This window comes from Dermacentor silvarum, chromosome 9, assembly GCF_013339745.2.
Source record: "Dermacentor silvarum isolate Dsil-2018 chromosome 9, BIME_Dsil_1.4, whole genome shotgun sequence".
NCBI classification, from domain to species: domain Eukaryota; kingdom Metazoa; phylum Arthropoda; class Arachnida; order Ixodida; family Ixodidae; genus Dermacentor; species Dermacentor silvarum.
The window spans coordinates 11,567,099-11,689,366 of NC_051162.1; the positions used below are offsets into that span (position 1 = coordinate 11,567,099).

Here is a 122,268-nt window from a genome sequence, read left to right on the forward strand (position 1 = left end):
TCAGGCGAAAGCGTGACGTCATCGCGGGAAAAGGACAAAAAGGCGGTCATCGACGGACGACCCTCATTTCGACAGTAGTGACAGCGCTGGGAGGCATCAGCTTAAGCGTCTGCTTGCTTTCTCCTGCAGTTGGTCAGTTGGCCGCTTGGATCCATCTTCGTCTGCCCTGCCCGTGGTGTGTGCCGGAGTGCGGCTGCGCACTCGTCCTCCTCTACAACATCGTCGGCGGTGGCTGTCTGAGAGGACTGTACTGCGCACCAGGAACTGCGTCAGGCGAAAGCGTGACGTCATCGCGGGAAAAGGACAAAAAGGCGGTCATCGACGGACGACCCTCATTTCGACAGTAGTGACAGCGCTGGGAGGCATCAGCTTAAGCGTCTGCTTGCTTTCTCCTGCAGTTGGTCAGTTGGCCGCTTGGATCCGTCTTCGTCTGCCCTGCCCGTGGTGTGTGCCGGAGTGCGGCTGCGCACTCGTCCTCCTCTACAACATCGTCGGCGGTGGCTGTCTGAGAGGACTGTACTGCGCACCAGGAACTGCGTCAGGCGAAAGCGTCACGTCATCGTGGGAAAAGGACAAAAAGGCGGTCATCCACGGACAACCCTCATTTCGACAGTAGTGACAGCGCTGGGAGGCATCAGCTTAAGCGTCTGCTTGCTTTCTCCTGCAGTTGGTCAGTTGGCCGCTTGGATCCGTCTTCGTCTGCCCTGCCCGTGGTGTGTGCCGGAGTGCGGCTGCGCACTCGTCCTCCTCTACAACATCGTCGGCGGTGGCTGTCTGAGAGGACTGTACTGCGCACCAGGAACTGCGTCAGGCGAAAGCGTGACGTCATCGCGGGAAAAAGGACAAAAAGGCGGTCATCGACGGACGACCCTCATTTCGACAGTAGTGACAGCGCTGGGAGGCATCAGCTTAAGCGTCTGCTTGCTTTCTCCTGCAGTTGGTCAGTTGGCCGCTTGGATCCGTCTTCGTCCTGCCCTGCCCGTGGTGTGTGCCGGAGTGCGGCTGCGCACTCGTCCTCCTCTACAACATCGTCGGCGGTGGCTGTCTGAGAGGACTGTACTGCGCACCAGGAACTGCGTCAGGCGAAAGCGTGACGTCATCGCGGGAAAAGGACAAAAAGGCGGTCATCGACGGACGACCCTCATTTCGACAGTAGTGACAGCGCTGGGAGGCATCAGCTTAAGCGTCTGCTTGCTTTCTCCTGCAGTTGGTCAGTTGGCCGCTTGGATCCATCTTCGTCTGCCCTGCCCGTGGTGTGTGCCGGAGTGCGGCTGCGCACTCGTCCTCCTCTACAACATCGTCGGCGGTGGCTGTCTGAGAGGACTGTACTGCGCACCAGGAACTGCGTCAGGCGAAAGCGTGACGTCATCGCGGGAAAAGGACAAAAAGGCGGTCATCGACGGACGACCCTCATTTCGACAGTAGTGACAGCGCTGGGAGGCATCAGCTTAAGCGTCTGCTTGCTTTCTCCTGCAGTTGGTCAGTTGGCCGCTTGGATCCGTCTTCGTCCTGCCCTGCCCGTGGTGTGTGCCGGAGTGCGGCTGCGCACTCGTCCTCCTCTACAACATCGTCGGCGGTGGCTGTCTGAGAGGACTGTACTGCGCACCAGGAACTGCGTCAGGCGAAAGCGTGACGTCATCGCGGGAAAAGGACAAAAAGGCGGTCATCGACGGACGACCCTCATTTCGACAGTAGTGACAGCGCTGGGAGGCATCAGCTTAAGCGTCTGCTTGCTTTCTCCTGCAGTTGGTCAGTTGGCCGCTTGGATCCATCTTCGTCTGCCCTGCCCGTGGTGTGTGCCGGAGTGCGGCTGCGCACTCGTCCTCCTCTACAACATCGTCGGCGGTGGCTGTCTGAGAGGACTGTACTGCGCACCAGGAACTGCGTCAGGCGAAAGCGTGACGTCATCGCGGGAAAAGGACAAAAAGGCGGTCATCGACGGACGACCCTCATTTCGACAGTAGTGACAGCGCTGGGAGGCATCAGCTTAAGCGTCTGCTTGCTTTCTCCTGCAGTTGGTCAGTTGGCCGCTTGGATCCGTCTTCGTCTGCCCTGCCCGTGGTGTGTGCCGGAGTGCGGCTGCGCACTCGTCCTCCTCTACAACATCGTCGGCGGTGGCTGTCTGAGAGGACTGTACTGCGCACCAGGAACTGCGTCAGGCGAAAGCGTGACGTCATCGGGGAAAAGGACAAAAAGGCGGTCATCGACGGACGACCCTCATTTCGACAGTAGTGACAGCGCTGGGAGGCATCAGCTTAAGCGTCTGCTTGCTTTCTCCTGCAGTTGGTCAGTTGGCCGCTTGGATCCGTCTTCGTCCTGCCCTGCCCGTGGTGTGTGCCGGAGTGCGGCTGCGCACTCGTCCTCCTCTACAACATCGTCGGCGGTGGCTGTCTGAGAGGACTGTACTGCGCACCAGGAACTGCGTCAGGCGAAAGCGTGACGTCATCGCGGGAAAAGGACAAAAAGGCGGTCATCGACGGACGACCCTCATTTCGACAGTAGTGACAGCGCTGGGAGGCATCAGCTTAAGCGTCTGCTTGCTTTCTCCTGCAGTTGGTCAGTTGGCCGCTTGGATCCGTCTTCGTCTGCCCTGCCCGTGGTGTGTGCCGGAGTGCGGCTGCGCACTCGTCCTCCTCTACAACATCGTCGGCGGTGGCTGTCTGAGAGGACTGTACTGCGCACCAGGAACTGCGTCAGGCGAAAGCGTGACGTCATCGCGGGAAAAGGACAAAAAGGCGGTCATCGACGGACGACCCTCATTTCGACAGTAGTGACAGCGCTGGGAGGCATCAGCTTAAGCGTCTGCTTGCTTTCTCCTGCAGTTGGTCAGTTGGCCGCTTGGATCCGTCTTCGTCCTGCCCTGCCCGTGGTGTGTGCCGGAGTGCGGCTGCGCACTCGTCCTCCTCTACAACATCGTCGGCGGTGGCTGTCTGAGAGGACTGTACTGCGCACCAGGAACTGCGTCAGGCGAAAGCGTGACGTCATCGCGGGAAAAGGACAAAAAGGCGGTCATCGACGGACGACCCTCATTTCGACAGTAGTGACAGCGCTGGGAGGCATCAGCTTAAGCGTCTGCTTGCTTTCTCCTGCAGTTGGTCAGTTGGCCGCTTGGATCCGTCTTCGTCTGCCCTGCCCGTGGTGTGTGCCGGAGTGCGGCTGCGCACTCGTCCTCCTCTACAACATCGTCGGCGGTGGCTGTCTGAGAGGACTGTACTGCGCACCAGGAACTGCGTCAGGCGACAGCGTGACGTCATCGTGGAAAAACGACAAAAAGGCGGTCATCGACGGACGACCCTCATTTCGACAGTAGTGACAGCGCTGGGAGGCATCAGCTTAAGCGTCTGCTTGCTTTCTCCTGCAGTTGGTCAGTTGGCCGCTTGGATCCGTCTTCGTCCTGCCCTGCCCGTGGTGTGTGCCTGGAGTGCGGCTGCGCACTCGTCCTCCTCTACAACATCGTCGGCGGTGGCTGTCTGAGAGGACTGTACTGCGCACCAGGAACTGCGTCAGGCGAAAGCGTGACGTCATCGCGGGAAAAGGACAAAAAGGCGGTCATCGACGGACGACCCTCATTTCGACAGTAGTGACAGCTCTGGGAGGCATCAGCTTAAGCGTCTGCTTGCTTTCTCCTGCAGTTGGTCAGTTGGCCGCTTGGATCCATCTTCGTCTGCCCTGCCCGTGGTGTGTGCCGGAGTGCGGCTGCGCACTCGTCCTCCTCTACAACATCGTCGGCGGTGGCTGTCTGAGAGGACTGTACTGCGCACCAGGAACTGCGTCAGGCGAAAGCGTGACGTCATCGCGGGAAAAGGACAAAAAGGCGGTCATCGACGGACGACCCTCATTTCGACAGTAGTGACAGCGCTGGGAGGCATCAGCTTAAGCGTCTGCTTGCTTTCTCCTGCAGTTGGTCAGTTGGCCGCTTGGATCCGTCTTCGTCTGCCCTGCCCGTGGTGTGTGCCGGAGTGCGGCTGCGCACTCGTCCTCCTCTACAACATCGTCGGCGGTGGCTGTCTGAGAGGACTGTACTGCGCACCAGGAACTGCGTCAGGCGAAAGCGTGACGTCATCGCTGGAAAAACGACAAAAAGGCGGTCATCGACGGACGACCCTCATTTTGACAGTAGTGACAGCGCTGGGAGGCATCAGCTTAAGCGTCTGCTTGCTTTCTCCTGCAGTTGGTCAGTTGGCCGCTTAGATCCGTCTTCGTCCGCCCTGCCCGTGGTGTGTGCTGGAGTGCGGCTGCGCACTCGTCCTCCTCTACAACATCGTCGGCGGTGGCTGTCTGAGAGGACTGTACTGCGCACCAGGAACTGCGTCAGGCGAAAGCGTGACGTCATCGCGGGAAAAGGACAAAAAGGCGGTCATCGACGGACGACCCTCATTTCGACAGTAGTGACAGCGCTGGGAGGCATCAGCTTAAGCGTCTGCTTGCTTTCTCCTGCAGTTGGTCAGTTGGCCGCTTGGATCCATCTTCGTCTGCCCTGCCCGTGGTGTGTGCCGGAGTGCGGCTGCGCACTCGTCCTCCTCTACAACATCGTCGGCGGTGGCTGTCTGAGAGGACTGTACTGCGCACCAGGAACTGCGTCAGGCGAAAGCGTGACGTCATCGCGGGAAAATGACAAAAAGGCGGTCATCGACGGACGACCCTCATTTCGACAGTAGTGACAGCGCTGGGAGGCATCAGCTTAAGCGTCTGCTTGCTTTCTCCTGCAGTTGGTCAGTTGGCCGCTTGGATCCGTCTTCGTCCTGCCCTGCCCGTGGTGTGTGCCGGAGTGCGGCTGCGCACTCGTCCTCCTCTACAACATCGTCGGCGGTGGCTGTCTGAGAGGACTGTACTGCGCACCAGGAACTGCGTCAGGCGAAAGCGTGACGTCATCGCGGGAAAAGGACAAAAAGGCGGTCATCGACGGACGACCCTCATTTCGACAGTAGTGACAGCGCTGGGAGGCATCAGCTTAAGCGTCTGCTTGCTTTCTCCTGCAGTTGGTCAGTTGGCCGCTTGGATCCATCTTCGTCTGCCCTGCCCGTGGTGTGTGCCGGAGTGCGGCTGCGCACTCGTCCTCCTCTACAACATCGTCGGCGGTGGCTGTCTGAGAGGACTGTACTGCGCACCAGGAACTGCGTCAGGCGAAAGCGTGACGTCATCGCGGGAAAAGGACAAAAAGGCGGTCATCGACGGACGACCCTCATTTCGACAGTAGTGACAGCGCTGGGAGGCATCAGCTTAAGCGTCTGCTTGCTTTCTCCTGCAGTTGGTCAGTTGGCCGCTTGGATCCGTCTTCGTCTGCCCTGCCCGTGGTGTGTGCCGGAGTGCGGCTGCGCACTCGTCCTCCTCTACAACATCGTCGGCGGTGGCTGTCTGAGAGGACTGTACTGCGCACCAGGAACTGCGTCAGGCGAAAGCGTCACGTCATCGTGGGAAAAGGACAAAAAGGCGGTCATCCACGGACGACCCTCATTTCGACAGTAGTGACAGCGCTGGGAGGCATCAGCTTAAGCGTCTGCTTGCTTTCTCCTGCAGTTGGTCAGTTGGCCGCTTGGATCCGTCTTCGTCTGCCCTGCCCGTGGTGTGTGCCGGAGTGCGTATGCGCACTCGTCCTCCTCTACAACATCGTCGGCGGTGGCTGTCTGAGAGGACTGTACTGCGCACCAGGAACTGCGTCAGGCGACAGCGTGACGTCATCGTGGAAAAACGACAAAAAGGCGGTCATCGACGGACGACCCTCATTTCGACAGTAGTGACAGCGCTGGGAGGCATCAGCTTAAGCGTCTGCTTGCTTTCTCCTGCAGTTGGTCAGTTGGCCGCTTGGATCCGTCTTCGTCCGCCCTGCCCGTGGTGTGTGCTGGAGTGCGGCTGCGCACTCGTCCTCCTCTACAACATCGTCGGCGGTGGCTGTCTGAGAGGACTGTACTGCGCACCAGGAACTGCGTCAGGCGAAAGCGTGACGTCATCGCGGGAAAAGGACAAAAAGGCGGTCATCGACGGACGACCCTCATTTCGACAGTAGTGACAGCTCTGGGAGGCATCAGCTTAAGCGTCTGCTTGCTTTCTCCTGCAGTTGGTCAGTTGGCCGCTTGGATCCATCTTCGTCTGCCCTGCCCGTGGTGTGTGCCGGAGTGCGGCTGCGCACTCGTCCTCCTCTACAACATCGTCGGCGGTGGCTGTCTGAGAGGACTGTACTGCGCACCAGGAACTGCGTCAGGCGAAAGCGTGACGTCATCGCGGGAAAATGACAAAAAGGCGGTCATCGACGGACGACCCTCATTTCGACAGTAGTGACAGCGCTGGGAGGCATCAGCTTAAGCGTCTGCTTGCTTTCTCCTGCAGTTGGTCAGTTGGCCGCTTGGATCCGTCTTCGTCCTGCCCTGCCCGTGGTGTGTGCCGGAGTGCGGCTGCGCACTCGTCCTCCTCTACAACATCGTCGGCGGTGGCTGTCTGAGAGGACTGTACTGCGCACCAGGAACTGCGTCAGGCGAAAGCGTGACGTCATCGCGGGAAAAGGACAAAAAGGCGGTCATCGACGGACGACCCTCATTTCGACAGTAGTGACAGCGCTGGGAGGCATCAGCTTAAGCGTCTGCTTGCTTTCTCCTGCAGTTGGTCAGTTGGCCGCTTGGATCCGTCTTCGTCTGCCCTGCCCGTGGTGTGTGCCGGAGTGCGGCTGCGCACTCGTCCTCCTCTACAACATCGTCGGCGGTGGCTGTCTGAGAGGACTGTACTGCGCACCAGGAACTGCGTCAGGCGAAAGCGTCACGTCATCGTGGGAAAAGGACAAAAAGGCGGTCATCCACGGACAACCCTCATTTCGACAGTAGTGACAGCGCTGGGAGGCATCAGCTTAAGCGTCTGCTTGCTTTCTCCTGCAGTTGGTCAGTTGGCCGCTTGGATCCGTCTTCGTCTGCCCTGCCCGTGGTGTGTGCCGGAGTGCGGCTGCGCACTCGTCCTCCTCTACAACATCGTCGGCGGTGGCTGTCTGAGAGGACTGTACTGCGCACCAGGAACTGCGTCAGGCGAAAGCGTGACGTCATCGCGGGAAAAGGACAAAAAGGCGGTCATCGACGGACGACCCTCATTTCGACAGTAGTGACAGCGCTGGGAGGCATCAGCTTAAGCGTCTGCTTGCTTTCTCCTGCAGTTGGTCAGTTGGCCGCTTGGATCCGTCTTCGTCTGCCCTGCCCGTGGTGTGTGCCGGAGTGCGGCTGCGCACTCGTCCTCCTCTACAACATCGTCGGCGGTGGCTGTCTGAGAGGACTGTACTGCGCACCAGGAACTGCGTCAGGCGAAAGCGTGACGTCATCGCGGGAAAAGGACAAAAAGGCGGTCATCGACGGACGACCCTCATTTCGACAGTAGTGACAGCGCTGGGAGGCATCAGCTTAAGCGTCTGCTTGCTTTCTCCTGCAGTTGGTCAGTTGGCCGCTTGGATCCGTCTTCGTCTGCCCTGCCCGTGGTGTGTGCCGGAGTGCGGCTGCGCACTCGTCCTCCTCTACAACATCGTCGGCGGTGGCTGTCTGAGAGGACTGTACTGCGCACCAGGAACTGCGTCAGGCGAAAGCGTGACGTCATCGCGGGAAAAGGACAAAAAGGCGGTCATCGACGGACGACCCTCATTTCGACAGTAGTGACAGCGCTGGGAGGCATCAGCTTAAGCGTCTGCTTGCTTTCTCCTGCAGTTGGTCAGTTGGCCGCTTGGATCCGTCTTCGTCTGCCCTGCCCGTGGTGTGTGCCGGAGTGCGGCTGCGCACTCGTCCTCCTCTACAACATCGTCGGCGGTGGCTGTCTGAGAGGACTGTACTGCGCACCAGGAACTGCGTCAGGCGAAAGCGTGACGTCATCGCGGGAAAAGGACAAAAAGGCGGTCATCGACGGACGACCCTCATTTCGACAGTAGTGACAGCGCTGGGAGGCATCAGCTTAAGCGTCTGCTTGCTTTCTCCTGCAGTTGGTCAGTTGGCCGCTTGGATCCGTCTTCGTCCTGCCCTGCCCGTGGTGTGTGCCGGAGTGCGGCTGCGCACTCGTCCTCCTCTACAACATCGTCGGCGGTGGCTGTCTGAGAGGACTGTACTGCGCACCAGGAACTGCGTCAGGCGAAAGCGTGACGTCATCGCGGGAAAAGGACAAAAAGGCGGTCATCGACGGACGACCCTCATTTCGACAGTAGTGACAGCGCTGGGAGGCATCAGCTTAAGCGTCTGCTTGCTTTCTCCTGCAGTTGGTCAGTTGGCCGCTTGGATCCGTCTTCGTCTGCCCTGCCCGTGGTGTGTGCCGGAGTGCGGCTGCGCACTCGTCCTCCTCTACAACATCGTCGGCGGTGGCTGTCTGAGAGGACTGTACTGCGCACCAGGAACTGCGTCAGGCGAAAGCGTGACGTCATCGCGGGAAAAGGACAAAAAGGCGGTCATCGACGGACGACCCTCATTTCGACAGTAGTGACAGCGCTGGGAGGCATCAGCTTAAGCGTCTGCTTGCTTTCTCCTGCAGTTGGTCAGTTGGCCGCTTGGATCCGTCTTCGTCTGCCCTGCCCGTGGTGTGTGCCGGAGTGCGGCTGCGCACTCGTCCTCCTCTACAACATCGTCGGCGGTGGCTGTCTGAGAGGACTGTACTGCGCACCAGGAACTGCGTCAGGCGAAAGCGTGACGTCATCGCGGGAAAAGGACAAAAAGGCGGTCATCGACGGACGACCCTCATTTCGACAGTAGTGACAGCGCTGGGAGGCATCAGCTTAAGCGTCTGCTTGCTTTCTCCTGCAGTTGGTCAGTTGGCCGCTTGGATCCGTCTTCGTCTGCCCTGCCCGTGGTGTGTGCCGGAGTGCGGCTGCGCACTCGTCCTCCTCTACAACATCGTCGGCGGTGGCTGTCTGAGAGGACTGTACTGCGCACCAGGAACTGCGTCAGGCGAAAGCGTGACGTCATCGCGGGAAAAGGACAAAAAGGCGGTCATCGACGGACGACCCTCATTTCGACAGTAGTGACAGCGCTGGGAGGCATCAGCTTAAGCGTCTGCTTGCTTTCTCCTGCAGTTGGTCAGTTGGCCGCTTGGATCCGTCTTCGTCCTGCCCTGCCCGTGGTGTGTGCCGGAGTGCGGCTGCGCACTCGTCCTCCTCTACAACATCGTCGGCGGTGGCTGTCTGAGAGGACTGTACTGCGCACCAGGAACTGCGTCAGGCGAAAGCGTGACGTCATCGCGGGAAAAGGACAAAAAGGCGGTCATCGACGGACGACCCTCATTTCGACAGTAGTGACAGCGCTGGGAGGCATCAGCTTAAGCGTCTGCTTGCTTTCTCCTGCAGTTGGTCAGTTGGCCGCTTGGATCCGTCTTCGTCCTGCCCTGCCCGTGGTGTGTGCCGGAGTGCGGCTGCGCACTCGTCCTCCTCTACAACATCGTCGGCGGTGGCTGTCTGAGAGGACTGTACTGCGCACCAGGAACTGCGTCAGGCGAAAGCGTGACGTCATCGCGGGAAAAGGACAAAAAGGCGGTCATCGACGGACGACCCTCATTTCGACAGTAGTGACAGCGCTGGGAGGCATCAGCTTAAGCGTCTGCTTGCTTTCTCCTGCAGTTGGTCAGTTGGCCGCTTGGATCCGTCTTCGTCTGCCCTGCCCGTGGTGTGTGCCGGAGTGCGGCTGCGCACTCGTCCTCCTCTACAACATCGTCGGCGGTGGCTGTCTGAGAGGACTGTACTGCGCACCAGGAACTGCGTCAGGCGAAAGCGTGACGTCATCGCGGGAAAAGGACAAAAAGGCGGTCATCGACGGACGACCCTCATTTCGACAGTAGTGACAGCGCTGGGAGGCATCAGCTTAAGCGTCTGCTTGCTTTCTCCTGCAGTTGGTCAGTTGGCCGCTTGGATCCGTCTTCGTCTGCCCTGCCCGTGGTGTGTGCCGGAGTGCGGCTGCGCACTCGTCCTCCTCTACAACATCGTCGGCGGTGGCTGTCTGAGAGGACTGTACTGCGCACCAGGAACTGCGTCAGGCGAAAGCGTGACGTCATCGCGGGAAAAGGACAAAAAGGCGGTCATCGACGGACGACCCTCATTTCGACAGTAGTGACAGCGCTGGGAGGCATCAGCTTAAGCGTCTGCTTGCTTTCTCCTGCAGTTGGTCAGTTGGCCGCTTGGATCCGTCTTCGTCTGCCCTGCCCGTGGTGTGTGCCGGAGTGCGGCTGCGCACTCGTCCTCCTCTACAACATCGTCGGCGGTGGCTGTCTGAGAGGACTGTACTGCGCACCAGGAACTGCGTCAGGCGAAAGCGTGACGTCATCGCGGGAAAAGGACAAAAAGGCGGTCATCGACGGACGACCCTCATTTCGACAGTAGTGACAGCGCTGGGAGGCATCAGCTTAAGCGTCTGCTTGCTTTCTCCTGCAGTTGGTCAGTTGGCCGCTTGGATCCGTCTTCGTCTGCCCTGCCCGTGGTGTGTGCCGGAGTGCGGCTGCGCACTCGTCCTCCTCTACAACATCGTCGGCGGTGGCTGTCTGAGAGGACTGTACTGCGCACCAGGAACTGCGTCAGGCGAAAGCGTGACGTCATCGCGGGAAAAGGACAAAAAGGCGGTCATCGACGGACGACCCTCATTTCGACAGTAGTGACAGCGCTGGGAGGCATCAGCTTAAGCGTCTGCTTGCTTTCTCCTGCAGTTGGTCAGTTGGCCGCTTGGATCCGTCTTCGTCTGCCCTGCCCGTGGTGTGTGCCGGAGTGCGGCTGCGCACTCGTCCTCCTCTACAACATCGTCGGCGGTGGCTGTCTGAGAGGACTGTACTGCGCACCAGGAACTGCGTCAGGCGAAAGCGTGACGTCATCGCGGGAAAAGGACAAAAAGGCGGTCATCGACGGACGACCCTCATTTCGACAGTAGTGACAGCGCTGGGAGGCATCAGCTTAAGCGTCTGCTTGCTTTCTCCTGCAGTTGGTCAGTTGGCCGCTTGGATCCGTCTTCGTCCTGCCCTGCCCGTGGTGTGTGCCGGAGTGCGGCTGCGCACTCGTCCTCCTCTACAACATCGTCGGCGGTGGCTGTCTGAGAGGACTGTACTGCGCACCAGGAACTGCGTCAGGCGAAAGCGTGACGTCATCGCGGGAAAAGGACAAAAAGGCGGTCATCGACGGACGACCCTCATTTCGACAGTAGTGACAGCGCTGGGAGGCATCAGCTTAAGCGTCTGCTTGCTTTCTCCTGCAGTTGGTCAGTTGGCCGCTTGGATCCATCTTCGTCTGCCCTGCCCGTGGTGTGTGCCGGAGTGCGGCTGCGCACTCGTCCTCCTCTACAACATCGTCGGCGGTGGCTGTCTGAGAGGACTGTACTGCGCACCAGGAACTGCGTCAGGCGAAAGCGTGACGTCATCGCGGGAAAAGGACAAAAAGGCGGTCATCGACGGACGACCCTCATTTCGACAGTAGTGACAGCGCTGGGAGGCATCAGCTTAAGCGTCTGCTTGCTTTCTCCTGCAGTTGGTCAGTTGGCCGCTTGGATCCGTCTTCGTCTGCCCTGCCCGTGGTGTGTGCCGGAGTGCGGCTGCGCACTCGTCCTCCTCTACAACATCGTCGGCGGTGGCTGTCTGAGAGGACTGTACTGCGCACCAGGAACTGCGTCAGGCGAAAGCGTGACGTCATCGCGGGAAAAGGACAAAAAGGCGGTCATCGACGGACGACCCTCATTTCGACAGTAGTGACAGCGCTGGGAGGCATCAGCTTAAGCGTCTGCTTGCTTTCTCCTGCAGTTGGTCAGTTGGCCGCTTGGATCCGTCTTCGTCTGCCCTGCCCGTGGTGTGTGCCGGAGTGCGGCTGCGCACTCGTCCTCCTCTACAACATCGTCGGCGGTGGCTGTCTGAGAGGACTGTACTGCGCACCAGGAACTGCGTCAGGCGAAAGCGTGACGTCATCGCGGGAAAAGGACAAAAAGGCGGTCATCGACGGACGACCCTCATTTCGACAGTAGTGACAGCGCTGGGAGGCATCAGCTTAAGCGTCTGCTTGCTTTCTCCTGCAGTTGGTCAGTTGGCCGCTTGGATCCGTCTTCGTCTGCCCTGCCCGTGGTGTGTGCCGGAGTGCGGCTGCGCACTCGTCCTCCTCTACAACATCGTCGGCGGTGGCTGTCTGAGAGGACTGTACTGCGCACCAGGAACTGCGTCAGGCGAAAGCGTGACGTCATCGCGGGAAAAGGACAAAAAGGCGGTCATCGACGGACGACCCTCATTTCGACAGTAGTGACAGCGCTGGGAGGCATCAGCTTAAGCGTCTGCTTGCTTTCTCCTGCAGTTGGTCAGTTGGCCGCTTGGATCCGTCTTCGTCCTGCCCTGCCCGTGGTGTGTGCCGGAGTGCGGCTGCGCACTCGTCCTCCTCTACAACATCGTCGGCGGTGGCTGTCTGAGAGGACTGTACTGCGCACCAGGAACTGCGTCAGGCGAAAGCGTGACGTCATCGCGGGAAAAGGACAAAAAGGCGGTCATCGACGGACGACCCTCATTTCGACAGTAGTGACAGCGCTGGGAGGCATCAGCTTAAGCGTCTGCTTGCTTTCTCCTGCAGTTGGTCAGTTGGCCGCTTGGATCCAGTCTTCGTCTGCCCTGCCCGTGGTGTGTGCCGGAGTGCGGCTGCGCACTCGTCCTCCTCTACAACATCGTCGGCGGTGGCTGTCTGAGAGGACTGTACTGCGCACCAGGAACTGCGTCAGGCGAAAGCGTGACGTCATCGCGGGAAAAGGACAAAAAGGCGGTCATCGACGGACGACCCTCATTTCGACAGTAGTGACAGCGCTGGGAGGCATCAGCTTAAGCGTCTGCTTGCTTTCTCCTGCAGTTGGTCAGTTGGCCGCTTGGATCCGTCTTCGTCTGCCCTGCCCGTGGTGTGTGCCGGAGTGCGGCTGCGCACTCGTCCTCCTCTACAACATCGTCGGCGGTGGCTGTCTGAGAGGACTGTACTGCGCACCAGGAACTGCGTCAGGCGAAAGCGTGACGTCATCGCGGGAAAAGGACAAAAAGGCGGTCATCGACGGACGACCCTCATTTCGACAGTAGTGACAGCGCTGGGAGGCATCAGCTTAAGCGTCTGCTTGCTTTCTCCTGCAGTTGGTCAGTTGGCCGCTTGGATCCGTCTTCGTCTGCCCTGCCCGTGGTGTGTGCCGGAGTGCGTATGCGCACTCGTCCTCCTCTACAACATCGTCGGCGGTGGCTGTCTGAGAGGACTGTACTGCGCACCAGGAACTGCGTCAGGCGAAAGCGTGACGTCATCGCTGGAAAAGGACAAAAAGGCGGTCATCGACGGACGACCCTCATTTCGACAGTAGTGACAGCGCTGGGAGGCATCAGCTTAAGCGTCTGCTTGCTTTCTCCTGCAGTTGGTCAGTTGGCCGCTTGGATCCGTCTTCGTCCTGCCCTGCCCGTGGTGTGTGCTGGAGTGCGGCTGCGCACTCGTCCTCCTCTACAACATCGTCGGCGGTGGCTGTCTGAGAGGACTGTACTGCGCACCAGGAACTGCGTCAGGCGAAAGCGTGACGTCATCGCGGGAAAAGGACAAAAAGGCGGTCATCGACGGACGACCCTCATTTCGACAGTAGTGACAGCTCTGGGAGGCATCAGCTTAAGCGTCTGCTTGCTTTCTCCTGCAGTTGGTCAGTTGGCCGCTTGGATCCATCTTCGTCTGCCCTGCCCGTGGTGTGTGCCGGAGTGCGGCTGCGCACTCGTCCTCCTCTACAACATCGTCGGCGGTGGCTGTCTGAGAGGACTGTACTGCGCACCAGGAACTGCGTCAGGCGAAAGCGTGACGTCATCGCGGGAAAATGACAAAAAGGCGGTCATCGACGGACGACCCTCATTTCGACAGTAGTGACAGCGCTGGGAGGCATCAGCTTAAGCGTCTGCTTGCTTTCTCCTGCAGTTGGTCAGTTGGCCGCTTGGATCCGTCTTCGTCCTGCCCTGCCCGTGGTGTGTGCCGGAGTGCGGCTGCGCACTCGTCCTCCTCTACAACATCGTCGGCGGTGGCTGTCTGAGAGGACTGTACTGCGCACCAGGAACTGCGTCAGGCGAAAGCGTGACGTCATCGCGGGAAAAGGACAAAAAGGCGGTCATCGACGGACGACCCTCATTTCGACAGTAGTGACAGCGCTGGGAGGCATCAGCTTAAGCGTCTGCTTGCTTTCTCCTGCAGTTGGTCAGTTGGCCGCTTGGATCCATCTTCGTCTGCCCTGCCCGTGGTGTGTGCCGGAGTGCGGCTGCGCACTCGTCCTCCTCTACAACATCGTCGGCGGTGGCTGTCTGAGAGGACTGTACTGCGCACCAGGAACTGCGTCAGGCGAAAGCGTGACGTCATCGCGGGAAAAGGACAAAAAGGCGGTCATCGACGGACGACCCTCATTTCGACAGTAGTGACAGCGCTGGGAGGCATCAGCTTAAGCGTCTGCTTGCTTTCTCCTGCAGTTGGTCAGTTGGCCGCTTGGATCCGTCTTCGTCTGCCCTGCCCGTGGTGTGTGCCGGAGTGCGGCTGCGCACTCGTCCTCCTCTACAACATCGTCGGCGGTGGCTGTCTGAGAGGACTGTACTGCGCACCAGGAACTGCGTCAGGCGAAAGCGTGACGTCATCGCGGGAAAAGGACAAAAAGGCGGTCATCGACGGACGACCCTCATTTCGACAGTAGTGACAGCGCTGGGAGGCATCAGCTTAAGCGTCTGCTTGCTTTCTCCTGCAGTTGGTCAGTTGGCCGCTTGGATCCGTCTTCGTCTGCCCTGCCCGTGGTGTGTGCCGGAGTGCGGCTGCGCACTCGTCCTCCTCTACAACATCGTCGGCGGTGGCTGTCTGAGAGGACTGTACTGCGCACCAGGAACTGCGTCAGGCGAAAGCGTGACGTCATCGCTGGAAAAGGACAAAAAGGCGGTCATCGACGGACGACCCTCATTTCGACAGTAGTGACAGCGCTGGGAGGCATCAGCTTAAGCGTCTGCTTGCTTTCTCCTGCAGTTGGTCAGTTGGCCGCTTGGATCCGTCTTCGTCCTGCCCTGCCCGTGGTGTGTGCCGGAGTGCGGCTGCGCACTCGTCCTCCTCTACAACATCGTCGGCGGTGGCTGTCTGAGAGGACTGTACTGCGCACCAGGAACTGCGTCAGGCGAAAGCGTGACGTCATCGCGGGAAAAGGACAAAAAGGCGGTCATCGACGGACGACCCTCATTTCGACAGTAGTGACAGCGCTGGGAGGCATCAGCTTAAGCGTCTGCTTGCTTTCTCCTGCAGTTGGTCAGTTGGCCGCTTGGATCCGTCTTCGTCTGCCCTGCCCGTGGTGTGTGCCGGAGTGCGGCTGCGCACTCGTCCTCCTCTACAACATCGTCGGCGGTGGCTGTCTGAGAGGACTGTACTGCGCACCAGGAACTGCGTCAGGCGAAAGCGTGACGTCATCGCGGGAAAAGGACAAAAAGGCGGTCATCGACGGACGACCCTCATTTCGACAGTAGTGACAGCGCTGGGAGGCATCAGCTTAAGCGTCTGCTTGCTTTCTCCTGCAGTTGGTCAGTTGGCCGCTTGGATCCGTCTTCGTCTGCCCTGCCCGTGGTGTGTGCCGGAGTGCGGCTGCGCACTCGTCCTCCTCTACAACATCGTCGGCGGTGGCTGTCTGAGAGGACTGTACTGCGCACCAGGAACTGCGTCAGGCGAAAGCGTGACGTCATCGCGGGAAAAGGACAAAAAGGCGGTCATCGACGGACGACCCTCATTTCGACAGTAGTGACAGCGCTGGGAGGCATCAGCTTAAGCGTCTGCTTGCTTTCTCCTGCAGTTGGTCAGTTGGCCGCTTGGATCCGTCTTCGTCTGCCCTGCCCGTGGTGTGTGCCGGAGTGCGGCTGCGCACTCGTCCTCCTCTACAACATCGTCGGCGGTGGCTGTCTGAGAGGACTGTACTGCGCACCAGGAACTGCGTCAGGCGAAAGCGTGACGTCATCGCGGGAAAAGGACAAAAAGGCGGTCATCGACGGACGACCCTCATTTCGACAGTAGTGACAGCGCTGGGAGGCATCAGCTTAAGCGTCTGCTTGCTTTCTCCTGCAGTTGGTCAGTTGGCCGCTTGGATCCGTCTTCGTCCTGCCCTGCCCGTGGTGTGTGCCGGAGTGCGGCTGCGCACTCGTCCTCCTCTACAACATCGTCGGCGGTGGCTGTCTGAGAGGACTGTACTGCGCACCAGGAACTGCGTCAGGCGAAAGCGTGACGTCATCGCGGGAAAAGGACAAAAAGGCGGTCATCGACGGACGACCCTCATTTCGACAGTAGTGACAGCGCTGGGAGGCATCAGCTTAAGCGTCTGCTTGCTTTCTCCTGCAGTTGGTCAGTTGGCCGCTTGGATCCATCTTCGTCTGCCCTGCCCGTGGTGTGTGCCGGAGTGCGGCTGCGCACTCGTCCTCCTCTACAACATCGTCGGCGGTGGCTGTCTGAGAGGACTGTACTGCGCACCAGGAACTGCGTCAGGCGAAAGCGTGACGTCATCGCGGGAAAATGACAAAAAGGCGGTCATCGACGGACGACCCTCATTTCGACAGTAGTGACAGCGCTGGGAGGCATCAGCTTAAGCGTCTGCTTGCTTTCTCCTGCAGTTGGTCAGTTGGCCGCTTGGATCCGTCTTCGCCTGCCCTGCCCGCGGTGTGTGCCGGAGTGCGGCTGCGCACTCGTCCTCCTCTACAACATCGTCGGCGGTGGCTGTCTGAGAGGACTGTACTGCGCACCAGGAACTGCGTCAGGCGAAAGCGTGACGTCATCGCGGGAAAAGGACAAAAAGGCGGTCATCGACGGACGACCCTCATTTCGACAGTAGTGACAGCGCTGGGAGGCATCAGCTTAAGCGTCTGCTTGCTTTCTCCTGCAGTTGGTCAGTTGGCCGCTTGGATCCGTCTTCGTCTGCCCTGCCCGTGGTGTGTGCCGGAGTGCGGCTGCGCACTCGTCCTCCTCTACAACATCGTCGGCGGTGGCTGTCTGAGAGGACTGTACTGCGCACCAGGAACTGCGTCAGGCGAAAGCGTGACGTCATCGCGGGAAAAGGACAAAAAGGCGGTCATCGACGGACGACCCTCATTTCGACAGTAGTGACAGCGCTGGGAGGCATCAGCTTAAGCGTCTGCTTGCTTTCTCCTGCAGTTGGTCAGTTGGCCGCTTGGATCCGTCTTCGTCCGCCCTGCCCGTGGTGTGTGCCGGAGTGCGGCTGCGCACTCGTCCTCCTCTACAACATCGTCGGCGGTGGCTGTCTGAGAGGACTGTACTGCGCACCAGGAACTGCGTCAGGCGAAAGCGTGACGTCATCGCGGGAAAAGGACAAAAAGGCGGTCATCGACGGACGACCCTCATTTCGACAGTAGTGACAGCGCTGGGAGGCATCAGCTTAAGCGTCTGCTTGCTTTCTCCTGCAGTTGGTCAGTTGGCCGCTTGGATCCGTCTTCGTCTGCCCTGCCCGTGGTGTGTGCCGGAGTGCGGCTGCGCACTCGTCCTCCTCTACAACATCGTCGGCGGTGGCTGTCTGAGAGGACTGTACTGCGCACCAGGAACTGCGTCAGGCGAAAGCGTGACGTCATCGCGGGAAAAGGACAAAAAGGCGGTCATCGACGGACGACCCTCATTTCGACAGTAGTGACAGCGCTGGGAGGCATCAGCTTAAGCGTCTGCTTGCTTTCTCCTGCAGTTGGTCAGTTGGCCGCTTGGATCCGTCTTCGTCCGCCCTGCCCGTGGTGTGTGCCGGAGTGCGGCTGCGCACTCGTCCTCCTCTACAACATCGTCGGCGGTGGCTGTCTGAGAGGACTGTACTGCGCACCAGGAACTGCGTCAGGCGAAAGCGTGACGTCATCGCGGGAAAAGGACAAAAAGGCGGTCATCGACGGACGACCCTCATTTCGACAGTAGTGACAGCGCTGGGAGGCATCAGCTTAAGCGTCTGCTTGCTTTCTCCTGCAGTTGGTCAGTTGGCCGCTTGGATCCATCTTCGTCTGCCCTGCCCGTGGTGTGTGCCGGAGTGCGGCTGCGCACTCGTCCTCCTCTACAACATCGTCGGCGGTGGCTGTCTGAGAGGACTGTACTGCGCACCAGGAACTGCGTCAGGCGAAAGCGTGACGTCATCGCGGGAAAAGGACAAAAAGGCGGTCATCGACGGACGACCCTCATTTTGACAGTAGTGACAGCGCTGGGAGGCATCAGCTTAAGCGTCTGCTTGCTTTCTCCTGCAGTTGGTCAGTTGGCCGCTTGGATCCGTCTTCGTCCGCCCTGCCCGTGGTGTGTGCCGGAGTGCGGCTGCGCACTCGTCCTCCTCTACAACATCGTCGGCGGTGGCTGTCTGAGAGGACTGTACTGCGCACCAGGAACTGCGTCAGGCGAAAGCGTGACGTCATCGCGGGAAAAGGACAAAAAGGCGGTCATCGACGGACGACCCTCATTTCGACAGTAGTGACAGCGCTGGGAGGCATCAGCTTAAGCGTCTGCTTGCTTTCTCCTGCAGTTGGTCAGTTGGCCGCTTGGATCCATCTTCGTCTGCCCTGCCCGTGGTGTGTGCCGCAGTGCGGCTGCGCACTCGTCTTCCTCTACAACATCGTCGGCGGTGGCTGTCTGAGAGGACTGTACATGCGCACCAGGAACTGCGTCAGGCGAAAGCGTGACGTCATCGCGGGAAAAGGACAAAAAGGCGGTCATCGACGGACGACCCTCATTTCGACAGTAGTGACAGCGCTGGGAGGCATCAGCTTAAGCGTCTGCTTGCTTCTCCTGCAGGTCGGTTGGTGGGACCTTTTTTTGCTTTTGTCTTGACGTTCTCATAGCGCTGTTGCTGCTGCCGAGCGGTGTCGCTGAGGTATGTTTTTTCCTTCGTTGCACAGTTCTTGTTGTGATAGGATGGCAAAGACCGCTCAGAGAGACTTTCGTAGTGAAAATCGGGACCTTCGTACAGAAGTAGGTGAGGGGAAGGATGCAATAGCATTTATCAACGAAGAATTCGAAAAGCTCAAGCGGGAGGTGGAGAGTATTCGCGCTGATAACAATAACTTGAGGCAGCAAAATGAGAGGCTTAGAAAACAATGCGGTGACAGCGAGAATCGCATCAAGGAAATTTAGAGCAGGTTAACCCAGGTCGTTCTAGTTGACATTAAGCGGAAGAAATGGAGCTGGGCAGGCCATGTAATGCGTAGAATGGATAACCGGTGGACCATTATGGCTACAGAATGGATACCAAGAGAAGGGAAGCGCAGTCGAGGACGGCAGAAAGTCAGGTGGGATGATGAGGTTAGGAAATTCGCAGGCGCAAGTTGGAATACGCTAGCGCAAGACGGGGGCAATTGGAGATCGCAGGGAGAGGCCTTCGTCCTGCAGTGGACATAAATATAGGCTGATGATGATGATGATGAACCCAGGTTGATCAGTACTCGCGTAGATGTAACATTGAAATTAGGGCGTGGTACAAAGGAACGGCGAGGACGTTGCGGAAATTTTGACGAAAATTGGAGATGTGCTGAGTGAACCCGTATGCCGTGCTGATATAGAGGCTTGCCACCGTGTGCCAACACATAAGGAAGGCCAGAGCAACATAGTAGTTCAGTTTAAAAATAGACTAAAAAGGGAGGCATTTCTTGCGAAGGCTAAGAAGCAACGCATCACGAATGGATGCATAAACAGGACAGAGGTGGTCGGCGAAGCTGACAGTGCTCGGAAAGCAAGCAGCGCTAGCGGGCCTGCTGATGCAAAACCAATTTTAGTCAATGAGCATTTGTGCGCAGGCCTGAAACGACTGCTGTCCGCAGCTATCAGCAGAAAACGCCAGCATAAATGGCGGTTTGTTAGGACGCGGAACGGCAGAATCTTCGCACGAAGGTCTGACGGTACTTAGGCCATTGCTATTTCGTGTGAGGATGACCTTGCGGCAATCGCTTAGAGATAAGCTAATAATAGCTGCTGGTAACTAACTTCAAGACGAAATGCTCTATCAGGAATATGTAGAAGCTAACAATATAAAAGTATGCAGCCAAATCAACCAAAATGTTGGAACAGTACTGCACTTGAATGCACGCTCCCTCGCTAACAATATGACGACTTTTCCCGGCTGCTTAGCAATTTCTCGTTTAATTTCAACGCAATAATGGTAACCGAGACGTGCTGTAATACACTTAACAGCCTTCCTGATCTGGATGGATACACCCACTATTCGTTAAATCGAACTAACCGTCGAGGTGGGGGAGTAGCTATTTATGTTCTCAATGTGAACATCTATGCCATTGTTAATGATTTCACAGTATTAACACCAGATTGTGAGGCACTCAGTCTGCGCTGCAATGACACCATATTTACCGTTTGTTATCGCCCTCCTGCTGATAAACTTTTTTTAGATTTTATTGACTGCCTTATGGAGCATGCTTCCTATCAAAAGTACCGATTAATTCTTGGTGGGGACTTTTACGTTAACATCTGCCCAGAAAACAACAATGCCGTGGAACTGCTAAATAGACTGACCGCGCTCGGCTTTCGCAATGTCATTACAACGCCCACACGAGTGTCAGCGGCCAGTTCATCTGTTCTAGATCTCTTTGTTACCAATGCTGACACAATTGTAACAGCTGCTGGCACAATTAACTGCGACATCAGTGACCACTGCCCCATATTCATGGCATATTTAAACTCTTCTGTTGCTAACAAACATACGCGCATGCCCAGAATATTTCACCAAACAATAACTCAATCGGCATTGGATCTGTTTAGAACCAAAGTACGAGATAACGACTGGAGTGCTGTACTAATGAAAACAGACGCAGAAGGCGCGTACGATGAGTTTTTGAAGGAATTTTGTAATATATACATACACTGCTTTCCTATGAAATTGTTTGCACCATATAAACGATTACGGAATCCATGGATTAACCGTGATCTGATGTGTCTGATTAAACAAAAATAAATTGCACAGCCGTTTTCTAAAACAGCGTGATCTATCAATTCTGACGGCTTTTAAGAAGCTCCGCAATAGACTCACTAAGGATTTAAAGAAAGCGAAAAAGGAATACTACGAACACCTTTTCCAAAGCGCACGCACACCTGATCGTGTGTGGGCGATTATAAACAAACGTACAGGGAACGTATTCACGGCAATATAATCTAAACGAAATTACACTAAACGGCAAAACACTCTCCGGCCCTGCTTCATCGGAGCACTTCAGCGCACATTATGCCTCATTGCCACTAAAACACGCACCTTCAACCAATTACTCTAATGTGCTTGATACAAATATTCTTGACACAGCGTTTTTCCAACCAACAGATTGCTCGGAAGTGTACCAAACGTTTAAATCTCTGAGGAATAGCAAGGCCATCGACATAGACTGTCTACAGATTAGGCCAGTGAAACAGGCGCTCGATCTTGTTTGTCCATACTTGGCACATATTTTCAATCTTGCTATTGAATCGGGTATCTTCCAAGATGAAGGAAGCACATGTATCGGTGATAAATAAAGGTGGCGATAGAAATGACATTTCTAACTATCGGCCGATATCTGTGCTGCCTGTTTTCTCGAAGGGCCTTGAAAAAATAATTTTATCGCGACTAAGTGGCTTTTTTTCTAAGCACAACATCTTGTCCGGCTGCCAGCATGGCTTTACAAAAGGGAGGTCCACTGAGTCTGCGCTTGTAGTGCAAAAGGAAATAATTCTACAGGGCATCGAAAAGGGACAATTAACACTTGGCATTTTCATAGACTACAGTAAAGCTTTTGAGTCACTCCATCATGATGTACTGTTAACTAAACTACAACAATATGGCATCCGTGGAGTGACGCACTCGCTCTTGCATTCTTATCTCACTAATCGGCAACAGAGCGTGGCGATTAACGGTTTTGTATCAACACCTAAGAATTTACCGACTGGAGTTCCTCAGGGCAGCATCCTAGGCCCCTTTTTATTTAACGTATATGTTAATGATCTAAATAAAATTTACAATGAGACTACATTTATTTTATTTTTAGTTTTTAGTTTTTTTTACTAGTCTTTTTGTTACTGCTGATAACGACATCGACTTAGTACTGCGCACCAATTCTGTCCTCTCAAAATTACATGAGTGGTCGCTTAGTAACTACCTTCACATCAACGCTAAAAAATCTAAGGGCATCATTTTCACTGCCAAAAACAAAGCCGTTACTACCATACACTTAACCATGGGGCCCCATCCTATTGAAGTAGTGGCAGAACACAAGGTGTTAGGCGTAACATTTTCAAACCATTTGCAGTGGAATTCACACATTGACATGGTTATAAAAAAGCTGTCCTCAGCTACTGGCGTGTTGTTCAGGTGTCGACACATATTCCCCTCTCGAATCCTCTTCCAACTTTATCATTCACTCTTTCGATCGCATTTAAACTACTGTTTATTAATATGGGGCACAACAAAAAGAAATATTAATAGGCTCCTGCTTTTAGAAAAGAAGGCCATTCGCTGTGCAAGCCTTGTCGACTATTTTCACCCAACAAAAGAACTATTTCAGAGAAACAAGATAATTAATATCGAGCACTCATACAACTACCGTCTTTTGCATCAGCTTCATTTTGCAGAAACAAAAACTGCTGAATTTCTAAAGAGCGTATCTAATCCTGTAGAACGTTCCAGTATTCGTTTGGCAAGGGAACGCGAAAGGTGGTTGGTACCGTGCCCTAGAATCAATTATCTTTTGCAATCTGTAGCTCATAATGTACCAGTGCTACTGAATAAACTTGAAAAACGTTTAAATAAAGATGTTGGGTTTTCACGAGGGCGATTGCGCAATATGTTTGTATTTGATGAATTTTATTGATACACTGTATTTATCTCGTCTTATATACGAGTATTACTTGCATGTGTTATTAGTGCATCTAGTATGTAGTGCATGTATTTGCATATCTTTTATGTATTTGCTTATAGTGTAGGTATTTATTGTTTTGACTGTTGCTTATAGTATTGGTATAGGGTTTTATTGATGCGTCTTAATGTATTGCCATCTAATGCTATTACTAATACATTGACACTGCTGCCGATTATTGGCCCCCCTGGCCTCCGTCAAGCTGTATGCTTACAGCTTTTTTGCCAAGGGAGCATTCAACACAACTTTGTATGTGTGTTGTGAATAATATTGAATTGAATTAAATTGGATTGAAAGACATACCACTAAAAAAGGGAAGAAACACTCTGGACTTTCCGAAGATATTAGGTTACTTCGTAGTCATGATCACGACCAGTAATTGGACGATTGACCTTTCTGTCTCCCCTTCGTCCAGCGCGAAGCCAGCGAGACATCAGTAGGGATGAAATATTTATTGTGAATTATATAAAGTATGCAACGTTTTTTCTATGCATCGACGACTGCGTGCTAGATTCCCTTGCTTGGGCAGTGTGATAACGTCAGAGTGCTCAGCTCCGGTACCGGCGTCTGCCTTGTCGCTGTCCCTGGAAGGCACGCCCGTCGATCTCGCCGTCCATGAACGGCACCCAGACGTTGCAGTGCAGCGCCGGATTTGCGGCCGCTGACGGGGCTCTGTTGAGCGCGGGCTTGCCGCTCGCCTGCAGCTCCTGCAGCCTGTAGAAAAGCCGTGCCAGCACCTGCACCGCAGAGATCGGCACCCGAGCGACGCTGATTCCGGTGAACACCTCAGCTGGCGATATACAGAATGACACCGCCAGTCATAAAATTAGAGCTGTCGAAGTGGGTGGAGAAACACGGTATACAGGGGGAACCAAACGGATTCAGGCCAGGCAGACGCTTAGAGGATGATAGCTTTGTACTAGCGGAGTGCATAGCGAATTCAATAGCTCAGAACCGACCCTCATGGATAGCGTTTCTAGATAATAAGGGAGCTTAAGACAACGTATAGACAGGGATATTCTCGAGCACTAGGGCATGGACGACGATTAATGTAGCTGTTGAGGGATATATATATATATATATATATATATATATATACACCCGAGTATGAATCGTATGAGAAGGCCGGAAATGGAATGAAATTGTGGAAATTCACCGAGGATTGAAACACGGCTGTACTCTGTCCCCATTGTCGTTCACGCTTTATGTTAAGGCCATGGAAAGAGTACTGGAAAGCAGTTAATTAGGTTTTGGTCTATCTGACATCCGTAATGGGCAAAATATGCAACAGAAGCTCCCTGGACTGATATATGCGGATGACGTAGTGCTACTAGCAGATAATGCAAGAGATTTACAGAGACACGCGAATAAGTGGCAAAGCGGCTAGCAGCCGCAATCGCCGCAACCGCAGCCGGAAGCGCTGACTTACGCCGCCGTTGCCCGTCGTCAAGGCCCTCCTTCACGCTCGCACCAGGGCCCCATAACGCCGCAGTTCCGTCGCTCACCGCCGCCGCCGCAGCCAGCACGCCCGCCCGTCACCCAGCGCAGCTACCCGAGAAAGACGGACATTTGGCGCGCCCCCGACCACCGCCCGCTCTGCTATCACTGCGGGGAAGCCGGCCATGTCTACCGTCGATGCCCATACCGCGAGATGGGCCTACGAGGGTTCGCCGTCAATGCGCCACGTCCACAGCTTGGCGAGCGACCACGTGACATCGCCGACATGCTGGCAATGTACGTCGACGTCGAACACAAGACGTGGGATGCCATCCTTCCGTACGTGACCTTCGCATACAACACGGCCGTGCAAGAAACGACGCACATGGCGCCGTTCAACCTGGTCTACGGAAGGAATCCGGCAACGACGCTTGACGCCATGCTACCGGACGTCACCGATGAGGAAAACCTAGACGTTGCCACCTATTTGCAGCGGGCCGAAGAAGGTCGACAGCTCGCCCACCTGCGCATCAAGAACCAGCAGAGGACCGACAGCCGACACTACAATCTTCGACGACGCTACGTCGAGTACCAGCCCGGAGACCGTGTTTGGGTCTGGACTCCGATACGCCGACGAGGACTTAGCGAAAAACTCTTACGTCGCTATTTCGGACCATATAAGATCATCCGACGTATTGGCGCACTGGACTATGAGGTCGTGCCAGACGGCATTTCGCAATCACAGCGGCGCCGCGCACGACCCGAAGTCGTCCATGTGGTGCGTCTTAAGCCTTTCTACGCCCGCTGACGAACTTAGGTACTTTGTTACTTTTTTTTTCTTTATTACGCGTGGTTTTGTTTTCGCTTTCACATTTGTTTGTAGCATCGGGACGATGCTTTTTAAGGGGAGGGTATTGACACGTATAGATGTTTATCTTTCACCGGTGGCCGCTTTCCACCGGCTAACAAATGTTAGGGCTACGAATATAGCCCCGAGAAATATGGAATTATGATCTTTAATGAAGAGACGGGTAATGGCGTAGTATCAATTCAACAAGTCACACCCATATTCAAGCAACTTATCCCGTAGTCAAGCAACATAAATACCTGGATGTATAACGAAGGAAAGACTCAAGCACCCACCAAGATAATCTGAGGAAGGGCAAGCGAAATGCAACAATAATGAAACAGAGCATTGTGGGGCCATAATACGTAAAAGGTGGTGCGTGGAATCTGGGAAGGAGTAATGGTGCCAGCGCTAATGTTCGCAAATGCCATTCGAAGCTTAAAGTCGTGTACACTGTCGGGGTTCGAAGTTCACCAAAGATTTACCGTGGGCTCCCAATGCCCACGGTAAAACTACAAATAAAGCAGTGCAAGGTGACATGGGTTGGGCTTCTTTCGAAGTCGGAAAAGCGCCGAGCAAGATTAGTTTTGTAGAAAGACTCACGAGCATGGATCAAAATAAAGGGCTGGCTAATGTACAGAAGCATCTGTACCTGAAAAGCGTGGCCACTGAATGGAGGAAGAGGTCAAGAAAGTTGACATCCAAGTACATGTCATATGTAAGAGGCCGCCTGCGGCGCAAAAAAGAAGAAGAGCACGTGAAGCACGGTGCTCGGAACGGCACGAGCTCTCGAGGCGCGTGAGCCGAGCCGTAATCGGGGGATGAACGGCGCTGTCGGGGGATTATCGACGTGGCTCCGGGCCAGGAAGGTCGCATCGCCAGCTCCGCTCTGGCGACGGGAGACTTGGGGGTCTGGTTGAGTCCGTGACGTTGGCCGTCCAAGGTGTGGCCGTCGACCTCGGCAAGTTCGAGCGAGGCTCCTGGACTGGCTGCAGCCTCTCACGGCAGGACCGGGCACCCCAGAGAGGATCCCCCTTCTGCGGCAGACCGGCACGTTCGATTCTCCTCGGGACGCCACGTCGGCACTCACGGAGAAGTTGCGACGCATCCCGACGTAGGCCTACCCAGGTGGCCCCAGTCAACGCCGTGTCACTTCACCGACGCAGTTTGAGACGCCGGCATCTAAGACGAGTACACCGACGGGCCGATGGCAAGACAGAGGCGACTACGGAATCGACGAGTGCACAGAACTCTTGGAAAAGGAGCCGCCAAGCCTCGCACTCGGACAAACGTGCAACGGCAAGCGCAACAAGGTGACTCGTATTCGTAGCGTCTCAGTGATATGACAGGGTTGCCTGACTTTGAAGGATCAGCCGCCACAGACAAGCACAGGCGCAAAATAGATCTTGTTTAGTGTATTTTTGTTAGGATTTTTCCCGAAGTGTGTTTTAGTGTGCTTGATTTTTAGTTTTGGTTTTGAGTGTGCGTGTTATTAAAAAATGTGGTTGATCCCTCTTATATAGGAATCGGTATAGAACACGAAAGTGAAACTTGTCTTCACAGAAGTAGTGTAATGTTTATTGCACATTGATATATAATGTCTATTGGTGTTTTGTGGCTAAAGCGCCCTTAGGCGTTGATGCACCCACGCTGACGCCTGGTGGCACGTCTCCTCCATCACGACTACCAACGTCGATGACCATGAGCAACCGTCGTGCATATGGAAGCTGCACTACGCTGCACACGCTAGCACAACGCGAAAGACGAAGCACGTAACTGACACACTAATACAACGCGCAAGACAAAGCACGTAACTGAATCGTCACCGAGTCAAATCAGCGCGTACAGCGCGTCGTAATTGCAGCCTCCGCGATCAACTTCAGAAACATTTTCAGAGCTAATTGCGGAGGCCACGCTCCGCTGTGCTGAGTACGGTGAACGCCACCTAGGTGGCGTTGGTAGTGCTTCTTGATGCCAGCGTCCCTTCGAATGCTGGCATCGAGGTGTCGTAGTGCTGAGACCACCGAAGCGTTCACTGTCGGTGCGCGTTAGTGTCATAATGCAGTACTTCTCTTTTCTGCTCGTAGGCGGCGGCACCGCCCCGAGCAAGAGCGCGGGTACACGGAGGAGTGTTAGATATATAAGGCGCGTCTGTGTAGCTCTCTGCAAATGCGTTTGTGGCGCAATGGGTTAAACGCTCGGCGATCTATCGTCGCGGACCGAGAGGTCGTGGGTTCGATTTCCAAATTTTGCATGTTTGTGCAACTTTTTCTTCTGGTTTCTTTCTTTGTATTATGTTCTATGACGTATTTCCGTGACGAAAATACGTCAGTGAAGTCTTGGTGGACCCCGGCATAAAACACTTTCGTGTTAAAAATCTGTTTGCTGTGTCGCCATCCGTCTTCCTTCTCCATCTCTTCTAACACCCGCACGCCCCCGAGATCGGTGACAAACACATCACAATTGGCGAGCCTGCCAGGATCCGTCCCGAACTCTATCTTAGCCCAGTCACCGATACTCGGGAGTAGCAAAGATGGAGTGGGAACGTTTGGCGGCGGTAGCAAAGGATTTAAACCTATCAAAGGACGAGACAATGACATTTTTCGAGTACACTAGTCAAGTGAAAGAGAAGGAGCACGAACGGGCACGCGAACAGCAGAAAAGCGAAAAGGAAATTTTGGAACTCAAGATAAGACTAGCGGAGATGGGCGCGGGTTCTCGCGAAGGCACAAGTTCACCCGGATCGGCGTCATCCGACTCAGCTGCTTCCAGACCAAAACGAATTTGCCCTAGAAAATTAATGGCTCTTTTTGACGAGCGAAGAGACGACTTGGATGCATATTTGCATCGGTTCGAGAGAATAGGGGTCGGGCAAGGCTGGGAGAAGGGCGAGTGGGCTAACGCCTTAAGCCTATGTTTAGTGGGTGAAGCTTTGAGTGTATATGGGCGTATGTCAGCTGAAGAATCACTAGACTACGACAAGGTGAAAAATACTTTATTACAGAGATTCAGGTTGACGGCAGAAGGGTTTCGAGAGAAGTTTCGCTAATGCAAGCCAGAAGACTCGGAGACAGGCAAACAGTTTGCGTGCCGACTAACTAACTACTTTGAAAGGTGGATAGAGCTTTCAGAGACTGACAAAAAGTATGAAACAGTTCGTGACAAAGTCGTAGGTGAACAATTTCTGGCCAGGTGCAGTAAGAGTTTGGCAATATTACTCAAAGAAAGAAAGTTACAAACAGTAAAGCAGATGGCCGAACAAGCCGAACAGTTCGTAGAGGCACAAGGGTTGAAGAATTTGGGAAAGAGTGATAAAGATACGCACGCAGCAGCGGTAGAAGAGGTGAGGAATCAAGGACAAATGAACAGACCAAGGGGACCGCAGAGGTGTTTCCTATGTAATCGGCCGGGTCATGTAGCGATGAACTGTCGAGTGAGAGATAATCGTCACGAAGCACCGGTAATTTGTCAGTTGTGCCAAAAGAAAGGTCACAGAGCAGATGAATGCAGGACTAGTTACATGGATCAGACTGCATGCATTATGAGCCCAAGAGAGGAAGGACAGAGAGAACGGAACATGCCTGTAGTGGAAGGCGAGGTAGAAGGGCACAAGGTTACAGTGCTGAGAGACACAGGAGCAAATACAATTTTAGTGAGGAAAAGTTTAGTGCCACACGAAAGCATGACCGGATACGTTAAACCAGTGATCTTGGTAGACAAGTCAGTCAGGTATCTGCCAGAGGCACAGATACAAATATCGACACCCTTCTATACAGGACTAGTCACAGCTAGATGCGTAGACGATCCCCTCTATGATTTGATTGTGGGAAATGTACCGGGAGCGAGGAAAGCAGATGACCCCGACCCAAGTTGGAAGAAGACTGAGAAAGACGTGGTAGAGAAGGAACGCTCAGAAGCGCAAAAGGAGGAGATGCAAGACGCAGATGTAGCAGCTGCAGTGCAAACGCGAGCAAGTTGTAAGGGTACCAAACCTTTGCCAGCATTGCAGGTTACGGCCGTTAAGGGGTTAAATATAACGGTAGAAGAATTTAGAGAATTGCAGAACAAGGATGAGTCGATAAGAAAATGTGAACAGAACATAGGGGAACGGGTACAAAGGAAAAAGAGTCGGACAGTAGCGGAGTTTATAAAGAAGAATAATTTATTGTACCGGAAATGTATATTTAGTTCAGGTAGGCAAGTATTACAGTTGATGGTCCTGAAGGAACTGAGGAATAAAGTACTGAAGTTAGGGCATGATAGTGTAACGGCAGGTCACCAGGGAATCAAAGACACGTTACAAAAAATAACAGAAGAGTTCTTTTGGCTGGGAGTGCAGAGTGACGTGAAACGATATGTAAAATCATGTGACGTATGCCAAAAGACGATGGCTAAGGGGAAAAACGAGGAGAAGACTGGTGTTTGTTTGGCGATTGCCGATGACAAGGACATAGGGTTGACGATAGAGCCAACCAAGTGTGAGATAGGCTACAAGACTAGAGAATTTGTGGGGCACAAATTGGGAACGGGACGAGTCGAGCACAAGGAGGATACACGAGATAAGATACAAGCAGTGGACAGGCCCCAGGCAGAGAAACAAGGTCGAGGAAGGATTTTCAGACCTGCCCGAGCAAATAGAAGTTGGGCGGAGCGAGATGCAGTGTTTAACAGAGGAGCCCGTGCTTATAAAGCTAAGCCGACGTATAACAGATATAATGAAAGGGAGCCTTACTTTCCACATAGAGTATATTAAGGGACGACAGAACGTGGGGGCAGATTACATGAGTAGGGCGATGGACTGACTAAGCAGTGAGAACATAACGCGGACAAAACAAATGTACATATTTGAAGTGCTGCGAACAATGAACTCATGAGTGTTGTGAACAGTGCAAACAGTGAAATGTGCGCGACAGTGCAGTGAAGTGTGGTGATAATCGGTAAGCACCGACGAAGCACAGAGAAGCACCCAAGTCACAATAGTCAAGTTCACCACCAAGAAATAAGACGGACAGAAGGCAGTTTTTTGAGAAAAAACTCTTAAAAGGGGACCCATGTCATATGTAAGAGGCCGCCTGCGGCGCAAAAAAGAAGAAGAGCACGTGAAGCACGGTGCTCGGAACGGCACGAGCTCTCGAGGCGCGTGAGCCGAGTCGTAATCGGGGGATGAACGGCGCTGTCGGGGGATTATCGACGTGGCTCCGGGCCAGGAAGGTCGCATCGCCAGCTCCGCTCTGGCGACGGGAGACTTGGGGGTCTGGTGGAGTCCGTGACGTTGGCCGTCCAAGGTGTGGCCGTCGACCTCGGCAAGTTCGAGCGAGGCTCCTGGACTGGCTGCAGCCTCTCACGGCAGGACCGGGCACCCCAGAGAGGATCCCCCTTCTGCGGCAGACCGGCACGTTCGATTCTCCTCGGGACGTCACGTCGGCACTCACGGAGAAGTTGCGACGCATCCCGACGCTAGGCCTACCCAGGTGGCCCCAGTCAACGCCGTGTCACTTCACCGACGCAGTTTGAGACGCCGGCATCTAAGACGAGTACACCGACGGGCCGACGGCAAGACAGAGGCGACTACGGAATCGACGAGTGCACAGAACTCTTGGAAAAGGAGCCGCCAAGCCTCGCACTCGGACAAACGTGCAACGGCAAGCGCAACAAGGTGACTCGTATTCGTAGCGTCTCAGTGATATGACAGGGTTGCCTGACTTTGAAGGATCAGCCGCCACAGACAAGCACAGGCGCAAAATAGATCTTGTTTAGTGTATTTTTGTTAGGATTTTTCCCGAAGTGTGTTTTAGTGTGCTTGATTTTTAGTTTTGGTTTTGAGTGTGCGTGTTATTAAAAAATCTGTTTGCTGTGTCGCCATCCGTCTTCCTTCTCCATCTCTTCTAACACCCGCACGCCCCCGAGATCGGTGACAAACACATCACAGTACAGCGTAATTGAAAGTGTAAATAGATAATTAAGGGTGATAAAATGTGAGAGAAACGGAGACAGTATAATGTATGCAAAGGATGAAATATATATCAAAACGTTTATTAAAAATAACAGGTGTAGGGAGCGGGTGGGTTGAGCTCCTAGTCCAGGGCTCCACTGGCTTGAGCGGTCCGCCGTGCCTGGTCGAGGAGAGCTAGTTGCATCTCCCGATCCTCGCTGGCGAGCCAAGTCTCCCACTGCTCCTTTCCGGAAAGTTTGCCGGCTATTTGCGGTGTATTAATTTTGGGTGGCCTGTTCTGGCAATCCCACGTAATGTGGGCTAGAGTTGGCTGGCCTCCGCACCACGGACAGTGAGCGCTGTAGAATGTGGGGTGAATGGCATGTTTCAAATAAACATTTGGATATGTGTGCGTCTGTATTCGGCGCCAGTCATAAGAGTCCCGCCCGGATAGACCAGGGTGTGGTGGACTGTACTTTCGTCGCTCGCGCCGTTGGTACTCAAGGATGTCTCGCGGTAAGAAGGGTTTTTCTGAAGAGTGGTCGGCCGCTCGGTTGACAAAAGCACGAGCTGCGCCGTCCGCTCTCTCATTGCCATCGAGTCCTATGTGACCCGGGCACCAGATGATCATGTGGTTCTGCGTTAGGTTGGATCCTAATAGGTGAGTGGTGCTATGTGGTATCCTCCCGGTGAGGAATAACCTACATGCAACTTGGGAATCTGTAAGAATTATCGACGATTTTCCCAGAGCGTCCTTAGTTTTTATAGCTAGCGCGATGGCTGAAGCTTCTGCGGTATTCGCAGATGCGACTCGAGCCGTGGCGCAAGTCAGAAGCCCTTGATCTGCGGCCGCTCCTACTACTGCGAGGGCGTACTTATAAGTATTGCATCGAGCGACATCTGTGTAGACCGTATCCGGATTTCTACCGAATTGCTGCATTAACTTGCGTGCTCGTGCACTTCTACGACCCCGGTGGTATTTTGGACTCATGTTTTCGGGGATTGGAGCTACTGTGATCTTTTCACGAACAATTTTAGGTAGAGATTCCAGTTCTTCTCCCGCGTACTGTGGACAAGCGGGGTAACCAACGTGGCAGAGTAATGCTCTGCCAGTGGAGGTTAAGCTAAGCCTCTCCCGTTGAGACATAGAAAGAGCATCGAGATTTACAAAATTGGCAAGAAAGAAATCAGGGGGGAAATCTGTATGATAACGCCAAGGGGAGTGCCTTGCTATTTGAAGAGCGAGCTGGCTGCCTGAGCAAACATGCGCCACACGATGAGACATGTGTGCTGCGAAAAAAGCCTCGAAACGACTTGGCGCATTCTACGCGCCACCACGAGACCCAGCACCTATGCACGATGAAGATCCACCATGACGACCAACATGAAGACTCCAACAACTGATGTTAAACGTGCTGCTTGCTCTATTAGATGTTTTATCCTTTCTCAGGAAAGCGCTTCGCATACTCAATATAATATGTTGTGGAGCAATGCTTTCCGCATTTGTATATCGGAAGAACGCCGCTGACGGCCCAAAGCACCGACCGGTGGATTTGTTTACATGCATCGGAAGGTACAGCGACCACTCGTCGTTCGCTTGTGATACAATGGTAGCCGCTCATCAGTGGCATCAATTATTGTCAGAACATAGCACAATTTTGTGCATGTCTGCACCGTTGCATCTATTTGAGTCGCACTGATATGAGCGACCACACACCTTCGAAAACAGCGAGTGGGAGACCGTACTACAGGAGCGTTATGTTGCCTGCTTGTAATTCGTACTCTCTTCATGCACACAATTAACATGTTCCGTAAAGCAGATATAGATTGGGGCTTTGCGCGTATGATCATTCATTTAGAGAACGCGTTGCTTTTCGAGGTAACGCCCATGCCAGTATTGATACCATTGGCAGCTGAAAGAGGCTGTCGTTTACGTTGCTGCCCATTTGGGATACGAAACAAACAGTGCACCTCGGGAGCTAAACAACGAGTCAGCATAACAATGCGTAAATACACACCCATGTACGTAGTCACATTTAACTTAGGGAAATACTGGGGAATGCGACTAGCCGCCTTCGAGAACGGCAATGTACCGATGTTGATAGTGCGCCATGTCGTCGCTTCTAGCTTTTTGTGTGCACTGTACGGAATAAGGAATAGTTTATATCAAATCCGTATGGTCAAAACTGAACTACATAGCAGTACTCTTCACTCTGAACTGAGCTAAACAGTTTTCGTCATTCTAATGGCTTAATTAGCTTCAGGTCAGTCACTCAGCTCCGCCGGTAGGAGGCGCACGAACTCGGCGACTGGAATTGGCCTAATATCGGCGGAACGCTATCGACGTCGGCTCAAACTGTGTGTGTGGATGGTGAGGGTTGAATATCGCGCAGCCGACAAAGCAACACCACTTGCATCCTATATCTTGCCCGTCCACACAGAACGTAACTTTTCGCGACAACTTTTCACGCCGAACACTAGCTCACTCCTCGACCCCGTCGTTTGCCATTCATTCCCAGCATGCTCTGCGTATGTCGTCTTTTACATCATAACACAATGTGGCCACTAGCTGAGGAGTAGGCAAGGCAAGTGGTTCGAAGGAACTAACAAAATCCATTTGTAAAAATCTGCGGAACTCTCAAGAGTGATGTTTTCAACAAGGAAGTGTGCAGAAGAACACACTCAGCGAATTTCATTGTGATCCGTCGACCTCTAAAATTGCCGGCGTTGCCATTTAAATGTGTCACCTAATGATCACAAGGACCTACCCTAACAACTCAGTACGTTTGTACAAGCTCAACGAAATCGTTTCGAGGTCCCTTTAGCGAACGCGAGGCGCTGAAGTTAATCCGGTTCATCTATGCTTAATAATCATATCGTGGTTTTGGCAAGTAAACCCCCATAATATGTTGAAATACTCTTCGAGATCGATACATCCTACGACCATTCGGAGGTGAACTCAACTCAGGTTTGAAACTGAGTTGAGGTTGCGTTACGTAGTGCAAGCGATGGACTAGATCTTGGGACCCCGGTCTCGCATATCATAGCCGCAGAAGACTACAAACGCTGTGCTGCGACTCTTGAAGGTGTGCAGACTGAGCGATTGTGTGTGACATAGCGCTGAGATTTTTCACTACGTTGGCGACTCCAGCGACATTGGAAGAAGAGCAGATCAACTAATGACTTTTTCACCTTCTCATACCCTTCTACTAGTGCCGTGTAACCAACACGACGAAGTTCCGGTTAACCTCCCTGGCTTTCATTTGTCCCTCTCTTTCTCTCGGTGAGAGCAACTCGATTATGCGCCCTTCCCCTACTACCTTCTTCTCCTCTGCCGCGACGTTCCTGTACTCGCAAGGGTCGGCCTGGAGGTCGAAAAGGCACGGTTTGCGTCGAGGCTGGCACGCGTCGGCAGGCGAGGAGTCGGGCGGCCGCACGCCGCATTCCACAGTCACCAACGGGTTGTCAGGGCGCTGGGAGGTGCCGCGGCCCATGGCCCGCAGCGCACGGTGGACGGAGCTGTCGGCATCGACGCCGGATGCCGTCTGGCGTCCCTGCTCGCTACTGGGGTCGCGCGTCTCGTACCTGCGCTCATGCACCAAGAAACTCATGGGGCATTGCATGTTAGCACGGCGACTGTTGGTGCTAGTGTTGGGGGTCCATTATCGCGAGTGTACAGCACGAATGTCAAGCAAAGACGTGCGCTGTCCTTGTCTAAGTCCTCGTTTGCCTGAATCTGTATCTATCTTAATTGCATGCATTTCCTTTCTTTAACTCTGCAAACGTGTTACATTCAGGTCGCGCTGTACACTCACGATAATAGTATCTACTTCGCTTTAATTGTACTAGAAATATATTTGGCAAAGAGAAAGGTGCTATATTGCGATCATGCGCCAACCCATTTCTGTTTAGCGGTAGTAATATTTGCAACGTTTCTTGTGGGATCGGCCCACAAGAAATGTGGGTCGATCCTGGTGGTGGTGCAGGAAGGTTTCAAGCGCCATGGCACATACCCCTGTGAAGTAGCGAAGCTGAGCCTGGTAAAGTCTACGATTGTCAAGCAAGGACGTGCGCTGTGCTTGTCTTGTCTAAGCCCTCGTTTGCCTGAATCTGTATCTATCTTAATTGCATGCATTTCCTTTCTTTAACTCTGCAAACGTGTTACATTCAGGTCGCGCTGTACACTCACGATAATAGTATCTACTTCGCTTTAATTGTACTAGAAATATATTTGGCAAAGAGAAAGGTGCTATATTGCGATCATGCGCCAACCCATTTCTGTTTAGCGGTAGTAATATTTGCCCCGTTTCTTGTGGGATCGGCCCACATTTCTTGTGGGCCGATCCTGGCGGTAGTGCAGGAAGGTTTCAAGCGCCATGGCACATTCCCCTGGGAAGTAGCGAAGCTGAGCCTGGTAAAGACTAGCTAAGCATGGTGCAGAAGCAGCAATTGAAGTGGGAGGTAAGGCACCAAGGCAACCAGTAGGTAAGCTCTCCCAAGAAACAAAGGACCTAATAAAGAAACGACAAAACATGAAAATGTCCACCGCAAGAGATCAGATAGAATTCGCTGAACTGTAAAAACTGATCAACACGAAGAAAGTAAGGGATATTCGAAATTATAACGTGGGAAAGATTGAGGAAGCCGGGAAATATGGACGCAGCGTTAAATCAATAAGACGTAAGCTTGGAATAGGACAAGGCAAGATGTATGCACTGAAGGATAAGCATGGTAATATCATCAGCAATTTTGATGACATAGTAAAAGCAGCGGAAGAATTCTATACTGACCTGTACAGTGCCCAAAACAGCCAAGCTACTTTGATTAGAGATAGTGATGAACCGGATACAGAGGCTCCTTCTATAACTAGCGATGAAGTTAGAAGGACCTTGAAAGACATGACCAGGGGAAAAGCGGCTGGAGAAGATGGAATAACAGTAGCCTTAATCAAAGATGGAGGAGATATCATGCTTGAAAAGCTTGCGGCCCTTTATACGCAATGCGTCACAACTTCAAGTGTACCAGAGAGCTGGAAGAACGCCAAAATTATACTTACCCATAAGAAGGGCGACGTTAATAATTGAAGAATTATAGACCCATTAGCTTGCTTTCAGTATTGTATAAAATATTTACCAAGATAATTTCCAATAGAATCAGGGCAACACTTGGACTTCAGCCAGCCAAGAGAACAAACTGGCTTTAGGAAGGGATATTCTACGATGGGTCATATCCAAGTCATTAATTAGGTAATCGAGAAATCTGTGGAGTGCAATCAACCTCTCTATATGGCTTTCATAGATTATGAAAAGGCATTTGATTCAGTAGAGATAATAGCAGTCATAGACGCATTGCGTAATCAAGGAGTACAGGAGGCATACGTGGATATCCTACCAAACATCTACCAGGATTCTACACCTACCTTGGTACTCCACAAGATGAAAGATACCTATCAAGAAAGGGCTCAGGCAAGGAGACACAATCTCTCCAATGCTATTCACTGCATGCTTAGAAGTATTCCAGCTCTTAGACAGGGAAGGATTAGGAGTGAGGATCAACGGCGAATATCTCAGCAACCTTCGGTTTGCAGATGACATTGTGCTATTCAGCAACAATGGAGACGAATTACAGCAAATGATTGAGGACCTTAATCGAGAAAGTGTAAGAATTGTGTTGAAGATGAAAATGCAGAATACAAAGATAATGTTCAATAGCCTGGCAAGGGAACAAGAATTCAGCATCGCCAGTCAGCCTCTAGAGTCTGTAAAGGAGTACGTTTATCTAGGTCAATTACTCACAGGGGACTCTGATCATGAGAAATAAATGCACAGAAGAATAAAATTGGGTTGGAGTGCATACGGCAGGCATTGACAAATCCTGACTGGGAGCTTACCACTGTCGTTGAAAAGAAAAGTGTACAATCATTGCATTCTACCGGTGCTAACATATAGGGCAGAAACTTGGAGGTTAACAAAGAAGCTCGAGAACAAGTTAAAGACCGCACAAAGAGCGATGGAACGAAAAATCTTAGGACTAAAGTTAAGAGACAGGAAGAGAGCGGTGTGGATCAGAGAACAAACGGGGATAGCTGATATTCTAGTTGACATTAAGCGGAAGAAATGCAGCTGGGCAGGCCATGTAATGCGTAGGATGGATAACCGGTGGACTATTAGGGTTACAGACTGGATACCATGAGAAGGAAAGCGCAGTCGAGGTCGGCAGAAAACCAGATGGGATAATGAAGTTAGGAAATTTGCAGGCGCAAGTTGGAATCAGCTAGCGCAAGACAGGGGTAAGTGGAGATCACAGTGAGAGGCCTTCGTCCTGCAGTGGACATGAATAGGCTGATGGTGATGATGAAGCATTGTTAGGACTACTTAAGCTTAGTGAGTCATCACTAGCCAAGTGATAGCTAATCGATAATCGATTATTAATCTATAAATTCCGGGAAATTATAAGGATGACTTGGTAGTGCTTAGCCTAGCCCAAAAGCCACGAATAGCTAGGTGCCCATCAGCTCCGCTGTCCCTTTAGCATTGCGCCTCCAGTGCAAGCTACGCTAATCTTTTTAGTTATGTTTTTCTCTCTCTCTTTCCTTCTCTCTCTTTCTCCCTCTCTTTCTTTCTGTTTCTTTGTTTCTCTCTCTTTCTCTTTCTCTCTTTCTCTCGTTCTCGTTCTTTCTCTGTGTCTCTCTTTCTCCCTCTCTTTCTTCCTTTCTCTTTCTTTCATTCTTTCTCTCTTTCTCTTTTTTGTCCCTGGTATGTGGCATTGAGCTTGGACCCTTTCTGTACTATCACCAAGGTCAGGCCACTTTTCAGCGTGACACCGCCGCCGCCACCACCACAGCCGACACTTGTGAGGCTATAAAGCTTTGCTTAAAAAGGTGCTAGGGCCTTCACATTTTAATATAAGACGACTTATATTGCCAATGGAAAAACGTCTTCGCAGCATTGCATTTCTGTTTAAAAGTGAAGCAGACTGTAGGAGGATCGGTGTAAGCTTAGTTTTGTAAGCTGGCTTTCCCCCGTTCTGTGTTGCAGTGAAGCCCACTGAAAGAAAAATGCAATGCGAACCGGGCCCGATAATGCTATCGCGTTCCACTCTGAATTAAAAGCGAAGCTTAAGCATCCTCCAATGTTTGTCACGTTGTAGCGACGGTGAAGAACACAGCAGAGAAAACTGTGAACCATAAAAGTGACTCTTTGTTGGGCGCACCATCTGCCTAGAAAAAAAAAAGTGAAGCAAAACGATAGCAGAGAGCACAGTCGCGGCCGTCGAAAATCTGATCCGCGAGTCAAGAGCGTCAGCTTTTATATATGACTCCAAGGGTCTAGGGTAGTCGCTGGCCGCGTGCCTTCCAGAATGTACTGCACAATTCGTGTCGCGCATAGAGTCTCATTACACAATGTTCGGCGAGAACGTGCACAAAAATTGGAGGACGCTTAAGCTTCGCCTTTAAGAGTGGAACGCGATAGCGTTATCCGGCTCCTTTTGCATCAAATTTTTCTTTATGAGTAGGCTTCACTGCAAGAGCCAACGTGGGAAAGCCAGCTTACAAAGACCAAGCTTACACTGATCCCCATAAAGTCGGCTTCACTTTCAAACACAAATGCATTGCTGAGAAGACATTTTTACAGGAGCAATTTACGCCGTGTTATTTGAAAATGTGAAGGCCCTAGGACCCTTTTTTATTATTTTATTAATTGTTTGCTGTTGCCCGAGGCGCGCGCGTGTCCAAAATTTAGAAAGGCTCGGTTTTCAAAATTCCCCTCAATGTTGCCTAAAACCTAAGTACAGCGAAACACCATCAGAATTGGAGGGCGCTTAAGCCTCGCCTTTAAGAGTGCGAAGCGATAACATTCAAAGATCCCTGGCTGCTTATTAGGCTTTTTTTCTCATATATTCAAATTACAATCCGACGATGCCTGTAGGTTGTGGTTAAGTCGTACTTTACGATTTTAACGCGATAACGTTATGGGCCCCGTGTCGCAGAAAATCAGGCGTCGGCGTCGGCTTCGGCGTTACGCATCTGCGTCTGGCGGAAATAATCATGCCAAACCACATCATCCCGAACCACCCCTACCACACAGGCCCTCTGCGTGGCGCAAGGCGTTAGTAAACAAAAATGTGATTTCTCAAACTAAAATTCGTCAGAAAAATCTTTGTAAGCTGGCTTCCCCACATTAAAAGTTGCAGTGAAGCCTACTCATTAAGAAAAAATGTCACAGTTTCGCCCTAAGGGTGAAGCAATGAATGCGATAGCAACACAGCAATGTCATACGAAGTAAGGTGAGCGGCTTTGGTAGCAATATGAATTGTAGTAAACATGAGCTGATTAAGTAAGCAGGTGTGCTGCGGCGTAAGTAGACCGACATGAAGAGACTCGATGACCACGAGAAGGCGCGTGTGAAACGGTGGTGTTGATGAGAAGCGCTGCCCGTGGGCAGCGCGTGCTAAGGGACACACCTTTAGCGCTGCACTGCCGATCCGGGCAGCATTGCATGTGTAGCGCGCGTTGGAAAATGTGGCCCGACTATTACTAACTGTGGTGTGAGCGCGCACAAACAAACATGAATAGATAACACTGAATGACTGCAGACAACGACTGTCAAAACGCTGGCTGGCAGCAAGCGCATATACGCCGCAGCCGGCGAAGGTAAGTACGTGCGGTCTATCGCTTCTACGGAAACTGAGCGGCGAATGCACAGCGCATAAAGGTCAGAGCCGTGTGGAGATAAGAGACGGTGCGAGCGAGCGACGAGCGCGGTTGTTGGCAGAGTAGAAATGCGCCCCCCCCCCCCCCCCCCCCCCCGCTTCCTCCGGCGCTCGCTTCCCGCTTCCTTGCTTGCGCGTGGAAGATTGAGTGCGTTCGCTCTCCGTGACAGCGTGCGTCCCCGCACGCTTCCGCTCGGGCATACGGCGCGCGGCGAAGATTTTATCTATACGGAACCTCACGGCGGCGGCGACGCCGACGGCAGAAATCCGGTGGAAGTGTCCATATAATTGCTATCGCAATAAAATGTGACGCGAACGAAGCCTGATAACGCTATCGCGTTAAAGGCGAAGCTTAAGCGTCCTCCAATTTTTCTGACGGATTTTACTTCGAGAAATTCATGTTTTGTTCATTAACGCCTTGCGCCATGCGGAGGGCCTGTGTGGTCGGGGGGGGGGGGGGGGTTCGGGATGATGTGGTTCGGCATGATTATTTCCGCCAGACGCCGATGCTTAACGCCGACGCCGACACCGGATTTTCTGCGACCCGGGGCCCTTAACGCTATCGTGTTAAAAATAGAACCAACGATAGCATTCGAGTAAGTTTCAAGTCATGCAGGCGCGTCTTGCGCTGAGCGATAACATTAAGTTGTGAGCGCGTGAAATGCTGTATCCCCATGAAAAGGATAAATAAGTGCACATGTCAATATCCACCAACTCGCCCAGCTTTCAGTTCTGCTGATAAAAACGAAATATCTGGAATGTTTTCGAACTTTTTCTGTTGTCATGAAGAAATTTTTTTGCGCCTTGTCATAAGGGATTGCATCCACTTATTGAACGTACAGTGTAGCAGAAATAGGTCGTGGGTCACGTGGTTGGCCCAGCGCATACCTTTCTATTACAAGATAAGCGTTTGGGCGCGACACAGGTCCCTAATGTTGTTGCGCTATCATCCAGGAGGAATTAGACAATGTTTGTAAATTAAAAGTAAATATTGGTGTTTAACGTACCAAAACCACGATATGATTACGAGGCACGCCATAGTGGGGGACTCCGGAATAATTTTGATCACGTGAGCTTTCTTAACGTGCGCCCATTGCACGGTACACGGGTGCTGCGACGCATGACACCAGTCAGTCATACATTTGTGGAACGTTCCTTTATGCCACGTTAGCTCGGAACCTGCTAAAACCCAGGGTCGCTCATAGCAGAAGCGTCACGAGCCGAGCAAGCCCCGCTTCCTCTTGGTGATGATGATATCACAGACGCCCCTCCCCTATAATTTCAAACGCTCTGGAGGACGGCGCTGTCTCGTTGAACGCCGTAAAGGTTCAGTTGACGGAGTCGCAGAGTCTGCTGTACTTCCGTCCGACAGTCCTTGACGGACCCCATCCTTGACGGACCCTGTCGTTGTCGTACGATTCCGTGGCCGAAGCGTCCCGACGTCGTACTTGGTCAAGACGCCGCCGTTCCGTTCCTTGAGACGTGAACACCGTGACCATGCGCTTTCCTTGTTTATCACGCACGATACCAGGTATCCATTCTTTCCTTGGCCGCAATGTTCGAGTCCACACACGCTGTCAAACTTGCCATCGCTCCTGACGTTCGGTGCATGGCTCTGCGTTTGCTGCCTCCGCGGTCGGCATTATGCATTCGGGCTTTGTCCTTATTATTGCGTTAGCACTTATTTGACACTCCAAGTGTATTTCTGCCATCGGCGTCGCCGTCATCGCCACCGTCACCATCGCCATGAGGTTCCGTATAAAGTCTAACGGCGATAAAATCGTTGCCGCGCGCCGTACGCTGTGTTTGCAAGTGTAAGCGTACGAGGGTGAGCCGGCAATCGCGGCTCAATGTAGCGTGCGCGAGGAAGGAAGGCAGGCAGGAACCGCGCGGTCGTTTTTCGCGCGCGAGGCACGTGGTCGAGACGATGGAGAGGGAGGGGAGGTGCATTCTGCTTCGTCGGCTGCTGCTCACAGCGCGGCCGCGCGGGCGCCGTATCTTGGAAGCGATCTGCGATGGGGACAAAGTGCATGCGTCGAGTGCCAGTAGCTTCGTATGCGCTGTGCTTTCGACGTTTAGTTCGCGTTGAAGGGAGACGAGAGACAGCGCGAAGGTGAATTTGCCCGCTGCTAATGGCACGCTTTCTCACTCGGACGTTTCACAGCGAGTTTAACTCTGCTTTACCTCTGCGCGCGTGAGACCGTGCTTGTTTATTGTCTATGGGAGGTATAGGAAGATTCATTCTCCTGACCATGCTTGTTAATTTATTAGTATGCCTATGTTTAAAAGTTTATACGGCCAATTAAACTACTACCCTTGCTTCGTATAGCTCTCTACTAATTTGCTATCGCAATCGATCCTTCGCCTTTCGGGCGAAACTGCGACTTTTTTGATATCCCAGCAAGAGTTCTGCCCAGTGGCTAACCGACAGTTGCGTGGTTTCGGTTGTTGCAACCCTCCCCCCCCCCCTCACTGAGGCTAAGTTAACACCCTCCTCCGCACGCGCCCAGCCCCACCTGTCCAACGTGTATCTTCACCGCTCTGTTCACATTGTCATTACAATTGAGGAGGTTGTTTGAGGTCGAATTTTCCTGATTAACAAAAACACTCTATCTCTGTCTTGGATTTATTCATTCACTCTGAAATTACGTTGGGTAAAACGCTGAAGAAATGAACATCGTCATCATCCTTGGTGTCATTGCATAATTATATAATTAGTATAATTATTAGGCATTTTATTTGCTGTTGGATTCACTGGCTACAGCAAGGAAATTGCATATTATGCAAAGTTCTTTCTTCCCCCCTCCCCCCACTACCGCCACAAAAATTAACCCCCCCCCCCTCCCTGGCAGAGATCCTAGGTGCGCTACTGGTTCTGCCGGTGACTTGCCTTCCTTCACGGGCGTGCGACGATAACGGAACAAAAATCTTGCAATCCGTGTTTGTAGCTGGATTCCTTCGTTTTTGTTCAATGCTTCGTTCAGGGTTCTTACGGCCCTCTCCGCAAAACGATTTGATTGCGGATGATAGGGCGCGGTGCTCAAGTGTACTTGGTTCTGGGCGAGGAAATTACGGAAGTGGTAACCTCTGAACTGAGGGTGCAAACTTGTGAACGCTCCAGGAGGGAGGGGGGGGGGGGGTGTTCCACTGTGGGCGGCCCGGGACGCTCTATCTTGAAAGCAATCTAAGTCGGGGACACAGTCCGCCGTGCGCTGTGTTTTCGCGGCTAAGTTCGCGTTGATGCGAGATGCAGCACGAAGGCCAATTCTCTCGCTGCTGCTGCCGTGCTTCCTTACTCCAGCATTTTCACAGGGAGTTTCCGCGGTCATCGAGTGAGATGTGCATGATGGCTTGTGCGCGTGTGACCCCATGCTTGTTCATTTAGTTAGTATGCCTATGTTTACAAGTTTAGACGGCCGATAAAGCTGCTATTCTTGCTTCGATAGCTGTCCACTAGTTTGCTATCGCAATCGATGCTTCGTCTTTCGGGTGAAGTGAAGTGCGAGGTTTTTTAATGGGAAAACCAATAAATTACTTCCTCCACTGTGGTATCCTTGTTTGTAAGTTCCCCTGCTTTTTCTCAAGCACCCTTTCCTGACACAGAATAAAACGCGTACGTCCGAATGCTTGTGATGTATTTTTAGTAGTATTATAATGACTGCAATAATTTGGTTTTGTCGAGCCTGAGCCAAAGGCTCCACGTTGTGCGACACCAATAAAACAAAGCAGCAGTTTTAATGGCATAAGCGTAAACTAGGTCCAACCCCTCGTGCTCGAGGTAGCTAGTGATCGCGCACAGCATATAAGTTATAGGTCAGGCACCGACGTTTTTAACACTTTAAACTATAGCAAACATCTTGATGAATTTGCTAATGATGAATGGCCAACAGTGCGGCGTGCAATTTGTGCAGGTGTGATGCGACTCTAGAGCACCTTCTGTGTCATAGCCCATTCTTTGACGCTCAACGACGTACTCTACAAGCTCGACTCAGCCTATTAGATAATAGAGTGCACTCATGGGAAAAGATCCTGGGACCATGGCCTATGCATTCTTGCATGCAGGCCACAAAAGCCCTTATGCACTTCTTGAAGGCGACTGGACTGATGACCACTTGTGATATTGCACATTCCTCGGCGACTGACTCTGTGAATGACTATTATTTTTCTTCTCGCTCCTTCTTATCTATCCTTCCCCTTTCCCCCTCCGCAAGCGTAGGGTAGCCAACCAGGCATGTCCTTGGTTAACCTCCCTACCCTTCCCTTCTCGTTTCTCTCTATTTATTGCTGAATTTGCAGACTCACAATCTATAGGTGGCGTGCGGATCTTATTTTGGCACCTCGTTCAAAGGGAATCGGATTAGAAATTATGATCAGTCATCAACTTCATCAGCTATATTTCATCACCAATGTGAAAGGAGAAGACTACGTGCACCTAAATAAATAAAATAAATCGGCTAACTTGCTTACCATTTCCAAGAGCTTTCCCTTGCTTCGGGGACTGCTCGTGTGAAGTAGCTACTTAAATTCTGGCAAATTGAAGTAGCTGCTCCTTAGTTTTAAACCTTAACTCACATCTGTGCTTAAGGAAATTTTTATATGGGCATATGCTGTCCTTTAAGGCAAGAGGAAATTCGCAAACATTCGTTCGGAATTTTTATAGACTTCGGAAGTAAGACTCGCATAAGCGTTGTCCTTTTTCTGAATAGTAGTGTTCGTCATGCTTTTCGAAGGCTGTTTCACTTAATCTAAAGTAAAAACAAGAAGGCAAGTCAGAGGTTCGAAAGCTTCTGCAAATGATAGGCTTACTTCAGCGACAATTCTCCAGAGTTGTTTACCTCTCTTTACCTCTACACGACCCTATCGCGCTGAATTTAGCGATGAAATGAAATGACTGAAGCCAGCGTGAAGACTTTGTGCATGTGGTTCACCTCTGCCTGTTTAATAGTAGATGTTTGGCCTTTGTATTCTGTCCTCTAATTGTGTCTTTCTCGTTTGTGTATTTATCGATTATATAAAGCACGAGCTCTGTTGAGTTATTTCATTATTGAGGCATAAAGCGTTCACCTACCAGCCATCGTGCTGGTCCTCGGGTGACGCACCCAGCACCAGCTTGTGCCACCCGACGCGTATGGCGGCCAGCTTCCACTGGTAGTTAATGTTGTACAGGATCTCGGTGCGCGGGGAAGGCCGGTCGTCCACAAGCACGGTCCACAGGTCCTTGCCATCGATGGCGCCGAGGTCGGTGATGTCGCCACCTATTGCGGTAATGGGACACACAAGTTAAGTTTCTTAACACAGCTGCATTACTGGCAGCGCCGTACCAGAGCAGCGAATAGAGTGATTTATAAGTGTCATACATTCAGCCACTGAATAACATAACGTAAGAAAACGAAAAAAAATCATTCTGAGCTGGGCTGAGCTTGGAATACAATTGGGCAGAGTTAGGCACACAACGACACATACGGGAGTGGTTAAGCGACGGACATCTATTGAAAAGTTCACGCATTCATATATGCGTGCGTACAGCCGCGTGACGAGCCCCTTCCTGCAGAGTTTAAGAAGCGATTTTTTTCTCTGACTACAAAGCTGATAGTACTGGCACACTCAGGCGAGCAAGATGTTGAGCGAGTTCTTCACCATCGCCAATCGCAGCACAGAATTGTTGTGGCAGCGCCCGCTCACTGGTCTACGTGAAGCCGTGCCACAAAACCTCTGTATCCACAAGCAGCGCTCGCGTCGTCGGCCATATCTGCCTACTAGAACGAGCGCACCGTCTTCTCGGCCTTGGTACAAAGCTTGCCGTGGCGCCACAATAGCTGACGCCAGAAGATCTCGCCATGCTAAGGGAAATCTCCTAACACACGTCGAATATCGACTATAATATCCGAGTCTATTTTAACGCGATAGCATTAAAGGGCCCTGTGTCGCAGAAAATCCGGCGTCAGTCTCGGTGGCGGCGCCGGCGTCCGCGGCCGAGAAAATCATCCCCAACCACGCAGGCCCTCCGAATATATTTAGATATATGTATATACCATGCCTTGCTATATGACATGTGGCATATCAGGGAAATATTGCCCCACCATTCTATTTATAATGTTGCTCATACCTTGTCTTATATTCTTGACAAAGCTGTTTCTTGGAATTTTGAGAGTGACAACCCACAATCAAATGTCATGAAACAAAACACCCACAGTGCATGCCTTTTATGTTAAATTTTCTCAGACTGAAATATTAACAGTGTGAAACAATAATGGAAACATTAAAATTATGTAATTTTTTGGCGCGGTTGTGCACTATCGCTGGGATCGGCCCACACAAGAGGCCGCGTTTCTACCAGAAAGCTCGCCTTTGTGCATAGCCTTCGGCGCCAGCGTTTCCCGGTAACTATTAGGGTTGCATAAGCTGCAGTTCTCGGGAAGCGTAAGAAGCAGTCAGCGATCTTTGGATGCTATCGCGTTCCACTCTTAAAAGCGAAGCTTAAGCGTCCTCCAAATTTTAAATAGACTAAAGTAATGCATTTCATCGAATGTTAAGCTTCATATTTACCATTCCATGCTCTCGTGAATTGGCCCCGAACCTTGTACCTTGTCCTCTCTATACTCTATAGAGAGGACAAGGTACAAACACCTTGTCTGTTTTTTTATTAAAGCTAGACAGAGGTTTATTGAACAACCCAAGTTCGAGTTCAAGAGTTGTTAGGTACGTGGGCGATTTTATTATCATTCAGGATAGTGGCTACGGAAACCATGACCAGGAAGCCCATATTCTAGAAATCTCCAGAAACTGTTTCTCCCCCTTTAGTTTAACCGACAAAGCACTAGTTAACAGCCCCTTGCAGGTTCTCGATCTTAACACTTATAAACATGTGTGTTGAGCTTTTCATCCCTGACCTAGCAAACCACTCTTAGCGTCACACTCGGGAAGTGTCAAGACGTGGCAGTGTTCACCCGTGTTTCAAAAATGCTGCTCGAAAGCCCTCTGTGATGCTGTCTGCGAGAACAAGCAGCTAGTCTGGTGGCGGCTGGCGACCCAATGCAGGTGCTCGTCTCAGCCGCAACTAACGGATTTAAGAAAGTGCGGGATCCACATGGCGTCCCTGCGAACGCATCCGAGAACAAACAGAAACTGGCGGTCATTCCCTATCAGCACGAGGTTTCACTTGGGCTGCAGAAAGTGGCGGGCCAGGCCTGTGTGAAGGTAGCTTTTTCGGCACCGGAATAGCTTAACCGCCTTGTTGGCTGACTGATACTGGCTATGAGTAGGAATGGCTATGAGAAGGACGCTACGAACAAGCCAGCAGAACAAGCCGAGCGTTGGCGATGCTGTTGGACCAGAGGCGCGTCTTCTTCACAATATAAGTATTCTTCTTCGTAAGGTAAGGGTACGGAATTGCAGACGTGCAGTAACCTTACGCAGTGCGCTCAAAATTCGGTACTTGTCCTGGTTTTGACCTAAACGATACGGTACTTATTTGCAGAATGGAGACAATGAAGTCGAACAAAGGAGGAGAAAATTAGAGCGAGAGAGAGAGAGAGAAATAAAGAAATTGTAGTAGCACCAACGAGGCAACGCGCAGAGCTGCTGCCGACGCCGTCCGCGTTTCCCCGCGTTCGCGCCGAACGCGCGCGGTGTCCTCTGGTGGCCGCTCGGCAGGTTTCGACCAGCCACTCCCCGGCAAGTGTGGAGGCGCATCTTGGCCGTGACGTCACCGGGGATATAAAGCTCGGAGTCGCCGCGGTGGCGGCAGAACTCTCGTTGACTCTGTGGTGAGTACATGCAGCCTTGACATGGGACGACCAAAGAAAATCTGGACACCCGAAGAAGAAGCCGCTCATCTTGAAGCGCGTCAGGCAGCCAGGCGAGAATCATGCGCATCGGTGGCGAGCCGATTCGGAATACCGTGTCTAGAAGCACATAGCATTTCCTAGCAAAACTTAGACAAGCCTAGTAAAACCTGGAAGAAACTGGGTCGATCCCCAGCTCCGCCGTCTACTCCAGCTTTGCAGCACTAGTGCAAGCTGCCCACGTTTTCTTTCTTCGCGTTGCCGAAACAACACTTTCCGTAACTTATGACAAAAGCTTTTCATTGCTAAGGCGTGCAGCCACGTCTTAGCGAATTTTGCTGTGATCCGTATAGTATTTTACAGAGAAATCTGTATATGGCTAGGCGAAACGAAAAACCATTCGTCCTATGTTTCTCTAAACGTCTCCATTGGCTGCGCCGTCAGTTACGTCGTTCTCTACGTCGCAACCAAGCGCGCTCGCCATTGGCAGCGCCGTTAGTGACGCCGTTAGCGAACGTGTTCCCGCCATTGCCTCGTTGACGCTGCTCTGCCCGCAACGCTGCTTCCTCGACTCGCCGTTGTCGCATGCGTTCGATATCTCGAGTTAGCTCGGCGTCGTGGTTAGCAGCATCCGCCCGCCATGGGCACTTGCGTTCCACTAGAAACACAAACATGTAACCGATAGTTGAGAAACGCTTCAATAGAGCGTCGGGACAACGCCTCCTTTATAGGAGGCGTTGGTCGGGATTAACCCACTGCTAAACACCGGGGCCGCACGTTTCAGCTTCGCTGGTTAACCATCTGTACGGAGTGCTTGGGCGGTGTTTTTTAAAAATGATGATAATAAAAACAACTAAAGTTTAGTTTAAGAATGGATGCATTTATATAATGTATGTCAAAGACGTAGCCCGTACATGGCTTGGAAAAACGAACAGCGCTAAAAACTTGGCCGAACAAAGAATCCACGCATCTCCATGTAGTGAATCATGACGAGTGGGCGAAGCACTGGGGATCATTCTTACCGTAAATCACCCGTGACATTGCCCACTCGTGCATGTAAATGAGTGACAACCCGTGTGTACAGTATATAGAATGTTTTATTTGTCATAACTCGTATGTATTGTTGAATTCTGAATTACTTTTTTCCTTCATTATCACTGCTTTGTGGTCCGCGAAATGTAGAGCCAATGGTTCTTCGATCGGATGTAGCCTGAAGTTGGCAAAGACAAGGTTTATGCACGTTGCCTTGGTGGTTGTTGGTTGTTTCCAGTCGTACGAAATGCATCGTAGAGCGTATCGAGACGTCATATACTGCAAAAGCCAGTCGCTGTCCGTGATGTCTACGTTGAAGTCTCAGAAAAGTACGAAGGGGTTGTTCTTGTACTTTGTTTCGTATTCGCGCATGGCTAGATCGATGTGCTTTTCTCCGTTGCCTTGGGAGAGATTTGGGGTCACTGTCATGACGACGGTTCCGTCGGATAGCTTTATTGTAGCGTGTTCGCCGTTGTGAGGTCGGCACGTCATTGGTAGGCGATTTCACGTGCATCCCAACCCCACCCGCCCAACGCTCTGCTTCTCCTGTGCAGACGACGGGGAAGAATCCATTGATGTGCGGTCTCGCGTTCCACGTTTCGGTAAAGCAAAGGACGTCTGCTTTCGCTAGTATGGGATCTCGTTCGACGTATTTTGCGTGGGCATTGAGGGAGCGCGCCGCGGAGAGAAGAGAAGCGGGGGTCGGGAAGTGAGCTAGGAGCTGGCGAGGAGGAGACCGCGTGCGCATGCGCGCGACGCCCTCCTTCGCCCTCCTGGTTGCTATGGCTACGGCGCGGCCAAAGTTGGCCATGAGCACGGACAAGGTGGACGGACGGACAAGCTTCGACCCTAAGGTGCTTCGACCCTAAAATAAGACATCGCACTATCGTATGTCTTGTTATTCGGAGGCCAGACTTGTTGCAGCGCAGGTAACAGTGGAGATAACAGTTGTTTTCCAGCCAGATCTTCTAATGAGTGTACGCGGTGCGGCCACGGCTAAGTACGGCAGAGGGCGGGCACTATTTCGCGAGTCGCCTATCACTCAATTGCGCTTTCAGCGTTGTGAGCATGCTATATTATTCTAGATTTGAAAATACAGGAACAAAGCTTTGAGCTAGAATCTCGATAGTATCATATGACGCAAGCTTTACTCACTTTCGGTGACCTGCTGTCGGACTTGTTTGAAGAGGTGTTTGGAAGTAACTTCCGATCACGGTATTGTAGTCATCACGCGACGCATATTGTTATTTGATCACTCTCGGGAATTGATGAGGCAAACAGTCCGAAGCAGGGCTGCTTCCTGCTTAGAAACCTTTGTGAAAATTACGGCATCCGTAGTTCGCAGTAAAAAAGGGCCAGTACCTCCGAGCGATTTGAAAGTGCCGTGTCTCCTGACATCGTCTTTTGTGAAAGTTGCCGAGACGTTTAGTTAGGATGGGCTCTCCGCAGTGAGCAGCACGTGCTACGACGGGGTAGGTGAGCCTCAGCTAGGCGGCTGGCCGCGGCTCTGGTGTTCAGCGATTGGGCAGTGACGACACGTACGCTCTCCCCATGTCCATAATTATCAGCCAACTTCGTTCTTGACGCCTTTTATGCGTGTTCACGATCCGAAATGAAGTATAGGCGCGCCATGAGTGGGGCCGCAATGTTCTGTGCATGGGAGAGGGACCGCCCCATGGGTCGTTTAGCGTTATGCGCATTTCGGTTCCACTATTCCGCGAAGCGCGCTATTACGCTAAACACGCTTAGCTGAAACTTCCTAATGACCGAGCTGGATGCGCTTACCCGCGGCCGAGTAGAGGGTGGGTAACCAGTCGGTGACGTGCGCAAGCTGCGCGGCAACGCGTGGCCGGGCCACCTTGGTGCTCCACAGCACTGCCGGGGTGCGCGTTCCGCCTTCCCACAGCGAACCCTTGGATCCGCGTAAGGGCCAGTTGGAGCCCGCCGCCGGCTCGAACGCGTCGCCGCCGCCCGACGAGAGGAACGCCACCACGGTGTCCTCGAGCACCTGCCTCTCGCGAAGTGCCTCGAACACACGTCCCACGGACTCATCCAGCGCCGACACCATCGCTGCGTTTCCACAGGCAATTTTATATTACCCATACGATACACGGATCTGCCTGTCACCAACGCTACCACCACTTTCGCTGTTCATTCCACATGCATAAGACAGGAAGACCAATCCACGGATTCTTCAATACAGGTCATCAATCTAACGGCCTTGTGGATTGATATGTTAATCTTGCTAAAGCTTATTACGCTAGACCTAATTTGTATACAAATAATTATATTATTTAGTTCATAATTAGCACTCGATTGTTGTCAGAAAAGTACCAGCAAACCTAATTGTTCAGGCTGTAATGCAATTACATATGGTCGATCATCCACATCATCCTATATTTATGTGTACTGCAGGACCTCTCCCAGCGGTCTTCAATTACCCATGTCTTGCGCTGGCTAATTCCAAGTTATACCTGCAAATTTCCTAATTTCATCACACCACCCGATTGTTCAAAGCGATGTGTCTTCAAAGCGATGTGCGATGGGCCAAAGTGCATTCGCCGAGTGCCGGTAGCTTCGTATGCGCTGCGCTTTCGACGTTTAGTTCGCGTTGAAGCGAGAGCCAGCGCGAAAGTCAATCTGCTCGCTGCCGCGGGCACGATTTCTCACTCCGGCGTTTTGACGAGCTCCCGCCGTCATTGAGCGGGATGTGTTCATGTTTACCTGTGCGCGCGTGACACTGTGCTTGTTTAAGCCAGCCGTAACTTGTGGTGCGCAGCCATGGTAGCCATGGCAACCCGGAGGAAGAGGAGGAGGAGACCGCTTGCATGCGCACGCGCTCTTCTCGCCAGCTCTCTGCCTTCCGACCCCTGCCTCTCTTCTCTACGCGGCGCGCTGAGCCAGGAGAGAGAGAAAAAAAAAGGCGAAAGCTTTCACTAGGCCGCGCAAAGCTCAAGAGACAGCGAAGCTGGCCGATTGATATCGAGCGGCTAGCCTCCAACGTGTTTGGCGTTGGCAAGCCACAGCGTTCTTGACACTGTACCAAACTTGGTTAGCCGGCCTGCGACTCGCCGTGGTTGCTCAGTGGCTATGGTGTTGGGCTGCTAGAGCACGAGGGCGCGGGATCGAATCCCGGCCATGGCGGCCGCATTTCGATGGGGGCGAAATGCGAAAACACCCGTGTACTTAGATTTAGGAGCACATTGAAGAACCCTAGGTGGTCGAAATTTCCGAGTCCTCCACTACGGTGTGTCTCATAATCAGATCGTGGTCTTGGCACGTAAAACCCCATAATTTAATTTTTTTAGCCGGCCTGCGTTTGTGGCATGCCCGCTGACGCTCGTAGGCGCCCACGCGTCCAGCGCTAGTCACGCGAAGCGTCGCGAAAGGGAAGATACAGTTGCAATCTTTTTCAGGGTGAACACGGGAGCGCGTGGCTTTCTATATCACCAGCGCCGTCAGATGGCAGCCACAATATCTGCGCCCATGCTCGGGGGGGGGGGGGGGGGGGGTAGGCTCCTTTCGTGCGCATTACGTCATCGTAGCACGCGTGTGTCGTCTGCTAGCAGTTTTTTCCCCTCAATAGAAACCAAATTATGAGAGAAACCACGATTTTGATGCTTTTAATTCAGAACGTTGTGCTTCTTATGCTTGGCGTTATTGTAATTACTTCAACTTTTCACTTTGTTTAGTTTTCCTTCTGCTGTGTTCTTATCGTACAACGAACAGGCAAGGGAACACAAACATCCGAACTTTTATTTGGTTCAAGTTCAACAAAATATTGATCCGTTTAGAAGTAGTATTAGTAAGCAGGAATAATTTTCTCTTTGATGATGTTAGTATTTTGTCATACAACCCTTTGCGGAAACGACTACTGCCATCCTAGAGGGAAGTTACGCGTACAGCGCTGGCACAAAGCCATGATGCGCTCGAAGGTCCTCCCATTCTTGTCGAACGGCTGCCCACAGCTCGTCCCCAGTCGTCGGGCGGACAGGTTTTCGCACCACGGCTGCTTTGATGTAGCCCCATATATTTTCGCAGATGTTTATGTCAGCGCCTTTGGCCGGCCAGGGAAGCATGCCGATTCTGCGATTTTCTATATGTTCCTTGACGACTTTGGCCGTGTGAACCGGCACCAGGTCATGTTGAAACATAAAGTCGGCATCGGGAAAGACGCTGTGGGCGTAGGGCAGCAACACATTGTCCAAAATTTCTGTGCAGTATCGCTGCGATGTAAGGGCACCTTCTATGCGATGCGGAGGCCCGAGACCATGCCTTGGCACCGCGCCCCACACGTTCACGCAGTTTCGGCCACTCGCGGCGACTCCCTGCACATTGGTTGGCTCGTAACTGCATGGAAATCGTATTTTTGACCATCCTTCGCAAAATCAAACGTCCATTAAGAAAAGTTTCTTACCACGTGCCTCTGGTTCGCCAAACTCGCATCCGTTGGTCTTGGCGAGTTGTAAAAGTCGACTCATCCGAGAAGATCACTCGGCCCCAGTCATCTGCCATCAATGAGGCGTGTGCTTCGGCAAACTGGAGACGTGACTTCTTGTTCGAAGCAGTAACGACTGGCTTTCGTGCAGCTACAGAATTTCGCAGTCCAGCACTTCGGAGGCGTCGCCGGACCGTAGCAAGGGAAGCGTCCACATCTAGCTGCTCCCGCACTTGCCTCGCGGACTGGAACGGGTTCTCGACGACAGCAGCTACCATAAGCGCGTCTTCAGCCTCCGTCATTGCCTTTGGTCGACGCCTGTGTGGGGCATCACAGAGTCGGCCTTCCTTGCTGAATGCCTGAATAATCATGTTGACGGTTTTAGCGCATCTGCACGAGAGCACCGATGGAGCGCTGTGAATATCCCTTCAGCGAATATTGTACGATTTTCCGCCTCTCTTCTTCGGGAACGCGGGCCATGCTGAAATTCAGCTGCTGCTCTGACAGATGCGGTAATGTGCAAGAATATATATACGCTCCTCAAAGACGGAAGCCGCTTTTAAATACGCCAACAAGTGTCATGAGCATGCGTGGCCTGGCTGCAGATCAACAATGATCTTGAGAACGCCCACAAAACATTACACATATTTTCAAGTTTATTGATGCATCGTGGGGAGCGTAATGAGAAGTTCAACATCGTCACCAATCCCGAACCGTACGGCTACCTAATTGCGGTACGCGCGCAGCAGACGACACGCACTTGCTTGCGTGACGCAATGCGCGCGGCGGGAGAATTTGCGCACGCCGGACACACTGCGCATGAGCAATGCTTCTCGTTGCCGCCGCTGAACCGCGCTGTGAGCTCAGAAGGCCTAAAGCTCCTTGATGTTAGAAAGTAGCGACACTCTCCCCCACGCGCGCGCTTTCCTCCTCAATTCTCCTCGGATTTCTCCCCCTCGCCGGGCCGGCGCGGCGCTGAACCCTCCAGTGGCTCGCTGCAGCCGCATTAGAATTAATGCGCGCGCTTGTTTATTCGGCCCTTTGAAGCGTTGTATGGGAATTTATCCCTTGTGAAACTGTCCTGACGAAAGTACGTTTCCGATAGAACGTCGTGCCATTTTTTTAGGACGCTTCGATAAATACAAGCGGAAGCGCTCCGAAAAAATGAGTACCAAGCAGTGGCTGAGCTGTTTACCTCTACGTCGCCACTTGGGTTGTCCGTAACGCGGAGGTGTATTGGGTGCATACAATATAAGCAGCGCAGAGTATAAACGAGAATTTGGTTCACTATCTTCGCTCTTAAAAGGCTCAGAGACGGTAACCAAGAAGAAATGTGATAGTTTACTTAAAGTGAATTCGCCAAAGTGAGTGGGCCAAAAGCCTTTGTACCAATGCCACTGTGCGAAATACGTGCCGTGCTTGCGAAACAGCCAACATAGAACTTTACACACGCGCCTGTATTCCGTCACTATGAAACGACGAGAAATTACATTCCATCACCTCTGGGAGTAACCTAAGTCTCTCTCTCTCTCTCTCTCAAAAAAAAAAAAGGCTGATTGCTTACACGGAAACTGCTAAGACTGGCACTTGATAATTAACTTATAGACTTCAAGATGTCAAGTTTATCATAATTGAGGGAGATTATCAGAAGCGCGTGGCTTGTACTTAATGAGCATGCGCGAATAATACATAATACCACTTATCTACCTATATATTGCGGTTCATGCCTTCGCAACATAAAGTACATAAAGAAAAAATGCTCGCAGTATTGAAACTTTGCAAAGATACAATAAGCACGCAATAAGAGTAAAATAGTTCCTTGGCTTCACAACTATCAGGCGCAAGGATCACACGCACACACACACACGCGCACATACATACATGCACACACATTCACGCACACAAGCACGCACATACACAAACACGCACACACACACGCACACAACTACAAAATATGAGTTACAGGCATTAACTCACAAATTACATACATTTGAAAACTAATGCACGCGCGAAAACACAAAAAGCTTTGTCACGGCTCGAAGAGTCAACGAAAATTTCAGCCGACTGACTTAAAAAAAAGTATATGCACAGTTATCGGTGCTCTGTATTAAACTGAACGAAGAGTCCGGCTACGTGAAGAGCATTAAAATCTCCATGCAACTTCATCCACAAATATGAGGAAAGCTGCAACATTCACCTCACAAATAACGGCGTGCTTGGAAGGGGCGAAATCCCTTCTCCCGATGTTATGGAGCCACTGATTCCGACGCACGACATTCCGTTCACCTCGGGGTATATAAAATAAGGCTTGCCCTTTCTCTGGCCTGCTGCTGCATTTAAACGCGCTGCGGCAAGGCATTTTCACGGAGAACGAGTCTCGCATTCCCACGAAAGGATGGAAAAACTTGGGAAACACACGTTCGGAGCGGTAGGGCGACCACCACTTGGACTGCTCATGGCGAGCGGGAGAAACTAAAGGCGCGCGAAAGCAAGTTTCGCGCCGTTTTCGTGACGTCAGGGTCACCTGACGGGGTAGTCTCGAGCGCCGCAGCCATTCAGCGTGGCGGATGCGCTGCCTCCGCGAAAGAGGGGGAGAAAAAGAGTAGGTTGATCGCGCCGGCGAGGGTGTTGCGGCGTAGATCAAAGCGTGTCGCTACTTTCTAACATCAAGGGGTTTTAAGAAGGCCACGCGTTCCCGTGTTCGCCCTCAGAAAGATTGCGACTGTACCTCCGAAAATGATCGCTCGAGAATATCTTCGTACACGCGTAGTTAAGTTAAACCAAGTTAAGACCTAGCAGCAACCAAGTGCATACCTATTGACCCTTTTCGCAGAGCAGTTTGTTTTAGAGAAACGAGATGGCGCTCACGGCGGCGCACCATACCTCTCCTCAGCGACCGCGCACGAGTACGAAACCATTTCCGCTTCTACCTTGCTTCGGTGCGATCAGCTGTCGGAAATGCAATTGAGTTTTCGCTAACACACTGTGCTCCAGTCATGCTAGATTGAATCAAGTGGATGGAAGACGTGTGCAGTAGTTGGTTCTAAAAATAGTGACTGGGTTGTTAAGGAATAGAATGAATATGTGTGGCCAAGTTCGCCGACCGCTGCTGCAACTGTCCGAACGTGTTACCGGCGCTTCTTGATGTACGGCTTTCCTCGAGGATACAGAAATTTGCTCATCCGCCAGCCTTGTATCGCTAACCTTGAAAGAAAGGGCTTCATCCCCAGGACTTCGGTAAGAGTGAGTACCACTCGGTAAACAATGACAAAGGGAGTAGTGCCGCTTCCTGTCATAGTAAGTTTCGCGCACGTTATCTATACACATCTCTCCCAAATGGCAGGAAAACGTACGCCCACTCTATCGCCGACGTATCAAGAATAAGTGAATGGGCGCACACTTGAATATATGCGCACTGTATACGCACAATAAATCACGGACTACACCTATGGCGCACAAATGGTCGAAGCTGAATGTTTTGTGACGGTCCACAAGAGTAAGCGAGTTACTAGTTGTAATATATATTTGCTACAAGGTATTACAATGTACAAAACAGCTACGTTTCAAGCCTTGTGCGCAGCAAGAACAAATCTATCGGAACTGAGCACACCCGCGAGCGATTAGGCAGAAAATAATCAGATAGTGGCCGCACCGAGGAACTTCACGGAGTCAGAAACTGACTAGCCACTGCTTCAAAATATTTGCCGAATAAAGAACAAAGAGCAAAACACACTAATCCTGACTGAATTCATAATCGCAAAGCTTGGATAGCTTGGAATACATATTTAGCCCTGCTTTTAGAACAAGCACCACATCCACTGCTCACAAAAAACACACACAAAAAAAAAAACACAATGCCGTTCTCCTCCCCTCGCCTTTCCGGTATCCCCAGCGGTCGTCACGATGTCAGCAGGGGGAATCTGGTGATGTCAACTGCGGAAACGATGTCCATTGGTTGAACAAGAACCTAAGACTACCGGTTAGTCTGCTAGCAGGTACGCGCACATTCTGCTCTTCCTCGTCGTGTTGCTCGTTTGTGCGCCCTTGCGAATCGGTAATTACAGCCCGCAACGCAAGTGCCAAATCGCTCGCGTTCCAACACAGTCGTGCTTAGCGGTCTGATTAGCTGCGCGAACAGAGTGCGACAGTGTTGGCCTTTCCAGACGTGCGCGCAACACAGGCTCTATAGCGGTACGCTTCGCATAACACGGGCTGGCACTGCAGCAGCAGCGGGTAGCCGAGAAGCGCGGAGTCACGTTACCGGCACGGTAACTCATCGCACGCCGTTTGCCATTCGCGGGCCGCCATTCGACAGCGGTTCTTGCTCGCGAACGGCGAGATTTCCTTGCCGTACGTAGAGAGGATGAGACCGGGACTAATTTGTGCGGCAGATTCACCGCTGCTGATCGCTCAACGGCGCCGATATCGTCGCTAGGCCTTTTATGGTTCCCTTCAAAGCTAAAACGGACGGCGCATTGAAATGAAATACCGACGCTCACAAGCCGCAATATTTTCTTATTGTTGTTATCGCTCTTCGCAATACTTGTACACAAAGAAAAATACGCTATTAGCGGCGCCGTGGGCTGCGATGCGAGCACAGCCGAGCCCGTCGTCTCCCGGCTGCAGCTGATCTTTTCGTTGCCGGTGGCGGAGGAGCGCAGGTTCGCGGTCGTCGATTGGGCCATTGATGGTGCAGCGGGCGGGGCGCCGGCCGAACTGCCGTTTACTTTGGACACCTCTCGCGCGGCAGACGTTCTAGGGCACTGGCGGACGGTTCGCCGTCGGTATATGTGCCGCTAGCGTGGTCGTGACCAGAAGTATGCAGTGTTTTGAGAAGCGCGTTGGCGATGACGTATGTCACGTGACCTTTCGAGAAGCACTCGGCGAGGAGGGGAGACCAGCCGATGAGGAGAGTAGCGAAGGAAAGAGCGAAACGAGCGAGGGCCATTTTTCGATCATCAAACGGGTGTAACTCCGCTATTACGGCACCATTTGGAAAAATTCTCGCGGCTACGTGTTCGTTGTAGACTCGCGCACAACTGCAACACCACAACTAAATTTCGACCTCCGGGTGGTTTAGGGGCCCTTTAACGACAAGAGGTGAACGTACAGTTTACGTCCTTGTCTTCATTTGTGCTAATTAGTGTAGTCATGAAAATGTCGCCCATGACATCCACTTCAGTGCCTTTTCTGAGCGTGTATCATTAGCACGTCCATAAAATGAGGCCATTGATCTGTTGTGTTGTAATAGAACTTCATTTCTTTTTTTTCTTTTTTTTTGTCCTCGTGTATGATGGCATGATCGCCACTATCGCGCGTGCCCTCAAGAGAGAGAGAAAAAAAAACGAAAGGTACGTGCGGCAGTTTTGTGGATCTTTCATATGATTTTATTGCGATAGCAATTATATGGACACTTCAACGGATGTCTGCCGTCGGCGTCGCCGTCGCCGTCAGGTTCCCTATAGATAAAATCTTTACCGCGCGCCGTATGCCCGAGCGGAAGCGTGCGGGGACGCGCGCTATCACGGAGAGCGAACGCACTTATTTCCCACGCGCAAGCAAGGAAGCAGGAAGCCAGCGCCGGAGGGAGCGGGGGGGGGGGGGGGGGCTTCTACTCTGCCAACAACCGCGCTCGTCCGCACCGTCTCTTATCTCCACACGGCTCTGACCTTTATGCGCCGTGCATTCGCCGCTCAGTTTCCGTTGAAGCGATAGACCGCACGTACCTTCGCCCGCTTCGGCGTGCGCTTGCTGCCAGCGTTTTGACAGTCGTTGTCTGCAGTCATTCAGTGTGATCTATTCGTGTTTGTTTGTGCGCGCTCACACCACGCTTGTTCGTTCAGTTAGTAATAGTCGGGCCACATTTTCCAACGCACGCTACACACGCAATGCTGCCCGGATCGGCAGTGCAGCGCTACAGGTGCGTCCCTTCGCACGCGCTGCCCACGGGAAGCGCTTCTCATCAACACCACCGTTTCACAAGCACCTTCTCGTGGTCATCGAGTCTCTCTTCATGTCGGTCTACTTACGGCGCAGCACACCTGCTTACTTAATCAGCTCATGTTTACTACAATTCACATTGCTATCAAAGCCGCTCACCTTACTTCGTATGACATTGCTGTGTTGCTATCGCATTCATTGCTTCGCCCTTATAGGGCGAAACTGTGACATTTTTGTATTGTACTTTAAGAAATGATTTCGACATTCTTTTTGCATGGCGTTACAGCTTGCTCATATTATAGTATGTGAATAAATGAATAAAGTTGAAACATAATGTACAATCATTTTGTGTTCTTAGTTTGACAAAAGTTGATTTTAAAGTACCCCAAAAACGGACAAGCTTCTGAATGACGACGAAGTTACACTTTTTTTTCTGAAAAACGTACGTCGCATTCTGCCTGTCACAGTATCATAAGCATTTTATCCCCAATATCAGAAAAGAAAGCTTCAATTCACGGTTTTATGAAATGTAAAAATATTCTCGAAACATAGCGAAAATACCAATAACACGGTTATTAAATTATACATATATCGCTTTTTTTTCAAAGCCGCATAACTATTGAATATGCATAACACAGGTTACACGTTTAAGTGAACCGGTGAGCCGTTCAAATGAACCAGTTCAATTCAGTGAGCTGAGCCGTTCCGAGCCGCTCACTGGAGTGAGCCGTTTTGCCCATCTCTACTGTGGAGGTCGCGTGCTGGGCTGTGATAGTGTAAACATAACAATTGCCCATAGCCTGATTGAGAGCGCTTGACGCTGGCGTCTCAACAGCGTGCTGGCGACGTATGCAGAAAAAGCACGTCAACACGCGCTAGCAAAATGGCTCCAAAGCGTGCACTCAGTGTCGAGGACACCCAAGCCCGAAAGAAGCGTCGCGCGGAACAGCAGCGTCTTCGCTACGCAGCGAAACGTGGTGCAGACCGCGAATGTATGCTGCTGGCTCGAAGGCGTGAGGAAAGGCAGCGACGCGTGGTGACCGTGAAGTACAACGAGCGTCGTGAGCACCACGACCAGAAACGATAACCAGAACAATAATTATCGTCAATCAAAGCAAACAGCATACAAAGCTTCGCTTACGTCGATTCCCACAGTGCGTGGGATCCGCATTTTTACAGCAAAGCTGTCAAGGGCTCACCTTTGGATCGTCGCGTCCGGCAATAGAAAAAAACTCTCATTGGCCGCATGCTGTATGTGCGAGTGAAAAACGGGCGAAAGGCGAGGGACGCGCCCTTTCACAGGGAGCGAACACACAGTGGAGAGCAAACGCGCCTTCCCAATGCAAGGGGAGTGGTGTGCGAGGAGGGCAACGAGGCACTCTAGACTGTGCGTGCCCGCTCTCCCACTGTGGGGCATGCGCGCAGCCCTGCCGGCCTCTGCCGCCGACTTTCTCTGGGCTCTCGCCCGCCTCTCCCCCAACAGTGCCCACAACGTTAGGGGAGAGGAGGTCATCTACGATTCCACGATCGGCTAGGGGCACCATGCCTTAATGTTAGTATGCAACGTTTACTGAATAAAAAAATTTGCGTAGCTTGCACTAATGGCGCAAGGCTAAAGAAATCGCGGAGCTGATCGGCACCTAGCACTACCAAGTCATCCCCAGCATTTCACGGAATTTATTGATTATTTGTCGATTATCTGTTAGCTATTGATTGGCTATCGATTGTCTATCGCAAGGTGTTGGCCACCTATTTGGGCTAGGCTTAAGCACCTTCGCTAGTTCACGTGGGTATGTGCCATTACCCTTGGACCCTTTCTGCACAGCCGCCAGGATCGGCCCACATTTTCTGTTCGCTCTGCACGGACTGACGTTCAGCTTAAACAGCTCCGCTGTTAAAACAAAAGGCGTTTTCGCAATGCGAACAAGGCAATGACCATGCAACAATGGTCTACGTATACGAGTACTCTGTCTGTGCAAAACTGCTATCGTTCTTGCAAAATATACGTTTTTGGAAGTACACTCCCATATCTTCTTCAAGATAACCCCCGAAAATTTTGGTGTGTGTTCAGTGGCAAGATGTCATCTGCCCTTAAGTTTTGTGACACAGATGGTAAATCTATTCGTAACGAGGATTGCTGCAGGATACTCAGTGACGTATTTGCTTTATAATTTTCACGTGCCAATTTTACATCTATTGAATGCACGGTCGTTGAACGCCTGATTGAAAATTTACAGTTATCTGCTGCGGCTGTTGTTGAGGCTATACATTCAAAGTGTTTGAAGAACACCAAGTTTTACTCGGCCATAATAATTGCAGCACTCTTTACGCAGTACTGCCATTGCAGGACTGCACTTTACATAAGTGACTGGAAGGAGGGGAAGGTGATTCCCTTTGCAAACATCAGGTAACTCGCACGCACCCGTTCATTACAGACATTTATTTATTTATTTATTTATTCATTTATTTATTTATTTATTTATTTATTTATTTATTTATTTATTTATTTATTTATTTATTTATTTATTACTTAATACTGCGGTCTAGTTAGACCATAGCAGAGTGGTGCAGTTTGTAGGAAGCATACATTTGGGAAAAAAAGAACAAACAATAACAAGTCAGTATTAGAAGGACACGGCACATTTAAAATAAACGCTCTTCAAAGGACACCAAAGATTTTTGGGTTACAGCTTCGTTGGAGAGGTTATTCCAATCGTTTATTGCACTAGGAAAAAAAAAGGATATTTGAAAGAATTGACTCTTTGTTTTCAAGGCATAATTGCTTGCGAATGTCGGTTTCTAGTTGCGTATCCTGTAGATGGAGTCAATATATGTTATGTGTTAATTCTGTAATAACCATTTACCAATTAATAAAGGAACTTGAGTCTACAAGCCCTGTTTGTATCAGTAACTGGTGGGAAAATATTATTTTTTATTATTTCACTAATAGAGCTGCGACCATATGAGTTGTAAATGAATCTTAGAGCCTTTTTCTGTATTCTTTCTAATTTTTCAATGTTGGATTTAGTGAAAGGGTCCCAAATTACTACGGCATACTCTAATGTAGGACGGATAATGGATTTGTAGGCAAGAATGCGCACCTGAGGGGTAGCTAACTTGAGCCCAAAAAGAACAATTTCCTTAAGGCATTGGCTGCAACATTATCTATGTGTGTATTTCAGGAAAGTTTGTTAGTAACCAGCAATCCTAAGTATTTATATTGCTCAACCTCAGAAAGTACTTGATCAGAAGTAGAATAATTGAAGAGCAAGGGTCTCTTATTGTGAGTGATTCGCATGAAAACAGTTTTTTCAAAATTGATGTGCATTTGCCACTGCTCACACCACAAAATAATCTTCGCAAGATCGTCATTTCACTCCACCTGATCACGCACAGAACTTACTAATTTATACAGAACGCAATCATCAGCATACAACCTAATATTCGTAGAAATGCCTTTAACAATGTCATTTATGAATGCAAGAAAAAGCGCAGGCCCGAGAACGGACCCCTGGGGAATGCCAGAATCAATTGTCACCCCCTGGAGGAAACCCTATTGAACGCCACATATTGGAATCAATTTGAAAGATAGGCTCTGATCCAATTTAATATCTCGTTGTTTTTGATTATGTAGCTTAATTTATACATTCATTTTTTGTGCGACACTTTATCAAAAGCTTTTTTAAAATCCATGAAGATTACGTCCACCTGCTTCCCTTTATTTAAAGCCTCTGCAAAGCCATGTATAATGCTAACTAATTGGGTAGTGGTAGAATATCCCCGCCGAAAACCACGTTGAGCGTTTGTCAATATGTTATGCTCATCAAAAAAATTGGCTATGTGTTTATGTACTATATGTTCTAGAATTTTGCAAGCTGTTGACGTTAAGGATATCGGACGGTAATTTGTAATACACTTTTTTATCTCCATATTTATGAATGGGCTTGATTCGGGCTGTTCTCCAGTCGTCCGGTACGACACCCTCCCTCAATGACCTCGTGAACAGTACATGAAGAAACTTAGAGCACCATTCCGCATACTGCTTCAAAAAAGCGTTTGGTACTCCATCAGGTCCTGGGGACTTTTTAACATTGAACTTTAACAATAAATTAAGGATACCCTCTTCCTAAATTTCTATATCTGGCATCTGGGGTACTGATGCACTGAATTCTGGCAGACATCCGTTGTATTCGGTAAAAACACTTTTGAAACATCCATTGAAAGCGGAAACAATTACCTTTTCGTCGCTTTCACATGTTACATCTATGATAAATGTCTCACTAGGATTGGAATGGTATGTTATAGTTCTCCAAAAATTTCCGGGAGAAGTTCTTATAAAGCGGGAACAGTTTCGCCAAAATATTTTTCTTTATTTTTTGCAGTTTGTATTTTTAACTGTTCTGATACCTCGTCTATGGTTCTTTTAATTTCATGACAGTTTGGTTTTAAGGACCTTCGCTTTTTTAATCTTTTAAGTTTGCGCTTCAAATGGTAGTGTCTCGAGTAACCCAACGATTTTTGTGCACATATTTCTTAGTTATTTTTGGTATAAAGCGCTCTATACAGTCTTGTATAATTTGCTTAAAAAGAATCCAAAGATCGTTCACACTACAGGTATTATTTTGAAACCGGTTACATAGAAAGCTCAACTCATCAATGACAGAATCATTGTCTGCGCGAGCAAAGTTGGGAAACGTTTACTTTCATTATGGTGACGTAATAACGAGCCTTTTAAGTTAATTCAACAGCAAGGTGGTCCGAGATGCCATTCATTACTTGAACCATAATATCATTGGTTATATTACCGCTTACAAAGAATAAATCCCGCACTGACTGTGTTTTCTCGTAGGCTCACGGACAACCTGTAGGAGATCAAAATCATAGGCAATGTCGAGTGCTTCGGATTCAGGAGATATGGAGCATTGGGTCGTGAAGTTAACCCAGTTAATGTTCGGCAAGTTAAAGTCCCTAGCAAGGATAAGCCTATCATCACTTTTAACGGGACATTGCATATAAGACTTTAATTGTTAATATTCCCAACAAGTGCAACCTGAAAGCTTCTTGAGAATGTCATATATTCAACCTCATGTCTTTTCTTTAATGTAACGATGTTGTTCCTCATGCTAGCATGCTTGCTGTGCACGCTTCACGCCATGCTTGTTAATTTGGTTAGGAAAGGAATTTTAACAGCAGTCTATACCGCCGATAAAAATAATACACGTATTAATACTTACAGATGTATAACTTGCAATCGCAATCAAGGGTTTGGAACATTTAATGGTGTAACATTACGATTGTCAAAGTGGAAAAAGCAGGTGTGGGAAGCGCGCGAAGCCGGTCATGCGGTGGATGTATATATATATATATATATATAAAGTATAACAAGACAACAAACAATGTCACCAAGTACAACATAGGGGAAGTTACTTGTACTTAGTAATTGAATGAAAGAAATCATAATTAATGGCAATGAAAATGGATGAAACAACAACTGACCGCAGGTGGGGAATGATCCCACGTCTTCGTATTACGTGTGCGATGCTCCTACCATTGAGCTACCGCGGCGCCGATTTCCCAACGTCTTTCTGGGGCATTTATGTTTTACAACTAGAACTGACCACGGGAGGGTTAGCCAGCGCCACCACTCACAAACCTAGGCGGCGGATGTGGAACATCCTTTCTGCCGCAGGGGTCACATGTACGTGATCTTTTTGGATGAAGGTAACTGGTCAATAAACCCACATATGCTACCTGAAGGCAACATAGTTGCCGGATTCGAGCCCTCTTTTTGTAATGAACGAGAAGAAGGAGAACCGAGGGGCCCGATTTTCATTAAGAAGCCAACAAGCAATCACACCAAGAACAACATTGGGGAAATTACTTGTACTTAGTAAGTGAATTTACGAAATGATAAATTAATGCAAATGAAGCATACAACTATATATATATATATATATATATATATATATATATATATATATATTGTGGGCATTTATCAGTCACTTCTTCGTTGGCTGCACATGCTCATCATCATATCGGCTTCTTCGTCTTCATCACTTGTGGGGAATCGTCTTGAGACTGACCTGTGCCTTGAGTGCGATCGGTCCGCCGCGTCTTCGCGGCGTATTAAAGGTCGTGTTAACGCTACGTCGCAAGTGGTGGAGGTTGCTCCTCGGTCCTCCGTCTCTGTTCGCCCGCTCTACCTCCTGGAGCTACGCTCAGGTCGCCGTTTGTGCCAGCTGTCCGCCAACATGCCGTAGGACGAGCACTCTGGCACTTCTAAGTTAACAATCTCGGCTCCGCCTGCTGCAGCCTCTCCACCTTGTATCGTCAGTGGGCCCCAGCGCGACACCCCCATCTGTTCGCTGGCTTTCGTGGTGAAGATGTGGAGGGCCTTGACAACTACGACCGGGTGAGTTCTGCTAACCACTGGGACGAGGTGATGAAGCTACGCCATGTCTCCTTCTATCTCACGGGCGTAGCGAAGACTTGGTTTTTTAACCACGAGGTCGACCTCACCGACTGGAGTAGTTTCAAACAGCAGCTCCGACAAGTTTTTGGTACTCCGGCTGTTCGTTCCGCCATCGCGAAGAAGACACTTGACACTCGCAAACAACAACTCGGCGAGTTATATACCTCGTATATAGAGGATGTCCTCGCTCTCTGTCGACGCGTCAACGCTCCCATGGCCGAATCAGACACCACATACTCAAAGGCATTGGGCCTCTCGCCTTCAATGCGTTGGCCATCAAGGTACCGGATACCGTCGCTGACATTATAGCTACGTGCCAGCGCCTCGACGAACTCAAATCTGTCCGATTGCCACCCCCGTACACCCCTGACAACAACCCTACCACCGATCCCTCGTTACGCTCAATGGTCCGCGCAATCATACGAGAAGAGCTGCAGTCTCTTGGCTTCTCGGCAGGACCCATTCCTGCCCACGCCCCCAGTACCACATTGCGTGACGTTGTCAAGGAGGAGTTGGCGTTTATGGCGGGTACTGCGTATACGGACCCTCTAGTCCCTAGGCCCGCACCAACGTACGCGCAGGTAACCGCAGTTACCCTAGCCCTCGTGCCATCGATGCCTCCTAAACCAACGCAGACGCACTTGGCTTCGATGTCTACCAGCACACCTAACCAACCTTACTTTCCGCCATGGCGTCCAACCCGACCTATATGTTACTACTGTGGATATCGTGGCCACATCGCACGTTTCTGTCACAAGCGGCAGCAAGACGAGCGTCGCGGATTTGACACCTACGAACGGGACGACTTTTCTGCTGGGGCCTCTTTTCAACGCCGTCCTTATGCGCCGCGTTCCGGCCGCTCTACATTGCCACCTGCAACGTCCGCGCCGGCTCCTAGCTACCGTCCTGCCAGACGCCGCTCGCCGTCACCCCTTCGTCGCCATAAGTCGCCACTTCGACCAGCTTCTCCATTCGCCGATCGTCGCCCGGAAAACTAAATTATGCAGCTTTTGGAGGAAAAGCTGCATTGCTCGACAGGACAGAAATTTCTCCAGCGCGTCCGCATAATATGCTATCTGTTTTCGTTGAAGGAGTGCACGTGGAAGCTTTAATAGACACTGGTGCTAGTTTGTCAATTATTCACCGTCATTTGTGTTCGCGCCTCAGGAAAGTTACCACTCCTTATGATGGACCTACACTACTCCTTGCTCAAGAGAACGCCATTCGACCTGCCGCCACGTGCACTGTTCGTGTGTACATTGATAGAATTCTGCATTATATACAATTCGCAGTTCTAAGTTCGTGTACCCAGCAGCTGATATTAGGATGGGATTTTCTTTCCACGGCGTCCGCTTCCATCTGCTGTCGGAAACGTGTTCTCCACATGACCGACACTGCCGATTCACTTCACACGCACCGCTTCGCTTGCTTGCTGCAGAAGACACCGAGCTACTTCCTTACCGTCAGAGAATTGTTGCAATCGCGTCGGATGTCATTGACCATGGTGACGTGTTCGTACAACCCTCTGCGCACTGTCTCATAAGAGGGATAGCCTTTGCGTCAGAGCTGGTCCGGTTTGAGAATGGCTCCGCATTCGTCTGCGCTACCAACCCGACATCCTAAAAACTTCTGATCCCTAAGGGCACTACGTTGGCTTGCGTCACTAAATCCGAGCATCTCTCTGTTGTTTCTGTTGAAGCGGCTTCCTCTGAAGCTCCTTCTCTTGGACATTCCGCATCTCTCTCTGCCCTTGAAGCTGCCATCAGTTCCGACCTGACCCCTTCACAGTCACAACAGTTGCTTGCTTTGCTGAAAACGTATGAAGCTTCATTTGACGCGCATGCCTCTTCATTGGGACAGACTTCCGTTATAACGCATCGGATAGAGACAGATGGCGGGTCCATTGTTCGCCGTCGACCATAGCGCGTCTCTCTTGCCGAGCGGAAAGTCATTGAAGAAAACGTCGACGACATGCTGCAACGGAAGATAATACGCCCCTCCGCTAGTCCTTGGTCATCCCCCGTCGTTCTAGTTCGGAGAAAAGACGGCTCTGTGTGGTTTTGCGTCGATTACCGGGCACTCAACAAGATCACGCGTAAGGATGTATACCCTATGCCTCGCATAGACGATGCCTTGAATTCACTGCAGAATGCCGAGTACTTCTCGAGTATTGATTTGCGTTCACGCTACTGGCAAATACCTATGCATGAGGACAATAAAGAAAAAAAAATCAGCGTTTTCAACACCAGATGGCCTATACGAGTTCAATGTAATGCCATTCGGCCTCTGCAATGCACCCGCAACATTTGCACGCATGATTGACACCGTTCTGCGTGGCCTCAAGTGGAAGACTTGCCTGTGCTATGTGGACGACATTGTTGTTTTCTCTTCCACCTTCTCTGAACACCTGCAACGCCTGGCCGAAGTTCTCACGTGCCTTGCCAACGCTGGCCTACAGCTGAACACGAAAAAGTGCTGCTTTGCCAGCAAGACAATTAAGGTCTTGGATTACATTGTGAGCAAGGACGGCATTCGTCCAGATCCCGATGAGGTTTCAGCGGTTCTTCACTTCCCTCGCCCCGAAAGGGTCAAAGATTTGCGCAGTTTCCTTGGCCTCGCTTCTTATTTTCGCCGCTTTATACGTGACTTCGCCTCAATAGCTGCACCGTTGCACAAATACTCGGTTCTGGTGTTGCCTTTGAGTGGTCACCCGAATGCGAATCAGCGTTTACCCATCTGAAAAACGCCCTCACATCTGAACCAGTACTTCGCCATTTCGATGAAACCGCATCCACACTCCTGCATACGTCGCAATATATATATATATATATATATATATATATATATATATATATATATATATATATATTGTACCGGAGCACATCGGCACCAGCTCTGTGCCAGCGAGTGTGTGGAAGAAGACGTTGACGATCGTGTGGTTCGCGCAGGTCGGTTTTCAACGAGCCAGCTTGTTTAACCGCTTCATCTAGTCTACCTGCCAAATACTCTTATTGCATTTGGTGGAGGTGCTGGGTAGTCCCCTTCAGCGTCCTGGAACTCCGCAGCCGTACGCTACCATCTGCCTTCACGATGACCGAGGACGCCGGCCCCTCGCGAGCTTCTCCCGCTCCCACACCTGTCGTGTGCTCTGGGGTGCTTCGTATGCGTGATCCTCCAGTCTTCAGTGGCACTGACGATCACGACGTGGAAGACTGGCTGGCCGAGTATGAACGTGTTAGTGCAAACAACAAGTGGGATGACCGCGACAAGCTGACTCACGCCATCTTTTATTTTACCGGCGTGGCCCACCTGTGGTTCAAGAACCATGAAGCTGATTTTACCACCTGGTCAGCTTTCAAAGAGACCCTCGTTTCGTTTTTCGGCCGGCCAGCGGTGCGCAAGCTTCGCGCTGAACACAGCCTCCGCGGACGATCTCAACAAATTGGTGAGACCTTCACCAGCTACATTGAGGATGTCATCGGCCTCTGTAGGCGGGCGAATGCGTCCATGTCGGAACCTGACAGAATCAAACACATAATGAAAGGCATCGACGATGACGCCTTTCATATGCTCGTGGCCAAAAACCCACAAAGCGTTACTGAAGTTATTGAACTTTGCCAAAGTTTTGACGAGCTGCGTAAACAGCGCATCTCCACACGTCGCCCTGGAATGCAAACGGCTGACGTTTCAGATTTGGCTCCCAGCACCGCTAGTATTGATTACACCTCGTTGCTGCCTCAAATTCAGCAATACGTACGCGAGGAAGTGGCACGTCAGCTCTCTCTTGTGGCATCGGTCACTGAGCCTCTCCCCCCACTGGACCAGTCGCTTCGCCGGGTTATTCAGACGCAAGTTGCTGAAGCCCTACCGTCCCCCGCTTCACCGCCGCAAGTTACGGCTCCGTTAACTTACGCTGAGGCCCTTACACGATCTCATGCCCAGCCGACGCCAGTCCCATCCAGCCCAGCCACCAACTTCTACACGCCGCCAAGTCCGGTACGGCCGGTTTACGTACCTATCTCGCATCCAAGGCCACCTTTCAACCCCTGGCGCACTCCGGACAACCGGCCGGTGTGCTACGCTTGCGGTATTCCGGGACATGTTGCGCGCTTCTGTCGCCGCCGCGGACTCTATTTTCGCGATGGCGCTCCCAACCTTAGTCATGTCCCTCAACAAGCTACGCACCGTCTTACATCTGACGCCACGGACTCGTATTCACGTCGCCCCGCCTTCAGTTCACGCCGATCTCCTTCTCCCCGCCGCCGCTCCCTTTCCCCCATGGTTCGCCGTTCCAACCATGCCCAGGAGGAAAACTAACAGCCGCAGTTCCTGAGGCAAGAACTGCGCCGTCGTCGAAATTTGCAAGGCCTCTTCTTTCGCCGCCTAACGAGATTGTAGTGTTTATAGACGGTGTCGCGACGCACGCTCTTGTCGACACAGGAGCAGCTGTTTGTGTGATTAGTGAGATTCTCTGCCGCAAACTGAACAAAGTGACGACTCCGCTTTTTGATATTTCGCTACGCACAGCGAGCTCGCAGCACGTGAAGCCTTCGGCCACCTGCACCGCTCGTGTTATAATTCAAGATGCGCTCTACATCGTCGAATTTGTCGTCCTTTCTCATGCATCGCATGCCGTTATCCTGGGCTGGGACTTCCTTTCCGCGCATCATGCAGTTGTCGACTGCGCTCGTGCACAACTCGCCTTGTCTCCGTTCTGTACCGCAACCGTCGATGACCGTCGCCCGTCTGCTAAAGTGGTTGTCGCTGCTGACGTCGTCATCCCTGCTTTCTCTGTCGCCTTAGTGTCCGTCACCTGTGACGCTGTCCCCAATTCAACTGCACTTTTTGTACCGTCTGAGAAATGTGCGCGTCGCCGGGACGTTGTCCTACCGTTCGCAGTCGTCACACTTGATGATGATTCCAGTGCAGTTTACGCGTGCAATCCGTTTCCCTGCCCTTCAACTCTATTACGTGGCGAATCTGTTGGGCGTCTCGACACTTTTGATGCCATCTTTCCGTTTGATGCGCCTTGCGATACGACCCCACTGCCTATCGATGCCGTCACTTCTGCCGCCGCTCCCGCCCCACCCGACCACGACGTCTTGTTGCGCAGCGTCGATAACGCGCTCCCGCAAGCTCAGCGCAATCAGCTCGTTCAACTCCTTGACCGTTTTCGGACCTCTTTCGACATGGGCCGACCTTGTTTGGGGCGCACGTCAGCGGTTGTTCACCATATTGACACCGGTCACCATGCTCCACTGCGTCAGCGTCCCTACCGAGTGTCACACACCGAGCGCAGCGTCATCAGTGAACAAGTCGATGACATGCTGCAACGTGGCGTGATCCAGCAGTCACACAGTCCGTGGGCATCTCCGGTCGTCCTGGTACGGAAAAAGGACGGCTCAATCAGATTTTGCGTGGATTACCGCCGACTGAACAAGATCACACGTAAGGATGTTTATCCTCTACCACGAATAGACGATGCTCTAGATTGTCTACAAGGTGCCGAATTTTTTTCTTCCCTGGATCTTCGCTCTGGATACTGGCAAGTGCCGATGGCTGAAGCGGACCGTCCAAAAACGGCTTTTGTGACCCCTGACGGGTTATACGAATTTAATGTGATGCCCTTCGGCCTGTGTAATGCGCCTGCAACTTTCGAGAGGATGATGGACACTATCCTCCGGGGACTTAAGTGGCGTACCTGTCTTTGCTACTTAGACGACATAGTTGTCTTCTCTCCCAATTTTGAATCTCATCTCGATCGCCTCGAGCAAGTTCTTGAGTGTCTCACGGCCGCTGGTTTGCAATTAAACTTGAAAAAATGCCATTTTGGTGCCAGACAGCTTACGATTCTCGGCCACGTCGTTTCACAAGAGGGAATCCTACCAGACCCTGCCAAACTGCGAGCCGTTGCTGAGTTTCCCAAGCCAACCACTCTTAAAGAGCTCCGTAGCTTCATCGGCTTGTGCTCTTATTTTCGGCGTTTCATCCGTAATTTCGCCTCTATTATCGCCCCCTTGACTCAGCTACTTGCCAGCAGCGCTGACCTCTCGGCATGGAATCCCGATTGCGACGAGTCATTTACTACGCTCCGCCGGCTCCTTACGTCCCCTCCAGTACTGCGCCACTTCGATCCCAATGCGCCTACTGAAGTTCCCACGGACGCTAGCGGTGTCGGTCTTGGTGCCATCCTCGCCCAACGCAAAGACGGCTATGACGAGTATGTCGTTGCATACGCCAGCCGTACCCTAACAAAGGCAGAGTCGAACTATTCTGTAACGGAAAAGGAATGCTTGGCAATTATTTGGGCAATCAGCAAATTCCGTACTTACCTTTACGGACGCCAGTTTGACGTTGTGACTGACCACCATGCCTTATGCTGGTTGTCATCTATGAAAGACCCCACTGGCCGCCTCGCACGTTGGGCTTTACGCCTTCAAGAGTATGACATACGTGTCATTTATCGCTCGGGACGCAAGCATTCAGACGCCGATGCCCTATCCCGTTCTCCGCTGCCTCCTGACCTACTTTGCTTACGAACTTCCACCTGCGATTCGTCGTCCCTCAGCATCACCGACATGCCGGCCGAGCAACGCAAGGATCCCTGGATCGCTTCTCTGCTTGACGTTCTCTCTCACCGTTCACTTGAATCTGTTTCACGCACCATTCGTCGTCAAGCGCATCACTTTGTCGTTCGTGACGGCTTGTTGTACCGGCGCAATTACCTAACCGATGGCCGCAGGTGGCTGCTTGTTATCCCCCGTCATCTGCGCTCGGACATATGCACCGCCTACCACGACGATCCTCAATGCGGCCACGTTGGCGTATTCAAGACCTACTCCCGCTTACGCCTGAGGTATTACTGGCGCGGCATGTATCGATACATTCGCCAGTACGTGCGATCATGCCTTTCGTGCCAACGCCGCAAGACTCCCCCTCATAGCACCGCTGGTCCTCTACAACCTTTACCGTGCCCTACACGACCATTTGACCGTGTTGGCATTGATCTTTACGGTCCCCTCCCCAACACTCCTGCAGGCAACCGGTGGATCATTGTCGCCGTCGACCATCTCACACGGTACGCTGAAACATCTGCGCTGCCAGCTGCCACCGCGATAGACGTCGCTCGCTTCCTTCTTCGCCGCCTCATTTTGCGACACGGTGCGCCCCGTGAATTATTAAGCGATCGTGGCCGCGTCTTTCTCTCAAACGCTATTGAGGCACTGCTCCAAGAATGCCGCATCGTTCACCGCACCACCTCTGCGTACCATCCTCAAACAAACGGCATGACGGAGCGTTTCAACCGTACCCTTGGAGATATGCTTGCGATGTACGTGTCCGATGATCACTCCAATTGGGACCAGGTGCTCCCCTTCGTCACGTACGCCTATAACTCTGCGCCACAAGCTACCACCGGCTTCTCCCCTTTCTTTCTTCTATATGGACGTGAACCATCATGTTCAATGGACACCATTCTCCCCTACCGACCCGATGTCTCTGAAGCCACGCCCGTTTCCGAAGCGGCTGCTTATGCTGAAGAGTGTCGTCAACTGGCTCGCTCGTTTACCGCGCAAGACCAATGTCGCCAAAAATCTCGCCATGACGAATCTGCATCTAGCGCCCACTATTCCCCGGGAATGCTAGTTTGGCTCTGGGTCCCATCCACTACTCCCGGCCTTTCGACCAAGCTTCTCTCGAATTACCACGGTCCCTACCGAGTAGTAGAGCAAACATCTCCCGTCAACTACATCATCGAGCCGCTCGAGCCATCTTCCGACCACCGCTGCCGAGGGCGTGAAACAGTTCACGTCACTCGGCTGAAACCGTTCTACGACCCTCCTGTACTGTCATTCCCCTAAGTCGCCAGGTTGGCTCCTTTCTGCGCGGGGAGTGATTGTACCGGAGCACATCGGCACCAGCTCTGTGCCAGCGAGTGTGTGGAAGAAGACGTTGACGATCGTGTGGTTCGCGCAGGTCGGTTTTCAACGAGCCAGCTTGTTTAACCGCTTCATCTAGTCTACCTGCCAAATACTCTTATTGCAATATATATATATATATATATATATATATATATATATATATTGCGAGACAGCTGTTAGCTGCAGAGAAACTCGAAGCCGAAGAGGAGCAAGGGATCGAGAGCACCTCCACCACTTGCGAGACAGCTGTTCAACCTCGACGGTTTATTAGGCAGGCCGCGCGCTGAAGAGAATGACGCTGGCCATGATTATGAGTATATACAGATGAAGAAGATGAAGGGGTAATATAATGCTCACAATATATATATATATATATATATATATATATATATTGTGAGCGCATTTTGCGCATATCGTCGTCGTCATCTGTACAAACGACTCATCATCTTGTGTGAGCGCTATTTGTGCATATCATCGTCGTCATCTGTACATACGACTCATCATCATCTTTTGTCTCGTGCGGTGCTTCGTCTCTGACTCGGGCGACTACTCGGAAATAAAGGCATCGCATCGGTCAACGTCTCACAAGTGGTGGAGGTGCTTCGATTCCCACGTCCTCTTACTTTCCCGATTCCCCTGGAGCTCCGGTCCCGTCGTCGTTTGCTCTCGCCTACCAGGGTGATGGCAGAAACCAACCCTTCCACCAGTGCTGCTACCACCTCTGCTCAGCCAGCTGGGCCTACTGGACGGTGAACACCACACACCGTGATCCTCCCGTCTTTGCCGGCCTCCGCGGCGACGACGTGGACGATTGGCTCGATCACTACAACAGAACCAGCTACGCCAACCATTGGGACGACACGCACAAATTGCGGTATGTCTCCTTTTACCTAACCGAAGTTGCGAAGACGCGGTTTTTTAACCACGAAAGTGACTTTTCGGACTGGCCATCGTTCACCCAGCAATTTCGCCAGATATTCGGCATGTCGTCTGGACGCTCCGAAATCACGAAACAGAGGCTGGCAACGCGCGTACAAGAACAGGAGGAGTCCTATACATCCTACATTGAGGACGTCCTCGCTCTCTGCCGCCGCGCACAGAGTGACATGGCGGAAGCTGATCGCGTTCGCCACATACTGAAGGGCATCAACACAGTCGCCTTTAATGCTCTCGTCATGCAGAGCCCAAACTGCGTTGGTGATATTATCACAGCATGCCAACGTCTAGACACGCTGCAGTCTATTCGCCTGCCACGCGCCTCTTGCGACCATCGTCTCAACGGTGATGCTGAGTTGCGAGCGCTGATACGCACTCTCATCAGGGAGGAACTTCACGGACACCTTTCCGGACCTGCGACGCTTGCGACCGTTCACCCCGCTCCTACTGGTCTGCGTGACATCATCAAGGACGAACTGGCGTCGATGACAAACGCCCCAATGGAAAAGTCTACTGGACCATTTCGTCCGCCAAGTTATGCCGAAATTGCCTCCCGGCCTCCCTCGACCGTTCAGTCTCCACCTGCCGAAGCTTACCGCGACCCCCTAGCTTCGCTGGCAGCGAATACTCCTGCACAGCCGTACTACTGTCCGTGGCGGTCGTCGCGCCCGGTTTGTTTCTACTGCGGTATTCGCGGCCACATTTCTCGCTACTGCCGTCGGCGTCAGCAGGATGAAAGGCGGGGCGGGGCTATGCTACCTTTGAGCGAGACAGCGCACCTAGGTTTGATTACTACGTTCCCGGGCGTCACCCAGGTGAAAGACGAGGCTACGCCAACTTTGAGTGAGACAGGACACCAAGGTTAGATTCGTATGTTCCCGGACCGTGCACAACCTCCTCTGGTCGCTCTCCTTCACCTTCCCAGGACATGGCTCGAGCATCCCGTTCACCCCGGCGTCGCTCTCTTTCACCTTACCGCAGTTCCTCATCGCCCTTGCGCGCTGCTTCCCATGTTGTGGACACCCGCTCGGAAAACTAGAGGCTGCAGTTTTTGGAGGAGAAACTGCATCGTGTCGGACTGTCCCAATTCCTCCTGCCCGCCCCGCCAATTTGCTCTCGGTTTGTGTGGAAGGTGTTTCCGTCGACGCCCTGGTAGATACTGGAGCCGCTATTTCTGTTATACATCGTGAACTGTGCTTTCGTCTGCGAAAAGTGCAAACGCCGTATGTTGGTCCGGTCCTATGTGGTGCCAATGACGTTCCCATCTTTCCTACCCGACAGTGCACAGCTCGCGTTCTGATAGACGGTATTCGTCATCATGTGCAACTTGCGGTGCTTTCGACGTGCGCTCATCAGATTATATTAGGATGGGACTTCCTGTCCGCTGCTTCTGCACTAATTTCGTGCGGCGACCCAAGGATTCACATCAGCGACACCGAGACTTATCCAGTTTTCGATTCCCCGTGTCCCAACCTTATTGCAGCAGCGGATTTTCTTATCCCACCAGACGAAAAACGCATTCTTACCGTTGGGTCAACAGACATTGTCGACGGAGACGCAGTGGTTGTACCTTCTCAGCGTTGCATTTCTCGAGGACTCGCGATCGCTTCTTGCTTGGTCCGGTTCTCGAGTGGCTCTGCCAGCCTCACAGCCTTTAATACGACTCCTGAGCCACTACTACTGCCGAAAGGGTCTACTGTTGCCAAGCTCGCCGACGCTGCGCCGGTATGTGTCGTCAGTGTTTCGCCTCCCACATCTTCCGCGCATTGTACGCCCGCAGAAGGCCACACGAGTGCTATTAAGGCCACCTTGAGTGCAGATCTCAATCCGGCCCAGACCAATGCACTCCTCGCCATTTTAATGAAGCTTGTTTTGACTTTTCTTCGCGAGGCCTGGGTCAGACCACTGTAACTACTCATCGAATTAAAACAGACGGCTCTCGCATCATTCGCCGTCACCCGTACCGTGTGTCACCTTCGGAGCGAAAAGTTATAGAAGAACAAGTGAACGACATGCTTACACGCAACATTATAAGGCCTTCAGCAAGCCCTTGGTCTTCCCCTGTAGTGCTTGTTAAAAAAAAGGATGGTTCTGTGCGCTTTTGCATCGATTATAGGGCGCTAAACAAAATTACCCGTAAGGATGTTTATCCAACGCCTCGTATTCACGATGCTTTGGATACCTTACAAGGTGCCGAGTATTTCTCGAGCCTCGCATTGCGCTCCGGATATTGGCAGATTCCCATGCATGAGCCAGATAAAGAAAAGACTGCGTTTGCTACACCTGATGGCCTTTTCGAATTTAAGGTGATGCCTTTTAGACTGTGCAATGCACCAGCTACGTTTGAACGTATGATAGATACAGTAGTCCGTGGCTTAAAATGGAAGACCTGCCTTTGTTACTTGGACGACATTGTCATCTTTTCGTCGAGTTTCTCCCAGCACCTACAACGTCTAGACCAAGTTCTCGCGTGTCTAGCAAAAGCTGGTTTCCAACTCAATATTAAAAAGTGTCGCTTTGTAAGCCGAAGCATTAAAGTATTGGGCCACGTCATCAGTAAGCATGGCATCCAGCCTGATCCCGATAAAATCGCTGCAGTACTGCAATTTCCGCCACCAACCGCACTTAAAGAACTCCGCAGCTTTCTAGGACTGGCGTCCTACTTCCGCCGCTTTGTCCGTGACTTCGCCACCATCGCCGCTCCTTTACACAAACTTCTGACTTCGAGCGCGTCCTTTGTGTGGTCGAACGACTGTGAAGCCACCTTCAAGACCCTCAAACAAGTTCTCACGTCAGGGTCCATGCTCCGTTTTTTCGATGCAACGGCCCCGACTATTCTAGACGCTGATGCCAGTGGGCATGGAATTGGCGCTGTCCTACTGCAGCGGAATCAGAAGTCGGAAGAGCAAGTCATGGCTTATGCAAGTCGTGCTTTTTGTCCTGGTGAGCGCAACTACACGATTACAGAACAGTAATGCCTCGCCATCGTGTGGTCAATACAAAAATTTTGTCCCTATCTCTACGGCCGCCATTTCACAGTTGTGACCGACCATCATGCTCTCTGTTGGTTGTCCCTGAAAAACTTGTCTGGACGCCTCGACCGTTGGGTACTGCGCTTACAGGAATATGACTGTCACGTATAGGTCCGGCAAACAACATCAAGATGCCGACGCTTTGTCGCGCTTCCCGCTGTACCCAAATGCCCATGCTTCACCTTCGGTATGCACGTCACCATTTAGCCACACGTCTCAGTACACGCCCAGTAGCCCGGGACACTCAGTTGCCTCAGTTGACTTTCTCCCATCTACTGACCTCGTCTCACTCCAACGTACTGACCCATACTGCCGTACGCTGATCGACCGACTTACTGGCTTGGCACGACCCCCCAACAGTCGCTTAAGACGACAACTTTCTCGTTTTAAGCTTCAAGGTGGAGCGTTATTTCGATCAATCTACCATTCTTCCGGTAACCGATGGGTACCAGTCATACCTCGCTCACTTCAACTCCAAGTATTAGAAGCATTTCACGACGACGCGACGGCTGGCCAGTTGCATGGGCTTTCATAAGACCTACGACCGCATCAAAACGCGTTGTTTCTGGCCGGGCCTTTCCACCTCTGTCGCCAAATACGTTGGATCCTGCGCGTCATGCCAGCACAGAAAACGCTCCACATCCCTTCCAGCCGGTCCTCTGCAGCCTCTACCATGCCCGTCCACCCTCTTCGAAATTGTTGGCATAGACTTGTACGGGCCCCTCCCACTCACGCCCGCTGGTCACCGGTGGATCGTTACCGCAGTGGATCATCTAACGCGGTACGTTGAGACAGCTGCTCTTCGCCCTGGTACTGCCTCAGAAGTTGCCGAGTTTTTCGTGCACGGTATCGTTTTGCGCCACGGCGCACATCGTGTCCTCCTGAGTGACCGTGGCAAGACGTTCCTATCACATGTCCTACGTGAAGTCCTCCAGGCCTCGGACACCATCCATAAGACCACATCATCGTACCATGCGCAAAAAAATGGTCTTACGGAGCGTTTTCATCGAACTTTGTCTGACATGATGTCAATGTATGTTCGACCCGATCACACCAACTGGAACACCATCCTACCTTTTCTGACGTTTGCGTATAATACTGCCGTCCAACGTGCAACCAATTACAGTCCCTTCTTCCTTGTGTACTGTCGTGCGCCGTCTGTCGTCTTGGGCACTACACTCCTTTCAGCACCTGCTGCTCCATCCGCGTCTCTTCCTGAAGAATTTGCCGTTCGCAACTCCCGGTGCCGTGAAATTGCCCGCGCCAACACCGTTACCATTCAGGACAAAAGGAAAATTCGCTATGATGCGACACGTCGCGTTGCTTCGTTCCGCCCAGGCGACGAAGTTCTTTTGTGGACACCTGTTCGCGCACCGGGGCTCTGTGAAAGATTTCTCCACAGATATCTCGGCCCCTACACCGTTTTGCAACGAACTTCGGCCGTTAACTACCGCGTCACTCCTGTCGGCTCAGCTACTGACCGCCGCCGCCGCACTACGGAAATCGTTCACGTATCTCGCCTGAAACCCTACATGCGCTGTACCTACCCTTTCTAGCTTGTGGTCTTGATGACCGCTTTCCTGAAGGGGGGGGGGGGAAGTTAGTGTGAGCGCATTTTGCGCATATCGTCGTCGTCATCTGTACAAACGACTCATCATCGTGTGTGAGCGCTATTTGTGCATATCGTCGTCGTCATGTGTACATACGACTCATCATCATCTTTTGCCTCGTGCAGTGCTTCGTCTCTGACTCGGGCAACTGCTCGGAAATAAAGGCATCGCATCGGTCAACGTCTCACAATATATATATATATATATATATATATATATATATATATAGTGTAACTGACGGTGATCTGCTCCGTCAGCTGCACTTCGCTTCTCGTCGAGGCATGTCGTGTGACGAGTGAGCTCCTGAACATGATATTGCAATGTGGTGAACGCGGTGTAAATCATGGATACGGGACCTCAAGGAGGGGCGACGTATTGCTAACGAATTTCTCTCGAATTTACTGCTAAATCCTCACTGAATTTTAAACTTGGTAACGCTCACTAAATTTCAATTAAATTTTCCGTATTCAATTACAAGTTACCAGCTACTTCATTGACGAAATAAGCTGTAAGGGTCGACAAAGCTTTGAACACTTAATTTTGGCGGTAACTGAGAGTAGAACGCCCAAGATCATTCCACCCAGCAACCCCTCGGATGCGCATGTTACGACAGGCGAACTGTTTTCTCATCATCATGTTGGCCAACGAATTGAACCACCGCTGTCATGGCTCGAGAGCGATGGCTACTTCTGACGCTGATGCCAGGAACCTACGGACGATCTTTTCAGCATATCACTGGCCCTACTCATAGCGCCTTATTTGTGTCCCAGTAACAAGGAAGCGCTGCGCTTCATAGTGGATTCGAGCTTATTTTCAGTGCTGCTGCAGACGTTTCTCTCTCTTTCTCTCTCTCACACACACACACACACACACACACAAACACAAACCCACACAAACACACACACACACACACACACATACAAAGAAAAAAATAAGCAGTGTCTAGGCGCGGAGTCTTGCGAAGCTATCGCGCGCGCTGGTATGGGGTTGCTAGGCAACGCAGTGACGTCATAGCTCGGCGAGGCTTTGCGGCTCGCGGCACAAATTACGGCCTGCTTGAATAGCTCCGCTGTTAAAACGAGATGAGAAGGGCGACGAAAATATTATTTAAAAGCAGCTGTACGTGAAGATAAACAACATGAGAACGGATGCAGAGAACGCACTGAAAGAGCCGGGCAAGATCATTCTGTCTACCGTGTGATAAAATGTTGGAGTAGAGTTATCTAAAAATAATCGATTACGTTTTAGTAATTGCTCATTTATCTTTCTGGGGTAAAATTTGGCCGCTGTTACTAACTGCATATTTCAAAGTAATTGTAATCGGCTACGCTTTTTAACGTGAACAGGTCCCACACACACAAACACACGCTCGCACGAGCCCCTACGCTTATGCACACACGCGCACAAATACACGACAAAAGAGAATAAAGATATCCTAGGAAGTCACAGCAACATGTAACTCGAAAATGAATAGCCACCAAAGTCATCATCACTGCTTCACCTCTCTTGGTTACGTTTGAAGTGAGCCAACAGCAGTGAAACAGGAGTGGGAGATATCACACAGCGCGTAAATTTCGTCAACGGGTCAAGAATGTTTATATAGAAGCAGAAAAAAGATCAGAATGCTCTCCACGTTATATAATGCGTGGCCTGCCCCTTAAGTAAATTGCAGTATCTTGCTCGTTTCTTGCTCCGTATAGGTAAGAGTCCAGGGCTGGGCTGCCATCTTCTTTTGGGTACTATCAATGCTGAGGTTCAAGCTGTTAAAGAACGACACTTATCTGAGTGCCCTCAAGTAATGTTTGCGAGCCTTCTTTGATTTACGTCAGAATGAAAGCTCACCGGCGTGCATGCGTCGCCCCATGTCTCGGATGTGGTTGAACTTCTTCACGTGTTCAGCCGGTGCCTCGAGTGGGTGGTAGGAGTTGCCCACGTGAACCGCTTGGTGAGAGATGTACAGTAGCAGTGGCTGCATGAGAAATTGCATGAATGCGAACCGTCTGGTTTTAGAGGCACGCCTTAGTGGCCGCAAACGTCGCGTTTCGACTGCATGACCTGTACGGCATCTTCGGCCTTTGGGAAATTTCCACACGAAAAGAACGAGACCCCTTGTATCACAATTTCCGGTTGGAGTTACCTACAAATGGCTGGGAAAAAAAGTCGCAGTTTTGCTCGGAAGGCGAAGCTTTGATTGCTATGACAATTTAATAGACAGGTATACGAACTATTAAGGATATTATCGTCACCAGCGGTATAAACTGCTGTTAACATTCGCTTACTAACTAAATTAACAAACATGGTGTGACGCGTGCACAGGCAACATCTCACTCGATGACCGCGCACAGTGGATATCAGGATGCTGACGTGATGAAGAACAACCGCAGCGGCAAACGAATAGCCTTTCGGGCTACCCCTCGCTTCATCGCCAACTAGGCGCGCAAGAGCACAGCATACACGAAACGATCAGCTATCTTCGGTTGCCTAAACCTTGCCCCCACAGAAGGTTACGTCCAAGATAGGGCACACTCGTCCGCTCTCAGCTGCGCCATGAGGAGTCGCGACCGGAGTAGAAGGGATCAAGTGCGGTGACAGAAAAGCATACAACACGCAGACGCTTCGCTACCTGGGTTCCTGCACCTGCCGAATGTTTCAGACCACGTGATGTTGACTTCCAGTATATAAGCAAGCAAGCGCCGACCGACAGCATTCAAAGCGGATCGGGCAGCCACATAGGGACGACTGCTAAGCGTTTATTCTGTACTGCAGGTTGGAATTTTTGTTGCGATAGCAATTATGTGGGCACTCAAAGCGGATTTCTGCCGTCGTTGTCGCCGTCGCCGTAAGCTTCCGTATAGAGTCCAACAGCGATGAAATCGTCACTGCGCGCTGTATGCTGTAAGTGCGAGGGAAATCGCGCGAGGGGCACCCGCTTTCACGGGGAGCGAACGCACGACAGAGAGGAAACGCGACTTCTTCCGTCGCCCCAAAGGTCGTGGGGGGACGGGAGGAAGAGATAGGAGGCGACGCTTAGCTGCTGCACCAAATGCGTATTTATATAAAAAAATGTCACAGTTTCGGCCTAAGGGCGAAGCAATGAATGCAATAGCAACACAGCAATGTCATACGAAGGTGAGCGGCTTTGGTAGCAATATGAATTGTAGTAAACATGAGCTGATTAAGTAAGCAGGTGTGTTGCGGCGTAGTAGACCGACATGAAGAGAGACTCGATGACCACGAGAGGGCACGTGTGAAACGGTGGTGTTGATGAAAAGCGCTTCTCGTGGGCAGCGCGTGCGAAGGGACACACCTGTAGCGCTGCACTGCCGATCCGGGCAGCATTGCATGTGTAGCGTGCGTTGGAAAATGTCGCCCGACTAGTACTAACTGAATGAACAAGCGTGGTGTGAGCACGCACAAACAAACACGAATAGATCACGCTGAATGACTGCAGACAACGACTGTCAAAACGCTGGCAGCAAGCATACGCCGCGCAGCGGGCGAAGGTACGTGCGGTCTATCGCTTCAACGGAAACTGAGCGGCGAATGCACGGCGCATAAAGGTCAGAGCCGTGTGGAGATAAGCGACGATGCGGACGAGCGACGAGCGCGGTTGTTGGCAGAGTAGAAGTGCGCCCCCCCCCCCCCCCCCCGCTTTCTCCGGCGCTGGCTTCCTGCTTCCTTGCTTGCGCGTGGGAGATGAGTGCGTTCGCTCTCCGTGATAGCGCGCGTCCCCGCACGCTTCCGCTCGGGCATACGGCGCGCGGCGAAGATTTTATCTATACGGAACCTCACGGCGACGGCGACAACAACGGCGACGGCAGAAATCCGGTTGAAGTGTCCATATAATTGCTATCGCAATAAAAAAACACCGCATATCCACGGGGTGAATGATGATGAGTGGGCGAAGCTCCGGAGGGAATCATCGGTAAACAGTGAATCTTCCGTGTAATTCGCCCAGTCTCGCCGCACTAAAACGGACGATTGACTTCCACCAATGACACGCGCCATATGTGACGTCATTCCTATTTTATAACAGCGCCCTTCATTATAATTGCACCATCTCCCGCTTAAGGGGACGCTAGCACAAACGCGTTAGAAACGTGCAGTACTCTCTAGTAAGAGGCAGAGGCCACAGCGTCTTACGCAGCCGTTTACACATGCCGGAACGTGCACCGCGTTCGCCGACGCCATCACATGACTGCTGAGAGAGTATAACCCCGGTATTCATAAACGGTCCTCGACTTGAACTTGATTTGCCACCGCCTTCAACGCGTTTCGAACGCGCTGCCCAAGGCGGTGGCAAGTCAAGTTCAAGTGGAGGAGCGTTTATGAATACGGGGGTACGGCGGAGAGGCCACAGCGTCTTACACCAGCTTCTTACACGGGCCGTAACGCGCTAGCACAAACGCGTTAGAAACGCGCAGTCTTTCATTAATGCTGGGTATTTATTGTCATCGTGGTGCGTCTGTCCATGTGCGCTTCGTGGCGTAGTGATTAGCGCCGCGCGTTCGGAAGCGAGGGGTCCCTGTTTCGATTCCGCGCTACGGACACAACTTTCGGAATTTTTTTTATTGCGATAGCAATTATATGGACACTCAAAAGCAGATTTCTGCCGTCGGCGTCGCCGTCGCCGTGAGGTTCCGTATGACGTCAATGGAGATGAAATCGTCGCCGCGCGCCGAACGCTGTATGTGCGAGTGAAAGGGCGCGAGGGGCGCTCGCTTTCACGGGGAGTGAACGCACGGCGGAGAACAAACGCGCGCTCTGCGCCGTACGTGCTCGCTTAAGGGCTGCAGAAGTAGGCGTCTCTTTCCTCCTTTACAATCACCATATATGTAGAGCGAACGCGCCTTCTTCCGACACGCGAGAGGCTGTGGGGGAGGGGGAGGGAAGGGAGGCGACGTTTAGCTGCGGCACCAAGTGCCTATTTATATCAGAGGCTCCGGCAACAGTCACCAACGCCGCACGCATTTTGTGCGAACGCGGGCAAAACGCCGAGGGCGTCGACAACAGTTCTGCGTGTTGCCGGTGCTGCTGCATGTCCCAGTTTATACAGCTGATAAAGCTACTATCATTACTCCGTATAGCTCCCTACAAATTTGCTATCGCAATTGATGCTTCGCCTTTCAGGTGAAACTGCGACAACTTTTTTTTTTCATAAAAGTGGACGTGGCTACCTACTACTACTACATACTACAGAGGAGGGACAGACCCACACCCTAAGGAGCTTCGCCTCTAAAACGTTGCGAGGAGAGAAAGTGATAAAGACTTCCGACGTTGCTGGACGAGTGTCCCGTTCCGATCTCGTCGAAAACCCGCGAGCCGACCCAGAGGCACCGGCAACAGTCACCAATGCCGCGCGCGTTCGGTGCGAACGCGGGTAAAACGCTGTATGTCCAAGTTTATACAGCTGATAAAACCACTATCCTTACTCCGTGCAGCTCTCTACCAACTCGCTATCGCAATTGGTGCTTCGCCTTTCCGGTGAACTGCGACATCTTTAGGGGCGAAGCTCCTTAGGGTGTGGGTTATTCCCTCCTCTGTAGTAGTAGTAGTAGTAGTAGTAGTAGTAGTAGTAGTAGTAGTAGTAGTAGTAGTAGTAGTAGTAGTATGTAGCCACCTCTAGTTTATGATTTGATCAATAGATGGCGTTGTGTGTCCGCAGCCACCTGTAGTTTCATGAAGTGTTCGCTAGATGACGTTCCGGTTCCACCTCCGGTTCTGGTTCCACTTCCGGTTCCGGTTCCACTTTGCGCGCGTTCGGTGCGAACGCGGGCAAAACGCCGACGGCGTCAACAACAGTTCTGCGCGTTGCTGGTGCTGCTGCATGTCCAAGTTTATACAGCTGATAAAACTACCTTGAGTCGACCCCATGGCTGCTTCGCATACTACTCAGGGTTCCCCTACGGGAAGATGGTGTAATTTTCTCTCTCGTTCCCAACGCGCGCTCTCTTTATCTCTCGTCCGTAGCTGTAGTTTACCCGAATGAACCGCCGCTGCTTCGCCCACTCATCATCATTCACTTCGTGGATATGCTGTGATTTTATTGCGATAGCAATTATATGGACACTCAAAAGCAGATTTCTGCCGTCGGGGTCGCCGTCGCCGTCGCCGTGAGGTTCCGTATGACGTCATTTGGAGATGAAATCGTCGCCGCGCGCCGCCGAACGCTGTATGTGCGAGCGAAAGGGCGCGAGGGGCGCGTCTTTCACGGGGAGTGAACGCACGGCGGAGAACAAACGCGCGTTCTGCGCCGTGCTCGCTTAAGGGCTGCAGAAGTAGGCGTCTCTTTTCTCCTTTAGAATCACCATATATGTAGAGCAAACGCGCCTTCTTCCGACGCGCGAGAGGCCGTGGGGGATGGGGAGGGAAGGGAGGCGACGTTTAGCTGCGGCACCAAGTGCCTGTTTATATCAGAGGCTCCGGCAACAGTCACCAACGCCGCACGCATTTTGAGCGAACGCGGGCAAAACGCCGATGGCGTCGACAACAGTTCTGCGTGTTGCCGATGCTGCTGCATGTCCAAGTTTATACAGCTGATAAAGCTAATATCATTACTCCGTATAGTTCTCTACAAGTTTGCTATCGCAATTGATGCTTCGCCTTTCAGGTGAACCTGCGACTTTTTTTAGCTTTCGTGCAATCCAGCACAACTCTTTCATTTGCGGCTCCCGATCTGCTCTGAACCCCACTTATCCGCAGAAACGTTGTCTCTTTTGTTGGTATAGAGCCATTTACATATGAAAATAGAGAGAGAGAGAAACATGCTAATGAGATGCTGGAGATGGCCTGGCTATTCGAAGTGTCCTAGGCGACGAAACGAAAAATAAGAAGCTACATTCCCTGACAGATATGGTCGACGCTTTGAGCGAAAAAGCACCTAGTGCTGTTACGGATCTGGGAAAAGTACTGCTTGAGATGACTACTAAGTTAATTGGTTCCTTGCCTGGTATCAAGGCTGATGTGAAAAATATACATGCCATGAAAAATGCTGTAAATGCCTAGCTAACATCTCTCAAGCCATCTGTAAGCTTTACAAGTGACAGTGTTGATGAACTAAGGAATGAAACAATATCGCTGCGCCAAGAGCTAAACGATGCAAAAAGTCGTAGCCTCGAGTGCCAGAAAGCGAGCATGAAGATAAAGAAATAGTTAGGTGACGCAAGATAACAACTCATAGACTTGCAGCAACACACGAGACGGAACAACATTGAATTAAAAGCTATCCCTGTCGTTGAAAACGACAACCCAGAGATAGTAGTAGAAACCATTACCAACTATTTACATCTTAATCATCTATGTCAAGACTTGGACGTTGTGCACAGAGTACCGACAAAGGCCAACAATGCTCCAAATCTCATGGTAAAATGTGTCTTGGGGTCTGTGCATGACAAGGTACCAAAAATGTCGCAGTTTCACCCGAAAGGCGAAGCATCAATTGCGATAGCAAATTAGTAGAGAGCTATAAGGAGTAAGGATAATTTTATCAGCTGTATAAACTTGGACATGTAGCAGCACCAGCAAGGCACGGAACTGTTGTCGACGCCGTCGCCATTTTGACCACGTTCGGACCGAACGCGCGCGGCGTTGGTGACTGTTGCCGGTGCCTCCGGCGGCGGCTCGGAGGTTTTCGACGAGATCAGGACGGGATACTCGTCGAGCGACGTCGGAAGTCTTTACCACTTGCAGCGTCGAAAGCGTTTACCACCTTCTCGCCTCGCAACGTTTTAACACGAAAGTGTTTTATGCCGGGGTCCACCAAGACTTCACTGACGTATTTCCGTCACGGAAATACGTCATAGAACATAATACAAAGAAAGAAACCAGAAGAAAAAGTTCAACAAACATGCAAAATTAGGAAATCGAACCCACGACCTCTCGGTCCGCGACTATAGATCGCCGAGCGTTTAACCCATTGCGCCACAAACGCATTTGCAGAGAGCTACACAGACGCGCCTTATATATCTAACACTCCTCCGTGTACCTGCGCTCTTGCTCGGGGCGGTGCCGCCGCCTACGAGCAGAAAAGAGAAGTACTGCATAATGACACTAACGCGCACCGACAGTGAACGCTTCGGTGGTCTCAGCACTACGACGCCTCGATGCCAGCATTCGAAGGGACGCTGGCATCAAGAAGCACTACCAACGCCACCTAGGTGGCGTTCACCGTACTCAGCACAGCGGAGCGTGGCCTCCGCAATTAGCTCTGAAAATGTTTCTGAAGTTGATCGCGGAGGCTGCAATTACGACGCGCTGTACGCGCTGATTTGACTCGGTGACGATTCAGTTACGTGCTTTGTCTTGCGCGTTGTATTAGTGTGTCAGTTACGTGCTTCGTCTTTCGCGTTGTGCTAGCGTGTGCAGCGTAGTGCAGCTTCCATATGCACGACGGTTGCTCATGGTCATCGACGTTGGTAGTCGTGATGGAGGAGACGTGCCACCAGGCGTCAGCGTGGGTGCATCAACGCCTAAGGGCGCTTTAGCAACAAAACACCAATAGACATTATATATCAATGTGCAATAAACATTACACTACTTCTGTGAAGACACGTTTCACTTTCGTGTTCTATACCGATTCCTATATAAGAGGGATCAACCACATTTTTTATATAAATACGCATTTGGTGTCGTAGCGAAACGTCGCCTCCCCTCCCGTCCCGTCCCGTCCCCCAAGGGCTTTCGCGCGACGGAAGAAGTCGCGTTTGCTCTCCGCCGTGCGTTAGCTCCCCGTGAAAACGCGCGTCCCTCGCGCGCTTTTACTCGCACATACAGTATACGGCGCGCGGCGACGATTTCATCGCCGTAGGACGTCATACGGAACCTCACGGCGACGGCGACGCCGACGGCAGAAATCCGCTTGGAGTGTCCACGTAATTGCTATCGCAATAAAAAGTCACAGACTTGCGCGGCACACGCAGCACTGTCATAGCGTAAGCTGGTGGAGCGGCTCAAGAGTAGCTACAATTTCGGCACCACGCACAACACGGTCTTCGCGGCAAAGCCTCTTCGCCTCGTTTTGATGAGAACGATCTGAAGTGTCCGCCCGGCGTCGACGGCGAGCTGCGACTTGTAATGGTCTCTGCACAGCAGTCTGCTGAGCCCGATGAGGCGCGCACGTAGCTGTACGATTCGTTTCTTCAGCAGCGGTTCGTCCCTTGCGAGGAGACGCGATAACGTGTACCGAAGAGGTATCCAGAATACGTGGCGCACACCTCACATCAGGATGTAGTTGATTGCGCGCCTCGTCTGAATTGCACCTCATCGTGTGCGCCTGCGCACGCTGCGTTTGCAGGCGCCTTAACTACTGGAGGAAGGGAAAAAATAGGAGGAAGCATACCGCAACGCGATTGTCGCCGACTGTGGTGGCCCAAGAAAAAGAGAAAAGTCATAAGGAAAAAACAGGGAGGTTAACCAGGCTGAGCCCGGTAGGCTACCCTGCACTGGGGAAGGGGAGGAAGGGATTGAAAGAGAAGGAAGAGAGAAGTTCACAGTTTACACCTTGCACATTTATAGTCAAGCGTTCATCGCTGAGTTTCGTCACAGGCGGTCATACAGGCTTGTGCACTTCAAAGAACACAGCAACGCCTTTGTAGCCCTGTACATAGAAGTCGCACGAGGCCACGGGCCCAAGATCTATTCCTCCATAAAAGGCCTGTCGTCTAAAAGCCCTAAAGCAGTCTGAAGGACAATGCTCTCTTCTTCGTATCTAGGGCAGTCACATAAGAGATGTCTGGTGGTTTCCTCAACCCCACATGTACTGCAGTTGGCACTGTCCGCCATTCCAATTAGAAATGAATAGGAGTTTGTAAAAGAAACTCCTAAGCGCAGGCGCCCCAGTTAGGTTTCTTCATGTCGTTTAAAACCGGGTAAAAGTTGTAATTGCATATGTGGGTCCATGGCATATAGGCGTCGGTTGGTAAACTCTGGTGGCCCAACATGTTATGATAACGTCAGAGCACGGAGGATACGTCAGAGCGCGTGGTAGGTTTTAGTACTCCCGGTTCATTTCTTTAGTACCCATTCGAAACCATTGGAAACTCTTGAAATAAACAAAAACAAAACCGTGGAAAACAAAACAAGCAAAAATCTTTTTCCTTCCTGCATGTAAGCAGCTGCCGGCCGAGCGCACCCCGAATAAAAACTACCGGTAACTAAACGTCTCGGCAAATCTCGATTCTTCGTGATCTCGACGCAAGAGGTCACGTGTTGGGCCACGATTGCTGGCTTCACGAAGCGTTCGATCGCCAAGGCTGGCTGCGTGACGTAATGCTCCGTACTATATTTTTGCCCCTCCATGCTTAACTAGATGGCGCCACCATACTGGCGGAGGCTCGGGTCGTCTGTGCCTGTGCGCCTGCCTTGGGCGCGTTTATAGAGCATTTTCCAGCTCACTGAAAGCAAGCGCTTGCGTGGCTGAGTGGTAAAGTATCCGACTCCCGCGCAGCGGGCCTGGGTTCCATCCCGGCGGGGACAGGGTGCTTTTTTTCGCATTGCCGGCGATAGCGGTTACGGTCTCGAGCGGCGGCAGAGGTGGCGGCGGCGACGGCGGACACCATCGCGAACCGAAACGGCTATTGGAATGAACCCATAACAGCTTACGCTGTTAAACAACTGGAGCCAGATAAGTGACCTTCGTGCTGTTTAGCGCTTCAACGCAGACTGAGCGACGAGAACACCGCACCGACAAAGGTATGAGCCGCCGGCAGGCCGCTTTCAAGATAAGGCGCGCGCGACCGTGCAAAGTGCGACGTTGGTGCCGGAGTAGAACGCCGCCCCCCTCCCACCCGCGCTGCCTCTCTGCCTGCGTGCGCGACATTGAGTCGTGATCGTCGGTTCCCATGCGCGTGGTCGCCAAATGCGCAGTTGCTTTCGGAGAACAACGCCGCCACCCTCCCTCCCTTCCACCACGGCCTTTCACACGACAGAAGACAGCGCATGTCCAGTCGGCTTCCCTCTCTTGCGCGCGCCAGATTGAGCAGTGATCGTCGGCTTCCCTCGTGTGTATAGTGAACTAGTTCACTATACTCGTGTGCTTTCACTTGCGCATGCAGCATACGGCGCTCGACGAATGTGTTATCGCCCTTATATGGGGCTCCTGCGTTGCCCAGGGGGCGCTGCAAAAATGGTGCTAAAAAGCGCCCTCAATCCGAAACTGGGTAGTACCAAGCTCGGTCGTCTACTTCGGAAAGCACGATTACAATATCGACCCGCCACTTTCGGTTGTGTTGTACCGTGGACTGCACGAATATCGGGCGCCGAAGATTTTTTCAGGCATAGGCGCCGACTACGGGGGGGGGGGGGGGGGCTCTGGGGCTCGAGCCCCCCCCCCCCCCCCGGAGATCCGTAGCCTAAGCCCCCCCCGCCCCTGAAATGTCATTACCGGAGTTCTGTTACCCACATAATTTGAGGATTCTCTTGTGTTGCCTCCACATTTTCACTTTTGTTGTGGCTAAAAGCTTACGGCACTATTGTTGGCGCGGACGTGCACGGTTTTTAATTTATACTTTCGCTTTATTTCGGCAAATCCTGACAATAAGTCCTGACATTAGAAGCACCAGCGGCGGCTACCTCATCCGTGTTTGCTCACTTTAACATTTTTTTTATTTTCCACTGAGGACACCATGCACAGACACAATATATTGAAATATATACAAAGTGCAAAGTTTATTATATTTTTTAAAGAGAAGGAGGTAGTCAACTAAATGGATAGCCTACACCTAGAGAATATGTATGTTCACCTCACTTCAAATTACTTTGCGCGCTTTTTTGACCCCGAAAAAAACCTGCAGACTTCAGTGACCCCTTCGGTAGAGTCTTCTATCAACGGCGTATGAAAAGCGCGTGAGTGATATGTGTCTCAATATTGATTCTCTTTCCCGTAGGCAATGCTAACGACTGGCGACAAAATAAAAGAAAAAGAAGCTCTTCTAATTATTTACAACATTTATGCATTAGGGATGGAAACATGGCCTCTTGCATGCAGAGGCAATAAATACGGGGTGTTTCAGCAAACACTTATAAAATCTTTTTAAAGGTTGCCTGTGGCAGATAGCACAATTCTAGTTCATTCTAGGTTTACTCGAAGAGGTGGACATTACTTGCACAAGAAATGAAATTCATAATCGACTAATTAAAAAATCACCAATTAGGTTTTTAACATAATAACTTATGGCCCGTGTTGCAATTTACAAATTATAGCCGTGGAATTCGCAAGGCGGATGCACTAGGAACTAATTCTCAGGATGGCACCAGTTTCGAGATATTAATTCCTGAACATTGCGGAGAAATGCATTGGCGTTCCAGTTACTTTTGCGCTTAACCGCCGTGGTTGTTTAGTGGCTATGGTTTTGGACTGCTAAGCATGAGGTCACGGGGTCAACTCATGGCCAGGGCGGCTGCATTTCGATAGGGGCGAAAGGCTAGAACAGCCATATACTTAGATTTAGGTGCACGTTGAAGAACCCCAGGTGGTCTAAATTATTCCAGAGTCCTCCACTACGGCGTGCCTCATAATGAGATCGTGGTCTTGGCACGTAAAATCCCATAATTTGTTATTTTCATACTTTTCTGCTTTAATGCATAAAACGACGTTTTGTTGAGAAAGTGACTGGCGCGCCAATGTATTTCTCCGCAAAGTTAGAGAATTAATATCTCGACACTGGTGTCCATGGGCACGCGATGCAGCAGAAAGGCTGGGCCTTTCTGTACCGACGTGGGAGCGGCCCGCTATGTGCTGACGCGCGTTCCGAGGGACCGTAATAAAGTTTTATCATACCATACCATACTGGTGTCAGCCTGAGATTTAGTTTAAAGTGGCTCCACACTCCACGGCTAGAATTTGTAAATTGCAACATGGGCCATAAGGTAATTAGCTAAAACTTAATTGGTTAATTTGGTTAATTAGTTGACTATGCATTTCAATTTTTATGCAAGTAATGTCCGCCTCTTCGAGTAGACGAGCTTATGAACTAGAATTGTACTATCTGCCTCAGGCCACCTTTAAAAATTTTGGAAACTTCGCTGAAACACCATGTATATAGAATTCACTCAGTAACCGAAATGATGCCAAGCCGGATTCACTTAAAATCAGAATAAATAGAAGTCTAGAAGTCATGTGCAGCAGTGCTTATACTCGGACTCAAAGTACTAAAAAAATAAAAAAAGTGTAGTTTGGCCGGGAAGGCGAAGCAGTATTAGTGATAGTGAAGTAAAAGACAATTACACGAAGGAAGATTCTTACCGTGTGAAACCGTGTAAGGATCGCACCCATGTAAGGGCCGCACCCATAACTTGACATCCAATATTAAAAAACAAAAAAAATCCAACCGAGAAGCAATCGCGTTGCGTGTGCTGATTCTGATCGGGCTCAACAGCGAATTGTCGTGCGCAGCGTACTTTTGCGCGTCGCTACTGGATGTCGAGAGGAGGCGATCGCGGAGGTTTACGGCGGATATCATACTCGTAGTTGGAAAAATGAGGTCAAATGGCCCGGTCCCATGAAAGGCTCGTCAAAATCCCGACAGAAAAGTGTGGCCCTTATACGAGTCTATACGTTAGTTATAGTGGCCATATAAATTGTAGTAAACATTCACCTAATAGTAAGCATAGTGGCCATAGTAAGCACGGACCATGTGAACCTGTAAATACCTCACTGGAAGACCTCGAGCACTCGCTTTCACAACGCAAGCATTGTGAAGAACGTCGGCAGCGCAGGCGATAGGTTCGTACAGCCGCGCGATTCACCGCAACTCTGATAATTAGATTCATCATGATTATCTGCCTATTTTTATGTCCACTACTGACGGCCTCTGTGAGTGATCTGCGATGACCTCTGTTTCTTAACTCTGCAACACTAGGGGTGCAGAAAGACAGCCCGGCAAGGAAGGCAGCGCGCATGAAGTTAGCAGCCCTCCCTGGTCGCCCTTTATCATTGCACCCACCATTGATTACTAAGAATTAGATATGGCACGCGGGCCCCATAAGCGTCAGCCGCACACAGTCATTCACAGTTACGGCAGGGCTAGAGGAGAAGACGCGTGCTCTCCTTCCCATTCGCGTTTGATTACGTGACCTACAACTAACCCGAATATTGAGCGCGTGGGAAATAATGTCCATCAAGCCGCCATCCTTTTCGGCTCACTGTTACGTGCTTTTTCCCGCACCCACAGGGTATGGGTCGCTCTTGTATATGGTTTTTGGATGTAATGCGGAACATCACGGCGACCACAACCGCGACAATGTGCCTGAAGTGTCGATATAATTGGTTTCGCCATAAAGCGAGAAAGAGAAAATTGTTGCACATATATATATATATATATATATATATATATATATATATATATATATACAGGGTGTTTCACTTTAGCTGCACCAAATTTTTAAAAATTGCCTGTGGCAGATAGTACAATAATAATCCTTGATCTAGACTACGCGATGAGGCGGCCATTACTTCCACGAGAAATCCAAACGCCTAATTGGGTAATTAGCATATTTACGCTAGTTAACTTTTTAATTAATGATTTTACGGCACATGATTCAATCTACGAGTTATAGCCGCTGAGTTCGCAAGGCGTATCCACTTGGAACGAATTCTCAGGACCTAACCAGTTTCGAGATAATAATCTTTAACGTGTCCGACGAAATGTATGGGCGTTCCAGTTAACTTTTTGAGGAAAACGCTGTTTTATGCATTGAAGCACAAAGTTAACTGGAACGCCCATGCATTTCGTCGGACACTTTGAAAATTATTATCTCGAAACTGGTTCAGTCCTGAGAATTCGTTCCAAGTGGATCGCCTTGCGAACTCAGCGGCTATAATTCGTAGATTGAAAGATGTGCCGTAAAATCATTAATTAAAAAGTTAATTAGCGTAGTTATGCTAATTACTCAATTAGGCGTTTTGATTTCTCGTAGAAGTAATGGCCGCCTTATCGCGTAGTTTAGATCAAGGATTATAATTGTGCTATCTGCCACAGGCTACATTTAAAGATTTGGTGCAGCTAAAGTGAAACACCCTGTATATATACAGGGTGTTTCAGCGAACACTTTCAAAATTTATTTAAGGTTACCTGTGGCAGATATCCCCATTCTAGTTAATGAGCCGGTCTACTCGAAGCGGCGGACATTATTTGCGCAAGAAATTGAGATGCATAATGGACTAATTAGTAAAAGTTCACTAATTAAGTTTTTAACTAATTACCTGATGGCCCATAATGCAATCTACAAATTGTAGCCGTGGAGTTCGCAAGGCGGATCCACTTAGAACGAATTCCCGGGATGACACCGCTTTCGAGATAATAATTCCCGAACTTTGCGAAGAAATGCATTGGCGTTCCAGTTAGTTTCTTAACAAAACGTCGCTTTATGCATTGAAGCACAAAATTAACTGGAACGCCAATGCATTTCTCCGCAAAGTTCGGGAATTAATATCCCGAAACTGGTGTCATCACGAGAATTCGTTCCAAGTGGATCCGCCTTGCGAACTCCACGGCTACAATTTGTAGATTACATTATGGGCCATCAGGTAATTAGTTAAAAACTGAATTAGTGAATTTTTATTAATTAGTTGATTATGCATTTGGTTTTTTGCGCAAGTAATGTCCGCCGCTTCGAGTAGACCGGCTCATTAACTAGAATTGGGCTATCTGCCACAGGTAAACTTTAAGAATTTCTGAAAGTGTTCGCTGAAACACCCTGTATATGTGTGTGGGCAGGTTTCGGAAAGCTGGTCGGGCCCCAGCTCCCCCCCCCCCCCCCACACCTGCCCCCCCCCCCCCCCACCGGAAAAATGAAAACTTTCCGCCTATGTTTTCAGGGGTGTCACGCTGCGTAAAGGCAAGAAATTATGCAACGCCAAATACGTGTAAGCAGCTCAAGAAATAAACAGCGAAGTTTTAGCGCGGTGTCAATCGCAAGTGAAGCGAGGCACGTACGAAGCTGAACTTCGGGTAAGGTTTGCACGCTGCTAGATTCTGGCGCACAAACGCGAGGAAATGCTTGCTATAAATGAATTCACAGCAGCGATAAGCAGACATCACGTGTACGGAACTGCCCGAGCGCACGACGGTACGCACCGGGACGGCAGCGGTCTTTCGACATGCCGCGAAACGGCGGGCCTCCTACAATCTTTGTTGACTGCATTCCGCTTGACAAGTAATTATGCCTGCGCTGCAGTAGCAGCCATCTGTTCCTTTAGCAACTGATAAATAACTGATGCAGTACATATGAGCTCGCAGTAACGTACTACGTGCGAATCGCGCTTTAGCACGAGCTCGTGAGCTGCTCGCTTGATGTAGCTTTAATGACAGCGCTCGAACATCGATGTGCTGTAATCAATACTACCTTGCTGCGCTGCCTCAAAGTGCTGACTTCATGTCAAGGATGAGCACATTTAACTCTCTAAACCTGTGCTTCTCGAAGTAGGACAATGAATTGTCACCAAATCAGCCCGACCATTTATGGTCATTTGCACACACCTCTTTACCTAGCGCGACGAACTGCAGTTATCCAGCGTGCCCGACGCTCCGCTTCGTGAGGCCTTGAAGTAAAATGGTAGAATCTGATGTTGGGATTCAGGCCTTCTTGTTCATGGCAGCTCACGACGCAGCAGTAACGACGGCGAAGCTTTTTCGAGGCTGAGCTAGGTCTCTCCGGATCGGCGTCGCCGATGTCTTCTGCTTCCAGCATTATGTCCCACGGCACACGGAGAGTCCGTTTTTGTGAAACTATATGCTGCGGCCAGCTCGCAGCGTGGTCTTTGAGAAGTGACGAGCCATTTCGCACTCGCAACAGGGCAGAAAAAAGTGCGAATCGACGCAAAACTCCGGCTAGAAACGTGCTTCGCCACAGCCAGGGCTCAATACTGCCCAAGTTGGTACTACCCAGATGACGCTTTTCGCCGCCACCAGGCGCCGCTACTATACCTCAAGCTCCAGCGCAAGACGCCCCACGAAGACGGCAATTATGATGGCAGAAATGCGCTTAGAGTGTACCTAGAATTGCTATAGTAATTAAAATATGATGCAATTTGCCCAGAGCAACATGGATTCAGGTCACATCACTCCAATGCAAGAGCTGTGCTAACGTTAGCACAAAAATTAGCATTACACAACATCTTATAGCAGTAGCTTTCCTTCGCCCAAAGAAGGCTTTCGATACAGTAGACCATGGGATTTTGGTAATAGAGAGTTCTATCGTGTCCGGTATTCGGGTTAAACGCAGGCGGTCTGGGCGTTTACCAGAGGGCCGGAGGCGTAAACGTAAGCGGACTGCATGGTGCAGCCACCTGGTGGCACAGAGCTCAATCAAACACAGCTAATATTGCAGTAACCAAGTGTATTTCACTTTTCTCCTGGTGTAGATTTTTGGCAGCAACACGATTGCGCCACTGTCAAAAATTCACACCAGCAGCGAAGTAGAATACACTTACTTGTTTACTGCAATATTAGCTCTGTGTTTGTCTGACTGAGCTCTGTGCCACCAGGTGGCTGTAACATGCAGGCCACTCACGCTTACGCCTCTGCCCCTCGGGTAAACGCCCAGACCACCTGCGTGTACTGGAATACCGGACAAGCTAAGAATCTCTAATGAAATTAAAACAATCGGTTTCTACAGCATTTTCAATTTATTTTCTAGATACATAAGCGAACACCCACAAATGGTAATAATGCACAATCTTCTCTGCTGAACATAAAAACAGGGGTACTGCAGGATTCATTCTCGGCCCCTTACTGTTTTTGTTCTACGTGAATGATCTGCCGAACATAAAAGAATGCATAAACTGGACTGGAGTTGATTAAGTATGCATAGGCTTGCCCCCAAATTTCAAGTTGGCCCATCTGCAAATTAAAGTAGCCGACTTCCAGATTTCAAGTTGGCCCATTCCTAAATTTAAGTTACCCCCCCCCCCCCCAAATTTCAGATGACCCATGTCCAAATATCATGTAGGCCTACCCTCAAATTTCAAGTTGGCCCACCTCCAAATTAAAGTAGCAGACCCCAGGTTTCCAGTTGGCCCATTCCTAAATTTAAGTTATCCCCCAAATTTAAGTTGGCCCATGTCCAAATATCATGTAGGCCTACCCCCAAATATCAAGTTGGCCCAACCCCAAAGTTAATAGACCCACCTGCAAATTTCCAGTTGGCCCACCCATAAATTTTAAGTTGACCTATCCCCAATTTAAGTTGGCCAACCCAAAATTAAAGTTGGCCATGTCCAAATTTCAAATTGGCCACCCCAAATTTCGGTTGGCCCATCCATCCACAAATTTCAAGTTGGGCCAAACCCTCGTTTTGGTTTGCCCGTCCCCATATTTCAAGTTGTCTTATCACCAAATTTAAGTTGGCCAATCCACAAATTTAAGTTGGCTCACCCCAAAATTTAAGTTGGCTCACAGCCAAATTTCAAGTTGGCCCACTCAATATTTCAAGTTGGGCCAACTCCACATTTCGGTTGGCTCACCCACAAACTTTAGGTTGGTCCAATTACAAATTTCATACTGGCCCACTTGCAAATTTCACGTTGGGATACCCCAAATTTCAAGCTGGTCCACCCCCAAATTTGAACTAGCTCATCTCCGAATTTCATGTTGACCTACCCCTACTATAAGCTTCCCCATGCATTTTTTATGAAGTCCATGTATCCCTATGGGTATTCTCTCTCCAAATTTATTATTGTGTTGTTTAAATTGTTCCTTACCATATATGAAGCTACCTATCATCTCGATTTACACTATTTTAACGATTAAATGTATTCGCAAATTGCGCATTTTTGTGCAGTTACAAGGCATTACTTTTCCCATGTATTTTCGCGTGATAGAGCTGGGGACTCGCCAAGGAATGCTTACGATTTAATAAATTCCGAGAAGATGCTACTGTATGCTGACAATACGCAGATAATAGTTACTGCTAACACTTTATAACTGGAACTTATATGTCACAAAAGAGCGCGTAATTAAAGCGCGCACCGCGTGTCACGCAACCAGCGAAAAAACACGCCGGCCCCATGGCAACTTCAACCAAGAGGGAGAGCGCATATGCCTCAAACAGCCGACGCGACAAACGGAGTCTAGACGTTTAAAACATCAACGACGAAGCGACGGTAACCGGAGAGAGAGAGCACACGCGCGGCGAGACACCTTCTCACCCGGCGAGTCGAGAGATTACTACAGTGTGAGCGTGCGCCAACGGGATGAGTCATCATCCCCGCCCCCCTCGACGCCACTCCGACAGTGGCGGTCGAAGGTGCGAGAAAAGACTAGAAGATTCCCAGGCTTTGGCCATGCTACGGGATCACGACTCCGACCGAAGGTTCGAGAACGGCCGTCGAAGGCTATAAAAGCGGCGTGCGAGAATCAGAAGAGTTCAGTTGAGACCGCTCCAGTGAAGAGATGTAACGTGAAAACCGACCGTCTGCGGAAGAAGAGGATTCCCCGGCAAGCAAGTCGACGAGTTCATCGAGCGTGTGCATTTCCGGAAGAAGTTCCTTCTTCCGAGATTTGCCCCGAGCTGCGCCGAGATCGTCTGACTCCAAGACCAGCACGAGTGAATACGATTGGTGTTTCTATTCACTTTGTACTTTACGTGTTGTAGTCTTAGTGCTTGCCGTTAATTATTTCCCCGTGTTTTGTGAATACCCATCTGATTTGTCTTGTGTTGTGTCTAGCCTAAGGGTGCAAGTGTGTGTGTAACTGCCTTGTGTGGACAATATATTTTGTTGGGTTTTGACAACTCTCGGCTCTGACTTGGTCTTTGGACAGCAACCGGCGTTTGCTGGCGAACCAGAGGGCCCATTCTTAATTGTCCTTGCTTTCGTGGGATTATTTTCGGAAGCTAATAAGTCGGCTTTGGAATTTGGTCCGGCGTCTGCACGTCGTTCACTGGGTCTGTGACAATGTACCTAACGCAGAAGTAAAAAAAAAACATTTGTAAGTAGTTCTCAGGGAACAAATTAGCAAATATTGTAAAGAAAACTAAATACACAATATTTCACTCCCATAACAGACTTCTAAATGTTTAATTTTTTCACCCAACAATAAACAACTGCCTCCTTTAGCAGACGTCAGATTTCAAATATTTGGGTGTAATTTTCGACAGCCACCTTAACTGGCAACGTCATGTCAACTCAGTATGTGCTAAATTAGGGTCTGAGTGCAATATGCGGAAAATGGCTAGAACTTATTTTAATACCAATATTCTCGGAGTTTTTTATATCGTTTTTATTGCGATGGCAATTATATGGGCCCTCCAGGCGTCTTTGTGCCGTTGCTGTCCCGTCGCCGTGTGGTTTCGTATAAAGTACAAGAGCGATAATATTGTCGCCGCGCGCCGTATGTGCGAGTGAAAGCGTGCGAGGGTGATCCAGCGATCGATCGCGGCTCAATCTGGCGCACGCAAGAAAGGGGAGCGGGAAGGAAAAGCGCCGTCTTCCAGTCGCACACAACGCACCATAGGGAGGGGGGCGCATTCTCCGTTCTCCTCCGGGCCGCTGTATATTGAAAGCCATCTGCAACGTCCTACTCCAGGCGAGCCGAGAGCGCGCCCGCCCGCAAGGCTCCAGGGGAGCGTAGGAAGGGGGAGGGCGCGTTCCACGCCGCGCGCCCGCTCGAGCCGCTGTATCTTGAAATCCATCTGCGGCGGGGGCAGAGTCCGCCCTACACTGCATTTTCGCGGCCAAGTTCACGTTGATGCGGCACAAAGGTCAATTCGCTCGCTGCTGCTGCCGCGCTTATCACTACAGCGTTTTTACAGCGAGCTTCCGCGGTCATGGAGTAAGATGCGTTCATATTTGCTTGCGCACGCGTGACAGCATACTTAATAATTTAGTAAGTATGCTTATGTTTAGAAGTTTATACGGCCAATAAAACTACTATTCTTACTTAGTATAGCTGGCGGCTAATTTGCTATCGCAATCGACGCTTTGCTTTTCAGGCGAAACTGCGACTTTTTTTTTCCATTGTCCCCTGTCATGTTGCGTCAATTCATGGCGATGCACGTATAAAACATGCCTTGAACCCATAGAAAATCTACAGAAGCGTGAACTTAGAATAATAACGAATACTAGATATGATCAATAGTGTGCCGGTGTTTCGTGAAATGGAAATTTTATCTTTTGACGTCTTAGGATAACATAAAACTGATGTTCCCGTCCATGGCGTCACTGAGCACAACAACCCCTTTAATATATCAATATTTTCTTCTTAATCCCGCCTAACTAGACGCTTCACATTACTAAATGTTCAGTCTTAGCTGACTAACAATGTTTATGGAGAGCGACCGAACCCGCGAACAGCCGCATAACTCCCTGGCCACTGACTTACCACAGCGGGTTGTAAATGACCGAATATAATGCCAGACGGAAGGCCTTATGCCTAATTAAAGTTGAATGTTGTTTTAAGAAATTTTGAACTTGAAATTTCGGTTCGATATCTTATGACTTAGAATGCACGTAAACAAGTCGGTAGATGTCAAGAACGCAGAGAGGTCCCAAATGGAAACACTTTAGTGGGATAGTCAACATTATGAATGCTACCACAAAAGAATGTCGAGTATTTGCCAGACAGAATGCTTCAATATATCTCGCAAAGTTTAGTTGGAAAACATGCTACATATTAGGTGTGTAGAGACAAAGTTTGCGTTTAAATTGCGAGCAAGGAACGTTGGATTTCATAGTGTAAAGCAAAGGAACAGCCGTGCTCGCTGTATTGCTTTGTGCGTGTTCGAGTGGTGATAGCGAGTACTGACACTTCACGGTATCAGGCAGACATTCAGTACAACACCGAGTTTAGGCGCGTCAGCTCTGGCTGAGAGACAGATTAGTCTTCCCCTATTTCAGCTCCAATGTAGGGACGGCTACCTTTGAGTCGTTATGAGAACGAATCACATCAACCGCTTCATCGGTGAACAGAGTCGTCGAATAATGTCCGGCCCTGTCGCTAACGACGGAGAAATCTCGCCGGAGATCAAGGCCCCACGATGACAGCGTTTTCCCGTCAACGGCATATGTCTGCAAAAAAACATAAGAAAAATTAATAAAAGTCCCTCACACTGACAAGCACGCTAACTCATTTTGCGACAGAAAACGATGTTATAAAAAAGAAAAGAAATTCCGGGGCTAGCCGTAACCACCATCTGCTTATGAGGCACTCTTTAATGCGACACTCTAAGTTTATTTTGACCCCCTGGCGTTCTTTTACGTATACCTAAAAGAAATAATATTTTTTAAGTGTCGCAAAATATTTTGGTAGTCAAGATACATAGCACGACTGCCCATAGTAAAATATTGAAATGGGACCTGCTGGACCTAGTAAGCATACGAAATTACACAGACAGCACCAAAAACAAGCGAACGAACACAATTCCAAAATACATGATAACGACATGCTTTGAAAAGTTATTTAAAAGGCCAACAAATATGGATCTGCAAGTTTTCCATCATCAATACATATTTAACTGATCGGTAAGGGATGCGAGTGCTAGGTCAGATTAAAAAAACTTATGGATATCGAAATTAGTAAGATGAAGGAATAATCAATTTGTTCGGGTATTTTCTCAACTGTTTTTCCAATAATGTTTCGATATTCTTACTGAAGAATGGAGACACAGATTGGCCTATAGTTAGCTAGCAATGAAAGACCACCTTTCTTAAATACTGGAGTAATTCTACTGAGCTGGTGCCTGTTTTCAGCATTAGGCTGATAATTTTGGAAACAACGAATGATGGTAGTTTAAACACTCATTTCACACAAGCAGGGTTTGGGTACGGGCTAGTTAGTATTCCATTGCAAACTTGACTTACAGCGTATACATAGACAAGGTACAGCAAGAAAGACAAGTGCTTGCCTTTCATCATTCTTGCTGTCCGTAGCTTTGTCTGTGTATGTGCTGTAAGTCAAATTTTCATTTCACACAGCCAAGATGAATGATGTCTAACACTACGGTAGTGGCCTTTAAGTTGTCAATTGCTGACACAACCTCGTCCGGAGTGGTCGAGAATAAATAAAATGACTGGGAAAGGCACTACATCTACTGTGCTGCTTGCGCAGGGTGTTAGCAAGGAAAAAAAGTCGCAATTTTGCCCGAAAGGCAAAGCATCGATTGCGATAGCAAATTAGCGGACATCAATACAAAGTAAGGATAGTAGTTTTATCGGCCGTATAAACTTGTAAACATAGGGACACTAACTAAATTAACAAGCACGGTATCACGCGCGCACAAGCATTCATGAACGCATCTCAGTCGATGACCGCGGAAACTAGCGGTAAACGCTGCAGTGAGTCAGGAAGCCAGCAGCAGCTAGGAAATTGAGATGCGTGCCGGCACTCGCATCAACGAGATCTTAGTCGCGAAAACACATGGCGGGCGGAATCTGGCCCCGCCGCACGTAGCTTTCAAGATACATCCGCGCGGGCGGGCGGGTGCTCTCGGCGCAGAAGGCCCCCGGAACCTTCCGGCCAGGCGGGAGCGCGCGGCCGCAGTAAAGCGTGGGCCCTCCATTTCCCTACCCTCCCTCCGGAGCGTGGTGCGCGACTGGAAGACTGCGCGCTTCCTTCCCGCTTCCAGACCTTGCGTGTGCGAGCCGCGAATGACGGCTCACCGTCGCATGCTCTCACTCGCACATACAGCGCGGCGACGAATTTATCGCTCGTGGGTTTTAACGGAACCTCATGGCGACGGCGACGATAATGGCAGAACTGCGCCTGGAGTGTCCTGTAATTGCTATCGCAATAGAACACTAGAAGCTTCCGCAAGAATAAACGGGTTCAGGCAAGTTAGAGCATTGTGGGCAATTTTGGATATGTTAGCCCCATTTTTCCTATTGAGAAACGAGTTACCTATTTACGTTTTATTCTTTGCGTCAAAGCCGCATTGAAGTTTTTTTCCGTCCTTTTATTTCGTTCTAGGTTTATTAAGCTGACCAGTAATTGGAGTTGCAAAAGTTTTTTTATCGCGCACGAAGTTTGATATTGAAGTGTTGCCGTTTTTGTTGTTTATTGTGATAGCAATTTTATGGGCACTCCAGGCGGATTTCTGCCGTCGGCGTCGCCATCGCCGTGAGGTTCCGTAGAAAGTCAAAGGGCAATAAAATCGTCGCCGCGCGCCGTATGCTATATATATGTACTAGTCAAAGCGTGTGAGCGTGAGCCGGCGATCACGGCTCAATCTAGGCCGCGCAAGAGAGGGAAGCTGACAGGAAACGTGCCGTCTTCCGTCGTGCCAAAGGCCCTGGAGGGATGGGAGGGAGGGGGGGGGGGCGTTTTTTTCTGACAGCAACCCCGCATTTTGTGACCATGCGCATGGGGAACCACCGATCACGGCTCAAATTCACATGCGCAGGGAGGAAGGGAGCGCAGGAGGGAGGGAGGGGGGGGGGGGCGGTCGACTCCGGCCCCCACTGCGTACTTTGCACGGCCGCGCGCGGTCGCGCGCGCCTTATCTTGAAAGCAATCTGCAGGAGGCTTATTGACCCTTTTCGCGGATCAGTTTGTTTTAGAGAAACGAGATAGCGTTTACGGCAGCGCGCTATACGTCTCCTCAGTGACCGCGCATGAATACGAAACCATTACCGCTTTTACCTTGCTTCTGTGCAATCAACTGTCGGAAATGCAACTGAGTTTTCGCTAACGCACTGTGCTCTAATCATGCTAGATTGAATCATGTGGATTGAAGACGTGTGCAGTAGTTGGCTGCAAAAATAGTGACTGGTATTTAAGAAATGGAATGAATCTCTCTGGCCAAGTTCGCGGACCGCTGCTGCAACTGTCCGAACGTGTTACCGCCACTTCGAGATGTAAGGTTTTCCTCGAGGATACAGAAATTTGCTCATCCGCCAGCATTGTATCGCTAACCTTCAAGAAAGGGCTTCAGCAACAGAATGTCGGCAAGAGTGAGTGCCACTCGTTAAACAATTACAAAGGGAGTTGAAGCGATAGACCGCACGAACCTTCGCTCGCTGTGGCGGCCGCGCTTGTTCACGCCAGCGTTTTGACAATGGTTGTGCGCGGTCATCGAGTTTGATCTATGCATATTTGCTTGTGCGCGCTCACACCGCGCTTGCTAATTCAGTTAATAAGCGAATGTATTCAAGTTTATTACAGCCAATAAAACTAGTATCCCTAGTCCGTATGGCTCTCTACTAAGTTGCTATCGCAATTGATGCTTCGCTTTTCGGGCGGAACTGCGACATTTTTTTTCTCCTGGCTCAGCGCGCCGTGGAGAGAAGAGAGGCGGGGGTCGGGAAGACAGGGAGCTCGCGAGGAGGATACCGCGTGCGCACGCACGCGGTCTCCTCCTCCTCCTTCGGTGGCCATGGCTATGGCGTCGCAGTTTCTTGGCACGCACCACAAATTACGGCTGGCTTAAACAGCTTCGCTGTTAAAATACAAATGACTTCCCATATGCTTTCTCTGGCTTCATTATCTGTGGTCTTTATATGGTCGTGACAAACAAAAAAGCTGGCAGATCCCACGCCCTGTGGGAATCGATGTTATGCGAAGCAGTGTGCGGCCGGGGAGCCTACCAAATTGACAAAACGACCATTAGAGCACCAAGACGCAGGCGGCTGTTTGATGACCTACATGACACGCATGCCATGACATTGATGTCATGATCATCAGGTGTCCCTTTAGCTACACCTAAGAGACCTTAAGGCGCATGCCTTAGTCATGCTCATGACTATGACTTCGACCATCTCACTTTTAGCATTTCCTTTCACTTATTACCACATCCGAACCCATTCCATGGGTTCTGAGTGTTAATCTTTTTGCGGAGTCATTCTCATTTTTGCTGAGTCATGGTAATGACCACGACTTCTACCATCATCTTTGAGTGTTTCCTTCACTTAGTGCCCATGTCCGAACCCATTCGAGTGGCTTTTGAGTGTTAATCTTCTTTCGCTGAGTCATTTTCATTTTAACGCGATAGCGTTTAGAGCCCCGTGTCGCAGAAATTTCGGCGTCGGCATTGGCGCCCGCGGCCGAGAAAATCATCCCCAACCACATTTAGATATGCCACACCATTCTGTCATTAATGTTGCTCATACCTTGTCTTGCATTCTTGGCAAAGCTATGCCTCGGAATTTTGAGAATGACAATCCACAAAGAAGTGTTATGAAACAAAACACCCACAGCGCATGCCTTTTATGTTAAATCTTCTCAGACTGAAATATTAGAAGTGCGAAACAAATACGGAAACCTGAAAATGATGTAATGTTTTTTGGCGTGGTTGTGCACTATCTCCGGGATCGGCCCACGCAAGAGGCCGCGCTTCCACCAGAAAGCTCGCCTACGCGCATAGCGTTCACCGCCAGTGTTTGCCAGTAACCATTACGGCTGCATAAGCTGCAGTCGTCGGGAATCATGAGTAACAGTCAGAGATCTTTGAATGCTATCGTGTTCCACTCTTAAAATCGAAGCTTAAGCGTGCTCCTAATTTTTTGCTCAGTCATGCCCCTGACTATGACTTCTACCATCATCCTTTAGTGTTTGCTTCACTTAGTACCCGCGTCAGAACCCATTTCAGTGCTTTTGAGTGTTAATCTTTTTTCGCAGAGTCATTGACGTTTTTTCTGAGCCATGCTCATGACTATGACTTCTACCATCATCCTTTAGTGTTTGCTTCACTTAGTACCCGCGTCAGAACCCATTTCAGTGCTTTTGAGTGTTAATGTTTTTTCGCAGAGTCATTGACATTTTTTCTGAGCGAGGCTCAAGACTATGACTTCTACCAGCATCCTTTAGTGTTTCCTTCACTTAGTGCCCACGTCCAAACCCATTGAAGTGGTTTTTGAGTGTTAATCTTTTTCGCTGGTCATTGTCATGACCTACATGACACGCATATCATGACATTTATGTCATGACCTATTACTTATGTTCTTTTTACAGTCCTGTCATACTATGCCAATTTTGGTACCTATCAAGTTAACGAAACGACTATGAGAGCAGCAATACGAAGGTGGCTGTTTCATGACCTACATGACACGCATGTCATGACATTGATGTTATGACATATCACTTATGTTCGTCATATACGCTTGTCATTGTATGCCAATTTCGGTACATACCAAGTTGACGAAACGACCATGAGAGTGCGAAGACGTGGCTAGATAGATAGATACTGTCTAAGTAGCAAATGTTCGCCAAGAAATGCTTCGCATTTAAAATTGGACCCTTCGGTTCCCCTTAACATTTATTGCATAGCGAAGGTGTCGACTGCCCCATGTTTGATCCCTTCAGGTAGCATTCGCGGGTTTATTGGTCAGCTGCCTGATGCTAAAGTTCACGCTCTACATGATGCCATCCGTCAAGAGAATGTTCCACATCCGCCGCCATGACTTTGAGTGGTACTGGCTCCGCGGGTCAGATCTTGTACACATACATAAATATTCAAGAATGTGAACGCGTGAACAGCCGCCACCAAAGCACAATCGATAGTGCAACGCACGCGTAATGCGGAGGTTGTAGGTTTGGTCCTCACTGGCGGCAAGTTCTTATTTTACTTTCATTTCCGTTTCGGCTTATCGTTTCGACAAAGGAATAAAAAAAAAATCACCTCCCAAGCGCTCCGTAAAGATGTTTATCCAGCGAAGCTGAAACGTGGGGCCATGTTTGCCAGGTTGTTTGTCGAACCGCTCGAGAAACTCCCGGCCGAAAGCGGGCCTCGGCCCCGGCGAAGGCGTTCCCGCCATTGCCACGTTGACGTTGCCCTGCCCGCACCGCCGCTTTCTCGGCCCGCCCTTGCCGCTTGCTACCTCCGATGCGCAGTTCCCACTTAGACGTATCCGTCAATGCGAGAGTGTATCTACGTCATCTGTAAACTCAGTCATTCTCTCTCCCCTTGCCTATAACTCTTCTCGTACATGGTTTCTTCGCGCAAGCGCACGGGTTCCGGCGGAGGCGTTTCTGCGCACATCAGACGGACAGATTTTGGTTTGGCCTAGCCATATACAGATTCACTGCAATAATTAACTTCCCCAATACTATTCTAACCCTATTATTTGGTGGTTTTATATGGTTGTGACTGATTAACCAGTTGTAAATTTGAGTTACGTTCATCTGTTCATATTTTCCTGCCCTGTGTTTTCGTACATAACGCAAGAAGAAAGCATGAACAGCCACCAACTGTAGTCGCTTTTTTTGAACTGCACTGCACCTTACGATGATATTGAGGGAGCCCTGATGTCTCGAATTTGTTCACCCTACGCAATATCTATTACGCAATACCGCCTCTTCAGTTTAAATATACACGTTGCACATACCTCGTGCGAGCAATGGTCGTAGTAACCGTGGTGCGATGTCCAGAAGCCAAAGTGGTGGTCAAAGCCTCGCATAAGTGGGGTGTACTCCTTCCTGAAGAAGCCCAGGTGCCACTGCACCAGCGATTGCATCAAGGAAACAGTTGAGGCAGTGTTTTAGCAACGCCTAGGAAGCTTAACTTGATGCCAGACGATCATGCTTTGCAACATATGTTATACCTTGCCTATGGCGTGCGTCGTATAGCCCAGATCTTTGAAATGTTCTGGCAGGATTTTAAACTTTAGGGGCAGTCCCCATGGCTCCGAATTTTTTATTTCATCATTCTGCGTGCCTGAAAAAAAATCAAAAGATAAAATGAATGAGTCGCTTAAAGGATAAGACATTTAGGAGTCATACATACAGCTTTAGAAATGCGTTTCTGGTCTCAAAGATAATGCAGCGAAGATTCAAGTCCGTAAACAAGGTGTGGTGTAAGAGATGAAAGGTCGTAGAGGCAGCGCGTTATCTCTGCTACTCTGTATCAGTGGTTAGTGGGGACTGCCGAGGTCGATCCGGACTGTGAAAGATTGAATTGCGCGGTTTCTGGATCACGTCAAGGGAAAGGTTTTCTTTTAGGTGTGCATAAATGGATTTGTTACAGTGGTGGCACACAGATTTGTTACAGTGGTGGTGGGTGTCGGATGGAAAAATTCTAATGAGGAAATCCGAAAACTCACGTGTGGTCCATATTACAAGAACCGAAGATTTTGTATCAGATTGTATAGCAGTTGGAATTGGCACCCCTGGTAACAACGTTACTTTGTTTTAATGCCTTATGACCTTGATGAAATTGAAGATTTACATCGTAAACAAGACCATTTTCACTTTTGCACTGTAACTTACGCAGTATTGGAAAAAATTTAGAAGGCCTATCAGCATACTTATCGCAGCATACATTTACTTATGATATTATAGCCATAACAGAAACATGGCTAAAAACAAGTGAGACAGTCCAGCTACCGGGTTATGTTACAGTATCGCAACCAAGATTGGGGACAACCCGAGGTGGAGGAGTGGCACTATTTATTAAAAGTGACATTAAGTATGTTACGCTCCCACAAAGCTCAATTTGTCAATCACATGCTGAAACCATATTCGTTCAGTTGAAATGCGGTGCCACAGTAGGAGTCGTGTACCGGCCACCTTCATCAAACATGAAAGATTTTATTACAACCATGGAAAAAATAATCGTACCCCTTGTTTCCTCAGAGGACCCTATAATCGTTTGCGGAGATTTCAATATTGACCTTTTGAAACAGAATTGTTATGATTACATGTTCTTACTTGAATCACTAAATCTAAAAAATGTCATTTCTTCTCCCACACGTATTACAAACCACTCCGAATATCTTATTGATCACATCTTGTGTAATTCTGAATTTAATGTATCAGCAGGTGTCTACAATGTTACCATTGCAGATCACAACCCCACGTTTCTCTTTTATCTCGAAAATACATGTCCTCTTTGTGTAATACACGGGATTGAAGATCTACTTGTATAATTTATGCAGAAGTACGACGATTGCTTCAATGTGTAGATTTTCAGAAAGTATTTGATTTGTGCGATGGACATACTCAGTGTGAAACACTTATTCAATGTATCTGCAATGCCATTAAGCAATCTGCAAGAGTATATGCGCACCACAATTACAAGCGACCAGTGTGTCCTTGGATAACCAATACTATACTGGAAACATTAAAACAGAAAGACTCTTTTTACCGTAAATGAAAATGCAATAAATCAAATTCATATTATAGGGAGAGCTTTAAATACTTTAGAAACAGGTCAGTTAGTATGATTAGAAAATCGAAAAAGCAATACTATACTAACCTTATTAAGAACGAGAGCGGTAACACAAAAAGGATATGGGAAATCATTAAAGAAGTTAAAGGCAAAGGCAAAATACAGCATTCAACCTGAGAAACCATCGACGCAAGTAGGTAATGATTTTAATTATTATTTTGCTAACATAGGAATGAATCTAGCTAATCAGTTTTTATCCAGTAAGCCCGCACTTGTCCTACCTAGGATAGTTGAAAATGACTTTCACCTAGAAGAAATAACTCATAACGAACTTATATCAACGATAAACAAAATGCCACTAAAGAAAGCGGCTGGTCATGATGGTATACCCACTAGGGTTTTAAAAGACAATATTGCATTCTCTGCACTCCCATATGCCATGTATTTAATCTAGCGTTTGTTTCTAGCTCGTATCCAGATATATTAAAAAGAGCCAAAGTCGTTCCCCTATACAAGTCCGGAGATTCGAACCGACCAGAGAATTATAGGACAATTTCAGTTCTGAGTGTGATAAACACAGTTTTTGAAAAACTAATTTCCAACCGATTGAAGCGATTTCTAAACGATAACAATGTAATTTGTCCGCAGCAGCAGGGCTTTGTTCCCTCCAGATCGACATCAACTGCAGTCTTGACACTTACGCAATAATAAATTCTGCACTTCATCAAAATAAACTAAAAGGAATATTTTTGGATATAAAAAAGGCATTTGATATGGTTTCCCACTCAATACTATTGCAAAAACTAGAAACTTATGGAGCTACAAATAACTCCCTCGAATTTTTTCCAGCTGTTTATCCTCACGGAAACAAATGGTAGTAGTGGGTGATTAGTATTCTACATACAGCCACAGTCACCAGTGGAGTCCCACAAGGTTGTGTGCTCGGTCCCATATTATTCTCGTTGTACATTAATGACCTCCCTAATTCTCTACAGAACTCAAACGTCCTAATGTATGCAGATGACACAGCTTTATTATTTACAGGAGACACACTCCCTGCACTGCAAACACATGTGATGGCCGAGTTACCAAGAATTTCCTCGTGGTTTTTAGAAAACAAATTAACTTTAAATAGCAATAAGACAAAATATGTTGTTTTTCGATCGAGGAGAAACAATGTTGACACCAGACAAATAAATATTAGGTTAAATAATAGCCGCATTCAAGAAGTTGATTCGATTAAATATCTGGGCGTAATATTTGACCAACATGTACATTGGGAAGCCCATATTCATAGTGCATGCAAGAAGGTCGCATACGGTTGTTACTCCTTAATAAATGCAAAACAATATTTCCCTCGAGAAGTACTCAAATCCCTTTACTATGCGTTTTGCCATAGCCATATTAGTTATTGTTTGGAATCATGGGGCGTGACTTACATGACGTAGTTACAACCTTTACATAAACTACAGAAAAGGGCTCTGAAAATAATTAGCACTTCAACCTACAACAGTGATACATTTAATGATATTTTCCAAACACAACATGTGTTATCGGTTAAGGCACTATGTAATCATAAGATCGCAATTTCAGTTAACAATATTTTGTGCACTAAGTTTCCTATTCCTCGACACGTCTTTTCTTTTCCACCTCGCAGTGCTAGACATGCTTTGAAAGGTAACCTCAATTTACCAAAGTGTTATAATGTATATGGCGAAAGGGTAATTGAATTCAATGGCACAAAAATCTGGAATATTTTACCCCTAGAGGTTAAAACCGCACGCAACTTCAAGCAGTGTAGCAAATTCTTTTTTCTTGACAACCAGAATCTCTAACTTACTTGCATAAACTAATTAGGAATATTTTTTAATGTTTCTTGTGTGTTATAAATCAAGACATGTTCCAGAATTCTGCACCTGACCTGTCTGTTATATTTTGACACTGGACCGGAAACTAGCCTTTGCTGGCTATCGGTCCAGATATCTGTGTAATCATGTTCATGTGAAGAAAAAATAAAGCACCTGCACACACAAAAAAAGTACTGAGCTCGCGCTCTAATCCCGTGACAGTCGCTATTGCGTTGCGCTAGCTAGAGGGCGCGGGGTAGGTCCAGACCGCGGCCACATTTCAACGGGGGCGAAATGCAAGAAGGCTCGTGTACTTAGGGTTAAGTGCACGTTAAGGAGCCCTAGATGGTCAAACTAATGGGGAGTCCTCCGTTCTAATGCGAAAATTGTGTTTATTTAGATTGGCGCGGGTTTGTTTCTGTTGAACCACGTTCAGACTACCGAGGAGCACTGAGAAAACATCCCTTTATATGAATGCAAGAATAAATATATCATGTCACAAAAAGAAAAAAAAACGTAGGAAAACGTCCTTAAATAATTGCGACAAAAATTTATTGCACCGATGCCTATTTGTGTGGTCCTTAAAGCCAGCCCACTAAGTTCATCACATTGATAATGTACTCGCATCGTACATCACTTTTTTCTATATTTTTTTTCTTTTTGGCGAGAAGCATAGAAACTTTCTGCTGAAAGTGAAAGGTTCACGAAATTTCTGGCAAATCTGTGATCTAATACTAAGCCACAAGATTTAGATTTTCACAATTTCTTCATGCTTTCTGATCAGGTTCGGCTTGCATCGTACAGAACCATTTAAAGCTGCTGATCGATCACTTACCTAATGCTATTTGGAACTCATGCCACATTGTAGTAAAATACCGCATTTTGATGCGCTATGCGACAAACACAATGATACAGCGCAAACATGATAGCCGAAAGCCAGATGCTGCAATTCATCTTCGAGAAATAAAAAAAAAATGTCTGTTTGAAAATTCTATCTAAAAGATATCTGAAATTATGTTCCGTGACAATGGAACAGAATTGTAAACCAATGCCGTACACAACTACCCGTTAGCAGACGATACCAGGACCAATCCACACTAAGCGTGGGGACGACGGTGACTTCGCTCGATTTCGCAGGAAATAATGTTCTTGGAACATTTCTTGCATATTGTTATACAAACCTGAAACTCGCATTTCAAAACCTGGAGTAGCGCAGGTCGGCTGTAAGCATCAAGTTGCCTTCACGTAGCGAGCGCGCGCGCGGCGTCGGCAGCGGTGTCTCCCAGCTGACGTCAGACCCGAAGGGGGGCTACTCAAACATCTCGGGGCCTTATAGGAAGCAGTCATGCCTGTACAACGAACAATGAAAAGCCCGCACATAGGCTCCGCGATGGCAAGCGGCCATATGACCTACCCGTGTGTATAGCGTAAAGTCCGGTGAGGAGGGCGCTTCTGGTGGCCGTGCTCGAGGACTGTGTGTAGTGTTGGGCCAGCGCCAGTCCATCGGCGGCCAGCGAATCGAGGTTGGGCGTCAGCAGCTGCCGTGAACCGTGGTGGCCCACGTCCGCCCAGCCCTGCGAGGCCGACGGCATCGCTCAAGTGGAACTACAAAAACGGTGGTGTACTGCCAGCCTGCTCTTAAGAGTGTAGAGCTGCTAAGAACGTAGAAAAAGAAAGCTTACGGCACCGATGTCCTAGCTGCAGCTCGGTAGCCAGGGGCCACATCCACAATGTTATCTCTTTTGAACGCGATTATTAGCAATAAGTTTCCGGTACCAAGAAGATTGTCATATAATTTGTGCGCCTTAACTGAGAGCAAGAAGCAATCGTCAGTTAGGATATAATGTCAAGGAAATACAGAAGTGTTGTCGCATACTAAATTGGCATTTCGCTCGCCTCCTGTCTGGGCTATGTGCCAGATGCACGCTGGACGGAAGAGCTGGGTCATGCCGCGGCCGAGCATAACGTGGCTGAGCAAGTTGCGGTGCGAGCCACAATCCTCCGGCGCGCTTCGGGTGGTACTTCGTGATTTAGTTGCATTGAGCTACGTCAGTGTCGTCAGCGGAGTGGACCAACAATTCAGCAAAAAGTGCGGGAAGTTAGGCCGGTTAGGCTAGACGGTTGAACGCTATTGCTACAGGAGTGCAGAAAGGAGAGCGACACAGACGCTGGCTATCAAGTGGTGGTTTATTCGTAGTGAAATATGTATGTGCAGTCTGTTTCACACTTCAGGGAAATCTCGGAGCGCATTGCATCGCGATGCCGCGCGCGCTGGTGTCGGTTGCCGGAAGTAGCTCGCGCAGGCGCAGATGATAGAGGCCCGTTATCTTGCACCGCGTCGACTGCTACGCTGGGCGCGCTGGCCGCATCGTCGGGAAGTGTGCTACTGTCAAGGGAAGTTCATCGTTACGGCGGGCACTGAGCCGATAATGTTAACTAAACGTTGTGCGACGCCAACCTCTGAGCCTTCATTGGCAAAAATGGGGTTCTACACACTTCTTTTGACAGCCCGCTTCGTTTGTTCTTTCGAAAGGCCGAGGTACTGAGTGCGTGCACGCATATTTCTTCACTGCGTGTGCTACCGTAATACGCAGCGACAAGAAGGAGACACAAAAATGTGCGCACAACGTTTAATTAACATTAGAGGCTCAGTGCCCGCAGTAACGATGAACTGCCCTTCACACTTCCCGACGATGCGGCCAGCGCCCGCCGCCGTAGCAGTCGACGATGGTTCAAGATAACGTGCCTCGACCGTCTGCGCCTGCGCGAGCTACTTCCGGCACCCGACTCCAGCGCTCGCCGCATCGCGATGCAATGCGCTCCGAGATTTGCCCTAAGTGTGAAACAGACTGTATGTACATACATGAAAATAGGCGGGAAGGTGTTTAATCCACACATTTCTTCTCTATAAATAAAGCACCAATTGATAGCTTCAACGTTCTCCATCTTCCTGTGGTGCTGTAGCTATAGCGCTATTTTTATTGCGATAGCAATTATATGAACACTTCAACCGGATTTCTGCCGTCGGCGTCGCCGTCGCCGTGAGGTTCCCTATAGATAAAATCTTCGCCGCGCGTCGTATGCCCGAGCGGAAGCGTGCGGGGACGCGCGCTATCACTGAGAGCGAACGCACTCATCTCCCACGCGCAAGCAAGGAAGCAGAAAGCCAGCGCCGGAGGGAGCGGGGGGGGGGGGGGGGCACTTCTACTCTGCCAACAACCGCGCTCGTCGCTCGTCCGCATCGTCTCTTATCTCCACACGGCTCTGACCTTTATGCGCCGTGCATTCGCCGCTCAGTTTCCGTTGAAGCGATAGACCGCACGTATACTTCGCCCGCTGCGGCGTATGCTTGCTGCCAGCGTTTTGACAGTCGTTGTCTGCAGTCATTCAGTGTGATCTATTCGTGTTTGTTTGTGCGCGCTCACACCACGCTTGTTCATTCAGTTAGTAATAGTCGGGCGACATTTTCCAACGCACGCTACACATGCAATGCTGCCCGGATCGGCAGTGCAGCGCTACAGGTGTGTCCCTTCGCACGCGCTGCCCACGGGAAGCGCTTCTCATCAACACCACCGTTTCACACGCGCCTTCTCGTGCTCATCGAGTCTCTCTTCATGTCGGTCTACTTACGCCGCAGCACACCTGCTTACTTAATCAGCTCATGTTTACTACAATTAAAAAAAAATTAAATTATGGGGTTTTACGTGCCAAAACCAGTTCTGATTATGAGGCACGCCGTAGTGGGGGACTCCGGAAATTTGGACCACCTGGGGTTCTTTAACGTGCACCTAAATCTAAGTACACGGGTGTTTTCGCATTTCGCCCCCATCGAAATGCGGCCGCCGTGACCGGGATTCGATCCCGCGACCTCGGGCTCAGCAGCCCAACACCATAGCCACTGAGCAACCACGGCGGGTACTACAATTCATATTGCTACCAAAGCCGCTCACCTTACTTCGTATGACATTGCTGTGTTGCTACGCATTCATTGCGTCGCCCTTAGGGCGAAACTGTGACATTTTTTTTTAGTATGTTGATGCATGCATCAATCCAGTTTGTCACGTGAATTCGTTTTTGGAAAACTGCCTTTGCCAACAGTTTGGCGCTTTCCCCTTGCTGGCGCATGTTGCCGCGTGAACGGTCTCTGTGAGGAGTCCGACAGTGCGCAAAGCAAGGAACAGTGAACATGAACGCAACACTTTTTTCCGGATCACAACAGTAGGCGCGCTTGCTCTCTTTGTTGCTGCATACTGCACTTGCCGCGCCTGCACTGCTACACCTGCGCGTTTGACTACCTACTGATTTTATTGCCATTTGATCAACAGCAATGTTATAAACGAATCAGCACAGGAGGGCAACCAAAACAACAAAGCACAAAAGGTAAGACATTCCTTTATGTTACAGCGCGCATGTACAGCTGCAACGGAAAAAGATTGGCACAAGTACGCAACGCTCTTCTTCCCGTGCACACTGGTATCTAAAGTACCACATGATTCATGTTTCAAAGAGCTCGTTTTCGGCATGCTAGGGAACAACAGCGTCACGTATCACAATTTATCTTATCGGGTGATCGGTCACTTGCGCTAATCTTTTTCCGCTGCAGCTTCTTCTTCTTTCTGGGGTTTTACGTGCCAAAACCAGTTCTGATTATGAGGCACGCCGTAGTGGAGGTCTCCGGATTAATTTTGACCACCTGGGAATCTCTAACGTGCACTACAATGTAAGCACACGGGCGTTTTTGCATTTCGCCTCCATCGAAATGCGGCCGCTGCGGCCGGGATTCGATCCCGCGATCTCGTGCTCAGCAGCGCAACGCTTTAGCTGGCTGAGCCACCGCGGCGGGTCCGCGGCAGCTGTACATCATTTCCTTGTCTTGTCGAACTATAGGCATATCACTAATGAACCTATTTGCCATTTCCTTGATGAAGTATGCTTCCTACAATTCCTCATGTCATAAAAGCAACAAAAACAGGCCGCTACGTAACAGAGAGCCACCGAACATGAAAGGTCGACAGAGACCCAGTTAGGATAGCATGTGGTAGCACATTGCCAATCTTGCAAATGTGAACCCCCCAAGGCTATAAAAGAAATCATAATACGAAGCAAAAGCAGGACTTCCGTGGCCAGAGCATTGTTCGAGGCTTACGTTATCAAGGAAATGAGAAACCGGAGCATTACTGCTAGTTCTGCAGTTTTATTTACAAAGAAGATGCGGTTGATGTGCTCTGCAATTTAAAGAATGGCTTCCTATCGTGCTTGTTTTGCTTCCCCTTCAGTGTGAATTCTTGTATACCAGTTGTTCCTACGAAGACTGCCGAAATTCCTAATCGATCACTCAAGATAAAAATGCGGTTTTCACAAGCCTGATTACCGGCAAAGGCGGACATCTGGAACAAATGAAGTGTTCTAATTTTCTCAATAATTAGTTAACCATTTCACCGACGATTACGATACTCCCTAATACAAAATTTTAGCGCAGTTCTATACACGTTTTCATTTCGCGGTACATTGGCTGGCGCGGACAATGTCTCGTGCGACACGTTGCAAACTGAACAAAGTATGGAGCGACTGCCTCACTGATCAGGGGCGCGATCGGAGATCTTGTTCGAAACGCATTCTGTTCAGTTGCTGAACGTCACAACGTAGCAGTATGCAAAATTTGTGCTAAAGGGAGGGAGAGAGCAGCCCATCGGCAAGCGGTGAACCATTCGGTAGCTGCAGCCACCGTTTGGATCTAATCTAATCCACCAGACGTGTCATGCGAAGCCGGTCTTGTAGCGAGCGGATGACCGCTTGAAGGGTTCGAACTTCACATCTCTCGTCGCGTTCTGCTCCTAGCAGACGACGTGCTCGTAATCAAAATGATTGACAGGAGCGTGTCGTCATTTTTACGTCACCAAAAACAACGAGCTCCACAGACGTTTGTCGTCCGGGGAGTTCACCGCTTGCCGATTGGCTGCTCTCTCCCTCCTGTTGTCACAAATTTTGCATACTGCCACAATTGTGACGTTGCAGCAACTGAACAGAACGCCAAACGAACAAAGATTTTAGAGCACTTTTTTTTAGAGCACTCCTATCTCCTAGGGTATCTCCTATCTCCACGCTATCTCCTGGGGCAGATCATGCCCCAGGAGATAGCGAGAAGCAGCGCGTGGGTAACGCGTGGGCGCGATTCACAGCAGCCGCCGCAGACAGACCTCCAAGAAGACGCGCGCTACTCTGGTGCCATCAGTAGCCATCGTGGCCGCAGTGAGCGTCTTGCGCGGCACTACGCTTCTCATGCTTTCGCCATACCCTCCTCTTTCACTCATGCTTCTGCTGCACCCTCCTCCTCCGCTTTCCTGCTCGCGCTCTTCGCTCTCGCCGTTTTTACAGCGAAGCTGTATATGGTTAGGGCATGTCCGTTGTCCGCGAACAAAAACTATCATCAGCAATGGCTCGAGCGTCGTCGTGTTCCACAATTCGTTGGCGCCCCTCGTGCCACTGCTCACGCGTTCGTCGTCTCCTTCTTCCACAGCTGGCTCCGTTGTGCAAAAAACTGTCATCATCGCATCTGTTTCCATCGCATCAAAGCTAATCGAAACACGCTTTAGCTACCACCTGTGTCCTTGAAACGACATCTGCTCGAACGTATTTCCCCGTATAGCACACACGCGCATGCACGTGTGTGCTATAGAAGGTAGATACGCTGCACAGCACGTCGCCCCCCCTGGTCGATCGACAGTACTACGCATCAGGAACGACCTTTTTAGAGCACTTGAAAACATCCGGTCCACAATGCAGTGAAGAGGGGTGGCACATAGAAACTGGAGTTAGCAGACGACGCTGGATGGGTTGCAAACATGTCGAACGTGGCGGAGGTTATAGAAGTCGGTCTTATTGCAAAGAGACGATAACACATTTGCAGGAAACGATGGTTGCTGGCGGGGGTTGTGACGCTTCGAGTTGGCAGAGGCACAGTAGTGCGCGCAATGAGATACAACGACCTTCACAGATGTGGGCGTAGGGTTGAAGCATGGTAAGCGAACAACGGGCTGAATTCAGGGGCTTGGTAGGACTTCGGTACAACGGGAGTATGGTCCAAAGTTATTTGTTAAAAGGCCGGCTCTTGAAGGAAGGCGAGCTTAACGATGAAAGGAGAGGTAGGTTTACCAGGGCCAAGGTAGCAACGTGGTTTTCGATTAAGGGCTTGAAGCTTCGAAAGGGAAGGCTGTGGACCCGCCACTACCTGCCAGTAGTTACAGTAGGCCCCGGAGGCTGGAGCATGACATTGCGGTCGTCCAAATTGCCGAAGCCATTCTTTTCTTGGGACGCAGGCTGTCGATGGGAAAGCGAACGCTGCTTCCGGCCGGCGCACCGCCTTTGTCAGTCTTCTTGACGCGAGCCTTGAGGTTGCCTCACTTGCGGTCCAGCTTGTAGCCGAAGACGGTCGGGAAGCGCTTGAACGAGTTGGTCATATCGGCCAGGGTAGCGGCGGATGGACCTCGCGCGGCGAGGACTACGACGAGGGCTGCTGCAGTCTTGACGGAGAAAAGCCGGTAGGGCGCGCTTTCGTCGCACTCATGGCATGTTTTCCTCGGCGCAACAAGTATACTCTATAATCGTCGTTTTATGAGTCTGCAGCAACCTGACGAGCTTGCTGCGGCGCCGGCGGTTGCGGTTGCTGCTGGCGTCCCACCAGGCTGGAACAGAAGGCCAGACTTCACGTGACGGCGCGCAGATGACCAGAGGAGCGGTCAGAGGAGTTTCTTTCATTGTGTCCTTGGGCCTGCACATGAACAGCAGGTTCTGCATGTCCGTCTTACTCTTGGTCTAGGTGCCACGATGGCTTCCGCTGGTAAATTGGCGCGGCGGTACACGGTAGGTCATGTCAGTACCGGTGGAGTTGGACACTTTTTGTGGTTTTGTAGTTGTCAAGCTTGTAGTCTGTAGGCACATCTGGCGGTGGCGGACTCTGCGGTGTCGTTGGCGGGAAATAGTGCGGTCGGTCGATGAACTGCGAGCCCTCTGGTGGGAGACGTCAGCGCTTTCATGTAGCGGCAGTCCCCATGGCTGCGAATTTTTATTTCATCATTCTGCGTGCCTGAAAAAAGAAATGGGTCGCTGGAAGCTGTGCATATGCTGGTCTTGGGGGCTACGGTTTCGAGACCTGATTTGGCGGTCATGGTCGGTCTCCACGTTGTGGTGGCGGTCGAGCGATGAGCAAGAGTGGTGTCGATTCGGTTCGCTGTTTTGTATTTGACCACCTTGCTCAAGGCTGAACAGCTTGGTTAGTAGGTCCTGAATAACAGCGGTTTATGAGGAACGACGCCGAGAGCAGCGGTGGGAATCTGACCCTCGGCGCCGCGCCGCCGGCTCGAGAAAAAGAACGTGCTCGCCACGTGAAGAGTAAGCGTCTACGTCGCGCCGGCCGACCCATCGGTGCGGGAAGAGCGCACCCGCGCCACGGAATATCGTCATCGCAGCGACTCGGGGACCCGAGAAGAGGAACGTGCCCGAGATGCGTGCGGCGCGCTAGAGACGGCGCAGAGCCGACGACGCTGGCCGCAACGAATGCACACAAGGATTTTACGGCGCCTACGCGAGGTTGAGGCGAGACTTTCTCGACTGTAACTTCGGATCGAGTTGTACAGTTTGCGATCGGCTATGGTTCGACAACGACCTCTCGGAACTCAGCGGGATACGGTCTGTGGACGTGTTGACTCGGTGCTTTCTCGGCGAGGAGGATGTTGCGAGGGTTTAAGTGTGCAGTACGTGCAAGGACGCTCTCGTAAAGGGTAACGTGTCTCGTTTGAGCCCTACGAACGGGTACCTGTATTCTGCCTGGCCTCCGCACTTAACTAGAAAGAGTGGCGTGTTGTGCCGACGTGTGTGGCGTAAAGACCACCGGCGGGACGGTCCTTTCCAATCTGTACGTTCGACCTGCCTCATCCAAGCGCAACGTAGAGGACTTTATGAACGACCACTTTGTATGGCTGCTCTATCCGGCCGACGACGATCAAACTCCAGTCCTTGTCATTGGCGACTTGTCGTTGGCGTGGACGTGTCGCGGCCTGGTGGCAATTGGCTGCCCTCGTTTATGCTCGAACGGTTAGGGATATTGTGCTACACCTATCTCAAGGTGCCAGTGACCATCAGGCCCTCGTGTTCGGACTTAATCTTCGCCGAGAACCAGTCCATCGTCGTCACCGAACCCTTGGCCGTCTACCACCGGGACCACAAAGCAATAGCTTGCGTGAAAAAATAAAGAACACCGAAACATTTATGTATATCTGTATATTTAGATAAACCTTCTATACAGACCTTGACAGAGTGCCCATGAATTCTCTTAATCCCCCGCTTCGTGTTCGCTCTTTCCTCCTTTGCTGCACTCGGTTCTGCCGACGCTCGCGGGAGGAACGGGCGCCCTAACATGCTTAACATTCGAATTAGTTACGTGCCTGCTGAAAATGTAAAGCTTTCAGCTACTGACGATACCATCTTGTACGTTTTGAAATCGCGCCAAAGGTTCTTCCCCTGCACTACGAGAATTTTATCACTTTTTCGCAGGGAAACTGAAGCCGCTTGAGGAGCGCAGGCAAACACGTCTACGAGAAACTTCAGCTGGCTGTTGACATCTTCTGGCGTGTCCCGGTCTGCGCCATTTGAGACGAACCGTTTTTCTTATTTCGACATGCTGATTAAAGCACGTGGCGTGCTTTTCGTTTATGTCGGCAGCACAGAACACTGGCTATCAGATATCATTCGCAAGCTAGGCGTTAAATTAAGCGGCCACAAAGGGCACGATTATCAATTTAGCAGAAGCGGCAGGCACGAGCGCTAGAAAAGAAGAAAAAACAAGAAAAAGTACAACATACGACTTTATACGTTATCTACCAGAAAAAAAGAAAACGCCCAGATACCACGGGCGCTACCAGGCAAATGTATTATCGGTAGCCGCGCAACTGCGTAAATAATTAGATTTAGTATATTTAACTAATTAGCGAGAAATTTGGAACGCTTAACCTGCTTTGAGATGTCCGCCATTCCCGCTAAGTGAGTGTGCAAAAATCGCATTTTTATTTTGAGCGCTCTCCTTTAGCATGTTAGGCAGTCTTTGCAGACACATGGAGTATATTGGCAATGTTGAAGTGGCAATAAAATCAGACGGTAGCTGCGATGTGTTGTTGTCTGTCTTCTTAGTGGCGTCCCTTCCGCGACCAACATGTTCGATTATGAACTTCACCCACTACCCGAACGCCATATCGAATTGGAAGCCATTTTTAGAAGAAAGCCTGTGGCGGCCATCTTTTTTTCTAAATTATTGATGTTTCTTGTTTTGGCCTGACTCCTGATGATGCTTCAGGAGGTGTATTGTAGATGGACGGCTTTACGAGAAGCATTCGACCATAGTAGGCCCGAGAAAAAAAAGTGGGATGATTCTGGCCCTGAGGGTGCATTTAAGCGAGATGGCAAATCATATACATACACTTGCAACAAATGTGAGCCTGCTATTGCAAGCTTAAGCTAGGTTGCTGGTGATCTTTCGCCGCACGTTTTCTGAGTGTTCGCATTTGTCCATAGCCATCAGCTTCTTGGTCGTGTGATTTTTCTTGTATTATCTTGATTTAGTCGTGAAGTATTCACACGATATGGATGCAATATTCGAGACGCACTACCCACCAAGTCATCGGCGACAATAATGACGATGTGAGGTCTCTGCGAAGCACGGGCTGTCGCTCCGATTGCCACAAACGCGAGCAGGCCTGGAAGATGCATTTCACTGAACCGAAGACAGGAGAGAGGAAAAACGTCAATGTTAGCGATGCATTCAATAAGCAGTGGGAATGAAATATAGACACAACAGTGAGGTTCAGTGTATAAGGCTTGATATTCTGAGAAAAAAAAAAGAAAAAAAGAATAGATCTCCGCCTTTAGAACAAGTGTATTTACGGATGTTGTATAAAATGCAATATTATAAGTAACATTGCAAGTTTATTGTCTCATGACCCATCAGTAGAAATTTCAAATTTCTTAAGGTACTTTCTAAGATATTCCAATGATAAAGCTTCTTTAGTAAATTAACTGGTACCATCAAGCAATAAAGAATAACCAATGGGCCGACAACAGTTGTTACAATGGTATATGATATCACGGCTGCCTGTACAGAGGAGTAATGATCATGCCAAGGACAGTTGTCAAGGCAACCTCCTGAGACCTGTGTATCATGGCATTCGGCTCCGTAAAGAAGTGTTTCACTATTCTATCAACTTCAGTTTCCCTGTTTCACTCTTAGATAAATTTCAACCTATTCTGGGACGATACGTACAGAAAAAATTGTCGCAGTTTCACCCGAAAGGCGAAGCATCAATTGTAATAGCAAATTAGTAGAGAGCTATATGGAGTAAGGATAGTATTTTTATCAGCTGTATAAACTTGGACATGCAGCAGCACCAGCAACGCGCAGAACTGTTGTCCACGCCGTCGGCGTTTTGCCGTGTTCTCACCGAACGCG

The 122,268-nt window shown here is 50.2% G+C and overlaps 2 protein-coding genes across 2 annotated transcripts; both read right to left on the reverse strand.

Annotated features, from left to right (window-relative positions):
- Nucleotides 1-23,296: 23,296 nt before the first annotated feature.
- LOC125940170 (uncharacterized) lies at nt 23,297-34,553 on the reverse strand. The gene is made up of 2 exons (XM_049655953.1): nt 34,340-34,553; nt 23,297-23,540 (listed from the first exon to the last, which is right to left on the reverse strand). The coding sequence occupies exons 1-2, from the start codon at nt 34,511-34,513 to the stop codon at nt 23,352-23,354; spliced, it is 363 nt and encodes a 120-aa protein (XP_049511910.1). The 5' UTR covers nt 34,514-34,553; the 3' UTR covers nt 23,297-23,351.
- A 10,242-nt stretch (nt 34,554-44,795) lies between these two features.
- Nucleotides 44,796-121,532, reverse strand: LOC119465002 (arylsulfatase B-like). The gene is made up of 8 exons (XM_037725849.2): nt 121,437-121,532; nt 112,189-112,348; nt 107,363-107,475; nt 107,147-107,257; nt 100,748-100,897; nt 80,737-80,863; nt 50,333-50,617; nt 44,796-44,986 (listed from the first exon to the last, which is right to left on the reverse strand). Exons 1-8 carry the CDS (start codon nt 121,530-121,532, stop codon nt 44,796-44,798), a joined length of 1,233 nt encoding a protein of 410 aa, XP_037581777.2.
- Nucleotides 121,533-122,268: the final 736 nt, after the last annotated feature.

Excerpts from the sequence above, each read along its gene's own strand:
- LOC119465002 (XM_037725849.2), bottom strand. The coding sequence starts at position 121,532 with ATGCATCTTCCAGGCCTGCTCGCGTTTGTGGCAATCGGAGCGACAGCC. Across the intron at positions 100,898-107,146 it reads ACGACCATTGCTCGCACGAG|ACATATGCCGTTGACGGGAA; the intron begins GTATGTGCAACG and ends GTTTTTTTGCAG. Across the intron at positions 50,618-80,736 it reads GGGGCGACGCATGCACGCCG|CGATGGTGTCGGCGCTGGAT; the intron begins GTGAGCTTTCAT and ends GTGGAAACGCAG.
- LOC125940170 (XM_049655953.1), bottom strand. The coding sequence starts at position 34,513 with ATGGGCCGCGGCACCTCCCAGCGCCCTGACAACCCGTTGGTGACTGTG. Across the intron at positions 23,541-34,339 it reads TCGCGGCAGAGGAGAAGAAG|GTGCTGGCACGGCTTTTCTA; the intron begins GTAGTAGGGGAA and ends TCTGCGGTGCAG.